Source organism: Coregonus lavaretus (assembly GCF_964263955.1).
Source record: "Coregonus lavaretus genome assembly, chromosome: 22".
In the NCBI taxonomy this organism is placed as follows: Eukaryota; Metazoa; Chordata; class Actinopteri; order Salmoniformes; family Salmonidae; genus Coregonus; species Coregonus lavaretus.
The window spans coordinates 25,226,598-25,348,493 of NC_140009.1; the positions used below are offsets into that span (position 1 = coordinate 25,226,598).

Below are 121,896 nucleotides of genomic sequence, written 5' to 3' on the forward strand. Positions count from 1 at the left end.
ATTTCAGACAGGATTATGCTGCATATAGTGTGGATTTCTTATTTTATTTTCTATTGTTGCCGAGGAATGACGTGATGTGAGCACCGTCATCTAAAAACAAAAGCTACGGGAGGAGAAACAGTCTGCAATGTTGCTCTCTCATAGGAAAGAATGCTCCCCGTTAGTGTCAGACTTATATTTATATAATACCATTAGAATTCTCTGTCTGAAGGTTGCGAGAGGGAAATAATTAAGTTTTAACAGCTTTCTCTTTGGCGATAACACAGAGCAATAAATGAGCAGTGAATGAATGACTAATGCCCACTAATGCAATATCCATTTTGTGTTTTATGTATTTCATATTCCATACCGTTTATCATGAGCCATTAAGTAATACATTTTGTACAAAATGTTGGTAATTTGTAACTCACTAATAAGAAGAATTGCCTCCAGTTAACAGTATGAATGTTGAACTGTTGAATTGTGTTTTCTTCCCCTTGTATCAAATTGAACCTGCTTCCTCTGGAGATTTGAAATTAAGTATTTTGCTTGGGCCCTGGCCACAGTGCAGCGAGGCAGGCTGGATAACAATAACCAATTTCTTTTGAACTGAAAAGTGAAACCTTGGGTGACCCAGAGAGCTCAGAGTGGCGTGGTTGTTTTTATCTCTTTCAGAGGAAATCATTTATTTTCTCCAGAGTCAAAAACAAAAAGGTGTTAGGACTGGTCCTGACCTGTGGCACTTAGTCTGAATGTTTTGTATGGAAACTATTACTCAACAAAGCATCAATTGTGCATTCATCTTTTATCTAGTCTGATGCCTGTCAAGGTAAAGTTATAGGAATATTTTCACATAACATTTCTTAAAAGGATCAAAAATGTGTCTAGTCTACAAGTTTTCTGTTATTCTATCATCAGCATCCTTTTCTACTTTGTGAAGATACAAACCTCCAGGTTTATGACGCTCCTCTAAGCCTTGTCAGATGCTGACTGGGATAAAGGCATAAACCTTGTTGGTGTATGGCTACACATTGAGGTCATGGTCGTCTGTGTCGGTTGCTGTCTTGGGCGGTCGGTCGTCCTTTGACTGTATCTGTGTGGGAGGTTGCCAGATCTCATCCTCTGACCGTACCTGTGTGGGAGGTTGCCAGATCTCATCCTCTGACTGTACTTGTGTGGGAGGTTGCCAGATCTCATCCTCTGACTGTACCTGTGTGGGTGGTTGCCAGATCTCATCCTCTGACTGTACTTGTGTGGGTGGTTGCCAGGTCTGTCTCAGGCTGGATCTTAGATGATCATAGGGGGATTAGTGCAGATGCTCTGTACAGTAAAGCCACTGCTGAGTGTGCAGCTACCCAGCCCATTTAGCTCATTCAAACAGGTCACAAACAAAACATGTGGGAGGCATCGCCATTATCCTCCCTGCCTAGTCATCTACAGACTTGTGATTGTATGTGTGCAGACAGATAATAGTTAAGTACAACTGTAAAAGTTGATGACATAATAGCATGATATGACGATAATGCCTTTAGTAATGTGAGCACTCATACATTTAAGAAGGACTTAGCAGGATTAGGCATATCCTTTGGTTTTCCTGTCTGCAGTTACCTGTCCCTTATCGCGCACGCACACACCCACCCACACACACACACACACACACACACACACAGACACACACGTCAATCCTGATGCACATCTTATCTGCCCCTCCCCTCCACTCTCATCTACATGATAAGACTCTAGCTCACACACAATCTACTCTGCACTGGAAAACAAGCCCTCATCACCCATAGCCTTAGAGCACAGTAATGACGTTCACTCATGCTGAGGTTCCAACTCATCTAACCCTCACTCAATTTTAAGTTTACCTGTCCAAATACCCAGAGAGCTCACATTTACTGGGGGGATTTCCTTCACTTATTCTTTCTGAAAAGACACACCTCTGAGAAAACAACAAGAGTGCGTTTTATTTCACCTACAGTCTGATAATGTTCCTTAGATTAGAACCATTCACATTCTTGCATGCATAGTAATACTGTATCCTAGCCTACCTGCTGACCAACCAGAGAAGGGCGGTCTTTCTCTCTCTCGTGGTGCCAGCGCCTGGGGCTGTGGTCAGGTGAATTCCTGGGGCCAGCCCACAATGTTCTCCGGGTTGCCAGTGCTGAAATGTGGTGTGCACCCCCCCTCCCAATCTGATCCCCTGTGGAGTTGGCATGGTCAATGCCAGAGACCCTGCTGGGCCTGTGGTGGTGACTGAAACCCAGCCGGTGTTGCCTGGAGGGGAAAAGCTGGGCACCATCTCGGTCCTGTGTGGCTCAGGCACTTGCAACATCAGGGTTGTGGGTTCGTTTCCCTCTGGGGCCACCCATACGAAATGTATGTTGCTTTGGATACATGTACAATGGTGTGGTAGAGTCCCATTGCCGAAGTATATGATGCCATTTGGTTGCATAGTGGGGCTGTGTGCTTATCTAATAGGAGAAGCCTGTATTGCAGCCTGCAGCTGTATTTTCTCACTCTCTTTCTTTACCCTTTCCTTTTCCTCCGGATTCACAGTTTAACTGAAGTCCTTTCATGACGACTAGGGTCATAAATTAAACATTACCTGGGCTTCCCCTATGTGTCTGTTCAAGTAAAAATAGCCCAGTTTGTGTGTAGAGTGATGCCCATGCACACCCCTCGGCCCTTAATTAAGTAAGTATTACTGCCGTACCCATATGAAAAACTATGCTGATGCTTGTGCATCACTTACAGCTCCCAGGCTCCCCTGCCACGGTGGCCTGACTTCCTCTGGCTCCCCAGTGACTCTCAGTTCATCTGGTTGTATAAGGGCTCACAATTACCTGGAGATTTGGGTTTAGGATATTTCCATATTTCATGTGGAGGATGTTATTATAATTACACAGGCCAGGCTGACAGACTTCACAGTTTGGATATGAATGGTCATTACTATGAATCCTTTCAAATGATGTATGTTACAAGCCAGGAGGGATTTCTTTTAAAGGGCATTTTTATACTTTGTCTGATTATTCCTGGTTATAAATACAACTCTAGGGAAACCATTAAGATTCACGAAATGAAGGTTCATGACAGAAGAGTTCCGCCCATGCCATGGTGATTCTTTATTCTAAATTCCAACACATCCTCAGATTTAAGAAAAAGTGTATGATCAGGCTTAATTTTACCACCCAAATGTTAATAAGGAGCATTAGACATTCCCAGAAAGTGGCTTCCCCCCTGCAAGGTAAAAACACTTCAAAGATTAAACCTGGGTAAACCTCTGTTTCTCTGTACCTTTGAACTCTTGAACGTTTCAAATCTATCAGCCACAGAGATATCCATCTTTATGGACAAGCTTTTATCAGATTGCCTTCTATCAAATGTTCATCATTACCTGACTTAGCCTGTAGTAGATTGATTTGGAGATAACAATTATATCTTAATGCGAGACCATAATTGCACTTTTGATTGAAGAGAAATAACACAGAGGAGCTATGGAACATAATTATAGAGCATTATCTGTCTCAAAACATACATGTAAACATAAATGCATCAGCACAGCAGATTCATTCCTAGAGGAAAGAGAATATAATAAGCATATCTTCTGTCTGATACTGATGCCGTGCTGAATCTAATTACCATGTTCCAAAAGGCAAGGTGTGAAAAAGCAGCTCCGTTTTTAGGCTTTTGTTCCAGGTAACGTGGGAAGGAAGGAACAGATAGCTAGTGCTTTGATTCAAGCACATTTCAAGTCTCATTCCCAGTAGGCTCTCACTGCTAATGGTGAATAAAGCACATGATCAGTGATACAGTGTTCTGGAGGAGAGTGGAAAAGCAAACTGTCTTCTTTACCCTCTTTCAAGTTGAAAAGCAGCCATGGTATAATGAAAGAACAGAAACATGCTGATTCTTGTTTGTTTCCTTTTGTTCGGCTTTTATTGATTCTTGAAAATAGAAAAGGAAGAGATAGAGGCGGTAACACAAAGACATTTAAATATGGGACAATATCCTCTGGAGGAGGAAAACAGAGTCCTGCTGTGAATTGAAAGGAAATGTATTATTTGAGGGATGTTACAGGCAGATGATGTGAAGTTTAGACTGCTTGGAGATATCTCTTGCTGTCTCTCAGAAGATATGAAAACCTTTTTGTGAGCTGTGGCCAGGTCAATCTAATAATTGTTCTGTGTCTATCTATGCCTTGTGTACTTCGGCTGTCCCCATAGGAGAACGCTTTTTGGTTCCAGGTAGAACCCTTTTTGATCCAGGTAGAACTCTTTTGGGTTCCATGTAGAACCCTCTGGGGAAAGGTTCTACATGGAACCCAATAGGGTTCTACCTGGAACCAAAAATAGTTCTTCAAAGGGTTCTCCTATGAGGACAGACAAAGAACCATTTTAGGTTTTAGATTTTTTCTAAGAGTGTACACATGGGTATAGCAATAGGCACATCCAGGTAGTGGTGCATACAAATTGGACAGGGTACAAACTAATTTCAAAAAGGAGTATGTATAGGCTTGAATAATCATGTCTAGATCAGGAAGATCATGATAATAGTGATAATCTTACACCAGACTTGTGGGGGCACAAAGATATAGGGAAGATGTGATAATTAAACAGAATTTTCTGAAGGCTATTGCTCAAAAGCATGGTGTTTGTCTCTGGATCTCTTAGAAATATGATTGGCTCATGGCTTTTTCTTTGGAGCTTGTGTTGGATTGACAGCCTACTACAACTACATTAGGCTATTAGATATCATCAAATCAAATTCTGATGACTGCTGGATATATAGTTAGTTCCAAGTTGAGTTGACAAAAAGGATGATACTTTAGTAGGCTTATGAGAGCCAATCATGGGAGATGGTGCAAGCGCAGGGGCTACAAGTCGCTATAACGAACCTACAGTGGCTACAACCTGTGCACTCCTTTATTTGTAAATCACCATATGTGTCTCTTGCACGTTTCGAGTATTTTTCCCTCGCACAATGCTCATTTCCCTTGTCAATTAATGAGAAAAGTGGCCTACTTGATGGTGGTGGTGTGGCGCGCAGTCCATTGTTTGCACATGGTCCCAGAGTCTGACCTCTCAACCGCGGAAGCTGTCTCCATGGCAACCTCCGACTACGGTCCAACCAGCAGCTGATTGTAAATTCCTGCAGAAAAAGAAATCCTTGCAAGTAGTTGGAAAAAGAGAGAGAGCGTGAGGGAGAGCGAGAGCAGGAGCAATGCGCGGATCCTAATCTCTCCTCCCCCTTCTCCTCTCCGCTCCACTCCATCTCTCTCAACCCTCTCTCTCCCTCTGTCTTATATTGAAATTGGTCTGGGTAGAACATGATCACAGAACACCGCTTCAGTATTGCTGCACATTGTCGGGCATTTCGCAAAACCCGATCACTTGAAACAGAATAAGCAGACATAAAGGAAAGGATTTCAGAGTCCCACATTATATTTTTAAAGGTGGACCAACACTTTTTTTAAAAAGACCGTCCGTTTGCGCGTGATAAGCGTTGCAAAGTAGCTAGGTGTTTAACTATAACAGTCTAACTACAGTATCAAGTAGCCATGCATATGCACGTTATAATGCGCGCAAGCATTGGATTAGTCGGTTTCTGTCTTGTCGCCTTTGTCCAACAGCCAGCTCGCGCTTCAGGAAGCAAATCCACTCAAGGTACGTTTTCCCATCAAAATACCTTTATTCCTTCACGCTTTATTTTTCTGGAGTAGCCTAGCCCTAGACTATGCATGGTGATTTAGTGCAGATATTACTACTTCAATTTGCAGTGCATGGTGAATATGTAGGCTAATACCTGACCAATGTTTTATTAAGTTACAAATTAGTTAATTGTTAAAGATTACACACGCACTTGCACACACACACACACCAATAACTTCAATATAAAAATATAAGTATGGCTCATTAATCCTACTCAAAATGATATAAAGGTTACATTTTAAAAGAATAGGCACACTTGGTGAAGAACATTTAAAACTATTTTTTTGTATGCTAAATTCTACCAAGGAAATTCCACTCTGTTTAAATATTGTTTTTGCACTGGCATTTGTCAGAGTGCTGTTACAGAGATATAAAGGATTCTGGGAATTTCACCAACTACAGTACTCAATTATTCTCACATTGCATGCCCAGACTATATTTGTCTCTCCACAATGGTTAAACTACTGCTGCACTTTTCTGAGACTTAGGCACAACATTTTCAAATTAACCTGTTTTATAGGTCTGATTTAAAACTGTTAATACATGTTTAAATCCCCCTGACACTCCCATTCTCTAACCATGAAGAATAACTGGTGACACTTCAAACCGCAACAACAACAACAGTGTGAACAGAACAGGTTTGTTGCAAACTTCATGAGCAGAGGAGTAGTTAATGAAAGAGAGACCATGAGGAGGTATTTGTCACTACCAAGGCAAGTATTTGACACTACTCTGTAACACTCACATGGAGTGGCATGGCTCTCTCTCTGTCAAAGCCTCCACTGAGCTAGCCTACAGTACTGCACCCAGTTTTCTTCCATGACTTGCCTTCTCTTTCTGATTCATCATACACTGTGCCTGAAGAGTTTAAGGTGAAACAACTCTAAATCCTCATTGAGTGTTCAGACTCAAAATATGACGATGGTTATCAGGATTAGGGCAATGAAAGCCAATGAAAATGCATGCATGATGCATGTCATTGGACAACATTTTACTTGCAGTAATAAAAGTAATCCATTCACACAATAAAAGGACTGAAATATGTTGCTGCCTGGGTGCTGTTTTCTTATCCATTTACTATTTCCCCTATTCTGCTTGTTTTTCTCTTGAAATAATAATAGGAAGAAGAAGAAGGAGAAGAAGTTTATGTATGTCAATCTGTAGCCACTGTGCAAGCCTTAGCAGCTTTGATTGTGTTTGGTGCTGTTTCACACGCAGAGAGACACAAAAAGACATCCCTCTGCCCATAGGCAAGGAGTGAAGGAGGAGGGGGGAGGGGGAGTGACTATTTTGCATCCTGGGTGGTCTGCCCCTACTTGTGGGAAAACCCAATATTTACATTTTGCAATTAGAACTACTTTTTTCTCACTTAATTTTCCACAACATCGATTATACACTCCCTTATCTTGCGGAATGTTACCAGAACAGTGTTTTCACTCATTAATGGCATGCACCTGTTTGTAGCCTAGGTGACAAGCAGCGCCACCATCATAGCCTGGCATTGGCTCTAGAAATGTCTGTCAGTCTACTATTGATAAGATATGGCATAGCACAGTCTAGGCTTTTTGACATGAGAAGTCTGAAGCGCAGGGAGGAATGTGTTAGTATAGTATGTGCCAAACTAAGCATGGCCTGATAGTGATCATGTATTGTTCATGTTCATGGACATATTTTTTTGATGGACCCTGGTTGTTGAGTGTAATCTTTAATGCAGAAGAGTGAAAAATGAACATTCAGTAGTGAGAATAGACTCAACAGAAATCTTAAGACTGGGAAGATAGTCTATGAATAATGTGCAGTTAGTAATATTTGTATGGCTTTTTATCTTTGGACATTTAGAAGAGAGAGAGAGAGATGCTGATCAAAAAGAAGCACAATTTGTCAGCTTAATATTTGTTTAACACAGATGTTGGCGACAAGCCTCTTTGTCCTTTATCCTTGTCATCTTAATTACAGGTCTGACTTCAGGCCAGGGCATCAATCGTTAGCTCATCTAAAAAGAGAAATGGAACAAAGGAGTGATGCGGAGGATGTGGTGAAGAAGAGGTAGAAAAAGAGGGAGATGAAGAAGGGAAATTGGACAGATTAGAGGGGCAGGCTGAGAGAGAGAGAGAGAGAGAGAGAGAGAGAGAGAGAGAAAGAAAAAAAAGGGAAAGAGTGAAGGGCCTTGGACGACAAGGCTAATCACTGAGCCTTTGAGCTAAGCTCAAGTCGAAAGCTCCTGGCTAGGTAATACAGCGCCAAGGCAACCGTTGGTGAGGTTCTGATATGCTGTGGTGCGGTGTAGAGCGGTGGCTTCGTTGGTGTAACCTCTGCTGTTGTAACCTGGGGGTCTCTCTGGCAGGCAGATTGCCTACTACAGCCATGGAGGGAGCCAGAGGCAGCAGACCTGAGCCCTGGGTCTGGCCACAGTGTGGGAACCAACCAGCCCTGGCCTGGAGGGAACGACTCAGCAAAATGAGGCCCGAGGGAGGGAGGCCTACCTAGAAGTGGTGTGTCTCCCCCCCCACCCCCCTTCTTTTTCTCCCTCCTCTTCTTTGTTTGCTTTGTCTTCTTTTTCTTTAATTTATACTTAATGAAGTAGCCATGTCTTTTTCCTCTGTCTGTCATAGGCTATGTCTGTGTGTGTTACAGGCATCCACAAGCTCTTGTAAATGGGGCTCCTATTCCTCATTTTGTTATCCTCTGGTTTAAAATATTTAAACCTGTCCAGTCCTCATACATTCCCTGTTGTGGAAGATCAAAATGTTGATAGATTTGTTTTGCTTTTTGTCAGCAAAGGTTGCAGGCATTTACCTGTGAAAATCAAAGCTGTACAATTCATGAAGATGTCAAATACAGACATCTCTTGTGATCTCTTAGTAATAGTTCCTGGTAACCACATATGAAGTCACATGAAAAGATCTGCAAATATGTTTTCTTCCTGCTCATCTTTCTGGGCTTAGACCACCCTAAGAACACCACAGAAGAAGAATGCAACTCTTGTGGAGACAGCATTCTGTTCTCTGTGAATGTGATCATCGTGGCCAGTCCTTTCCCACCACTTCCCAATCATATTGTGACAACACTTCGACACACTTTTCTCATCACATTCACTCTGTTAGGTGCTGTTTGTGTGCTTCATGCATTGCTCTAGAGAACAGTGGTATTTGTTGTGCCATTACATGACTGTTATCTACTCACAGAGTGGATATGTGCCTTAAAGCGTACTGATGCAAAAGTCCCTTTCTGTTTGCCAACTCAGGGGTTTTGACACACAGAACACTTTGTCTTTATTATTTACTCAATATAGCTCCAGGTCACATGGTTGAATAGATGTTCTCTTGAGATACTGTCCTTTTTTTCTTGTTAATCTATACATCACCGTCCCCGTGGAAGTCTGTCAGGGTCATTGATCTTCATCAGTGTAGAGCAGACGATCAATTAAGTCATGCTTACCCACCCAGAGAATGGATATTCCGATACAATCTTCCTGAGAAGTGGTGCTCCAATACCACTGTACATGTTGTTACAGAGCAGTTGTGTGAAAGGAGGGAGATAATAATCTTTGCAGTGCAGTTGAGTAGTTGAAACCATTGATGACAGTTCTATCCAAGACAAATATACTGTATGAATAGTGAAAATAGCTTTGATCTTTAAGGACATGTGGTGGTGAGGTTAAGACAAGCATATAACTGATACTAGTTTAGTTTGCATATTGATATACTGTATTTACCCACTAAGTGTATTTACAGGAAAGGTGCTTTCACCACTAGACTGCCTTTTACAGTATAGTGTCTGGTGTATAGTAATGAGCAAGTTTTCAGTATTCGGAGGGATAGATTGGCCTATTTATTCTTAGTGAATAGGTGAAGAGGTATGCATGCAACTAATTGAACACAATCTTATATTGAGGACAAAAAAAAGACCATGATTTGGGGGATTTTCACAAAATTGAATTCATAGAATGATCCTTTGGAGGAAGGATTGTTGACATATATTTGACATTTGTATCTAAAAGCATAATTGAGAAATAATTAATCAAAGTTGGCATATTTATGACAATTTGGCCTGACCCAGGCCTCCTTTAAGTGTCCTAAATGTTTAATATGTAGGTGCAAAGCAAAAATTGGTGCCATATGAAGCTTTACTGCTGTAATATGAGTAGAATTTTGATTTTAAAAAATAATAAACAAATAAATGTATGAATATTGAAAATAATAAAAAATAATAATGAAAAAATAAATTTTTTGATTTAGCAAATTGTTCAATATATTGTTGAACATAATATACTCTACGGGCATATCAAAGATCCAGAGTGAGATTGTTGCTTTGTAGCACCTACAGAAAAGTTATGGAGTCTTAAAGGAGGCCTGGGTAATGCCAAAATGTTTTAGATTCAAATATATGTCAACAATCCTTCCTCCAAATGAATGTCATGAAAATCCCCCAAATCATGGTATTTTTTGTCCTGTTTTCATATGGAATCACTTTTCTATGTTTATTGTCTATGCTGTTATTGTTTCTAAGTTGCTGTTTGACAGAGGTTCTAGAGGGGCATACTGTAGTCAGAGCATGGTAGAGATCCACACAGTCGGACAGAGGGGCATACTGTAGTCAGAGCATGGTAGAGATCCACACAGTCGGACAGAGGGGCATACTGTAGTCAGAGCATGGTAGAGATCCACACAGTCGGACAGAGGGGCATACTGTAGTCAGAGCATGGTAGAGATCCACACAGTCGGACAGAGGGGCATACTGTAGTCAGAGCATGGTAGAGATCCACACAGTCGGACAGAGGGGCATACTGTAGTCAGAGCATGGTAGAGATCCACACAGTCGGACAGAGGGGCATACTGTAGTCAGAGCATGGTAGAGAGCCACACAGTCGGACAGAGGGGCATACTGTAGTCAGAGCATGGTAGAGATCCACACAGTCGGACAGTTATCATGCATGTTTACAGCCATGTGTAAAAGCTGGGATGTCTGGTGCAGGCCATGACCCAGAGCAGTTCAGTAGCCCCAGTACTGGTCAGTCACTCACTTTCATCCTGGCTGCTGGAATTTAAAACCAATACATTTTCTTTTGCCAACAGTGTGTCAAAGATTCAGAGTCAGGCCAATGGAAATACTGTAAGGCATCCCTATTCTTTCTCTGTAACTGATCCACTCTTGGTTACTAAAGAGTTAATGTCCAAAGCATTTGTGGCAAATTGATAGATCTGGCCTGGGTGATGGGGAGTTTTATTAGTCTGACCCTCTGGGTAAAATGTTTTGTTGTTGTGTTGAGTTCAAGAAAAACACAGGCTCTGTTTTCGCTTGAAGGTGTTTGTTACACTCTAGGTTGTACACTGCTTGTGGTAGCCAGAGAAAACGGTTTGCCATTCCACAGTGCTGTCAGACACAGGTTGAATTATACTGCAGGATATGGTGCTCTGAAAATGAAATATGTATCTATAAAGTTATTTAGCTTTAATTTGTGAAAAGCCTCCTGGAGTCGATATGGGGGTTTGACTGAAGTAGTGGAATTTCTGGCTCCTGCCTTAGTAACTGAGCATTGTTCTGGACATGTCGGATTGAGTCTGAGGGTTTGTGTCGTCACGGGGCATTCAGAACCTGCCTATGGCTGCCGACAGCATACGTACCTGCCCAGTGCCCAGGGGAAGCAATCTTTTTTTTTTTACACGCCTCGTAACTCTGTCATGGCACCTTTTCTTCTCCCCTGAAGCAGAGAAACCACTATATCAGCACCCAGCAGATCAACCCCCCAGTGACCAGCGTTCCAGCATTCCTAGTCTCAATTAGATGGTCTTAATGCTGACAGAGGAGGTAGCTTCCACATGGACAGGACAGGAGGAGTGAAACTCCTCTTGAAACAGACTGAAATCTTGGACCAATAACATCTCACACTCTCAGAAAACCTACATGATATTTTACCTTTCCCTTCCTACACACATGGACAAACACGTGAAAACACCAACATTAACTGACAAGATTACACACAACACACACATGAAGACACACGAGTCCAAACAATGTGGGCAGACTCAGGCTGTTCCTCCACACGCTCCCTGACTGAGACCCCTAGCTCTTAGAAGCCCATTTATTTATTGGGCCGTAATGTAAACAGCGTGCTCCAAATGAGGCTTGTAATACTTTTCCTTTGCGCTGTGGTGGGACGTCTGATAGCTCTCTCTCTCTCTCTCTCTCTCTCTCTCTCTCTCTCTCTCTCTCTCTCTCTCTCTCTCTCTCTCTCTCGCTCTCTCTCTCTCTCTCTCTCTCTCTCTCTCTCTCTCTCTCTCTCTCTCTCTCACCCTCTCTCACTCTCTCTCTCTTTATTTCTCTATCTCTCTGTGCTCTTTGTTCTCTGTGCGGATGTGGAGGCACTGCGTCCCCATTGGTTAGTGGGAGGATAAAGAGCAGAGTTGATGGTACACTGAACCCCAGCCCCGAGCCACTCTACAACTCCCTCTCAAAGTGCTGATGGCTCCAGCGAGGACAGGGGAGAGCTTCCAAGGCCGGCCTGTCCATCCCCCGTTAGGAGCCGACAGCTGGGGCTGCTCTCAGATCATTAAACCCCTCATTTGTTTTTCTGTTCCATGATTCACTGATTGGCAATGGTGTGATCCAGGACCAGAAGTGAGTGTCTGCTCTGTGGGATTGTCTGCTTTAGTTCTCTGTTCTCTCCACTGCTGAGGCTCAACATGGTTTGAGTGGAGAGGAGTGGAGTGGAGAAGAGCCTAGCTGCCATTGTCCCAGACCGTTCCTCCTCCTCCTCCTCCTCCTCCTCACACCACTCCCTCCTGAGACCCCTTTGGCCTGGCCTAATAATGCGAGGGATGTCATTAGACTGGTCTGTGATGGTCAGTCAGTCAGTGTTGTTGGAGGGGGGTTGGGGGGCCAGAGAGAGCTCTGTTTACACACTGCTGTGTTTACATTCCTTGAGGCTAGAGCCAGCTTTGGGGACTGCTGTAAATGAAAGGAAATGCTCTTATTCTGCTTAGTAATAGAAAAACCCAACACATCAAGGATTGTTTCTGACAAATAAAATGAACTCATTTATTTGGTGCAGTACATGGGGTTTGGCTGAAGCTTTTTGGGGCTGAAATGATGGGGGTGACGTCACTGATGAAACAGATACTTACTTGGTGAGTAGTACTGAGCGATTAACCAACATTTATTTTTTGGGGGGTTATTAAACAACTAATTGACCGATGTCGGTTCAATTACTTGAATGTTTTTTTTGTGAGCCCAACGCTGTTTCTCTAGAGAGAAATCAAATAATTCACGAGAGAAATCAACTCAAGAACTATGTGGGACGCTGTGCTGAAGGGAGTTGTAGTTTTCACTATGCAAATATTCGACCTAGTTCAGCGCAGAAACGTTATAATTCCTCTCTCAAGCAGAGAGGGATACACTTTTACGCCTGCTACATTAGGTTAGATACACACAGACCGCATAGACCACATGAGAGAGGAATGTACACAACACAATGTCAAGAGAGAGGGATAGAGACAGTTTGTGAAAGTATGCCTTATCTTCTTTGAAGAACTAGTAAAATGATTTAGTCAGACAGCTCTGCAGCTAGGCTAGCTAAATAGGATGACTAAAGAGAGAACAGTATGGGAAGGACAGAGATAACGTTGTCTGGCTGTTTGGCTGCTACTACCTGAGCAGAGATGAGATGATGACTTTAAGGAATGAAAAATAATAAAGTCATCATATAAAAACTAAGTAATATACAACTGAAATATTTTATTATTTCATAGTAATGTCTACCCAATGTGGACCTGACAGAGACAATGGAATATTTTAAATGAGTTTGCAATTTAATGTATACTATTTTTGGCTTTGGGACTTGCATTAAAAAGCAACCAAAAAATGTGTGCCATTATTTCATAATGCATTTAATGTTATTTATTTTTATTGAAATTCTTTTTTAAATAATCGAACTGAAACCAAACCGACCTAGAAAAGCACTAATCGCTCAGGACTATTGGTGAGAGGAGTCATAGGGAAAGCTGGGATCTTCTCAAATTGAGGATAATGTAGGAAGATATCCCAGGATGTTAACACTTGATATGTACAAAACATTAGGAACACCTACTCTTTCCTTGACATAGACTGACCAGGTGAAAGCTATGATCCCTTATTGATGTCACCTGTTAAATCCACTTCAATCAGTGTAGATGAAGGGGAGGAGACAGGTTAAATAATAATTTTTAAGCCTTGAGACAATTGAGACATGGATTGTGTGCGTGCCATTCAGAGAGTGAGTGGGAAAGACAAAGATTTAAGTGCCTTTGAACGGGGTATGGGGGTAGGTGCCAGGCGCACCGGTTCGAGTGTGTCAAGAACTGCAACGCTGCTGGATTTTTCACGCTCAACAGTTTCCCATGTGTATCAAGAATGGTCCACCACCCAAAGGACATCCAGCCAACTTGACACAACTGTGGGAAGCATTGGAGTCAACATGGGCCAGCATCCCTGTGGAACGCTTTCGGCACCTTGTAGAGTCCATGCCCCAACAAATTGAGGCTGTTCTGAGGCCAAAAGGGGGTGCAACTCAATATTAGGAAGGTGTTCCTAATGTTTTGTACACTCAGATGTGATAACATGCTTTTTGTTTGACCCTTAACCGGTAAGAGCATAATCTTGTTAGGAGGTGCCAGACGTTGCACTACCCCCATTTGGCAACCAATATCTTCCATGTACTCTAAGATTGACATTTTTCTGCTCTATTTACCTTTTATTTTATCCTTAGTAGTTTGAAGTGTGTTGGAGTTCTAATAGGAGAAGCCAGATGGACTGTCTCTCATTGGAATTCTGTTCTTGTGAAACAGAGATGTCTAATGAATGTCAGTAACACGTCAAAATTAACTATTGTTCCATATGGTGTTTGTCTCTAATGACACTTTTAGGATGTCATTAGAACAAGTATTTCACTCCTCTGGCATTACCTCCTTGAGCTGTATATTTCAGATAAGAACTGCCATGCTCTACTCCGCATCTCACTCACACACAGAGAGCCATTCACTTTATACCTCATAGTTTCACAGGAAGCAGCTAAAAATATCAGACTAACACTTCTGCTGTAATTGCTATGTTTCCCTCTTTATAGTAGGTTCTGTATCTTGCTAAAGCAGCCGCCAATGAATGTAATTGCTGTGTGCACAGGGGAGAGTGTCATGTCATTTAGCTCTGGCTGTATAAATAATAAGGTATATAACAGCACTAAGTACCACCCTCCTCGTATATAAAATGAAATGTTATGTTATAGAGCTAGAGGCCAAGAAAACATTAGGAGTTTGTAAATTGAGGACATATGCCAAGATCGAAGAAACAGTGCATAAACCTTGTGAATGAACTACTTGTACTCTTCAAAACTTTGGATGCATTGTCATCATGTATGCAAAATTATAGGAAAGATGTATGCGATATTCTAGGAATATACGCAGTGGCAAAGAATGGACAAAAAATATTCCACACTGGCCTTTCTGAATGAAAGTGTCATGGTCCACTTACTTACTGTAAAAGGTGTTTTCCGCAGTATAGGAGGGTCTATGAGTCATAGATCAGTATGGCCACCCATGGCACAGCCATTCATTCTAATTCTATGGGCACAGCACAGCATGGTACCGCACACGCCGGATGCAGCCCATCAAAGTCACAGAGCATTGACCAGAAAGGTTGAGCTGAAGCTATAAGGTAGCTGCTCATTCAAAGATGTAAAAATAGAATGTTCACTCGAAGCATCTCCGTGCACTGTGGTCTCCAAGCAACACATGCTGAGCGAGGACATTATATCTATTCAGACTTTTAATGATCTTAGTTCTTCAGTAGAGAGAGGCACACGTTAATGCACTCCCAGGTCTTATGAGAGCTACACTGTTCTAGTATAACATTTAAGTCATTTAGCACACACTCTTATCCAGAGCGACAGCCAGGAGTAATTAGGGTTAAATGCCTTGCTCAAGGACATACAGTGAGGGAAAAAAGTATTTGATCCCCTGCTGATTTTGTACGTTTGCCCACTGACAAAGACATGATCAGTCTATACTTTTAATGGTAGGTTTATTTGAACAGTGAGAGACAGAATAACAACAACAAAATCCAGAAAAACGCATGTCACAAATGTTATAAATTTATTTGCATTTTAATGAGGGAAATAAGTATTTGACCCCTCTGCAAAACATGACTTAGTACTTGGTGGCAAAACCCTTGTTGGCAATCACAGAGGTCAGACGTTTCTTGTAGTTGGCCACCAGGTTTGCACACATCTCAGGAGGGATTTTGTTCCACTCCTCTTTGCAGATCTTCTCCAAGTCATTAAGGTTTCGAGGCTGACGTTTGGCAACTCGAACCTTCAGCTCCTTCCACAGATTTTCAATGGGATTAAGGTCTGGAGACTGGCTAGGCCACTCCAGGACCTTAATGTGCTTCTTCTTGAGCCACTCCTTTGTTGCCTTGGCCGTGTGTTTTGGGTCATTGTCATGCTGGAATACCCATCCACGACCCATTTTCAATGCCCTGGCTAAGGGAAGGAGTTCTCACCCAAGATTTGACGGTACATGGCCCCGTCCATCGTCCCTTTGATGCGGTGAAGTTGTCCTGTCCCCTTAGCAGAAAAACACCCCCAAAGCATAATGTTTCCACCTCCATGTTTGACGGTGGGGATGGTGTTCTTGGGGTCTTAGGCAGCATTCCTCCTCCTCCAAACACGTGAGTTGAGTTGATGCCAAAGAGCTCGATTTTGGTCTCATCTGACCACAACACTTTCACCTAGTTCTCCTCTGAATCATTCAGATGTTCATTGGCAAACTTCAGACGGTCCTGTATATGTGCTTTCTTGAGCAGGGTGACCTTGCGGGCGCTGCAGGATTTCAGTCCTTCACGGCGTAGTGTGTTACCAATTGTTTTCTTGGTGACTATGGTCCCAGCTGCCTTGTGATCATTGACAAGATCCGCCCGTGTAGTTCTGGGCTGATTCCTCACCGTTCTCATGATCATTGCAACTCCACGAGGTGAAATCTTGCATGGAGCCCCAGGCCGAGGGAGATTGACAGTTCTTTTGTGTTTCTTCCATTTGCGAATAATCGCACCAACTGTTGTCACCTTCTCACCAAGCTGCTTGGCGATGGTCTTCTAGCCCATTCCAGCCTTGTGTAGGTCTACAATCTTGTCCCTGACATCCTTGGAGAGCTCTTTGGTCTTGGCCATGGTGGAGAGTTTGGAATCTGATAGATTGATTGCCTCTGTGGACAGGTGTCTTTTATACAGGTAACAAGCTGAGATTAGAAGCACTCCCTTTAAGAGTGTGCTCCTAATCTCAGCTCGTTATCTGTATAAAAGACACCTGGGAGCCAGAAATCTTTGTGATTGAGAGGGGATCAAATACTTATTTCCCTCATTAAAATGCAAATCAATTTATAACATTTTTGACATGTGTTTTTCTGGATTGTTTTGTTGTTATTTTGTCTCTCACTGTTCAAATAAACCTACCATTAAAATTATAGACTGATACTTTTTTTGTCAGTGGGCAAACGTACAAAATCAACAGGGGATCAAATACTTTTTTCCCTCACTGTATCAACAGATTTTTCACCTAGTCGGACTTCAGGATTCAAACCAGCAACCTTTTGTTTACAGGACCAATGCTCTTAACCACTACCTGCCGCCCATAAAATGAGCTTGAGTTGCCCAACATGTCACAATGTAAGATCCCAGTGACGAGTCAACATGCTGCCTTGTGAGGTTCCTACCCAGCAGGGTATTTATTTATTTTGTATTTTTGTCATGAGATGTTAGGTTGTTCCGTTCCTTTCAGGAGTGTTTGATCTAATGCATTCTGGGATATGTATTTTTTGTTTAATATTTAATATTTAAGTGGATTATGAATTATTATAAACAACCTACAAAAAAATCTAACAATATTTCCAGACCACTATACTTTAAAAAATCTACCTACAGAGGTGGTGACTTAGAATGTATCAGCAACTACCACCTACACACAGTACTAGGTGTTATTGACTGTGGTATACAAGATTTACCATAACTGTCACTGAATAATCATTTTATAGTTGCTGCTACAGCTCTTATTTACAGTACAGTTTTAACTGTTTGTTTTGTTCTTGCCGTTTTGTTCTTGCCGTTTTGTTCTTGCCATTTTGTTCCATTTTGTTTATTACCGTACAGTAAGATCCATCTACAGTAGACTCTTTCGCTGCATGGTTGGTGGACCCAGCTAGGGAGGGGTCCAGCCAGGTTTGAAGTTGGTGTCATTGTTTTTAGAAGACCAGGATCAAGTCAGTGGTCATGATTCCTAAACATTTAGAGTGTGTGAAGGATGAGTGTAAATAGCCCAAATGGAAGCAGTTTATATTTTTATTCACAACTTTTAAAAGCTTTGCCGGACGTCAAACAGTGTATCCCTTCATTAGCTGGGGGGGATTTGGGTGGGGGCGGGGGAGGATGCTAAAATTTGCACTACTGTTGACGTCTGCATTTCATCAAACCCTTTTTTGGACCACCAGTCTCCTTCCCTAGTCGGCCTAATAACCCATGAGACGTGCACTGTGTGCTGTGAGGGGCTGTGACATTCTGCCATGGCTCACACTCACACCCTCCCCTCCTCTTCACCCTCCACTTCCGCTGCCTAGCTCCATGAAGGAAGGCAAGGCTAGCAGCACTTTATGGACCTGACCCCTGCTTCTTCTCCTCCTCTCTCATCATGGGTCAAGGGTCAACTGCTAGTCCAGCTCAGAGGGCGTGTTGATGTACTGATGGTGCTGGCCCCCTAAGCCCCATCAATACGGCCACTGATATTCTTTTTGTTGTTGTTGTTAAGAGCGATGATGGACTGGCCATCCTGTTTATTGTAAGTTTATCTCAAACTATTATGACTGTTAGTCTATTACTGTATGACTCAAAAATGATCTGCATTCATGTCTGGATTTGGGATTACTCATTTTAGTCTCAGACTCTTGACATTCCTGTTGGACTGATAAACATCTATTTCGTTTTGCATTGGTGAGCCACAACAACCCTGGCCTGGACTCATCACTGTTCTGTTTGCCTTAGTCCAGTGGTATTCAAACTTTTTCCACTGGGAGCCCATTTTTTCCACTAGAATTTCTGGGGACCCCAACCCTATCCCAAATCTAATGACACAACCTTAAAATTGGTCAATAAAATGTTTTACATCTACAAATAACCTTAAATTCATTACATTTAAATCTCTTATCAAAATTAAAAGACACCAATAAATACATTTACTCAATAAAATTGTATTTTTCAAATTATCGTTATCAAAAACATTGTCCCATACAATAATCTGTACTCTTTTTGTTCGGAAATGTTGTATTATTATTTTTAAAAAGACCCCACTGCAGTTCCAGGTCATGACCCCGACTTCGAATACCACTGCCTTAGTCCTAACATGCCGTTCTGTTCTGCCAAGGGTCTACCCTATAGGGTGTCCCAGCGTTATTCACTCTATTTCTGTGGCAGGAGGAGGAAGGGGGATGGGCCGGGACAGGGCAGGGGGTGGTCTGGGGGGCTTGAGCAAACAGTGAGGGTCTCAACACACAAAGTAAACATTGCCCTGTGTTTGAACTGTACACCTTGGGTCCGGCAAGTCTCCCACACACTCACTCTCCCCTCAGCCCTATTCCCACTCACATCCCCCTTCCCTTCAGCCGACCGGCCCAGCTAAATACACTGCTTATCCCCCCCCGCTGAAGAAATCTGCATAGACCAGCATAGGCTAGTCATGCTGGTCACCAGTGCTCGTTTTGCTGGTGACTAGCCTTTCGCTGTGTTTTTGCTGGTGACCAGCCTTCGCTACGTTTTTGCTGGTGATCAACATTCGCTGTGTTTTTGCTGGTGACCAGCCTTTGCTGTGTTTTTGCTGGTGGCCAGCCATCGCTGTGTTTTTGCTGGTGACCAACCTTTTCTGTGTTTTTGCTGGTGACCAGCCTTCTGTGTATTTTGGACAATGGTGACCAGCAAAGGGTCACCAGCAAAACCAGCATCAAGTCACATTATGTTAGTTTGCAAAGTTATGGTCAATTCCTATTGGAATCCAGCCAGAGTGGGGATATCCAACAATTTGACATTTTATTCACCCACAATCTGTATTCAGAATGACTGCCAGGGTTAGAAAGATTAATACATTTGACTACCTAAACCATCTAAACTGGAAAAACTATTTCAGTAATGGGTGAAGTCTAACTAACAGATTGGATTAGTTTAGAAAAGGTGTATTTGTGTAGCAAAATATTAATTCATCAATCAATGTACTGTACATGCAAAAACACAACAAACAATAAATAATTCAAAAAAACTATTCTAAAAATCAAATTGCAATAGAGCATGCTGGGAAATATGATAATGATGGGCGTGGTTTTGCAGACCAGCTTGACCAGCTAGACCATGCTGGACCAGCATAGACCAGCATGGGCCAGCTTGGTCACCAGCATACCAGCATCACCAGCATACCAGCATAAGCTGCTCACTAGCAAAAACACAGCGAAGACTTTTCACCAGCAAAAACATAGCGAAGGCACCAGCAAAAACACAGCGAAGGCTGGTCACCAGCATCACCAGCTTGACCAGCTAGTCGGCAAGCCTAACCATGCTGGTCAGACAAGCTTGACCAGCTAGACCATGCTGGTCAACCAGCATAACCATCTAGACCAGTGGTTCCCAAACTGTGGGGCGCGCCGGGTCTTGAAAGTTGTAATATGGGTAGTGCATAATCAGTTCCTCTTGTCATGTTTGTCATTGCATACCTTAGAGAGCTATTTATAACTTGTCAGAAATGTCCAGATCAACTCGTTTTCTTGTTTAGGTTTTTTAGCCCATAGATATTGTTGTAATTTTTTTGTCACTCAAATATCACATGAATACACATTAGACATAGCAAAATGTATAGAATTGCAAGAATAATGAGCTTTAAACTGCAAAATGTTCTTTGCACCCCAAAACTAAATGTTTAGAATTGCAGGAAATAAGCTTTAAACCTGCAAAATTCTCTCCACCAACAAGAGGGGTGTGAACAGTTTGTGTCATGAACAGTGCTTGTGCCCATAGAAATAGACGTGGCGCGTGCGCACAGGGGGGGCACGGGATGTTCCCCAATGCTGGAAGGGGGACCCAGAGTGAAAACGTTTGGGAACCCCTGAGCTAGACCATGCTGGTCAGACCAGCTTGACCAACATCCGACCAGCACTGACCAGCATAGACCAGTATGGACCAACTTGAAATTTATGCTGGTCTATGCTGTTTTTCTGCAGGGTCTGTCAATGTCTCACCTCCATGGCCAACAGCTCTCTCTGGCTCGCATGTGGGGGGTGCATTGGAACATGGCTGCACAGCAGTGGACTCAGAGAGTTGTACGGTTGTTCTTCTTTCAATATCAGAAAAAAATCCTTGACTTATATCTGAGTACTATAATGCTGAGGATGGAACCACATTTGTCTGCAGGTCTTTGTTAAACCAAAGCACTAATCAACATGATTATATAAATTAGCTATCTCCCCTCCGGAACATTAGACAAGACTAGAGCTTGCGCAGTCACAGTGTCTTACAGGCTGACGATAGCAAAACCCTGGAGACACAGCGGCACTTTTCGATTTGGGTTTGATAAACCAGGGCTTAGTGCATGAAATGCTCTCTTTTTCACTTAATGTGGTATTAAGAGCAGCCAACTATCCTGGCCCAGTTATGAAGGGAAGAGACTGAATGATGTACCTCATTATAGGGCTACCACTCAGACAAAGTGTACTGGCCTACTTCTTCCTAGGACATCCAACCGTGGGTTCAACCAAAGCGTTGAGCAGAAAGGTTAACTAACGTACATACAGTATGTAATTCTGGGCTCCTAAACTCGAAACTTCATGTCTACATGCACAGACCTACAGCAACAATAAAATATTGACACACATTCATTCCCCAAAGGAAATTGGGTAAACGTCTGAGCATTTCCCCCAAACATTTTTTTCCGTTCTTTAGTTTTGTTGTTTTGACTTTGTTTATTCATCCCTGTCTCAAATCACTGAATTCAATCTCTGCTGCTTAAACTTGTTCCCAACAACTTTGATACATCAGTGCCAAAGAAAAAAAGCCACATACACGGACAGCCTGAAAAAGCAAAGCTTTTCATATGTTGCATGAGTCAATTAGGAGGGCAGCGTTACTGAACACATTCGGCAACTTTGTTTCTGAAGTGTTCCGAGGAATGTCCTCGGGACTGTACCGTAGGACCTATTGATTCTGACATGTTTATTTTCACGGCAAAGGCCTTTTTTCGATTTGTAACAGATCCAGCATATTTTCAGCATTTGTTGTGCATGTGTCGGAGGGAATGCACCCAATTCCCCAGTTAGGTGCCTTTTTATTTAAACCACCAACCCAGCATCTGACATGTTCTTTTTACATGGCCAAGGTTCTATTTTGTTCAAAGTGCCACTTTATTGAACTACTCCTGAAGTTTGAGTGAGTGACTAACTGGACGTCTTTGTGAGCCGTTTAAAAAATGTCTGTTTCTGTAAACGAGAGATGTACTCAAGAGATTAAAAAAAGAAATAACTTACTCAATTTTATATTTTTGTTCACTGACCTAAGCTGACAGCTCATGAAAAGTTATTGATTAAGCTCTTCTCAAAGTTCAGAATTATTTCTTAAAGATAAAGTGTTGGCATAATTACCCACTTTCCCCTCTATTGTTTGGCTAATGAGGGGACACAAATTGCTGTTGTCTTCAAGAACACTCAGCACTAGCAGAGTTGTGCTCGGCCCATGCTAGTTAGAAATGAATTAGTTATAGGGGTTTATCAAACTGCAAGCACTCTCCTATATAATGCTATATAATTGTAACATATCATGTGCATTGCAGAGATGTTGAAGTTGGAGAGCCTTGGCCTTACACAGCGAACACTGAACTTTGCTAAGGAGAGAGAGGTTCAGTGTTAGTGAATGTTGTTGTCCAGATCTGGGGAAATATACAAGGCTGTATAAAGTATGGCAGTGCTTGTTGAAATGTTGAGCTTGGCTTCAGCCGATGTTGTCAAAAGATTAGTTTGTGTAGGCTTGGCTTAAAAGTTAGTTCCTTACATACTCTTGTGCGTTGTGAGTGAACTGCTTGCTCGTGATGGTTGGGTCTGCTGTTACAGGTACGGTTGAGGAGGTTGATCTATGATGGCACTGGCAGTTAGATTGGAGATACAAGAGCAAATAGAAAGTTGAGAACAGTGCCACTGCTCAGTGAAGTTGTGTTCTAGAATGTGATTTTGATAATATAATACAACCATTATTATGGTTTATAAAGTCAAAGAAACATGAGAAGGTGAGAAAATAACTTTTCTTTTTCTAGGAACCCAATTCAATAATTTGCAGGTCATAGAGATCATAATTAAACTGCACTGTCGTTTTTAAAGTCTATTTGAAGGTTTTTTTGACAAATTGTTTTATTGATTTAGTACGTCTGTTACCAACAGTGAGATTTGTTGAGGAAATATGTTATACTGTCAACAGCTCAGAGATGCAAATCAAGCATGATACATTCAATACAGTGAGACATCTTGATGCTACACTCTGTGTCCTCTCTAATAGTATTATGTCTGAATCACTTCAGATATACTCAAAAACATATTCATAAATGGTTGAACATAAAATAAATGGTTGATTATTCAAAGCATATTACCACAGGTTATCTTGTTGTGTAAAGTATTGTATTGCATTTTTTAGAACAATGTTTCAGTGAAAGGCAATATTTAGCAGTAAAACCAAGTGCACCTTCTCCAGACAGTTAATTGTAAATGATCTGGAGTTCATGTCCCGGATAGGAGCATTAATGTAGGCTAAAGTGGAAATGTGAGATTCTTTAGTTTTAGTTTTTAATGAATATTAATCACCATAGAGCCTTAGAATCCTTAATTTTTCTTTTTTCTTTTATTTCACCTTTATTTAACCAGGTAAGCCAGTTGAGAACAAGTTCTCATTTACAACTGCGACCTGGCCAAGATAAAGCAAAGCAGTGCGAAAAACACAACAACAACACAGAGTTAAATATGGAATAAACAAAACGTACAGTCAATAACACAATAGAAAATCTATATATAGTGTGTGCAAATGTAGTAAGTTATGGCGGTAAGGCAATAAATAGGCCATAGTGCAAAATAATTACAATTTAGTATTAACACTGGAGTGATAGATGTGCAGAAGATGATGCGCAAATAGAGATACTGGGGTGCAAATGAGCAAAATAAATAACAATGTAAATAACAATATGGGGATGAGGTAGTTGGGTGGGCTAATTACAGATGGGCTGTGTACAGGTGCAGTGATCGGTAAGCTGCTCTGACAACTGATGCTTAAAGTTAGTGAGGGAGATAAGAGTCTCCAGCTTCAGAGATTTTTGCAGTTTGTTCCAGTCATTTGCAGCAGACAACTGGAAGAAATGGCGGCCAAAGGAGGTGTTGGCTTTGGGGATGACCAGTGAGATATACCTGCTGGAACGCATACTACGGGTGGGTGTTGCTATGGTGACCAATGATCTAAGATAAGGCGGGGATTTGCCTAGAAGTGATTTATAGATGACCTGGAGCCATTGGATTTGGCGACGAACATGTAGTGAGAGCCAGCCAACGAGAGCGTACAGGTCACAATGGTGGGTAGTATATGGGGTTTTGGTGACCAAACGGATGGCACTGTGATAGACTACATCCAATTTGCTGAGTAGAGTGTTGGAAGCTATTTTGTAAATGACATCGCCGAAGTCAAGGATCGGTAGGATAGTCCGTTTTACGAGGGCATGTTTAGCAGCATGAGTGAAGGAGGCTTTGTTGCGAAATAGGAAGCCGATTCTAGATTTAACTTTGGATTGGAAATGCTTAATGTGAGTCTGGAAGGAGAGTTTACAGTCTAACCAGACACCTAGGTATTTGTAGTTGTCCACATATTCTAAGTCAGACCCGCCGAGAGTAGTGATTCTAGTCGGGCGGGTGCAAACAGCGTTCGATTGAAGAGCATGCATTTAGTTTTACTAGCGTTTAAGAGCAGTTGGAGGCCACGGAAGGAGTGTTGTATGGCACTGAAGCTTGTTTGGAGGTTTGTTAACACAGTGTCCAATGAAGGGACAGATGTATACAAAATGGTGTCGTCTGCGTAAAGGTGGATCTGAGAGTCACCAGCAGCAAGAGCGACATCATTGATATACACAGAGAATAGAGTTGGCCCGAGAATTGAACCCTGTGGCACCTCCATAGAGACTGCCAGAGGTCCAGACAACAGGTCCTCCGATTTGACACATTGAACTCTATCTGAGAAGTAGTTGGTGAACCAGGCGAGGCAGTCATTTGAGAAACCAAGGTTATTTAGTCTGCCAATAAGAATGCGGTGATTGACAGAGTCAAAAGCCTTGGCCAGGTCGATGAAGACGGCTGCACAGTACTGTCTTTTATCAATCGCGGTTATTATATCATTTAGGACCTTGAGCGTGGCTGAGGTGTACCCATGACCAGCTCGGAAACCAGATTGCATAGCGGAGAAGGTACGGTGGGATTCGAAATGGTCGGTGATCTGCTTGTTAACTTGGCTTTCAAATACTTTCGAAAGGCAGGGAGGATGGATATAGGTCTGTAACAGTTTGGATCTAGAGTGTCACCCCCTTTGAAGAGGGGGATGACCGGGGCAGCTTTCCAATCTCTGGGGATCTCAGACGATACGAAAGAGAGGTTGAACAGGCTAGTAATAGGGGTTGCGACAATTTCGGCGGCTAATTTTTTAGAAAGAAAGGGTCCAGATTGTCTAGCCCATCTGATTTGTAGGGGTCCAGATTTAGCAGCTCTTTCAGGACATCAGCTATCTGAATTTGGGTGGGGGGGCATGGGCAAGTTGCAGCGGAGGGTGCAGAGCTGGTGGCTGGGGTAGCCAGGTGGAAAGCATGGCCAAGGGAATTCTCGATTATCGTAGATTTATCGGTGGTGACAGTGTTTCCTAGCCTCAGTGCAGTGGGTAGCTGGGAGGAGGTGCTCTTATTCTCCATGGACTTTACAGAGTCCCAAAACTTTTTGGAGTTAGTGCTACAGGATATACATTTCTGTTTGAAAAAGCTAGCCTTTGCTTTCCTAACTGATTGTGTATATTGGTTCCTGACTTCCCTGAAAAGTTGCATATCGCGGGGGCTGTTCGATGCTAATGCAGTACGCCACAGGATGTTTTTGTGCTGGTCAAGGGCAGTCATGTCTGGGGTGAACCAGGGGCTATATCTGTTCTTAGTTCTGAATTTTTTGAATGGGGCATGCTTATTTAAGATGGAGAGGAAAGCACTTTTGAAGAACATCCAGGCATCCTCTACTGACGGAATGAGGTCAATATCCATCCAGGATACCCGGGCCAGGTCAATTAGAAAGGCCTGCTCACTGAAGTGTTTTAGGGAGCATTTGACAGTGATGAGGGGTGGTCGTTTGACCGCGGACCCATTACGGACGCAGGCAATGAGGCAGTGATCGCTGAAATCCTGGTTGAAGACAGCGGAGGTGTATTTAAAGGGTAAATTAGTCAGTATAATATCTATGAGGGTGCCCATGTTTACGGATTTAGGGTTGTACCTGGTAGGTTCCTTGATAATTTGTGTGAGATTAAGGGCATCTAGTTTAGATTGTAGGACGGCCGGGGTGTTAAGCATATCCCAGTTTAGGTCACCAAGCAGTACGATCTCTGAGGAGAGATGGGGGGCAAGCAATTCACATATGGTGTCCAGGGCACAACTGGGGGCTGAGGGGGTTCTGTAGCAAGTGGCAACAGTGAGAGACTTATTTCTGGAAAGGTGGATTTTTAGAAGTAGAAGCTCAAACTGTAGATTGCAACTCCGCCCCCTTTGGCAGTTCTATCTAGATGGAAAATGTTGTAGTTCGGAATGGAAATGTTGGAATTTTTGGTGACCTTCCTAAGCCAAGGTTCAGACACTGCTAGAACATCAGGGTTGGCAGAGTGTGCTAACGCAGTGAATAACTCAATCTTGGGGAGGAGGCTTCTAATGTTAACATTTTACATTTTAGTCATTTAGCAGACGCTCTTATCCAGAGCGACTTACAGTTAGTGAGTGCATACATCATTTTTTATACTGGCCCCCCATGGGAATCGAACCCACAAACCTGGCGTTGCAAACGCCATGCTCTACCAACTGAGCTACATCCCTGCCGGCCATTCCCTACCCTACCCTGGACAACGCTGGGCCAATTGTGCGCCGCCCCAGTGCCTTAGATCACTGCACCACTCGGGAGGTATGCAAGAAACCAAGGCTTTTACGGTTACAGAAGTCAACAAATGATAGCGCCTGGGGGGTAGGAGTGATACTGGGGGCTACAGGGCCTGGGTTAACCTCGCCAGAGGAACAGAGGAGGAATAGAATAAGGATACGGCTAAAGGCTTTAAGAACTGGTCTTCTAGTGCGTTGGGTACAGAGAATAAAAGGGGCAGATTTCCGGGCGTTGTAGAAAAGATTCAGGGCATTATGTACAGACAAGGATATGGAAGGATATGAGTACAGTGGAGGTACACCTAAGCATTGGGTAACTATGAAAGAGATAGCATCACTGGAGGTACCGATTGAGCCGGACTCTGCGTGTATGGGGGGTGGGACAAAGGAGCTCTCTGAGGCTGGTTGAGCAGAACTTGTGGCTCTACAGTGAAATTGTATAATAAGAACTAACCCAAACAGCAATAGGCTAGGCATATTGACATGGGAGAGAGGCATAACGCAATCACAGGTATTATTTGAGAGGGCTGAGACAACAACTGGTAATGGCGACGAAAGTTTGGGCTGAGGCTAAATGGATAAACAGGATGGGGTACCGTGTAAAGGAACAGTCCAGCAGGCATTAGCTGTGTAGCTGAGTGATCATAAGGTCCAGTGAACAGCACTAAGTAAGTCCGGGAGCAGTTCGTAGGCTGCTACAGCACAGGCGAGCAGAAGGCACGGCAGTTGATTGCGTGTGCTAGCGGGCCGGGGCTAGCAGATGGATCTTCGTGGTCGTCGCAACGGGAAGCCTGTTGAAACCACATCAGACGATTACGTTGGCAGACCAGTCGTGATGGATTGGCGGGGCTCTGTGTCGACACTAGGAGGTCCCGTCCGGTTGACAGAGAGGTAGATAGCCGGGAGATGGGCCTGTCTCGAGGCTGGCTCAAGGCTAACTGATACGTCGGGACAGTGGTGATTAGCCAACAACAGCCATTCGGTTGCAGCTAGCTAGTTGCGATGGTCCGGTGTTAAGGTCCAGTGATTCAGTGATTCCGGCAGAAAATCCGATATGCTCTGGGTCGATAGCACGCTGTGCAGACTGGCCGACAATTGTCCAGGCTAGAGCTGGCTGGTAGGTAGTGCAGGCCACGGACAGTGGTGAAGACCGCTAACGGTGGCAAATAGCAAGTAGCTAGTTAGCTGGCTAGTTTCAGCCGTAGGTTCTTGATAAAAATAAAGAAATAATAGAATCCGTTCCACATTGGGTGAGGCGGGTTGCAGGAAAGTATATTTAGTTAAAGGATGGAAAGTTAGAGAGAGAAATATATACGAAAAAAAAAAAAAACAGGCTATTTACATGAGGACACAACAGAATACACGACCGTACTACTACGTCATCTTGGAGACCTGACTAAAAGATGAATATGTTTTTACTCGACTATCAAAGGAACGTTGTCCTATTCATCCTTCAGGATAATCAGTGAGGAGAAAATATCTAGCTTGTGTTTCTATCCCTGAGGATTCCCATTGTTACCACTTCATATAAATCAATATGGATAAATAAATTACTTTGAGCCTTTGGGACTTGTGGTATTGCAAATGCTTGTGTGACTGAGAAAAGTATTCTACTAAACTCCTGTAGTCAACATGGCTTGGGATGGGGACAGATTTACAGATTGCGCAATAAAAATGTAAAGGTAATTTCCGATTGAGCCGACATATGCAGCGTCTACCATGAATGCATTCTCCACTGACGCGGGAGCTTTTAAATTTCAATCTCACTGTAACGCTGAACTTCTGCGATACAGATTGAATAGAGCCAGATTAAAACATTATTTTCTAATTTAACCTCAAAAGGTCAAACGTGTGTGTAGTTGGCCTTACAGACTTCCCTTGGACAGGAAAAAATAAAAGCTTCTCCAAGGATTATTGAGACCTGACCTCTCCAAAGAACAGCATGGGTTTTTAATGTCATTGTCTTCTGTGGTCAGGCCCATGGAAGTGATGGCCTATGGCTCCCAGGGTAGATGCTAAACTAACAGGTCTCAGATTGCAGGCAGTGTACTCCTGGGATCAGTCCTCCGTGACCCTGCAGAGAGAGGACTTGTGATAAGGGTCGATATTGGAAGCTGTGTAAACCTTGTTAAGCTTTTCCCCCCTGCGAGCAGGGGTAATCCCAAACACCTGGGCTGGTTAACCGGGATCAGGTGGGATTAGAGAGGAGGGGGCCATAGAACCCACTCTGCCCCCACTTCACTCCGCAGTTCCCTGTTTTAATCAAGCCCATAATTTCACTTTTATGATAATATTTTATAAAAGATTGGGATTTTTACATTATCCTTTATTCATAAAGTATTGAAATTGATCTCAAACTAATATCCTATTTTTCCTGAGTTTATACGATTTCCTGATCACATCCCTGATTATACTTTTCTGGACTTCATCCTTCACTCTAACCTAACTCTGGTCCATGACCATGGCAGAGGGCTATCTATCCTACCATCCCAATGAAAACATTGACTTTTTACTCAATTTCTTGACCCGTGTATCAGAGGTACAGGTTATCCAAGCCAGCAGCCAGTCAAACAGAGGTTCATCACAGGTCAATCAATGATAGACTGTTTATTTACACGTTATAGTAATTAGTCAACTGCTTGTTTATTGTTATGAAGCAATCGGTTCTTCAAAAACGCATGAATTAACTGTTTATTTGTACAAGGGTTTCCGAGAACTATTAAGCTGTCAAACATACCACAGTGTAGCGGGGTTTATTGAGCTGAGTTGTTTTGTCTTTATCAAGTGTGACTGCTTCTATTCTCATGGTGGTCTGTCTGTCTGACAAGGTACTTTACAGGGGTTGTATATCCACAGTAAACATCCTATATGGTGAATACCTTGTCAGATTGATGATTGACCCTCCTCCCCTAATGTACACTACATTAGCCACTTGGGGAAATTAAACATTGTTAGTTGTTATTGTCCTTAGACGTCACTGTTCCCTCCATCTCTCCCTCTCTGTCAGATGTGGACGAGTGTGCAGAGCAAATTGACAACTGCAGCATCGATGCCATCTGCCAGAATACGCTCAAGTCATACAAATGTATCTGCAAGTCAGGCTACAAGGGGGATGGCAAGCACTGCGAAGGTAAGGTGTCAGAGACGCACACACACACACACACACACACACACACACACACACACACACACACACACACACACACACACACACACACAATTTTATACTTTACATGTCTTATTGGCTTTAAAACTTTAAAGCTGGAATCCTTCATGGGGAAACTGCCACATCCATTTGGGATATTACAACAACAAAGAAGTTACTGCAAACAACGAACACTGTTTTTTTCCCTCTGACATCATTGCATGCCCGATAGAACAGCAGAATATGTACTGCAATTTGATTTACCACACTGCTCGACGCACCTCACCTCTGTTTCGTCCACAAAACAAAAACAATAATAAAGGTGCTGGGGCGGACAGTGGCGCTGTTTTCCCTAATCCATCTTTAAATCCCAAACTCACCTGAAGAGTGAGGATAGAGATGCTGTGTAAAAGGAGAGAGAGGACAGAGATGCTGTGTAAAAGGAGAGAGAGGATAGAGATGCTGTGTAAAAGGAGAGAGAGTATAGAGATGCTGTGTAAAAGGAGAGAGATGATAGATGCTGTGTAAAAGAGAGAGAGGATAGAGATGCTGTGTAAAAGGAGAGAGAGGATAGAGATGCTGTGTAAAAGGAGAGAGAGGATAGAGATGCTGTGTAAAAGGAGAGAGAGGATAGAGATGCTGTGTAAAAGAGAGAGAGAGGATAGAGGTGCTGTGTAAAAGGAGAGAGAGGTTAGAGATGCTGTGTAAAAGGAGAGAGAGGATAGAGATGCTGTGTAAAAGGAGAGAGAGGATAGAGATGCTGTGTAAAAGAGAGAGAGGATAGAGATGCTGTGTAAAAGGAGAGAGAGGATAGAGATGCTGTGTAAAAGAGAGAGAGAAGATAGAGATGCTGTGTAAAAGGAAAGAGAGGATAGAGATGCTGTGTAAAAGAGAGAGAGAGGATAGAGGTGCTGTGTAAAAGGAGAGAGAGAGAAAAAAAGACAGGTGCAGCCGACTGCTCTTTTGTGTCAAAGATTAAATGAAGCAGTACATTTCGTACACGTTAGAGAAGAGAATTAAGATAGCGGTTGAAAAAGCAATCAGAGGCCTCTGTCTGCCAAGAAGTCAGGAAAGTTTCCATAACCCTGTTTTTGTAGTAGGGAGTGTTCAAAGCCTCTGGATCGTTATTTCCCCCTGTTTTTATTAGTATTACTGCAGAACCATATTCACAATGTCACCCCCCTAAGATTATTCTTAAATGTATTTGATTGTGTTTTTCATGGCTGTTTGCCTTCAGGTTATAAGTGCCCACTTGAAAGTCTAAACTGAGGAGAGAGTAGAGCGCTGATGCCTGAAAGAGTCTGTGCCTCTCTCTCTTCATTAGCAGCATGTCTGTAAAGACTCCTCAAGGCAGATAAACACCATAAGTGTAGTTGATGGCCATGAGCTGCCTGCCTCTCCTATACTGACTGTGGTAAATAATCATAGCAGGTATAAGGCAGTGCAGTACAGCACATGGCTGTTGGTCCTGCCCAGGTTTCTACACAGCGAGTTGTTATTGACTTTACCTGGTTTAAACTAAGGACAGGAGGAGTATGGCCTGAAATAAAATGTATGATCGCGATTTGGTTGAATCTCTTTGCCAATCATCAGAGTTTACATTACTGTGATTATTGTCAACTGTTAACCGATCCGTAATGAAACCATTGACTAGTAAGATTTTTAAAAAATTGTTATTACATAAATCATTTTCAAAGACAAACCTGCTGTTTTCTGCTACGGGCAACAAATCTGGTATTACTGAAACAAACCTTAAACCCTGGCAAAACATGGGCCAATGGGTTAAGCCGCTTGTACAGTTGAAGTCGAAAGTTTACATACACTTAGGTTGGAGTCATTAAAACTCGTTTTTCAACCACTCCACAAATGTCTTGTTAACAAACTATAGGTTTGGCAAGTCGGTTAGGACATCTACTTTGTTCACAAGTAATTTTTCCAACAATTGTTTACAGACAGATTTGAAAAAATTATTGTAGACCTCCACAAGTTTGGTTCATCCTTGGGAGCAATTTCCAAATACCTGAAGGTACCACGTTCATCTGTACAAACAATAGTACGCAAGTATAAACACCATGGGACCACACAGCCATCATACCGCTCAGGAAGGAGACGCGTTCTGTCTCCTAGAGATGAACGTACTTTGGTGTGATAAGTGCAAATCAATCCCATAACAACAGCAAAGGACCTTGTGAAGATGCTGGAGGAAACAGGTACAAAAGTAACTATATCCACAGTAAAACGGGTCCTATATCGACATAACCTGAAAGGCCGCTCAGCAAGGAAGAAGCCACTATTCCAAAACCGCCATAAAAAAAACTGACTACGGTTTTCAACTGCACATGGGGACAAAGATCGTACTTTTTGGAGAAATGTCCTCTGGTCTGATTAAACAAAAATAGAACTGTTTGGCCATAATGACCATCGTTATGTTTGGAGGAAAAAGGGGGAGCTTGCAAGCCGAAGAACACCATCCCAACCGTGAAGCATGGGGGTGGCAGCATCATGCTGTGGGGGTGCTTTGCTGCAGGAGGGACTGGTGCACTTCACAAAATAGATGGCATCATGAGGAAGGAAAATTATGTGGATATATTGAAGCAACATCTCAAGACATCAGTCAGGAAGTTAAAGCTTGGTCGCAAATGGGTCTTCCAAATGGACAATGACTCCAAGCATACTTCCAAAGTTGTGGCAAAATGGCATAAGGACAACAAAGTCAAGGTATTGGAGTGGCCATCACAAAGCCCTGACCTCAATCCTATAGAAAATGTGTGTGCAGAACTGAGTGGCGCAGTGGTCTAAGGCACTGCATCGCAGTGCTAACTGTGCCACTAGAGATCCTGGTTCGAATCCAGGCTCTGTCGCAGCCGGCCGCGACCGGGAGACTCATGGGCGGCGCACAATTGGCCCAGCGTCGTCCAGGGTAGGGGAGGGAATGGCCGGCAGGGATGTAGCGCAGTTGATAGAGCATGGTGTTTGCAACGCCAGGGTTGTGGGTTTGATTCCCACGGGGGGCCAGTATAAAAAAATATATATAAAAATATGTATTCACTAACTGTAAGTCGCTCTGGATAAGAGCATCTGCTAAATGACTAAAATGTAAATGTAAACTGAAAAAGCGTGTGCGAGCAAGGAGGCCTACAAACCTGACTCAGTTACACCAGCTCTGTCAGGAGGAATGGGCCAAAATTCACCCAACTTATTGTGGGAAGCTTGTGGAAGGCTACCCGAAACGTTTGACCCAAGTTAAACAATTTAAAGGCAATGCTACCAAATACTAATTGAGTGTATGTAAACTTCTGACCCACTGGGAATGTGATGAAAGAAATAAAAGCTGAAATAAATAATTCTCTCTACTATTATTCTGACATTTCACATGCTTAAAATAAAGTGGTGATCCTAACTAACCTAAGACAGGGAATTTTTACTAGGATTAGATGTCAAGAATTGTGGAAAACTGAGTTTAAATATATTTGGCTAAGGTGCATGTAAACTTCCGACTTCAACTGTATATGCTGAGGTGGAATTACAGCCTTTGCTATCATAACATTTGCCTTGTGATTGTGGAAGAAGAAGTGTGGAAATTGAGATATTAGGATAGCTGTACAAATATACTCTTCCTGTGTTGCTTCTCAGTTCTTTCTGCAACAGTACACACATTAGAAGATTACTCAAATCAAATCAAATTTATTTGTCACATGCACCGAATACAACAGGTGTAGACTTTGCCATGAAATGCTTACTTATGAGCCTTTTCCCAACAATGCAGAGTTAAAAAGTAAGAAACATTAGCAAAAAACAAGTAACACAATAAAATAACAATAACGAGGCTATATACAAGGAGTAGCAGTACCACGTCAATGTGCAGGGGTACGAGGTAGTTGAGGTAATTGAGGTAGTATGTACATGTAGGTAGCGGTAAAAGTGACTAGGCAATCAAGACGGGGAGAGTGTGAAAGTGTGTCAATGTGTGAGTGTGTGTGGCGTCAATATGCATGTGTGTGTGTATTTTGTGTTTGTGAGCGTATGTGGTGTATGAGTGTGTGTATGTGTGTGTTGGAGTGTCAGTGTAGTATGTGTGAGTGTGTGGGTAGAGTCCAGTGAGTGTGCATAGAGCCAGTGCAAGAGAGTCAGGGCAACAAAAAAAACAAAAACATACAAAGCCATTTGATTAACTGTTCAGCAGTCTGATGGCTTACTGGTAGTATATGTAGTGTATGTTTGTAAGCTATCGCATGTCTTTGTTATCCCCAAGTCATGAGTGAAAATATACTATAATTGTTTTATGCATAAGCAATTTGAAAGAGTAGTTGAAATACAAGAGGGCAAGTCTAAACTCAGGCAAACTCAAAATGGAGCATCCAGTCCAACTAGCTGATGTGTCTGTCTATCATCTACTCTCTATCCCACGTCAGGTACAGGATGAGGATTATTTCTATTGGAGGCTAAAGGAGCTATTGTCCCTCATACGGTAAAGGGATTATCATCTGCAGAGGCCTCATTATGACCGTAATGATGCGGAAACAATCTGATTTGAATGACTGACACACACACCAGACGCTCCTTTTCTCCCTCACACACTCTCATATACTCACACTACACCAGCCCAGAGCGCCCTGTAGGTGATGCTTGGATATACTGCATTGCATTTTATAAACTGGGTGGTTCGAGCCCTGAATGCTGATTGGCTGACAGCCGTGGTATATCAGGCCTCCTGTAGCTCAGTTGGTAGAGCATGGCGCTTGCAACGCCAGGGTTGTGGGTTCGATTCCCACGGGGGGCCAGTATGAAAAATGCATGCACTCACTAACTGTAAGTCGCTCTGGATAAGAGCATCTGCTAAATGACTAAAATGTAAATGTATACCACCGGTATGATTTTTATTTTATTTTTACTGCTCTAATTACGTTGGTAACAGTTTATAATTTATGGCCTGTGTCCAGGGACTCCGCGTTGCGTCGTGAATAAGAACAGCCCTTAACCGTGGTATATTGGCCATATACCACACCCCCTCAGGCTGTATTGCTTAATTATACTGTATGTTTTTGCCTATGTCTCTGCAGGTGTACCCATACAATAACACTAAGGTTGAGCATTCTGTATTCAACATTAGAATTCCATTGAAATACATAAGCATGTATACATAAAGACTGTTAGTGTTTCTACCCTGCTAATAGAGGTCCTTAGAGTCCTGCTGAGAGAGGGGGAGATAAATAAAGCATAACAGGGAGACAGGATAATAATACATATTGATGTACTAGTTCTATATGTGGTACTTGTTCTTCTGTTGCTGTTGAGTCCTGACTCATGGTGTGTGGAGGGAACTTTGGTCCTTAGTGTGGTCTCAGGTGACGTGCTGCTCTGAGACACCCGTTGACATGCTGGCAGACACGAGACTGGCACACACACCTTGGCAGTGGCACAGCCTCTGTCTGAGGATGCCAAGGAGGTTGTCTGGGAGAGCAGGGAACAGGGAACATGACAGGCTGGTTCAGAACCATTCTATCCACTCAATCTTCTAGTCCATCAGCATGAGAACCACTGCACTGCAGCATCATGCCTCAGTGCCTGTTAGCAGTCCCCTGACCAAGTCATCACAGAAACCGCTCTCTCTCATTTTCTCTCTCTCTCTCTTTCTCTTTCTCCCCTCTCTCTCTCCCCCCTCCCTTGCTCTCTCTCTTTTCTCTCTCTCTCTCTCTCTCGCTCTCTCTCTCTCTCTCTCTCTCTCTCTCTCTCTCTCTCTCTCTCTCTCTCTCTCTCTCTCTCTCTCTCTCTCTCTCTTGCTCTCTCGCTCTCTCTCTCTTGCTCTCTCGCTCTTATTGTCTCTTCCTCTCTCTCTTGATCTCTCTTTCTTTTAACCCCTAGAACATTACTTAGTTTTTATCTCACTGGTATTGCCCATGGAATAAATCCACCAGTTTGATAGGAATTTGATGGTGCTGCATTTAATGTGAATTAGTCAAATTGGTCTGTAACAGACTGAATAGTGAACAGACTGAACAATGGTGTTGGGTGGATATAATCATGTTGATCTTGAGAAATGTCAGTGTTGTGAACAAGAGGGAGGAAGCCTCCTCTCGTTGAGGGAATAAGATGCTCTTAGCCTGGGGTAGATGAGAGTAAGACTGGCATTAGTGTGTCTCCTGTGTGACATCATGGGATGGAGCAGCAGAACGTTGTGGTGGCAGGCAGCTCTGGGAGTTAGAGGGAGAGTGCACTGGTCCAGGCTCAGCCCATTGCTGTCGAGTCAAATCAAGCACTGAGGCATCTGTACCAGGCAACTACAAAGAGGAGCCGAACCACCCAGATCATTGGCCCTAAATGGGTCAGAAAATAAGAGATGGGGTGCATCTCCAATTCCGTCTGTCTCCCTGCCTGTCTGTCTCCCTGCCTGTCTGCCTCAGCTCCCTACCTGTCTTCCTCAGCTCCATGCCTGTCTTCCTTAGCTCCATGCCTGTCTCCCTGCCTGTCTACCTCCATGCCTGTCTCCCTGCCTGCCTGTCTCCCTGCCTATCTGCCTACCTCCATGCCTGTCTTCCTGCCTGTTTGCCCCTCTGCCTGTCTGCCTACCTCCCTGCCTGTCTCCCTGCCTGTCTCCCTGCCTGTTTGCCTCCCTGCCTGTCTGCCTACCTCCCTGCCTGTCTCCCTGCCTATCTGCCTGCCTCCATGCCTGTCTCCCTGCCTGTCTGCCTTCCTGCCTCCCTGCCTGTCTGCCTACCTCCCTGTCTGTCTCCCTGCCTGTCTGCCTCCCTGCCTCCCTGCCTGTCTGCCTGCCTCTCTGCCTGTCTCCCTGCCTGTCTGTCTCCTTGCCTGTCTGCCTCCCTGCCTGCCTCCCTGCCTGCCAGCGCATCACCAGAGCCTCTTCAGCCACCTCCACAACAGGCCACTCTACTCCTCTGTCATCTTTATGTTGCTCGCTGACTGGAGTATTGGTTCAGCTGCACGTCTGCTTCTCCTCAGTATTACTCATGTCCTTTGCTTCTTTCTTTCTTTCATTTTTCTTTCTTTCTTTCTTTCTCTCGCTCTCTCCCACTCCCTCTCCCTCTCCCCCCTCTCTCTCTCCCGCTCTAACTCTCTTTCTCTCTCTCTATCCTACCATCCATCATCTCATCTATAATATCACCTTGTGTTCATGGCCACATTCACATTCCCCATCCACACACTGTACCCCCAATACACTTAATGTACTGTACCCTCTCTGCCTGCTTCTAAAGTTTGAGAAAACTTCACTTACTCTGTCTGTCTACCATTATTTATAGAACATTGCAACACTGTATATTTCCCTTTTTATCTTATGCTCTTGGATTTGTAGTACTTATGCGGATTTCATGAGGGATACATGCACCAATGTTTCGGACTAAAATGCAAACTATTTTTGAAATAACATACTCCTTAAACGTCTTACAGGTAGCTACGTTTGTCATATCGATCTCTGAGTCCAAACATTGGGTGGTGGGGTGCAGGTCAAACATTAAAAGCCCATAGTCCTAACTCATCCCTCTGTCTCTTCCTCCCTGCAGATTTAGACGAGTGTGCGAGTGAGTACAATGGTGGCTGTGTCCATGACTGCATCAACATCCCGGGGAACTACAGGTGCACATGCTATGACGGTTTCCGCCTTGCACACGACGGACACAACTGCCTCGGTGAGTGTGTGTTAGCTGATGATCAGCTTTATGACATTTTAGTCATTTAGCAGACACTGTCATACAGAGCAATTGCATACATTTACATACTGGTCCCAGTGGGAATCGAACCAATGACCCTGGTGTTGTAAGCACCATGCTCTACCAACTGAGCTACACGGGATCTTGTGTCCTTTCAGTCACTTTGCTTAGCATAGCCCAAGGAGAGAACTAAAGTACTGCCTACAGAAGGTCCCTGAGTAGGAAATGCCTGGTTTCCATTCAACTGCACATGTGCAAGTCCTAAACATTGAACTTGACATAATTCATGTTGTTGCATGAATTAATCTTCCAGACTGGATGTCTATCATACCTCAGAAAAGGACTTTGGGGGAGGGATCATTTATTTGTCAGGGCTAATGTGTGATGTTTAGACTACTACTGTAGTTCACTTCTGGCAGACGTTTCCTGGTCCCACATAGCAGGATGAAACTCTCACGCCTTCTGTTTTCCACATACAAAAAAAGCCCCCTGTTTTTTCAACAAGTCTGGGTAAAAATAGTGAATTTATGAAGAGCTTGACCCTGGGCTCAGGGCTCTGAGTGAGCTGTCAGTGGACCGTACTTTCTCATGGTTTAATATTACACCAGTGTGCCATTCATATTAGCCCCTTAGAGCACACATTCAACTTAAAAGGCTACAAAATTAAGGGAAAGTAATTCTGCTCAGCTGCTTAGCATAGCCACCCTCTCACCTCTCTCCTCTCCCTTCTCCCCCTCTCTCCCACAGTCTCTCTCTCCCTGCTCCAAAACCTCAAGTCAAACCTGGCTTCTCCTCAGACAGAAACATTTTATTTGAACCTCATCATAAAACATTTTAACCTTTGATGTTGTTTGTTGCTGTGTGTTGACCGTGAATGAGAATAGCAAGTGTGATATGATATAACTACTCATATTTCATAGACAGGTTATGTGTTGACAGATGTCTCTCTCTCTAATCTGTCTGTGAATCCTGTACTGTCTCTTTAGGTATTATTGTTGGTTTACAAAATGCTTCATTGGTGATAGGATAGAGTGATGTGTTGGTGGTGAATTAGATCAGTGTGTTCTTTCTTACACGCTAACATGAACAGTAGATAAACTATTTCTCAGCACAACCTACAACTTTACTTATCAACACGGTAAACATGCCATGGACAGTCAACAAGGACTCATATCTATTTCTCATGCCCTTACAGAACTGAAAGTAGCAAAGTGTCTCCGTAGACTGATAAACATGTACAGGCTTGAGAGGGCCGCTGTCTGCCTCGCTTTGTTACGCCAGTTCTCTCTCTCTCTCTCTCTCTCTCTCTCTCTCTCTCTCTCTCTCTCTCTCTCTCTCTCTCTCTCTCTCTCTCTCTCTTTCTCTCTCTCTCTCTCTTTCTCTCTCTATCTCTTTCTCTCTCTCTCTCTCTCTCTCTCTCTCTCTCGTCCTTCACACACACACAAGCGCACACAACATGCATAGTCTGAAGCAGGGTTATTTTCCAAGTCATTTAGCAGAGCCCATTTATTTGTGTGTGGATCATTTGCTTTGCCTTGCATGCAGGTGTGTATCTGTGGTTATGGGCCTGCTGCCTCTTCAGGCCATGCTTCCATCAATCCCTTTGATATACAGTCTCTTCAGAAAGTATTCATACCCCTTCACTTATTCCACATTTTATTTTGTTACAGCATGAATACAAAATGTATTACATTAATTTTTTTTCTCACCGATCTACACAAAATAGCCCATAATGACAAAGTGAAAAAATGTTTTTAGAATTCTTTGTGAATTTATTGAAAATTAAATACAGAAATATCTAATTTACATAAGTATTCACACCGGTGAATCGATACGTGTTAGAATCACCTTTGGCCACGATTAAAGCTGTGAGTCTTTCTGGGTAAGTCTCTAAGAGCTTTGCACACCTGGATTGTACAATATTTGCACATTGTTCTTTAAAAAATGATTCAAGCTCTGTCAAGTTGGTTGTTGATCATTGCTAGACAGCCATTTTCAAGTCTTGCATTAGATTTTCAAGCCAATTTAAGTCAAAACTGTATCTAGGCCACTTTTTTTCAAAAGAAAAAACTCCCTAGTCTTTGCCGATGACAAGCATACCCATAACATGATGCAGCCACCTCCATGCTTGAAAATATGAAGAGTGGTACTCAGTGATGTGTTGTGTTGTGTTGGATTTTCCCCAAACATAACACTTTGTATTCAGGACATAAAGTTCATTTCTTTGCCAATTTTTTGGCAGTTTGACTTTAGTGCCTTATTGCAAACAGGATTCATGTTTTGAAATAGTTTTATTCTGCACAGACTTCCTTCTTTTCACTCTGTCATTTAGGTTTCTATTGTGGAGTAACTGGAATGTTGTTGATCCCTCCTAATTTTTCTCCTATCACAGCCATTAAACTCTGTAACTGTTTTAAAGTCACCATTGGCCTCATGGTGAAATCCCTGAGTGGTTTCCTTCCTCTCCGGCAACTGAGTTATGAAGGACGACTATATCTTTGTAGTGACTGGGTGTATTGATACACCATCCAAAGTGTAATTAATAACTGCACCATGCTAAAAGGGATATTCAATGTCTGCTTCCCCCCCCCCATCTATCAATAGGTGACCTTCTTTGCGAGGCATTGGAAAACCTCCCTGGTCTTTGTAGTTGAATCTGTGTTTGAAATTTACTTAAAGACAATTGTATGTGTGGGGTACAGAGACGAGGTAGTCATTCAAAAATCATGTTAAACACTATTTTTGTCCCCCAATGGTTGTGAGTAACGTGGATGAATCATTATTGTATCATTGAATCATTTTACCTCCATTAGAAACAATACAATAACACACGCAATGAAACATATTTTTATTTTTGTTGCACACATTCAACGATTAACAAAAGTAAAACATATGTATTTAGCGATGAACTCTTTTGATCAAATCTTTTGAGTGGGTCAAGTATTAACTAAATGGTGCTGAAAAGGTTTCTAGCTTTCTAGTGTCGCCTATTCTTTCCTAGCAATTACCCTAGCCTAGTCTTCTGGGCTTGATGAGAGTTTGGAGGATTTGGGAAGAAAACTGTCTTATACATCCCCGCTCTGGAATTCTAAGTGATTCATTCTTACCACAGAAGCATGAGAGGAAGAGGCATTGTGGCGGTTTCATGTTCCCCCTTAACTTCCTAGAGGTTTAAGCGCCTTTGGCCCCCTTCGATAAGATTAGTTCTATTGGCCTGTAACTGGAGTGGCTGTGCAGATGGTGCTCAGAGAAGCTCAGACCTAATAGAGGCTCTGGCTAGTGGGCTGGAGAGCAGACTGATACCTGGACAGTATCACTGTAATCAGTGAGTCACTCACTCCTAGACCCACCTGATCCGATCCTCCGAAGTTCACTTGTATAAGACATGAGGTTGATGATCCACATGCTTAGGTTGGCTTTGACTCCCTCACTCCTCTCTCACACATCCCTGGCCCCTACTCTCCTCTCCTGTTGCCCTTTCTTACACGGCCCTGGCCCCAGCCAGCAGGGGGTGCTGTGTCTGCTAATCAGTCCAGGGGCCGGGTTGGGATAGACAGGCAAAGGGGAAAGGGGGATACCTAGTCAGTTGTGAGTCACTAACAAGGCGTTCTCCTGGCCCCTGCCGACCGACCCGCACCACATGTCCTTGTAATTGGCCGCTCTAGCAGTGTTAATGATGTTGGGCGGCAGGTGGCAGAGCGTGCAGTCGACCGTAGCCTCACTGGGCTGCTCAGGTTTCTGTGGCCTCCCTTGTCTCCCCTGAATGCCCTAGACACCTCACAAAGACATCAGGAAGTCAGGAATTCAGGTGGAACCAATGTGATGTCACAGCACAGTGAATCTGTGCATGTGGAGTAAGACGTCGCTGTTGGTCGCTGTATAATTTACCTCATGGTGCGCTCTTGTATTCACTGATGTCTCGAGATCTCTACAAAGAGGCACACTGCAGTGAAGTAGTGAAGCAGAAACAATGTTATTATATTCTTTATGAGTGAAATGGCTTTTGTTTTGAAGACCTTTACTGAATTACCACACCTAGTTCATAATGGTGTTTGGGACAGAAGGGCTTTTTTAGGCACTTAAAAAGGAGCCTATAGCGATTCATAGATGCATGATGTCCATTATTCCCCGCTAAAGTGCAAATGTCCCTACATTTATGAGCTATGTGTTTTCTTTTAGGACCTCTAGAAACCTAAATTCCTTCTTATCATTGGTATGGTCCATTGGAATCACTCAAGTAGGGCTATGTGGTGCCAAATATCATTAACATCTGTGCAAATACACCCTGATGGATTTACAGCTAGCAAACCACAAATCACATCTTTACTAACCTTTGGCCCCGGCAGAAAAACATTATAGGGGATCACATTACTGATATTATGTCACGCATGGCCAGGTCAAAGAGAGACACAGCACAGCAGAATGGACATAGACAAATAAAACACAGATGCCCTGTCTGTCTGTGTTCTCTGAATGGAAAAAGCACTGCCAAAACATGGCCGCCCCTGCTCCTACCCTACCACCACCACCACAGAGCCTGAAAGCCCACAGATAAACAATGGCAGACCCAGAATAGAACCACACGCCACAGATGGATGTGTGGAAGGCAGCAATGTCTCCAAAGCAGTGTGCAGTAATGATTCAGGTCCTGTCCTCTCCAGCTGGCCAGCTGTCCGAGCTGTTATCATCATCGCATTATGTTTACTTATTCATCGACATCACCTCTCTCTCTCTCTCTTTCTCTCTCTCTCTCTCTTTATCTCTCTCTTTATCTCTCTCTCTCTTTCTCTCTCTCTCTCTTTTCTCTCTCTCTCTCTCTCTCTCTCTCTCTCTCTCTCTTCTCTCTCTCTCTCTCTCTCTCTCTCTCTCTCTCTCTCTCTCTCTCTCTCTCTCTCTCTTTCTCTCTTTCTCTCTCTCTCTCTCTCTCTCTCTCTCTCTCTCTCTCTCTCTCTCTCTCTCTCTTTCTCTCTCTCTCTGTCTCTGTCTCTGTCTCTGTCGCTGTCTCTGTCTCTGTCTTTGTCTCTCTCTCTCTGGTATCGTCCTGTCAGTTGTAGGAGCAGATCCTCAGGACTCACACAATTTATGCTCACTCAAAAGATCATCTCAGCAACAATATCAATACTATTACTGTGGTACACTTTATTTGTTAAACACTGTTTATAAAGGCTTTGCATAATGCTTATAATAATAATAATATAATATGCCATTTAGCAGACGCTTTTATCCAAAGCGACTTACAGTCATGCGTGCATACATTTATTTTTTTGTGTATGGGTGGTCCCGGGGATCGAACCCACTACCTTGGCGTTACAAGCGCCGTGCTCTACCAGCTGAGCTGGTAGATGCTTCACATCATACTAATACAAGTTTATGTCAGTGAAGAGCATGAATTTGTGTCATAGTATTCACTGTTCAAACCAAAGTTGTATGTGATTTCCGTATTATCTTATGTGATAATCCCATTCCCATGGCAACGGCCCCTCTGACTAAGTGGAAAAACGTTGTTTTCTCCCCAATCTAGTGTGACAGCTTTGAGTGATCGCTTGGTTGAGCCTGTATACCTCTAATCCCCAGGGATTTTGTTCTAAGGCTGGCTAATCAAACTGCCAGGATTCAGCCTGATGTATTATTGACCAGGGGGCTGTTGTTAAAGTGCAGTCATCAGAGAGCCTCACGTTGATTCGCTACATCCTCATTCTTTGAAGCAAGCACCCTTTAATGCAACACTTTTAAGTGCACTTGTTACAATTTAATGGTAGTGTAATAACCCCCCCCCCCCCCCCCCCCCCCCCCATCCCCCATCACCCATCACCACCCCTCACTCTCAACAGATCGTATTTGATTCTTTCCTGGACATGAGGAGATGACCTTAACCTCATTGTTCCCCTATGTGTGTCAATATGGTGGCTGTCTGAGAGGGGGCCCAGATAATGATGCTCTGGTAAAGTAAAGGCCATCACTCCTCTGGTTTGATCCAGGGGAAATCACAAATCCCAGGTTCTCTGGGAGCTTAGTAATAACCCTCCCCTCCACCATCTCTCCATTGCAGATGTAGATACCCAGAGCACTCTGGTCAGATACCATTCTCTCCCCAGAGTGCAATCACTTTTCTGTTGTTGTAACACGCACAGATCAGGTTTTGGCAGAGAGGCTTTCCACAGTCCAGGTAGGGGAGATGGAAGGTGGAGGGTGGAGTGATGAGTTGTAAGGGAGGAGGAGGATTTGGGTTTGGTGCATTAGCTAGCTCCTGAAGAGTATATCAACACTCTCTCTCCCTCAGGATTGTTCGGCCCCATCCACCATGAAATTAAGAATTCCATCTGAACCGACTGGCAGGGCTTGGGGGGAAACTCAAGCCTGGGATTGGGCTTTATGGATGTAAGCATCCAGCAGACAGCGAGCCGTCAGGCTGCAGACGTCAGAGCCTCTTGTCTTCTTGGCACGAGCCTGTCCACCCAAACACACATTCTGGGGTTTGTTTTTAAAATACTTCAACTTGTTTTGAAGGAACAGAGGAATACCATTTGGTATGACCAAAGCAACTTTTTTATTATGGAATAACCGAGTGAGACAGTGGAAGTTCAGGTTTTCTCTGTGTATATTTACCAAAAACTGTTACCTGAGCGACGAGTGCATCGTTGGAGACTGGGCTTCGATCAAAGCAGCATTAGCTTTGTTTATATCGTGTTAGTATGACAATAAACGGTTCCACTGAATTATCCCCCTAGAGTCAATCTAAGTAGCATAATAAAAAAATCCCAATCAAAATCCATCAGTTTTGCATTGGATGCATCTCAATCCACCGCATCCGCCTATGCTGAGCACTTGTTGGCTGCTTTTCCTTCACTCTGCGGTCCAACTCATCCCAAACCATCTCAATTGGGTTGAGGTTGGGTGATTGTGGAGGCTAGGTCATCTGATGCAGCACTCCATCACTCTCCTTCTTGGTCAAATAGCCCTTACACAGCCTGGAGGTGTGTTGGGTCATTGTCCTGTTGAAAACAAATGATAGTCCCACTAAGCGCAAACCAGATGGGATGGCGTATTGCTGCAGCAAATGCTGTGGTTGCCATGCTGGTTAAGTGTGCCTTGAATTCTAAATAAATCACAGACAGTGTCACCACACCATCACACCTCCTCCTCCATGCTTCACAATGGGAACCACACATAAAGGAAAAGCAGCTAACAAGTGCTCAGCATATGTGGCAACTCTTTCAAGACTGTTGGAAAAGCATTACAGGTGAAGCTGGTTGAGAGAATACCAAGAGTGTGCAGAGCTGTCATCAAGGCAAAGGGTGGCTACTTTGAAGAATCTCAAATATATTTGTTTAACACTTTTTTGGTTATTACATGATTCCATATGTGTTATTTCATAGTTTTGATGTCTTCACTATTATTCTACAGTGTAGAAAATAATAAAAATAAAGAATAAACCCTTGAATGTGTAGGTGTGTCAAACTTTTGACTGGTACTGTAAATATATATATTTCCTGAGCTTTCTTATATCTCCTAGATAAAGGACAAACACTTCAAAATCTTGTTTCTTATGATTTTGTTTTTCACTGTCTTTTATGCCATTTATGAATGTTTTATTCAATGCGTTTTCTCTGGGTAAAGGCCAAATTCAATATTTTATCAAATAATTTGTTATATATTTTTTATACCTAAATTCAAAATCAAATAGCTAAATGATCCATAGTATGACCATCTTAAAACAATTCCATATGTCAGCTTAGAACCCCCCCCCCTCCACCCAACGGCTTAGACTTTTAAGAATTCAAATAAAAATGCAGCCTAAGCAAAGGCTTTGTTTGTGTCTGTGTGTTGTGGTCGGGCTAGTCAGGTTTAAATCAGCTTGAATAACACCTACACATTGGCTTAACCTAAGGAAGTGCATTGTCTAACCGATAAAAAGTATCTCTAGTCTAGTAGCTCTCCCACTGCTCAGAGTTTAGTTTCTCAACCACCCACCTAATAGACAGAGAGTGTTTGTGCTCAGGCAACACATTCACTTGTGCAACCTCCTGCTGACATGTGCCTGATAAGCGCTACGTGTTTGTTTACGCGTGGCCAGTGTCTGTGTGCACTCAGGGCTCCTCTCAGAGCGCCTCGGCTCAGTTCAAACCTGGCGCCGTGGTCACTGTTCAGTCAAGAGGGTGGAAAGAACGAGCCATGTCATTGAACTCCAGGGGCAACGGAGAGGAAAGAGGAAATCCCCTAATCCTGTTTAAAAAATAAAGGATCTTGTTTTAATTTGGGACTAGCTCTCTATGCTCCCGTCCCTCCCTCCCTCCTCCCACCTACCGATGCTCGGCAAAGCCAATGGGATGTTTATCCTCATAATGTCTCCCTCACCTACCAGGGCAGCTCAGGCAGCACAGCATGCTGTTTGTGTGCTGCCTTCAGCCTGGCCCGTATTGCTGCCTTATTAGGGAGTGTGTGTTTCTTATACCCCTGTAAAGGAAAAGCACAAACAGTGAGATTTCACCTCATGTCTCTGGGCTGTCTGCTCTGGTCTGGACCCCAAAGATATGTCTGTCTGTCTGCCTGTCTGTCTGCCTGCCTGTCTGTTGGGTCTGTGGAAGCACAACTCTTGGTCAGCACTGTGGAGGAGATCCACATCGTTTTTTATTTTCCCCTCAATACACTGGTGCTGGGTCAGCAATAAATGTCCCGAGAGTAACTGAACCCTTTTAGAAAAAGACATGAGCGCGTCTCCAAAATAAGGGTTGAGGAGTTTCTGTAACTCAACCGCCATGTTTACACGGCTCCGAAGCTCAGCACAAGGCCAAATGTTATATATACAGTCAAGGCTATCTGAGAAACCAGCGGACATGGCCTCTGCAAACACAACCAATCTCTTAATCTCCCTCTGTTTGAATCTTCCCTTTTTCCCCTCTCCTCCTCGCAGCAAAGCGAGGGATAGAGGGAGAGATCTCATTTTTCATAACTGAGGCAGCCCTTTTAACTTGATTAAGACATTTTTTCCATCCTCTCAAGATAATAAAAAAAAAAAAAACATTTTAAGTTCAAATAACATGATCACTTCTCCTGGCCGTGCCAGAATCCCTTTCCGCTTGGAAATATTTGCTTTGGACGCCAGCCTTGCCTAGCACACAACACAGGCAATTATTGCAGCTATTTGAACAGGAGAGATCTACTGACAGGCAACGCCTCATTTGGAGGGATGAAGGAATCAGGAAATGAAACCTTCATTGATGCGCTGGAGGTTTGGAAAGAGAATTCCTGATTGGCTTTTTGTGGCTGACTGCTTGTTTGGTGTGTATTCATGCATGTGCTCATGCGTTTATTTCTCTCTATCTATGTGTCTGTGTGTGTGCCCACTTATTTTGGTGTGTGTTTATTTGGGTGTGTGTGTCATACAGGTTGGTGTTTGACTTTACGGTTTATCTGCAAAGGTGCAGCTGCAGGTTCCTTGCAGCTAAGCTGAAAGGTGTTACCCCTGCCACTCTCCCTTTCTTTCACTGTGGAGAAAGACTGTTAAGTTAAAGCCAAAGCATCTGCACTGAGGCTGTGGTGGATTGCAGCTCTGCTGCTCAAATGGAGTACACTTCACTCTGAAACAGCTCCAACTTCAACCTTCATAGGCCTTCCGGTCGGTACTTATAACACTAACTTTATTTAGCATCTCTTTTCAAGAATGCAGGGACAGACACGTCACCTGGCCAGCGATAGTGCTCAGGTTTTCTCAGTGGGCCTGAGTGACATGATGACATTGTTTTGAGAGGAGGCAGGCAGCGGTGCTGATGGACTAGACCTGGAGGTCAGGAGGGTCACACGCCACTAACCCACTTAGCTACCCCAGAGGTTTCTGTCTAGTCAGGTTCCACTATGACATCACTCAAGGGATCACTCTGGAGTTGGAGGTGTGTGTTTGCATGCATGTGTGTGTGCATCGGTGTGTGTCTATGTCTGTGTGAAAGAGAGGAGGACAGAGTGAAGTTTAATTTCTAACTATGCTGAGCTGAGTATCCCCCAGAAAGGAAACTTAATCCAGAGGCGTTCTCAGACTGGACAAATAGACAGAAAATCTGTTTCGCATGACGGTTTATTAAAAAAAGCCTTGTGTATACAGCAGATTATTGATGCGCTGAGCATGGTGATAGATAGGGTTCCAGCGCTGTCCGTTGTCAGGGACAGAGCACAGGTCTCCAGGGGAGGAGGAGGCCAAGCCAAGGCACTGTCACGCATAGGGAATGCTGGGATGGCTGGTAACATTACTAACATCTAATCCTGTAGACAGGTCTCTCTTGGGAAAGAGGTCTTCTGACCTCAATGGGACTTCCTGGTTAAATAAAGGTTAAATAAAAAATATACTGTATATAATATTGTATGACACTGTGCAAGACCTTCCATTTAAAAGGTCTTCAAAGATTAATGGATGGCCCCAAACGTCTTTAATTTGATACTGTTAAATCATTTTAGGGCTATGTTTGGATTTTTCCCACCGTAAGGATGGTGGCTTGATGCTATACATTCAAAAGAGTTTACATCTGGTTTCTCTATGGTCCGATACCCCATGTAGTTACTGGTGTGCTCTGACGTTTTTAACAAGTTGTTAATGAATAGATGTTGTGCTGTTAACACTGATTGGGTGTAGTCTCAGTTGGCTTCAGACAGAGAGTACCGAACACCTTTAGTAGTATCTTACGTAGAGTAAGGGGCCCAATGAAGTCTCAATGGGATTAAATGCTATGTCAGCACCTACCGGTTAGTACCTACTCATTAGTCTACGGCTCTACGCCCAGTGGCAAAGCATAGCCTCAGGAGATACCTCTGTACAGATTGCTGCTGTGTGCTGCACTTCACTAGGCTTCAAGTGCCTCAACTCCCTCTGCACTCCTCTCCTCTCCTCCCTCCCTTTCATTACCCCCTCCTTCCCCTTCCTCCCTCTCCCCTCTCTCACCTTCTCCTTCCACTCCCTCTCCTCCCCTCCGTTTCTTCTCACTCTTTTCCCTCCTCTCCTGGCATTCTTTCAGTGGAGGGGCTGACAGACGCTCGTCATCGACAGGTACTCTGTTCCAGGTGGATCAGGTTACCACAGTTGCCAGAGGATTGTGCTGCTCAGGCTTAGTGCTACACAGTTGGAGGCTTTCAAACCGTTAGCCCTCCGCTCCGTCTGCTGCCACGCCAGATAACTATTAATTGAGACACCAACTCTTCAGACACCTTTAGACATCCCCCTCTGGCTTCTCTTGACTATGTCTCATATCTCCCCCTCATTTTATGACCTCTGCAGTTTGCACTGCTGAAAACCACTCCCTTGGTTCTATTGCATTGATATGAATGTTATTAGACTCATACTTTTTCAGAAATGATCATGAACTCTTGTATTCTCCTGTGACAACCCTTCCATGCCAACAAACTTGCGTTTTGTTATGTTGCTGTCATATCATCATATATAGTTTCCTTCAGTAAAATCTAACTGACTGGGTGCAAAAAAGTAACTGCAGAAGAAGATCCCTTATTCCAATTGACACTAATGGTCTATCTCCTCATTCCTGGACCCATTTCGGTGCAATGATAGTAATGATTGTTCTCTCTTCCTGTTTCATTGCAGATGTGGATGAGTGTTCGGAGGGTAATGGTGGTTGTCAGCAGATCTGTGTCAACATGATGGGCAGCTACGAGTGCCGCTGCAGAGAAGGATTCTTCCTGAGCGACAACCAGCACACCTGCATCCAAAGGCCCAAAGGTTAGCCTTGCATCCTCAACACACACACATTCCATTTATGGTGCAAGAGAGGATACCAGTATGAGCTCATTAGTCCTGCTCTCTGACCTGAGGGGGGACTTTAAACTGTTGGGGTCATGATCTCATTTTGGTTCCATTCAGGGAAAGTATCATTTACACTGCAGATGGTGAATTTTCAGTAAGCCTTGTTTAGGGTTTTACTACAAGTCATAGGCTATAGGCTGAGTCCCAAATGCCACAATATTCCCTATTGTCACGATCGTCGTTAAGAGAGGAGGACCAAGGCGCAGCGTGATGAACGAACATGTTTATTTATCATTAGCGATAAACACGGACAGTAAACAAAAACAACAAACGACTCGTAACGTCCTAGGTAACATAGACCAACACGGAACAAGAACCCACAACCACAAAGGGAAAACATACAGTTTAAATATGTCTCCCAATCAGAGACAACCAGCCCCAGCTGACACTCGTTGCCTCTGATTGGGAGTCACTCTAGCCAACATAGAAATAAACACAACTAGAACTCCCAACATAGAAATATAACACATAGAAAGAACACACCCTGGCTCAACATATAGAGTCCCAGAGCCAGGGTGCGACCGCGCCTCCACTAGAGCAAAACAGGGGAGGGCTGGGTGGGCATTCCTCCTCGGCGGCGGTTCTGGCTCCGGTCTTGCCCACCACCCTCCAATAAACCCCCCATAGCGCCCCTGGTCCGGTCTGGCCCCGCTGGCTGGAGCTGAACTGGACTTAGCAGGAGCGGTTAGCTTCAGCTCCGTAATGGAGCAGTTGACCGGTACCTTACCAGGCACCGGTGACCCAGGCACGGGTTGTGCGGGACTGACGACGCGCACCCCTGGCTTGGTGCGTGGAGTAGGAACGGGCCGGACCGGGCTGACGATGCGCATCCCTGGCTTGGTGCGTGGAGTAGGAACGGGCCGGACCGGGCTGACGATGCGCACCCCTGGCTTGGTGCGTGGAGTAGGAACGGGCCGGACCGGGCTGACGCTGCGCACCCCTGGCTTGGTGCGTGGAGTAGGAACGGGCCGGACCGGGCTGACGATGCGCACCCCTGGCTTGGTGCGTGGAGCAGCAACGGGCCGGACCGGGCTGACGATGCGCACCCCTGTCTTGGTGCGTGGAGCAGGAACGGGCCGGACCGGGCTGACGATGCGCACCCCTGGCTTGGTGCGTGGAGTAGGAACGGGCCGGACCGGGCTGACGATGCGCACCCCTGGCTTGGTGCGTGGAGCAGCAACGGGCCGGACCGGGCTGACGATGCGCACCCCTGGCCTGGTGCGTGGAGCAGGGACAGGCCGGACCGGACTGGCGACGCACACCGTAGGCTTGGTGCGAGGAGCAGGGACAGGCCGGACCGGGCTGGCGACGCACACCGTAGGCTTGGTGCGAGGAGCAGGGACAGGCCGGACCGGACTGGCGACGCACACCGTAGGCTTGGTGCGAGGAGCAGGGACAGGCCGGACCGGGCTGTGGAGACGGATAGGAGACCTGGAGTGAAGAGCTGCCACAACCCGTCCTGGCTGAATGCCTACCTTCACACACTCTGTGTGAGGCATCAGCACAGGACGTACAGGGCTGTGTACCCGTACTGGCATAACAGCACGTGACACCGGCGCAGGATATCCGGGACCGAGGAGAGGCACTGGAGGCCACGAGCGCTGAGCCGGCACACTCCGTCCTGGCTGCATGCCCACCTTCGCACAACACGTGCGGGGTGCTCGCACAGGACGTACCGGACTATGCCGGACCACTCGTGGCACATTGCGCAGCTCCGCATACCGCGGAACCTGCCCAGTCTCATGCTGCCATGCCTGAGTACGGGGAGTTGGCTCTGCTCTCCATCCAGGCTCCGCCAACCTGCCTTCTGGCCCCCAAAACCCGGTGGCCTCCTCTCCAAATCGCCCTGTGGCAGCCTTCTGCTGCCCAGCCGCCCATGCCGTGTGCCCCCCCCTAAAAATTTTTTGGGGTTGCCTCTCGTCCGTCCGACGATGACACTGCTGACGCCGCTGCTCCTCTCTCGCCAGGGCCTTAATCCTAGCCCATGGCCCTTTGCCCCCGAGCATGTCCTCCCAGGACCACGATTTGCCCACCTGGGCCATCGCCAGCCTCTCCATCTCCTTTCCCGGCGCTTCCTCCCATGTCCAGTCTGCCTGCTCCTGGACACGCTGCTTGGTCCTTGTATGGTGGGTTCTTCTGTCACGATCGTCGTTAAGAGAGGAGGACCAAGGCGCAGCGTGATGAACGAACATGTTTATTTATCATTAGCGATAAACACGGACAGTAAACAAAAACAACAAACGACTCGTAACGTCCTAGGTAACATAGACCAACACGGAACAAGAACCCACAACCACAAAGGGAAAACAGACAGTTTAAATATGGCTCCCAATCAGAGACAACCAGCCCCAGCTGACACTCGTTGCCTCTGATTGGGAGTCACTCTAGCCAACATAGAAATAAACACAACTAGAACTCCCAACATAGAAATATAACACATAGAAAGAACACACCCTGGCTCAACATATAGAGTCCCAGAGCCAGGGTGTTACACCTATATAGTGCACCCATAGGGATCTGGTCAAAAGTAGTGCACTATATAAGGAAAAGGGTGCTATTTGGGATGTACACATACTGTAGCAATACTGCAGGCCTACAGGTATGTATTCTGTGACTGGTCTGATATGATAGGGAATCAAACCGGGTCTTTGACAGCAGGATCCGCCCTAGCAGGCCTGCCCTGCAACAAAGGTGAACAAAGGTAAAAGTATGAGTGGTTAGAAAACACCTGAGCTGTAAGGAAAGCTGTGTGTTGTTCTTTTCAGTCCTTTTCAAATTGGACCGATCTGATCTGGCAGAGTCTGGCAGCTTTTTTAAAGCATCAGTTGTATGAATGGCCTCGGGACAGCTGAGATAAAGAAAGAAAGATTAATTGTGTAGCCAGAAGCGGGAACAATACTTGTTTATGGAGCTTTCCTTTGGAATTGGGATGGATGTGTCAGAGAAGGGAAGGCGTGGAGCCAATCTGTTCAGAGCCATACATATACAGTGCCTTCAGAAATTATTCACACCCCTGGACTTTTTTTCACATTTTGTTGTGTTACAGCCTGAATTTAAAATGGATTAAATTGAGATTGTGTGTCACTGGCCTACACACAATACCCCATAATGTCAAAGTGGAATTATGTTTTTAGACATTTTTACAAATTAATAAAAAATTAGAGCTGAAATGTCTTGAGTCAATAAGTATTCAACTCCTTTGTTATGGCAAGCCTCAGTTACAGTGTTTAATGGCTGTGATAGGAGAAAACTGAGGATGGATCAACAACATTGTAGTTACTCCACAATACTAAACTAAATGATAGAGTGAAAAGAAGGAAGCCTGTACAAAACATGTATCCTGTTTGCAACAAGGCACTAAATTAATACTGCAAAATACGTCCTGAATCAAAGCGTTATGTTTGGGGAAAAAACATTACAACAAATTACTGAGTTCCACTCTTCATATTTTCAAGCAATGGTGTTGGCTGCATCATGTTATGGGTATGCTTGTCATAAGTAAGGACTAGGGAGTTGTTTAGAATAAAAAGAAATGGAATAGAGCTGAGCACAGGCAAAATCCTAGAGGAAAACCTGATTCAGTCTTTTTTCCAACAGACACTGGGAGATAAATTCACCTTTCAGCAGGACAATAACCTAAAACACAAGGCCAAATATACACCGGAATTGCTTACAGTTTTGACTTAAATCAGCGTGAAAATCTATGGCAAGACTTGAAAATGGCTGTCTAGCAATGATCAACAATCAACTTGACAGAGCTTGAAGAATTTTTAAATGAATAATGTGCAAATATTGTACAATCCAGGTGTGCAAAACTCTTAGAGACTTACCCAGAAAGACTCACAGCTGTAATCCCTGCCAAAGGTGATTCTAACATATATTGACTCAGGGGTGTGAATACTTATGTAAATGTGATATTTCTGTATTTAATTTTCAATACATTTGCAAACATTTCTAAAAACATGTTTTCACTTTGCCATTGTGGGGTATTGTGTGTAGATGGGTGAGATTATTATTTTTAGTTTGACCCATTTTGCATTCAGGCTGTAACAAAAGAAAATGTGGAATAAGTCAAGGCGTATGAATACTTTCTGAAGACACTGTAGATACCTGTAGAGGAACAGCAGCAATGAAATCCCCTCATCAACTTGACTGATAAGTACTATTATCATGCTTTTAGTTTGGGTAGCATGTCAATTCATGAATTACAAGATTATTATCACTGAATACGTCTTACCCTGACATTGAGATGAACTGTGCTATCAGAAAGCCACAAGGCCTCTTTCACAAGATGCCATTTTACCCTATTGTTCAGCGAAAATGTAGTCATCAGTATAGAAGGCCAGGGATCTTGGAAGCATGGTTTATGAGATCAATCTGGCCTAGTGAACTGTGAATGTTTACATTTCATAAGCACAGTGTTATTTGAGTGTAGTAAATGGCTGGATCGTGTGTTTCATTGGGAAGGGACTGCCCCCTCAGCTCCAGTGCTGTCTGTCTGTCTGTCTGCGATACCATCCTCAGGACCAGGCACCTAGCTCTCTCTCTCTCTCTCTCTCTCTCTCTCTCTCTCTCTCTCTCTCTCTCTCTCTCTCTCTCTCTCTCTCTCTCTCTCTCTCTCTCTCTGTCTGTCTCTCTCTCTCCCTCTCTTTCGCTCTCTCTCGATAAAGTACCCTGTTAATGTTCCATTTGTCATGTTAATATTGGTTTCATTGCTTCCAGATGAGCTCCATTTGGACGGAGAGATTAAAGCTGCCATACATCTACAAACTCACTCACTCAACAGATCACCGCCCTGTCATTTTTTCATTATTCTAGAAAAAACATTCGGAACATCTGCTTATTATTATTACAACAGTGTGTGCTAAGAGGAAAAGGGAAGTGAAGGAGGAAGCCAGTCCGCCGAGTTATTGAACAATAACCCTGACTCATCCTCAGCATTAACATTCTTGCTTATTGAAAAATGATGTTTAAGTGTCAAAGGCTACACTAAAAGTCATAGAGAGAAAATATGGAATTAAACATGAAATATTATTGAGTGTCTTTGCCAAGTCTGCTTAGAGGAGACCCTCAGTACTTCCTAAATACGGCCCTGGCCAGCCCTCCTCTTACACGCGCTAGGCCTGGGGTGCAGTTAGCTCATGAGTTCTATCACCCTCATTAAAAAGACATCAGCTTCCCATTCCTTTCATCATTGGATCAGGTGTTCCCCGGGTGAGTTAGGGAATGGAGAGGCTGATAAGGGACGTTGCAGCTGGGCTGGGGCAGGGGCTGGGCACTATCAGGCTATTCCCCTGCTGGCTGAGAGCCCTTGTTAGTAGAGAGCTTTGCCAATTAGGCAGCAGGGAGCTGCCAGCCTCCACAGCTAATGACAAGGTGTCTGCTGCTTGCCTGGCTGTCTCTTATTAGACCCCCCCCCCCCCCCCCCCCCCATGAAAGGAATGAACAACTCTCCGTCCAAATAAAGGCTCCCATCGTTTCGCTGGACAGAATGTAACAGTTCATTTATTCTCCCCAAACATTTCTTCCCAGTCAAGACATAAAGTCTTTGAAAGACCAGCCAAGGTGCTTAGCGGTTGATAGGAATGCCATTCAGGTCAGTGAGGGTTCCACTTATTTGTGGTTTTCTTTTTTTTTTGGGGGGGGGGGATAACAGGGTCCCTGCTACCCACATATGTGTGTGAGATTGAGTCTGGCAGATGGGAATGCCTCCTTCAGGAATTCCGTGCTGCTCAGTCAACTCAGACATCTATAATTTTAGTTTCAGTATGTTTTAAAATATCCAGTATGACAGTACCTATGGTGTACACTGATGGGCTATATTCCATTTCAGACTGTCTACTTGTTTAACTGGCAAACTGCTGATTTTTCAACATTCATTACACCAAAACGTAACATAATATTGTAGAGAAAATAGGTATTTATTGTAGCATGCAGCGTGTATATGGTTGTTCTATACCTACACTGATGATTATAATCTCCTAGAGCAGATGTTCTGTGGGAACCCATTAGAGCCTTTCATCAGAGAGACGAGAACAGATATTATTTTAATGACCTCACACTCCCAATCACACAATCAAACTGATCAAATGACAGATGCTTCATGACACAAGGCCTTGGCAGCGCATGACACAGTACCCACAATTACTTGGTTACTGCACTCTCATCGATGTAGTCTCAGGATATCAGGTTTACAGAGATCTTGGAGAGGGCCATGAGAATTGTGTGGTATACACTAATCATACCAATCAATGTGCTATAGTCTTGAAGTGGGTTGTTGGCTGACAAGTGTCTAGCACATAATTTTCCTCAGCTCTTTCAAACATGGTTACCATAGCTACATATACATTCTGTTGATTAATCAGAGAATATAACTAAATGTCCTTTGTTTGCAATATTACACTGGACGTTTACCACTAAATTCACATCCAGTCATTTCTAGTCAGCTACCTGACCATTGGGATGACCAATGAATTCCTAATAATCTCTTCCCTTTACTGTAGAACATGACTATCTTTGCCATTCCTGGAAATGTTTACTTCGTCATTGAAAACCACTTCCTGTGTTTGGAGCTTTCATTAGCTTCCCAGGGGGGTTGTTTGCCCTTGTGCAATGAGACTTGCTGGCAGGGTCTCTCATCTCATCTAACACACACACACACACACACGCACACAGACACACACCCAGACGCATGTGCACACACACATACAGACGCATGCACACACTCAAGCATGAATATAGGCACACACGCACACGCACGCAAACACACACACACATGCACGTACACAAGAGTTTTTAATTTACTTTAGCTTTAGGCACAGTTTTTGAGACACATTCTATTATAGCATTTGGAGGCAGAACACGCCATGTGTACGTCAGGACATTTGATTTCATGTCCAGGCCATAACTGCAGCAGGAATTTTGCCATAAATATGATCAAATCCATTACACATGGTGGCATCATAGTTTTGCTGCTTCACTGCGGCTACATTATTTTTGTATGAGAGAAGCTGAGATAGGTGCCAGTGATCCCTGACTTGAAACATTCTTCATCACCAGGGGACATGTAACCCACTTGCTTTAACAGAGTAGCAGCTAATTGTCCCTAATTTATCAAACTCCTTTATCTGTGTTGCCATGGAGAGTATCAGGTGCTTGTTTTATACACGGCACACAGGACTATGACTGTTATTTCTATTTCTGGTTATTTTCTATAAGCGTTGATAGATTATTTGTATTCTTAAATGTTTCCCATTATATGATATGGTGTGCCATGGCTGGCTATAGGCAGTCGTGTGAAAAGAGAAGCCTCTCTTTCTCCTGCCTGGAGCCCCTACTGTGAAGGGCTTGTAGTGTCCCTTCCCTTCCCATTCCTGGAGCTGGATCTCAGCATGCCTGCCTGTCTGGCTCTATGCTGGCCGCAGAGCTGTTTTTACAAGTGCAGGAGTGGCTGCTCCATTGCTATGCAGCCCGACCGTATAACTAGGCTCTTTTCCTATTCTGGGGAAGTGGAGCGAGTGGAACGTCCCGCACTCCCATGGCTACCTATTAATTCTCACCATTAGTCCAGCATCAAAGACTGTTTCTCTATGAGACCTACAGGACGCTGCCCCTCTCCTCCATTCTGGCTTTTTCTCTCTCTCCCTCTTACTTTCTCTTTCTCTGCAATTCTCTCCCTCTCACCCTCTTTTTCATTCCTTCTCTCTCACTCTCCTTCATCCTCTCACTCTCTCTCTCTCTCCCTCCCTCGCTCTCTCTTTCGCTCCTCACTCTCTTCCTCTCTCTCCCCCTCTCCCCCCTCTCTCTCCCTCCCTCTCTCTGTCTCTTTTACTCCTCACTCTCTTCCTCTCTCTCCCCCTCTCCCCCCTCTCCCCCCTCTCTCTCCCTCTCTCTGTCTCTTTCGCTCCTCACTCTCTTCCTCTCTCTCCCCCTCTCCCCCCCTCTCTCTCCCTCTCTCTGTCTCTTTCGCTCCTCACTCTCTTCCTCTCTCTCACCCTCTCCTCTCCCCCCTCCCCCCCTCTCTCTAATTCTCTCTCATCTCCATTTCTAATTTACCTTCAGTTGCTATCCCCTCTTTGTCTAGACTGGGCTTTCATTGGCCCCATGGCTCCCCACGCTTCAACAAATATATACATCAGTGGCTTGGGCTCTACCAAGTTTTGGCTGCCCTACTGCTGAATCCTCCATACTTCTTTTGTGGCGGGCATCCCTTTTCATAGTCGGGTTTGTTGAAGGCCATTTCTAAGCTAGCTGGGCCAGCATGCCGCAGTGGACTGCCTTAGTGTCAGTGGGGGTTTTCCACTAACACTTTGTCGTCATTGCTTTACCCAGAGGGCCAGCCTGAATCCTGTCTCCTTCTCCTGTCAGACAGACGGCTGCTTTCAGCTGGTCTACCTTTGATTTCAGAAAGAATGTGGCATTGAAATGACATTTTTCTTTTTATTTAAGAGAGAGGATGGCCTCCTTTATTTGTGCAGGTATTCTGGTAAGCCTCTGGTGTGTTGTGTTGCTCTATTTTGTTCTGTGTGCTGTGTGCCCTTCTCTGTCGGGGGGGGGAGGGGGGACGATGGATTGGTGGTCCGCTGGGAGAGGGAGAGCAGAGGTGACCTTGAAATTATGAGAGGAGGAGTGAGAGGGAGAGGGGCATGTCCCACAGTAGCAGGGTTTTGGATGTTTTAACTGTCTTAGAATAATGCTTTTTATTCATTGATGAAAATACCAGTTGATGGAAATACATTTCACCATCATGCTTATCGGTCAATAGGTTAATTTTCTTAATTTAGTGGAATTAAATGTGCCTGTGTCCAACACAACTATCACACTCGCACAGCATAAAGAGCCTATTTTGAGCGAGACTTCTCCTGCTGCTCCTCAGCTGGTTGCTGCTGGAGTAAAACATGTGCTTTTATAACTCCATTCATTGCGCAACAATTCTAAATGAATGGTACATTTACTATTGGTGACATATGGAATGGGGAATTGATTAAATAAATCAAAACTCAAAGGGCAAACATTTCACACAATGAAACAATGAATGCACAAGAATTAGCGTGAGACAGCTGAGCCATTCTGGAGAGAGACTCGTCTATATCTTCGCCATACACCCCTCCCTTTCTTCTTGTCTCAACATTTTAAATTGTACTCAAGACATTATCATCACACATATTTTAGATGCTTTTCACTAACAGCCGCTGTTCAATAATCAGCTAGCCTATTGCCAGGCGCTCTGCCCAAATAGGCATAGACCTACAAACTATTATTTCCATTTACCTCCCTATTGAACCCACCGCTATGCCATTTCTCTCCTGTTCTATTGGTTTTCATATCAACTTTCTTTCGTTGTCCAGAAGTCAAAGGCACAATCCTAGTCATATTAGCAACCCATCCCCCTCTTTTCTAACAGAGATTTTCATCTCTGTCACATATGGAACCGCTATCAGGTGTGCTGTTTAGAATGGTGTTTTCCCGTTAATTGCATTTTGGCAAATGTTTGAAAATGACGTTTTATTGTCTGCTTCATTACATGAGTTGCATGTTTTGTTAAGATGCATTACCATCATCTAAATGTGATTTCTGTCATTCTGAGCACCGTGGGTGGACGCCCTAATGGGTTATGCACCCAATACATATGGGTCTGGTAAATTTCTCAAATGGCCGGTAAATTAAAATCTTCCCGGTCACGTTGTCTGGCACCACATTTTCCTAACGGAAAACCCTGCACTACAGGGGCTGCAGAATAGACACACATACAGATGGATGCAGTCACAAACACACACAAACACACACATGCATGTAAACTTGCGTGCGCACACACACACAGTATTCACACTGAAAGGCACATATACACAAAATAATACAAAGACATACACACCATCAACAGCAACAACAATAACAACAACATCAAGAACAGCAACAAGAAATAAACCATACACCCACAGGTAGAGAAGCAGAGACAAGTGAGAAAAGCCTTCAAAATCATGTCTTATCTAGTCTCTTAAACCAAAAGTATTTAAACCACTTAGCTATACAATAGTTAGGATCATTAGGAAACTATGCAAGTATTGTTTTGGAAACATAGTATAGAAATAATGTCATTAGGTTGTTGGTAGTTTAGGTGCCTTTCATCCTAACCACAGACATGCAGATGTATCCTATGGGAAAATATAATTCCACAATCAACTGCCACTTTCCCTGGCTGGGACTGTTTATGCCCTCTCTCTCTTCCCAATAAGTGAATAAGCTGCTGCTGTAACTGGGCCTTTGGGAGTTGAAGGGAACCAACGGTTGGAAGAAGGGCCCAAACAGTAGCACTTGGCTCAGTGGGCTGGCTCTGCTGTCTCTTTGAGGGCAGCCGCTTGCCGTCGGGACGGCGCTAGGTCGCGACGCGGACCCCCTGGATGCCCTGTTGCTCCCCGGGCCCATCTGCACCCTGGCCCGGTCCCGGCTCCCTCTTCGGCTCCTCTCCGCCTTTTCCATGCGCTGACATTTTTATCCTCCTGTTAAAAAGTTTTAACGGCCCATTATCTAAGAGGAAGGAATGCTGCTTTAATTGCCTGGTCGCTCTATGTTTAGGCCCTGTTCCCCTAGCAACCAACAGTGCCCGTACGCCGCATCGCTACGGCAGCCAGCATCAAGTCCATGGGGCTTTCCTCTCCCCTCCAGGGGCTTCTGTCCTGTATGACGGAGTCTGGGCCCCTACCGTACAACGAGTCCTCCTTTTACCAGCCCAAACATTTATACTGACTACGCCAATAAAACCCCAGCATGAGCTACCACTTTACAATCTATTGCGTGGGACTCTCCACTACATGGCCCCTAAAGTGGAACTGACCAGGCCCTCATGTTGTTGGGGAGCTCTGGTGAAGAGGCTCCCTGGATTAGGGCTTTGTTCCAGGAGCCCAACTGTCTCCACCGCAGTGAGAATTGGGGACTATATAACATGTTTCTTCTTTATTAGCTGAGGGCCACTTCCCACATGTCATTTTCAACATGCTGCAGTGCTTTGCATTGCAAGTTTTAAGTTGACCCATTTGGGATAGTAGCCAATATTGTAGCCAAAGTTGGAATGTTTTGTCCTGCAAAACATTTACAAATAATTTACAGAAACAAAAGGCTGCCTTAATCCTACTGTACCAGTCTATGGCTATGATTGTATCAAATTAATTTTACAACCTGTTGTATATGACAGGTTGTAATAACAATTTCCTAAATTTCTCCATTTAGTTGATAGTTTTAATGAAGTGCTACAGTGAGCTACAGAGGTATTGCGACAGTGACACATTTTGTTGTTGTTTTGGCTCTGTACTCCAGCACTTTGGATGAAATGATAACTATGAGGTTAAAGTGCAGCCTTTCAGCTTTAATTTGAGGGTATTTTTATCCATATCGGGTGAACATTTCTTGATAAATGTTTTGCTTCTTTTACTTTGTTAAACTGCACTTTAAAAGCCTTAGCCTTGAGCCTGAACACGGTTGTGTCGAGAGCTGGAGCAGGGAGGGAGAGGTTGGTTCTAGATTGTTTAGCTTTGGGCTGCTGCGGTGGCACTGCAGTACAGTAGTCCCTGAGTTACAAGCCTCTCCTGAGTGTCTGGTGTGCAGGTCACGACCTGGTTGGGTGGAGACTGCTGCTGTGGCTACGTCGCTTCTGGGGAAAAGCTCTCTCCTTCTCTTGCTGTTCTTTGCGCTAATTGCCGGGTGTTCTTTTTTCTACCACTGCAGTCAGTGGTTTTCGATGATCGTTCTCCGTGTTCAATAGTGTGAGAACCAATGTCTAGTCTGACCCCTGGTAACCATTTGGAAGGTTCCCCTCTGGCTCCATGACTTTAACCCATATTGCTTATCCAGCGGTCTGTCTATAAAGTGCCCTGTGATATTTGTATTGGTTTCTACATATAGAGTTATGTTTTATGGGTCTTGTTTCAGTGGACCGGCGGTGTTCCTTATTTTCCTCCATCACTTCTCCCAGCTACTTTGCGATGGGCCATTTTTCTTTCTGCATCCCTATTATTTATTTATATTTCATTTCTCGACAAGAGACCCTGCATAAATTATAATAGCTGTAGTAGTAATGATAAAAACTGTAGGTATTTGGCAGCCAGTTGAAGGGAACTGCAGAGGGTGGTTCCATAGCTTGGCCAGGGAGAAAAGGACCATTGTGTCAGCACTTTGGCTTTTATAGGTCCTCAGAGAGAACAGGGCCCAGGTTCTGGCTCTGGCCCGGTCCGCTATTGATGGATTGGTCTGCGGTATTAGGGGAGAGGGGTGTCATATAGGTCTCATATAGGTGGGGAGAGAGTGGGGGGACTTTGGGGATGCATGTTGTGACCCTGGTAAGTGATCTTGAGTCTCTTAGGGGCTGCCAAGTGGGAAACTCTACCCCTCTCCGTCTTCACAGACCTCTCTGTCTGTGTGTTGGGTTCACCTCCCTTCTGTCTGTGTGTTGGGTTCACCTCCCTTCTGTCTGTGTGTTGGGTTCACCTCTCTTCTGTGTGTTGGGTTCACTGTCTGTCTGTGTGTTGGGTTCACTGTCTGTCTGTGTGTTGGGTTCACTGTCTGTCTGTGTGTTGGGTTCACCTCCCGTCTGTCTGTGTGTTGGGTTTGGCAATGAATTCCAACTTCTGCTTGAGTTTCCCACCGCCCTGACCTCCTGAGGTTTGCTGCACCTTAAAGAGGGTGTGTTGTTATATGGTCAGTGGACTCCAGTCATCGTCCCTGTACTTAATGTGTCTCAACGGCTGTGGTGGTGGAATGGGTTTTTTGTTCCGAGTTGACCCTCTGTCCTCGGTCTGTTTTTGCAGTCAGTGTCTGATTGCTCAGCCTCTACCATCTTTCTGACTGGGCCATCACCCCTTTTTACGGATCAGGAAAGCAAAAGCTGGGAAGCCTGACAGAAAGGCTGAAGCCTGACATCGTAACACCTCTTAACAGACTTTAGGTGATGGACAACACTAATGCAACACATCAACATCAGCTAGACAAAAAGTAGAGAGGGACTGTCTCTCTGACATCAGCCTAACTAAGTGAAACTAAATAAAAGGGCCAGTTCAGTTTGTTGGCACAACACATGGAAAACAAGAGGGTGTAATTATGGAAGGCTATGAAGGCAGGCGTTAAAGTATATAAATAAGGCATTAAGGATAAAACTAGGCTCAGCTCTTGTCTCTTTGCCATGGTTCGTCAGCACATTTACAATGATAGAATTTTCTCATCATCACATCATACAGTATGTCCACAGGGCACGCACATGAAAACTGTAGAATGATTGTCCATGTACAGTACATTGCAGTACATATGGAATGTAATATATAATAATAACATATACAAATTAGCAGACATCTTTATCCAAAGCAACTTACAGTAGTGCGTGCATACATTTTTGTATGGGTGGCCTGTAAGACTTTTGGCCCTTGGGCATTCTGAGATGTACTTACAGTCATGTGCGCATGCACTGACAAAAAAAGGTGATTTACAATATGAATGTGTGTGACTGGAACAGTATACAGCGCTGAAGTGTAGACCCAAACATCCTTCTGAGTGTCAGCAGGTCCAATGAGACCTGGGTTTTGTCCCAAATGGGCCCTTGTCAAAAGTAGTGCACTAAATATGGAATAGGGAGGGACAGGGGTGGGGGATTAGAGATGTGTTTGGTTTTTAATGAGACAGTGGGTTTGGGGCTTGTCACTACAGCTGTAATAGTGACACTGTCTCACATTGCATGGAGTCAAATCTCTGCCTGTGATCTCTAAAGGTGTCATCCATAATACATAGTAGCATAACAGATGTGCCACTGACTCCTGTTATAATTTATAACACAAGTGAGATCTGGGATGGAACCCTCTTGAGTCATGGACGGTGTTGTACAAGTGACCTTCATACATACATGAGATCAAAATGCTGTATCTGCATGGCACTTTGAGTTTAGCTTTGAATGGCTAAAACACTCAGCTATTGTAAGATGGCTGTATATAATGGAGTCCAACAAAAGCATCCCTTTGTTGTGTTTGGAGAAACAATGGATCCATGCATCCACAGTAAACGGACCCATTTGAACTGAACCAAAGCATTGAGGTTAGAGTGTAGTAAACCTCTGGAAATAGGCTGTGTTTTTAGGCCTCTCCCCTCACGCCTCGGAGTTTGAAGAATTTGGCTGAAAGTTGAAATGTCTCCTTTGTGTCCTCTTTTCAGTTAGGGATTACCTCAATTAAGCTTACAGGACTGCAGGATCAACTCCTGGTGGGAGTTACATCCTTTCTCTAGGCGGGCTAGTTTTTATAGCCTGGCACAATGCAGTGTGTTCTAACAGGCTATCATCAACACTGGAAATTTGGAACAGGGGCAATTGTGGATGTCAGTCACCAGGAGTAGACAGGGTTAGGGAGTCTGTGTGTGTGTGTATGCGTGTGCAGGAGGAGGCTGGTGGGAGGAGCTATAGGAGGATGGGCTCATTGTAATGACTGGAATGGAATCAATGGAACGGTATCGAACACATCAAACATATGGAAACCACATGTTTGATTCCGTTCCATTTCTTCCATTCCAACTATTACAATGAGCCGGTCCTCCTATAGCTCCTCCCACCAGCCTCCTCTGATGGAGGCGTGGGATCTGGACAAGGAGTAGTTAGTAGCACATAGTGTAAATCTATCAGGTCACCTCTAACTCACTTCTCCCTCTCTGTTTTCTCTCTGCAGTGCGATCAGAGGGCACCAAAGAGGGCCCCACCTGCATGGATAAGAACCATGGCTGTGCTCACATCTGCCGGGAGACACCAAAGGGAGGCATTGCCTGCGAGTGCAGACCTGGCTTCCAGCTCACCAGGAACATGAGGGACTGCAAATGTAAGTGGGCCCCCTGCTCCTCTCTACACATGATGTAGAGTCATTATAGTATTGCTCCATATAAACCACTTATTATCATGGAAGGTGGAGCAGATCATTCAGCTCATTCTACAAATACCTTCCAATAGATGCATCCAACAGATTTTTAAAACAGTGCCAGAAACAAACATTTTACATCAGTTATTTCCAAATGAAACTGCCAGTTTATCACACCAAATGATTTATAGCGTCTGATAATCGACACAAATAGAGTAACTAAGGGAGCGGTCAGCAGGTTTCTGTGAGACAGAGCCATTGTGATGGACAGCACATGCTTCCTGTTGCCTTCCAACAGGGCTCATCCTGTCAGGGCTGGGGCCGGGGCTGATGGGGGATTTGCCTGTGTTTGGATAAGGATTGGAGAAGTGTTATAAAAATAAAAAAAATGTGACAGCCCAGGAAAAGGGCAAAAGGTGCGGGGGTAGTGGAATGCAGACATCAGGATGGAGGATGAAGCCTTGGCTCTCACCCTTTGGCAGTCTGACATCGCAGGTGTATTTAGAATGCTAATGTCGACACAATCAACACACCACAAACAGACTCACGCATGTGCACACACACACACACACACACACATAAACACACAAACACACACACTAAAGAAGCGGTACTCTCATTCCAATGTGGAACTACAGTAGTGTTTTCAAGTGAGAATAAAACCCTGAACTCGGCAGTTCTGCTCCATTCCACTAAGTAGGTGATGGTTTAGGGGTGTGAGATCCTTCACACCAAGGTGTAAATGGGAGGACTGCCTAAACGTCTCCATCATACTGAGGTTGAGAGGGTGATGGTGTCACAGCACACGGACGACTGTGCAGCATGTTCCTACTGCTCTAACTGTGTGCTCCTTGGCAGTGACCTGTAACTACGGCAACGGGGGTTGCCAGCACATCTGTGAGGAGACGGACCACGGCCCCAGATGTGCGTGTCACATGAAGTTTGCCCTGCACACTGATGGAAAGACATGTGTAGGTGAGTCAGCACACATTTGACGGGTTGTGGGGGATAACTAAATGAAGGATGTGCTCTGAGATAGAATATTACATGTACTGTATCAATCATATCCACAACCTTACTCACATATTACCAGGTAGTTCCAGAGGCATCTGCATCTCCAAGTCGCCTTCTGCTGCTTCAGCTATTACACACAAAGACAAAAGCTGTGCCTCTCTCTGCTGCTACTGCTGCAGTCTACAGCTGTGACCTTCTCTCTCTCTCTCTCTCTCTCTCTCTCTCTCTCTCTCTCTCTCTCTCTCTCTCTCTCTCTCTCTCTCTCTCTCTCTCTCTCTCTCTCTCTCTCTCTCTCTCTCTCTCTCTCTCTCTCTCTCTCTCTCTCTCTCTCTCTCTCTCTCTCTCTCTCTCTCTCTCTCTCTCTCTCTCTCTCTCTCTCTCTCTCTCTCTCTCTCTCTCTCTCTCTCTCTCTCTCTCTCTCTCTCTCTCTCTCTCTCTCTCTCTCTCTCTCTTCTCTCTCTCTCTCTCTCTCTCTCTCTCTCTCTCTCTCTCTCTCTCTCTCTCTCTCTCTGGCTACATTTGCTTTGGTCTTTCCTCTCTCCCTGCTTTGCTGGACACTGTGCTTCCTCTGCTTCTGCTTCACCACCCCATGTAGCCAGATGCAGCTCCTCTACTCTCTTAGGCCTTTGGTCAACTCCTCAATTATGTTACACTAAAAGTATACCTAATCAAACCCAATCTAAACCTTCATTGACATTTGTAAATGTTGTTTGCTTCGGTTGACATTAAGTAATTAAATAGAGGCTGTGTAGAATGACCCATGGAAAGAGACACGTTGAACCAGACTGACTGGTGTTTTCTGTCAGGTGGATATATAGTATATTTGTAGTTCACCTCTTGGCGTTTTGTAAGTGAATTGAGGCTGTGTGTAGGCTGGTTGGCTGGTTTCGGTGGCTGGTTGACTGGTTTGCGCGGCTGGTTGGCTGGTGTCGGTGGCTGGTCAGCTGTTTTGGTTGACTGGTTGGCTGGTTTCAGTGGCTGGTTGTCTGGTTGGCTCAGTGTGTCTAGTCCCCCCCTCTCCACCATGGTGCTGATGAGATCCAGGCCCATGTCAAGGCCTGGTCAACCACCCTATCATTACCACCGTACTCTAGCGAGGCTGCCAGGACGCCACAAAGTCTGCTGTGGCCAAATTCAATGTCTGAGCCACCATTACCAAGACGAAGAGAACTGCGCCTGACGTGACAGATTAGGGAGCGCTCAGGCAGTTAGAGTCTTGGGTTTCCCTCCACAGGCTCTGGGGGTACGGTGGATTGCAGTGGGGGGAGACAAGGGGGACGGGGAGTTGTGGTAGCAGCCCACTCTGCGGTTTGGTGCTGGTGCGCTCCATCTCTCCGAGAGGCGCTATTAGTTAATAAAACCACAATAAAATAAACAAACCACCAAACGAGCCCCTGACAACGGGCTGACTGACAGGATGATTGGGACTGCTTCAGCCAGGCACTAACATTACTAAAGACAGCCAGACAGGACAGATTGGGAGATGGAGACTCCCAGTGAAAATGAATTTCCTCAGTGAAAATGTGACCAAATAAGGATGGGAGAGAATTTTTTTTATAGCAGTAATGTAGGATGATTCAAAGCTGAAAAACAACCAAAGCAACCTTTATGTAAGCTAGAGTATTCTGTTCATATAGCCCCAATATACTAAACTACAGTAGTTTAATTGAACCGGGACTACCACTTCAATGCTCTCAGTCCCATGAATGACACTGGAACAGGACCAACTAAACCATTGTTGACCATAGTAGTCCTACGGTGTGTATTTCTTTAGTGGGCTATTGATTTCGTAGTTGTTTTTTAGGTTTTTTTTGCTCATCGTGCCACGTCTTCATTCATTCTGTTGTCTCAAGTCTCTCCACCCAAACTCAGTCAATATTCAATGGGCAATGCATAGCCTTCTTTTATTTGAAACAGTTTGCCTTTCATCTTTCCTATCAGTCACTTTTGTTTGGGGTTTAGAGTTTATGGTGCAAGTCTCAACACATTTACTTCTACATGCTGTAAATGTACACTACCGCTCAAAAGTTGGGGTCACTTAGAAATGTCCTTGTTTTCGAAAGAAAAAAGCAATTTCTTTGTCCATTAAAATAACATCAAATTGATCAGAAATACAGTGTAGACATTGTTAATGTTGTAAATGGCTATTGTAGCTGGAAACGGCTGATTTTTTATGGAATATCTACATAGGTGTACAGAGGCCCATTATCAGCAACCATCAGTCCTGTGTTCCAATGGCACGTTGTGTTTGCTAATCCAAGTTTATTATTTTAAAAGGCTAATTGATCATTAGAAAACCATTTTGCAATTATGTTAGCACAGCTGAAAACTGTTGTGCTGATTAAAGAAGCAATAAAACTGGCCTTCTTGAGACTAGTTGAGTATCTGGAGCATCAGCAATTGTGGGTTCAATTACAGGATCAAAATGGCCAGAAACAAATAACTTTCTTCTGAAACTCGTCAGTCTATTCTTGTTCTGAGAAATGAAGGCTATTCCATGCGAGAAATTGCCAAGAAACTGAAGATCTCGTACAACGCTGTGTATTACTCCCTTCACAGAACAGCGCAAACTGTCTCTAACCAGAATAGAAAGAGGAGTGGGAGGCCCCGGTGCACAACTGAGCAAGAGGACAAATACATTAGAGTGTCTAGTTTGAGAAACAGATGCCTCACAGGTCCTCAACTGGCAGCTTCATTAAATAGTACCTGCAAAACACCAGCCTCAACGTCAACAGTGAAGAGGCGACTCCGGGATGCTGACCTTCTAGGCAGAGTTGCAAAGAAAAAGCCATATCTCAGACTGGCCAATAAAAATAAAAGATTAAGATGGGCAAAAGAACACAGACATTGGACAGAGGAAGATTGGAAGAAAGTGTTATGGACAGACGAATCGAAGTTTGAGGTGTTCAAATCACAAAGAAGAACATTTGTGAGACGCAGACCAAATGAAAAGATGCTGGAGGAGTGCTTGATGCCATCTGTCAAGCATGGTGGAGGCAATGTGATGGTCTGGGGGTGCTTTGGTCTGGGGGTGCTTTGGTGATGGTAAAGTGGGAGATTTGTACAGGGTAAAAGGGATCTTGAAGAAGGAAGGCTATCACTCCATTTTGCAACGCCATGCCATACCCTGTGGACGGCACTTGATTGGAGCCAATTTCCTCCTACAACAGGACAATGACCCAAAGCACAGCTCCAAACTATGCAATAACTATTTAGGGAAGAAGCAGTCAGCTGGTATTCTGTCTATAATGGAGTGCCCAGCACAGTCATCTCAACCCTATTGAGCTGTTGTGGGGGCAGCTTATAATAATAATAATAACATGCCATTTAGCAGACACTTTTATCCAAAGCGACTTACAGTCATGTGTGCATACATTTTTACGTATGGGTGGTCCCGGGGATCGAACCCACTACCCTGGCATTACAAGCGCCATGCTCTACCAATTGAGCTACAGAGGACCACGCTTGACTGTATGGTACGAAAGAAGTGCCCATCAAGCCAATCCAACTTGTGGGAGGTGCTTCAGGAAGCATGGGGTGAAATCTCTTCAGATTACCTCAACAAATTGACAGCTAGAATGCCAAAGGTCTGCAAGGCTGTAATTGCTACAAATTGAGGATTCTTTGACGAAAGCAAAGTTTGAAGGACACAATTATTATTTCAATTAAAAAATCATTATTTCTAACCTTGTCAATGACTACATTTCCTATGCATTTTTCTATATTTCCTGTTCAAATTCATTTAATGTATGTTTTCATGGAAAACAAGGACATTTCTAAGTGGCCCCAAACTTTTGAACGGTAGTGTATGTATCAGGAGAGCTCCCCTATATGGGGAAAAACAGACATATCAAATTAGCATGGTGCAATATATCTAAACATATGGCTTACTTATTCCCGTCACAGACACGCAAATAAGCACACACACACACACTCAGTAAGTGATGTATGATCTGATTTACTATAAGGGAAACTCATCAGTTTACCAAATCTTCCATTAAAGTTGAATTAACACACTGTAAACTTCCCTCTTGGACTGGTCTCCAGTGTGTTTGCACATACAGTACGTTTCTGTAAAGCAAGAAACTTAACAAAACAGAAAGGAGCAGCCATCATGTGGAAGTATTCAAGCTGTTAGTACAGCAAATCATAAACATCTCCAAATAGCAGGCAGATGCAGACATGCTCAGGAACTAGTCACACTATGCCGTCCATACACACACACACACACACACACACACATATACACACAGTGGTGGAAAAAGTACCCAATTACAATACTTGAGTAAAAGTAAAGATACCTTAATAGAAAATGACTCAAGTAAAAGTGAAAGTCACCCAGTAAAATACTATTTGAGTAAAAGTTTAAAAGTATTTGGTTTTAAATATACTTATGTATCAAAAGTAAATGTAATTGCTAAAATATACTTAAGTATCAAAAGTAAAAGTATAAATCCTTTCAAATTCCTTATATTAAGCAAACCAGACGGCACAATTTTCTTGTTTTCTTTATTTACTGATAGCCAGGGGCACACTCCAACACATAATTTACAAACAAAGTATTTGTGTTTAGTGAGTCCGCCAGATCAGAGGCAGTAGGGATGACCAGGGAGGTTCTCTTGATATGTGTGTGAATTGGACCATTTTCCTGTCCTGCTAAGAATTCAAAATGTAATGAGTACTTCTGGGTGTCAGGGAAAATGTATGGAGTAAAAAGTACATTATTTTCTTTAGGAATGTAGCGGAGTAAAAGTAAAAGTTGTAAAAAATATAAATAGTAAAGTACAGATACCCCCAAAAACTACTTAAGTAGTACTTTAAAGTATTTTTACTTAATTACTTTACACCTCTGCATACACACACAGAAACACATACACACACATGCACACACACGTATATGGACATACATTCACGATCGCATGCATGCACAAAAGCGCACACACATACACTACCGGTCAAAGGTTTTAGAACACCTACTCATTCAAGGGTTTTTCTTTATTTTGACTGTTTTCTACATTGTAGAATAATAGTGAAGACATCAAAACTATGAAATAACACATATGGAATCATGTAGTAACCAAAAAAAGTGTTAAACAAATCTAAATATATTTTATATTTGAGATTCTTCAAATAGCCACCCTTTGCCTTGATGACAGCTTTGCACACTCTTGGCATTATCTCAACCAGCTTCATGAGGTAGTCACCTGGAATGCATTTCAATTAACAGGTGTGCCTTCTTAAAAGTACATTTGTGTAATTTCTTTCCTTCTTAATGCGTTTGAGCCAATCAGTTGTGTTGTGACAAGGTAGGGGGCGTATACAGAAGATAGCCCTATTTGGTAAAAGACTAAGTCCATATTATGACAAGAACAGCTCAAATAAGCAAAGAGAAACGACAGTCCATCATTACTTTAAGACATGAAGGTTAGTCAATCCGGAAAATGTCAAGAACTTTGAAAGTTTCTTCAAGTGCAGTCGCAAAAACCATCAAGCGCTATGATCAAACTGGCTCTCATGAGGACCGCCACAAGAATGGAAGACCCAGAGTTACCTCTGCTGCAGAGGATAAGTTCATTAGAGTTACCAGCCTCAGAAATTGCAGCCCAAATAAATGCTTCACAGTGTTCAAGTAACAGGCACATCTCAACATCAACTGTTCAGAGGAAACTATGTGAATCAGGCTTTCATGGTCGAATTGCTGCAAAGAAACCACTACTAAAGGACACCAATAAGAAGAAGAGACTTGCTTGGGCCAAGAAACACGAGCAATGGACATTAGACCGGTGGAAATTAGTCCTCTGGTCTGGAGTCCAAATTTGAGATTTTTTGTTCCAACCGATGATCTCCGCATGTGTATTTCCCACCGTAAAGCATGGAGGAGGAGGTGTTATGGTGTGGGGGTGCTTTGCTGGTGACACTGTCTGTGATTTATTTAGAATTCAAGGCACACTTAACCAGCATGGCTACCACAGCATTCTGCAGCGATACGCCATCCCATCTGGTTTGGGCTTAGTGGGACTATCATTTGTTTTTCAACAGGACAATGACCCAACACACTTCCAGGCTGTGTAAGGGCTATTTTACCAAGAAGGAGAGTGATGGAGTGCTGCATCAGATTACTTGGCCTCCACAATCCCCCGACCTCAACCAAATTTACATTGACATTTACATTTTAGTCATTTAGCTGACACTCTTATCCAGAGCGACTTACAGTTAGTGAGTGCATAATTTTTTTTTTTCATACTGGCCCCCCGTGAGATGGTTTGGGATGAGTCGGACCGCAGAGTGAAGAAAAAGCAGCCAACAAGTGCTCAGCATACTCTTTCAAGACTGTTGGAAAAGCATTCCAGGTGAAGCAGGTTGAGAGAATGCCAAGAGTGTGCAAAGCTGTCATCAAGGCAAAGGGTGGCTATTTGAAGAATCTCAAATATAAAATATATTTTCATTTGTTTAACACTTTTTTGGTTACTACATGATTCCATATGTGTTATTTCATAGTTTTGATGTCTTCACTATTATTCTACAATGTAGAAAATAGTAAAATTAAAGAAAAACCCTTGAATGAGTAGGTGTTCTAAAACTTTTGACTGGTAGTGTATATGCTAACGGGTGGTCCATACTGTATATTCATTCTTATGGTAGTTGTGTGTTGGAATACTTTTGACATCGCTCTGTCTTTCTGCCTAGAAGCATGGTTGTTGGATGGGGCATGTTAGGATGGAGTTGGACGATTCTACACCAGCGTATGCCGAAAATATTTTTGGTATCTCAGATTGTTCTGGCAATTCTCACATAGTAACTTCATTGAGATACAATGATTACAAATGATTCAAATGTAAAAAGCATGTCAAACATCCTTCCTCCCAATTAAGTTTATATGTGAGAATTGCCAGAACAATCTGAGATACCCAAAATATTTTCGGGCTATGCTGGCATGGAATCACCCAGTCATGTTGGTATATCTATGGCAACAGTGGATGTAAACAGTGCATGCTGTGTGTGCGGTCTCCTCGCTGAGGTATAAAATCCTCAATGGTTCTCATGCGTTTCTATGAAAACAGAGAGTGACATGGAAATGTATAATCCCTCATTCACCTGAATGACATCAGAGGAATACATGTTCTAAGCATGTTGAGGAGAGTAGAGTGTCACACAACATTACACAACAGTAGCACCATGCTGTGAGACGTCACAACTTCTTATTTTTAACCCTGAATGCCTGGCAGCAAAGCATGAGGGTGAATCTGTTTGTCTCTGACCTGTCTTCTCTTACAAACCACTAACTATCTGACTCTTGCTATAATGGCTTGCAGAGTTTGCACTAACTTGGCTTTACCTCAAGTCTGCCTCCTCTTGAACGTGTGGCTCTTGTATGTGCATGATTGCATGGTGTGGGTTTCTGCCTTTGTTTGCCTTTGTCATTAGAGGTGACCCTCTTGTTCTAGCGAGTTATCTATCATAGCCATTTTCTGTTTAGATTTAGAATGTACACAACATTGTCTGGCCAGCCGTCCATTCATTATCAATAGTACAATTATTATCAATAGTTTTGCCCTTGTGACAAATCAATGGTTTTCTGCAACTCCTCTGGGCATTGATTTTGAGTGTTACATCTAGTAGAGATGGATGACTTATGTGTTTCATGAATATGCTTAGTGAACCAGCCCAGAAATGGGGGCAATTGCATTGAACAGTACACCACTAATGTACAGTATTATATACATACAGGATTATTCTCATGATGACATCACAGATGTTCGGCCCATGTTTCTAAATGAAGCACTAAAGCAGTATTTTTGCAATGTATGTGTATGTGTGTGCAGGGGAGAGGAGTGTCCAGAACCAGGCAGCCCCACAGCTGTTCCCCAATGGTAAATATCTCTGTTCCTCTGGCTCCTCTCTGGGGGGCTCCACTGACCCCCTGACTCCTCCTGACTGCGCCCCTCTGTCCTTCCATGTGGGTGTGGGGTGTAGGCCGAAAGGACCCGGGGGAAACTAACTAACCTAACACACATTGCACCCCTCCCAAAGGGGCATCATCCCTCTCTGACCCCTGACCTTTGACACCTCTCCACCTTCCTCTTCCTTCTGTGAATGCCCTTTCAATAACAATGGTTGCTGCCCATGTCAAACCTCGCCTTTTCAAAACACAGCTGCTGTTAGGAAAAGAAGCCTTCAACTTACAAGCACAAAACAATATGATAAAAATTAAAGACAGATAAGAGATATATGGCATGTACTGAATGCTACAATATTGGGGCTTTAGAATAGACTTCCTTCCCTACCTAGAGTTAATCCCTGGCCAATCTGTTCTGTCTGACACATAAACGTTCTATGCCTCCTTTGATAGCTGTATGTAGATGTACTGGTGAAAGCTAGGCTAAGTGAATGGCCTGACTCAAAGTCCTCAACCTCTCTCTTCCAATTACTGTGATGGCTCTTTAGAAACAGGCCAAGCCAAGGGCCCTGAGGTTTATTTGTGTTTTGATACAGCTGCTATGAAGAGAATTAAGCCCTGTGCTGTGCCGAGCACCTATCCGTGGCCGGTTTTGGAACGCTATCACAGAGTATTAGTGCTTGGAAGGGGGCCAGAGCCACGTCCATGACTTGACACTCAGCCACACAATAGACTGAACATAGAATACCTCTCTGTTCTAAAGTTTCACGTAGAGTGGAATGTATACTTCCACTTGGAGAAATGTACAGTACGGGTTTGATGTTTCTCAAGATTACTCTTAACATTTAAGAGGAGGTGCAGAGTATACAAAAGTCACTCTCTCTATCGAGCTCAATATTATGTGTTGCTGTATAAATTATGAGAGAGAGAGAGAGAGAGAGAGCGAGAGAGAGAGAGAGAGAGAGAGCGAGAGAGAGAGAGAGAGAGAGAGAGAGAGAGAGAGAGAGAGAGAGAGAGAGAGAGCGAGAGAGAGAGAGAGAGAGAGAGAGAGAGAGAGAGAGAGAGAGAGAGAGAGAGAGAGAGAGAGAGAGAGAGAGAGAGAGAGAGAGAGAGAGGGAAAATAGATAATTGTGAGTGAGTTGTTACCATGGTGGCTCATGCTTTCTGCTGAGGTTTCAGTCAGCTCAAACTGAGCTCAAAGAGCATTGCTTAATGAGCCCAGAAATCCATACAGCCAAGCCTGACAAAAGCTCGCTCTTGGGGTTGCTTTCAAAGCTACAGCGGTAAAGGAAATTTGCAGACCATTTTCAGGGGTTGTTATTATCCTATTTCTTTTATTTTATGTTTATTGAAAAAGCATTCACTACATAATTTTTCTTCTGTCTGAAATAACCTTTTTGTGTACTATTTTCTGAATAACCCAATTCTAACTGCATGTCTGCTGCTAGGTGAACTCAGAGGCTTGGATTTTGAGGAGTATGTGTGTGTGTGTCTGTGTTTCTTTGTCGTTGTTCAAATAAACCATATATAACTCAATGATGATTTCTATAAAATCTTTGGTTCAACTATCCAATTGGTGGTAACAGCCACTTTGGACTTGTTGCCTATGTCATCCCAAACTCAAATGTATGTTATTGTCAGCCAGCAAGAGGTATGTCGCCCCTTGGAAAGCAACCAAAGCTTTTCACCACGTAGGTGTAATATAGCAGTCGAATGACAAAACGTTGTTATTGCTTCAGGGAGAGAGGTGCACTGTACATTACATCAACATATGGAACTGATAAAAATAAACACTGTACATATCAGAGCCTTCATATTGTGAATACTTACAAAAGTCTGTCCATATAACCCAATACACTGACTGTGGACGTGGCTGGTCTGCATCCTGCATCCAGAAAACACAACCCACACACATACCAGAGTGTGTCTCCCTCTTCATAAATATTTCTCTACCCTTATGATCATTACTGTTTGGTGTGATACTGCCTCTCTAAGCGTTTTGGAGGCATGTCGTGACAGTGCTGCATCACCCTGTCTGCCAACTCTCAGTCAGTGTGCAATTTGGACAAACACACTGGCTGTGCCACTCTCCCCCGCACAGCACCACCGTGGTTCACTAGGAATGCTCTCTCTCTCTACCCCAGCACAGCGCCCATGGACTTCCACAGGATGGCTGAGTCATGGCCTTTAAGTTACAGCCAGAGCCAGCCCCACGCCCATATCAGCACCAAACTGCCTGGGGTATCTGTCACAGTGTCGCCATGATGCCACTGTCACCAGATGTGAAACAAGCAATAAACGCTTAAACACTTTCTCCCACCTAAATAGCATTCCATGATCTATGACTTGCAGTAGAGTTGATGTGTATTAAGAGGGTTTGGCCTGCCCCATCATGGCAGTTTCATGTTAGCTTAGGTATTCCTCACAGAGATCCAGTTATTCTCTGTGGAGACTGGGGCAGCTGTGCTTCCTCTGTGGTGCCACGTGTGAGAAGCCCTCTCCATACCAGTCTCAACCCTCTCAGCAGTCTGTGGTGAAGCCCACAGCCAGGCCAGCTGTTCTGGTGCACTTTATGAGATAGGCTCTTGGGTATTTAATAGACCTAGTTTGTGAAATAACTGCCGACTGGTATCCCTCAGCTTATTAGAGGAAAAGTGATGCTATGTGCTTCTCTGAGAGTGACCAGATGCCCTTGTAGCAAGGTATCGTGATTTCCCAGAGTAGATCAGGTTTTGTTTTTTAATGGTGTTATTTTTCCAGAGTGTTTGAAGCTATTGGCGATGCTACAGGCCACAGACGGACACCAAGCTCTTTAAAGTGGGAACACATTTCTTCTCTTCTGCCTTTTGTTAAAAGTCAGTCTTCTCTGTGAAATGTGTGGCAGTGCCTAATCTCTAATGTGTCTAGAGATGAGGCACTGCCAGGCAGCCGGGTGCCCTCCCTTCCCTGACTAAATAACCTCCATTCTTCAAATCAATCACGCTGACTGGCCTGGTGAAATTGCTTTTTTATCCCCAAAATGCCTGGAAGCTCTTGTCAAAGCCAGGGTAAAGAAAATGATTTTGACCGCAGCTGTCTGGAGGAAGAGCTGCTGTCCTCATGATAGGAGTTGGTTGATGTCCTATGAGGATGTTGGGGGAGTAATGGGGGTGGGGGTGTTTTAACTCACCTTGTCCGAAGAGCAGCCAAACATCCACGTGTGCACACACTCATTCATTTATGTCATGGCACTATGCTCTTAGTACTCTGATCCTCTATCATCCATAGTATCAGGTGTTGAATTACCTAACTGTGCTCTCTTGTTCACTTCCATTGTTCCACACAGGAGCAAACTACTGAAGCACTTTCCTGTCTCTTCTCTGTCTTTTTCTTATCCTCTTTGGAACTGCACTGTATAATAGACATCTTTTTTAAATGATAATGGAAAAGCAACCGATTTTGGGACCAGTTCCACCACCTATAGATCCCAGTGTGTGTGTCTAACTGTGATGTACTGCATGTGTGTTTCTCTCTGCAGAGACGTGTGCAGTGAACAACGGTGGCTGTGACAGCACGTGTCATGACGCGGTGACAGGAGTCCGCTGCAGCTGTCCTGTAGGCTTCACTCTCCAGCCAGACCGCAAGACCTGCAAAGGTAACCTAACACACACAGCCAGTCTCCCTCCCTCACCTCTCATCCTCTCAAACAGCAACTATCCACCTGTCAATTACATGATCTCCACCCCTTTCACATTGTCAATCATACAGTCTCCCAACCTCTCACACTGTCAGTCACATACAATGTGTTATCACTACTCACTAGACTTAACCCACACTTTGTCCTTCATGTTCTAAACCGTATTATTCTGTCAGTCACCCAAGCTCCACAATGTTACAGTACCAGTTAAACCTGTCAATCATTATTTTCCTTCCTAAACTATCCACTGATTCTTTCTATATTTTCCCTTTGATCTATCTTGCTGGTTCCTAAGCTTTTACTGGCCTCCCTCCAGCCCCCACAGCCCTCCATACACATTGTGTCCACCCACACACACACACACGGTGGCCATGGAGAGCAGGGACCTGACACTCTAATCAGAGATGCATTGTGGGCTCGTTGAGGCGTGTAGGACTGCTGCTGTCTGGTTCCCCAGTGGCGACTGACCTCGCCTTGCCACCCTGCTCTGCCTCATCCCCTCTGTCTCATCGGCTGCCTCTGCCTCTGTCACAACTCTCACATTGGGATGGAGTGGAGAGTTGAGGTCTAATGATGCCAACACTTCAACACTGTATATAGTCGAATGACCCTGCTGTTCTGGGTACTGCTTTGGCAGCAAATCCGTTTGTCAAGGTACCCATATGCTGTTGCTGCTGTCAAACACAAATAGCTTGATATCCTCACAATTTATCAAAAGCTGTTCTTAATTTATACAAACAAGAGCATGGGAGTAAGAACGGTTTAGATTAGGAGTACATTTCAGGGAGATAATAGCAAAGAGACAGAGCGAGAGAGAGAGAGAGCGAGAGAGCGAGAGAGAGAGAGAGAGAGAGAGAGAGAGAGAGAGAGAGAGAGAGAGAGAGAGAGAGAGAGAGAGAGAGAAGAGCTCGGTGGAGAAACTCAAGACTGTTGATGCTGCCAAAAAGCCTAGAATAGGAGTCTGCTTCCCCTTCAGTGCTCATAACTTTACGCTAACAACTCTGATAAAAGTACATTGGGTTTATTAGTTTGGTTTGAGAGGAAAGAAAAGGAAAACAACCTCAGACAGCACTGGCAAGAGAAAACAGAGGCCCGCTGCGGGCAAGGGACCTCTCAGGGGAGAGAGACAAAGAGAGAGACAGGAGAGTATTATTATTTTATTCAATTTCTGATGCATTTATTTTAACCAGATGATGTACTGAACTCTCCCTCAAGAGACGGATGCCTCATTTACAATGATGATTCAGAGTAAATCTGATCGAAGCTGCTTGGCCAAGTCCCGATCAAAGCCCGGGTGAGCCATATGATGTATTGATTTGTTATTGACGATGAAAAGAATGGTCGAGCTGTGGTCGGTCTGTGCTGAGACATAGTTCTCCCCTGGCTGTCTCTGTAAGGGCTGTGATCTATTCTAACCACATACAGACCCAGATCATACCCATCCCAGATCTAAGGAGAAATCCTTAGTGCACTTTCCCTGTGCATCTCTCTCTTCTCTCTCTGGGATGGATCTCCAGTCAGCCGTGTGGATCATCATCCTCTACTTAACACCCTGACTGCTCTCGACTGCTAGGCCCCAGAGTCATCCATCACACATACATATTTCAGCCCTCAAACGTACACCACATCCTTGCCATCTCTCTCTCTCTCTCTCTCTCTCTCTCTCTCTCTCTCTCTCTCTCTCTCTCTCTCTCTCTCTCTCTCTCTCTCTCTCTCTCTCTCTCTCTCTCTCTCTCTCTCTCTCTCTCTCTCTCTCTCTCTCTCTCTCTCTCTCTCTCTCTCTCTCTCCTGCACTTTCTCTTGTTCTTTCTCTCTCTTCCTGTCTGTGCGTTGAAGTGAGTTTTCTACTGTATGTGTTTTCTGTCCTCAGACATTGACGAGTGCCGCCTGAACAACGGGGGATGTGACCACGTGTGTCGGAACACAGTGGGCAGCTTCGAGTGCAGCTGCAAGAAGGGCTACAAGCTGCTGACCAATGAGAGGACTTGCCAAGGTAGGCATAGAAAACAGCCATAACAATACTCTATCATACTGCTCATGATCCAATGTCCCAGTGGCTACTGCCTGTTCTGTGTGCCCTTCACCTAATGACATAGATTTAGATGGTTATGAGTTAGGCAGGTTTATTCACCCTGTTACTGAGGTGAATGGGAAGGTAATAGCATTGTCGTGATAATAATAAGTCGTCTTCCTCCTCCCAAATTGTTTTGGCTTCAGCTCGCTGAGAGGAACTGCCAAACCAGGCCTCTCTCTAGCTTGTTTGTTTCTAAGATTTGGTGGTAGCCATAGCTCAGCGGGAGCCGGGGGAGCCAGCCGCAGAGCAAATAAAGAGTTTGCCATGCAGGCCTACTACTACAGGTGTGGAATAAGAGCTCCAAGTCTAAAAAACCTCTGGGTCTTGACTTGGGCAAACCATCCCCCTCCCAAACATCTGGCACTGCTGGGAAGAGAAGCCAAGGCAATAACTATGGAACCATGGAACTATGGAAATTAGTGGAAAAACAGATGATGTGCCTTTTATTCTCTCTCTGTATTGATGTGGTCAATCAGTATCAAGGCTGGTACATATCAGCGACATGCCTTGGGCTCAACATTGAAACACAGCATCCTAAACATGTACATCTATCCAAAGTATGGGCATTTAAAGTGTATGTTGTCCAACTCACTGTAAAGAGACCAACTGTTTCTGTAATTGAACTTGAGAACTTGTAAAGGTACATCAATCTGACTATTTGGGGGTCAGCTCTTTCTCTCCTCATTTGGAATCTATCTAAATAATGCTGTCATTTGGCACATGCTTTTAGCCAAAGCCTCTCATATTTAACACAAACAATATGACCCAAGGGAGAATTGAAAACACATCTTTAATGTTCCTATAGCACTTCCCAAAAACCAATTCAGCCACATGGTCTTGGGAATATTCCAAGCTGAGAGGAGGAGGGTGGTGTTGTGTTGTATGTGAGTGGGGCTACTTGGGAACAGTGTTGAGATTGTTAGGAACAGTTTGTTTTGTCTGCAGAGTAGGGGTGTTGATAAAACTGGCCTCCAGTTGAGTGAGGCGTTGTCAAGCCAACATGCTCGGCGGCACCCCTGTGCTACACTACACCTCACTACACCACACCACACTACACCACACTACACCACACTACACCACACCACACTACACCGCACAACAACACACCACACTACACTACACCACACCACACTACACTACACACACTACACACCACACTACACTACACTACAACACACCACACTACAACACACCACACCACACTACACTACACCACACCACACTACACCGCACTACAACACACCACACTACACTACACCACACCACACCACACTACAACACACTACACCACACCACACTATACTATACCACACTACACTACAACACACCACACTACACCACACTATACTATACCACACTACACTACAACACACCACACTACAACACAGCACACCACACTACACCACACTACACTACACTACACTACACTACACCACACTACACACCACACTACACTACACTGTACACTGATCCGTCTAGTCTACTCTTCCTCATGCTCCTATCCCACCATCCCTTGCTCCGTGCCAACTGAAAAGAAGTAGAGAGAGCACGCCCAACAATAAAAGCTTAATTTCTCTAAATTGCTCTCCGGTTGGTGCAGCTGGTAGGGTAATTCTGGGTGTTTTCTACATGTAGGTGGCAGACTGACTGACTCACTAACTGACTGGGCCATGGAAGGGAGCCATAGGTTTCAGCAGGTCTATAGTGTGACTCTAGTTGACTGTTGGCTTTACAGTGCTTCTGATTCCCCCCTCTTATTTTATTTAATGAGATGTTTTGCCCGTCAGGATATCATGTTTAGGTAGTCCCACATGATCATACAGTATTTCCATGACAGGTAACTGCCTGGGAACCTCAGTGTTTTCAGCCCAGCACCAGCCACTTGGCTTTTGCTCAATGACTTCTTATATGCAGCAGACAGACAGCAGACAAAACATCACACCACCACAAGCACCACAGAGTATCACAGCAGAACGGGCTTATGGGTGAATATACTGCTTGGCCATTTTTTCTTAGCTGTGTTTTTCATGCAGATATTTTTTTGAGTGGACAATGTCCTAAGATCAACAGCAATTTACTCATTCTTAGGTAAGTGGTGTGTGGTCAGCACTTTCTCAGGCCCAGCTGGGTGACTGTTGCATGCTAGCTGAGATCTGGCCAACTGGCCATTGTTATTGGGAAGTTTGGGGTGCAAAAAGGAAGAAGGAAATGTGGTGAGCATAAAGCTAAATAACACTTTTATCTACACTACTTAAAGCCAGTGCCATGAGTGAATAAAAGAGCTATAAACTCAATCATAATATGTCCTGCCTTATCAGAGATGTGGTTGTGCTGTAACATTCTGTAAAAAAATGACCTACTACAGTACACAAAGTGCATAGTACAGTGTTGGGATATATAAACTGAACAGTCAGTATTTCCCAGCTGTCAGCGGCCCACGCGTGGCCCATCAATCAAGACGTGACATGTCTGTCCCAGCCAGGTCCAGGGCCTGGAGGCATTCCTTACCCCTTCCTCCCCCCTATCCTCCCCCATCCCCTGCTGATCCCAATGAGGGCATGGTGGGAGTGTCCTTATCCCTTGTGCTTTGCTGGAAAAAAATGACATCCATTATGTTACGGGTCAAATTGACCCGCACAGTTTAAACACACTCAAGACAGTCAAAGAATTAAGTAAAAACAGAAACAACTTTATTTTGTCTTATCAGACATTTCAGAAAGAAGAAATACAATACTTTTTATTTTTTTTAAACTATATTTAAGAACTATTTGTTAAACATATTTCCTTTCTCACAAACAAGATTTTTCAGTTTCCCCAAGTAGGTTTTTTCCCCCCTTATTGGTCCATATTATCCCTTCAGTCTTTCTCTCTACATGTTGAACACAATGTGTGTGTGTGCTTTCTGCAGATGTATTTATTGCATTCTACACAAGTGGTGCTTGTTTTACTGTCTTGTCGAGGGGGGCAGAGCTGGCATCTTTTCCGTTTCTTGCCACTGCCTGTATCCACTGGATCCATTTCTGGTTGATTGGAGGCATGTGTTGATGGTCCAGCTTGAATTTTCTGGACGGCAGATGCAGCTGCTGTCGACCGAGGAGGCCGGACTCTCCTCTGGATCTTGGGAGTGATGAGAGCTTTGCCGAGCTCCTCTAGGAAAAGCCGGCGTCGGTACAATTTGCCACCATTCCATTGCTGGTTGATTTCAGTCCACAGGACATAGGCATTGTAAGCAGACACATCCACAATGTTGTAGAAAATCACCAAAGGCCAGCGGGCAGTCATGCGCTGACAACTATATGTTGCTGTGACTTTATCCAAATTGTCAACTCCTCCTTTGGTGGAATTGTAGTCCAGTATTATTTGTGGCTTGATGTCCTCTCTTGCACTCAGCGATGCATCTTTGTGCATTGTGCTCATTACAAGAACATTCTTGTTCTTCTTTGGGCAGTATGAAACAACAGTTGCATTTTCAGAGAAAGCAAATTTAGAGGAATGCACAGTTCTGCCCTGCATTTTCAGAAGCTCACTGGGAAGTTCAGGTTTGTTTTTTCTGATTGTTCCAACCATGGTCAGCTTTCTCTTCTGTAGTTCAACACCAAGGCGGTAGGATGTGAAGAAGTTGTCACACGTGATGTTATGACCTTGCAGCCCTTCACTCATGTCCAGCACCACCCGCATCCCCTGGTTTTTCTCAGGCACTCCGCCGGGTGGCTTCCCAGTGTAAACTTGCATATTCCATGCATAGCTTGATGTGGCATCACATGCTGCCCATATTTTGATGCCACATTTTGCAGGCTTGTTTGGCATATACTGTCTGAAGGGACAACGTCCTCTGAATGGAACAAGGCGTTCATCAACTGTAACATGAGGACTGGGATTGTACAGTAACGGTAGAATTTCCACCCATTTATCCCATACATCTCTGATTGCAGCTAGTTTGTCTCTTTCACGTCGACCCGGTCTGGTATCACGGTTATCAAAGCGAATCACCCGAGAAATTATGTGGAATTCTTGTAGAGACATTGTTGCCCGAAATATTGGCCTTCCATTCTCATCATTCCACAGGCTGGCCGTTGCTTCTCCGTTTGACCGGTAGACTCCAGCTAATATGAGCAATCCAATGTATGCATGCAAGTCAATCCGATCCAGTGGCTTCCAGTTCTCTTGAAACACACGGCTCCCCTCCAAGTTGGTCATGTCCAGAACAATCTTCTCTATTGCTTGGGGTAAAAAGAGCTCAAAAGCTGATTGTATGTCATGGACTCGAGTGACAGCAAATCGTGTAGGTCCTGGAACCATTTTTATTACATTGGAAGCTGAGAGTCTACCTTGACCTCGTTGTGGTGACGGTGACCATTCAATATGACCATCTTTAGACTTCCATGTCTTCTCTTCTCTTGATGATGCTTGTTGCATGCTCTGTCTCTCATCTGATGTAGGGGATGGTACGGCAGACTCCTCCTCTGAATCCTCTTCAATGAAGACAAAATCTGGATCATCAACAGCATTGTCCTCTATCTCTGAAATATCCTCTGTCTCTGAAACCTCTTCTTCTTTTTCACTGTCACAGTCCAGAATTTGTGATAAGACTTCATTGATTGAAAATCTTTTGGAGCTCATTTTTGAGTGTCTGTGTCAGGGACCTGCTGCTCTCACACTGAGGAGAAGCTTGGGAAAGCCCTTTTTAACCCAAACACAATTCTAAAAGTGCAACCAGGACCAGTCAAAACAAAATAAATCAAAGACACTTTTTTGTTTTGCACCTGTGCAAATATATATACACATGAAAGCCTCCGGGTCAAAATGACCCACAACATCATGTTTGTATACAAAATGTACACAGACATTCCACAACACATCAGTGTGTCCACATTTTGCAGTTAGGTTCATGACCCTAAATGAGGAAAAGTCATGTAATTTCATGGCGAAAAAGAGTGGTTAACTAGTATTTTAGACAACGCAAAAGTGGAAACGGGTCAAATTGACCCACAACATAATAGGAGGGTTATCAGATCCTACTAGGTCTCCCCCAGAAGGAGCATCACTGATAAAGGCCTTATCTACTCTGTGTAAACAGCCTTGGCCAGGCATTGTTTCACCATTCTATTGTTGTAACATTTATTTGTTCTGAAGGATTGTTATTTTGTGTAACTGAGGGGGGAAGAGGAGGTGATGGGGTGAGTCGTAGGCCAGTCTGGGACACTGTGAGTCTGCTACGGAGGAGGATTGTCGAAAGAAACCTGTGGCCTTAGGTTTTTTAATTTTCATCTTTCTCTTTCAATCTTACACTGTAAGGGCGATATGTCTGCCATAAATAACACACTTACAGAAATGTGAGATTGTTCAGATTGAAGGGCAAGACGAGGGTGTTTCTGTCTGTATTCTATTTAAAAACAGCAGCCACTGTTCTTTCAGTGTGTCCCTCATCTCTGGTCCCGTGGCCCCTTGCACGTACATGGGCCTCTAGCGCTGCCAACCCCCGCATACCTCACCGTACCTGCTGGTAAACAACAACCATAGTCCCAGGTATCCTGACACATCCAAGCCCATCCCTTGCTTTGTACAGTGCAGTACAATACAACGCTGCAGGTTTCTTCTTCCCATTGAATCCTATTGATCAGAGATGAATAGACTATGTCCCAGCAGCAAAGCATGTCCCAGTCAACACCAGTCCTGAGATGGTGGCTAGCATCCCAATATCCCAGAGGAGTGCCTTCAAACAAAACAAATGATGCTAGTTCATTTCTATTTTTGACTGGAGTTGAGAGCTCAGTAAAAGTTAGCTTTATTTAGCACCAAAATAATAAACCAATGTGGTAATACATCAAACTCATCATCTCTCATTTCTCAGTGGCCCAGTGTTAAACAGTAACACTATAAGATTCCATTCAAGTTATTGTGAAAGTGAGTTCACAAAGTGAACATAAAGTGGAGATCACTTCCACTTCTTTAGTTGGATGAATATCTACTCTTTATGCCAAGTTGCCTTTTAGGGTTTTTTGAAATGTTCGACATCACCCTGTATTCCTCCTGAAACACTGAAGATAGGTGTTTAATCTCAACCCAATCCCACTTCTTTCGTTGGAGGTGTTGTCACAAGAGGCTTGCCAAAACTCCTTGGTTGTGTCTCAAATGGCACCCTATTCCCCATATAATGGCACCCTATGGGCTCTGGTCAAAAGTAGTGCAATAATAGGAAATGGTGTGCCATTTGTGACGCATCCCTAGACTAGTAGCTTCTCTCTCAAGGCTGGACAGAGTTCAATGGTATAAGGGATTACACCTCACATACGAACATATGGGGATGTCCACTGTGCTAAAAGGTAAAAAGAGAAAGAAAAATCCCTATATTGCAGCTGACAAAGTTAAGATATTCCTTCTGGTTTTTGGTAACCCAGTATTTTTTTGCTTTAGCAGTATTCCTATAATTGCCATGTAATGTATACTATCAAACCATTATCATCCTTTTGATGTTGGGCTGACAGTGCCTTAATGTCAGGTAAGACAAGGTTCAGGATGGGGAGAATATAGACTATGAAATGCCTGGGAACCTCCCTACCTTTTCTATCCTTTTCAATTTAGCCAATTAAATGTCCAGTAAAGATGTAACTAGGCCCCGTTCTCTCCAGTTCCCAGCTCTCTTCTCTGTAGAAGCTGTCTGGACTTGACATATGTAATTGCTGACATTTAAACATCGGATAGTAGGCTACCGAACCCAAATGTCCTCCACATTACTTCCTGTATTATTTTAATGGTCTCAGCCAGGGTTCCATTGTATTCACAGGCATGGAGAGTGATATTAGAGGTACATGTATGAGAGTCCAGTGGTGTTCCAATTATCTGATAAAGACAGGCAGGGAATAAGGATAGAGGAGGTAACAATAGACAGGAAGTTATTATTGTGCACCCAGTGCAAGGTGGTGGGGCTGGGAGGCAGGGGTCAGGGTCAGGGAAGATGGCTGGAGAGCTTCTTTAGACAGACAGATTCATGACCCTTTCTGGTCTCACGTTACAGCATATTCCTAGATAAGCAGGACTGCTTCTCAGACAAATGATTTCCACAGAACACAATAATGAGACATTTGAGATAGTGAGACAGAGAGAAGTTTCATTAAATGGTTATTTTTTAGTGGACGAAACAGTGGTATAGTGAAATGATTGACAGGTAATTTGGGAATTGAAAAATGGCCCAAAGCTCCTGTTATCAGTAGGTGAAACAGTCTTGCTACTGCTCAGACTAGCAACCAATGTCTCATACCAAACAAAATGATATTCAATTTAAAAAACATTATTTATTTATTTTTTTGGGTCCCATTTCAAATTATTTATAATCCAAGTTGTCATAAATAGATTTGTTTATATTATAAAATCTCAAATGAGTTTTGAGAAGTTGTGTAAGTGAATAATGTGAACTCATACCTGTCTCTCTGTATATTCCCCCTCTTCCCAGACATTGATGAGTGTTCTTTTGACCGGACGTGTGACCATTCCTGCGTCAACTCCCCCGGCAGCTTCCAGTGCTTCTGTCATAAAGGCTATGTTCTCTACGGTCTGGCACATTGTGGAGGTGAGGTGACACTTATTCCCCCTCTCCACGTCTCTGTGCACCATTACTCACCCAGTCCACCTCACTTTCTCTAGAAACCACACCTTCCTGCTAAGTTATCCCTAATAATGTGAATCTTCATGATCATTACTTCAGCTAGCTTTGTAACCTGTTTGTATGGCTCCCTAGTTCATATTGCTTACCAGACCAGTCAGTCTAATGCTAGCAATCCCGAGGTGGAGGAAGACTGACACGTTAGCCTTGAGTAGTACACAGTAGCACACATGACTCCACCTGTTGCACTTAAACAAACAATTATTATAAGAGGTATGTGCTTGATGCTGTGGTAAAGTTGTTGATCTATTCCAGTGTGGTAGAGATAAAGGAGGCAGTCTCATGTTCCAGGCGGCTGGTGTGTGCCAGATCTGCAGGGTAGAGAGAGAGGGGGGCCCGTTTGAGCGCATCAGGCTGTTTCAGCGGCCCTTTCATGGTCTGTGTATCACGACTCTGAATCTGCTGCTGGCTTCAGAGCCTGAGGGCCTCTCAGAGGAGGTGTAGGTTAGAAAGAGAGAGAGAGAGAGAGAGGGGGTGCAGAGTATACAAAAGTCACTCTCTCTATGATCTGACAGAAGTGACAAGAAAAATAAGCAGAGAGAGAGAGAGAGAGAGAGAGAGAGAGAGCGAGAGAGCGAGAGAGAGAGAGAGAGCCTACTGTATGTACACACCCAACACATAGCTTTGCAATTATTTATTCTCCATTCTTGTTCGTTTTGACAGGTCTACCAATGCAGGAATGTTATGATAGCATATTTCCAGGACATGGAATGTGGTAATATGTGTGAATTAGAGGGATCGAGAGGGCAGGAAAATTGCCTGGCATAAGAGTTGTGTGTGTATCTGTGTGCCATTGTAGAGTCCTCCTAATGATGAATGACTCTCCCCTCCCTCTTACCTCCTAGTCTATGCTGTCGGAACTGTTAGATAACCCTGAAATGTATGTTGCTTCCCCTGCACCTCCTCTTCTACAGCAGTGACCAAGGTTGTCTTATTCCCCGCCATAGCTTATCAGTTGAAATATAGCTGCCAAACACTCCAGAGACTGCTGCTCAGTGCTTAACAATGGACTCACCCCAAACAACCCCTATAAGGTCAGTGACCTGCTGTCAAGGAAAGTGTGGAGGCCTGTCATCACTGGCTTCAGCTGACATCTGAGAGAGACTTTCCTGACTGAGACATTCTCTTCCAAGCCATTAGGAAAACGACATGTTAGAGTTACACTGTGGCGTTAAAGTGAGAGGCATGATATGAGGTGGCACGCTAGTAGATAGATCTGAATGAATCATCTGAATAAATCAATATGTTGTTTACATAAAACCAAGTTGATATTTGATCATTAAGAAACAATTTTATGTTCTATTTGACTCGGTTACAATCACGTGATAAGCATTGAGCAGACTTATGAAGACAAGAAAGGTCCCAAAGAACCTATCTTTGAGACAAGGTACCCCATTATAGCTAACAGCCCTAGATCTGTGCTCTACAGACGTGGTGCTCTCTGTCTACTGTTGACCTTCACAGTCAAACTGTGATTAGCCTATTCTACAGCCTCTCAGTCTCACCGGAGTCTGGGGCAGAAGAATGTGTGTCTGCGTGTCAGGGAGATGACAGGTATTGATGTCTATTGAAGAAAGCAAGAGCCGCCGGCTGAGCTAGCTTATTTTCATATTTATTTTTGTTCCCCCCTGGAATTGGAGTAATGCCTTCGACACTAGCGGATGATAGCAGCCACATACAATTTTCAGCATGCATGCCAATCTGAAAGTATTTTTCTTCTCTCTCTTTGACTCTCCCTCCTTATGTTCCTGTCCCACATTGGCCTCTGGGATACATGAGTTGATTTCCTCTGAGCATGCAGAAACAGAAACAGACAGAGCTAGCTCTAGAGATGGGTTGATAAAAGTATACTCAAAGTCTATTCACATTTCAAGCTTGTGAAGAATAAGAGAAAAAAGAAACTTTGGTTGGCATAGAGAAGTGAATCTCTCTCCATCTCCCTCTCTCTATTATTTAAATGGAGTTCTTCAATATGTTCAGACTTAAGACAAGTTGTTTGACAGACTGATGCATCTCCTTTGCATTGAGCGGAGCTGGCAACTCAACACCAGCCAAACACTTTTGATGAAGTCATCATCTCTATCGTGGGAGAGAGCAGCGGAGGCTCGCAGACTGTTTTTATTCACGCCGTACGGAACAGGGATGAACATTTTCTATCAGCAGGCCACATCATCAATCACTGTCATTATCTGTGTTCCTCTGCTGGTGTCCTTGTCACTTAGCCTGGCTGAGCGCTCAGCCCCGAGCCACACCGCCTTGCCTTGTCCCCCTCATCACACTAATAATGTAATTTTCTAGGCAACCTCCATCTGGTTCCTGTATGGTTTGAGTGGTTTTGGTTTCTGTGTGTTAAAAAGTGATTATAATTTACTCCTATCTGGCTCTGCAAAGTCCCTCCAAATGTTATTATTCCCAAAGAGAGTGAGCTTTGGTGGAAGAGAAGTTGAAGTTCCAACCAAGGGGAAATGCAGAGCAGTGATATCACATGCCCTGGATTAGACTTCAAATGAGCAGTCAGCCCGGTTTACCATAACACACATTCATCTTCTGTAGAAGTGATCACTAACAGTAGAATTGACCTCACATAAATTCTGTTCATGTGCAGCTGTCAGAAACTGTTCATTTGCAGCTGTCAGAAACTGTTGATTTGCAGCTGTCAGAAACTGTTGATTTGCAGCTGTCAGAAACTGTTGATTTGCAGCTGTCAGAACACGTTCTCTTTTGTTTCTTTCGATTATTCTCTCTCATCTATCATGATAGCTCCGTTATATTGATGCAACCAGGTTTACGGAGTGAGTGAGTGTTTGTGCATATGTCTATGCGTTTGGTGTGTTTTGGATTTCCACTCATATGAGTGTGGGGCAGCAAGTAGCCTAGCGGTTAAGAGTATTGGGACAGTAACCAAAAGGTTGCTGGTTCGAATCCCTGAGCTGACTAGGTGAAAAATCGGTCTATGTGCCATTGAGCAAGGCACTTAACCCTAATTTTTCCTGTAAGTCGCTCTGGATAAGTGTCTGCTAAAATGTAAAAGAGTGTATTGGACTCTGTGTCTAGACATACATGGTCATAACGCTCTGTTTCCCTTTGCAGATATTGATGAGTGCAGTATAAACCGCGGTGGCTGTAAATATGGCTGTGTCAACACTCTGGGCAGCTACGAGTGTACCTGTCCACCTGGATACAAGCTTCACTGGAACAAGAAGGACTGCATTGGTATGTAACAACACCGCCACCCAGTGGTCAGAAGATAGAAACATTGGTTTGGTTCCAAGTCATGGAAAGGATGGTGTAATTAAAGCGGAAATGTGTAACTTTTTGGGCGACCTGACCAAATTCACATAGAAATAAGAGTTATAGATCTGTCATTCTCATTGAAAGCAAGTCTAAGAAGCGGTTATTGAAAATATATTTCACAGCGGTTTAGATGGTACAATGATTCTCTACACTATTAATTGCTTTTTTTGTCATGTAAACTGAAATTAGGCAAACTATTCATATGCAATATGCGATTTCTGCATATTGCACCTTTAAAGAGTAGTGTATGATTGTGTGATGTTGTTTTTATGTTCATCCAGAGCTGGTGAAATGTCTGACTGGCCTAGCTCCCAAGACCACTCTGACCTGCAGTAAAACGGGCAAGAAAGAGAGCTGCTCCCTCACCTGTGCCTCCAAGGCTCACTATCTGGCAGGTAGTGACATCCACATACAATAAGTCCATTCACATTGCTGCAGCTCTTATTCTCTTAAAGTGATATGCTATTATTGATTTGAATTACTTCTGACTGAAGCTGTAACGATATGTTTCATCCTTTGCAGAATCTGACAGCAGCTATACAGTGAGCTGTGGCATCCCCATCCTTCGAGGCAAAACCCCAGCCAGACTGAACACAAGCAGCAGTCAGAGCTGCATAGGTACGGTGTCCCACAGAAACAGACTCATTCTTAGGACTTTGGTAGAAGGTTGTGTCTGGAGTTAGGGTTAGGGATAGGGCTATATCTGGAGCTAGGGTTAGGGATCGGGTTACATCTGGAGCTAGGGTTAGGGATCGGGTTACATGTGGAGCTAGGGTTAGGGATAGGGTTACATCTGGAGCTAGGGTTAGGGATAGGGCTATATCTGGAGCTAGGGTTAGGGATAGGGTTACATCTGGAGCTAGGGTTAGGGATAGGGCTACATCTGGAGCTAGGGTTATGGATAGGGCTACATCTGGAGCTAGGGTTTGGGATAGGGCTACATCTGGAGCTAGGGTTAGGGATATGGTTACATCTGGAGCTAGGGTTAGGGATAGGGCTATATCTGGAGCTAGGGTTAGGGATAGGGCTATATCTGGAGCTAGGGTTAGGGATAGGGTTACATCTGGAGCTAGGGTTAGGGACAGGGCTATATCTGGAGCTAGGGTTAGGGATAGGGTTACATCTGGAGCTAGGGTTAGGGATAGGGTTACATCTGGAGTTAGGGTTAGGGATAGGGTTACATCTGGAGCTAGGGTTAGGGATAGGGTTACATCTGGAGCTATGGTTAGGGATAGGGTTACATCTGGAGCTAGGGTTAGGGATAGGGCTATATCTGGAGCTAGGGTTAGGGATAGGGCTATATCTGGAGCTAGGGTTAGGGATAGGGTTACATCTGGAGCTAGGGTTAGGGACAGGGCTATATCTGGAGCTAGGGTTAGGGATAGGGATATATCTGGAGCTAGGGTTAGGGATAGGGTTACATCTGGAGCTAGGGTTAGGGATAGGGTTACATCTGGAGCTAGGGTTAGGGATAGGGTTACAGCTGGAGCTAGGGTTAGGGATATGGTTACATCAGGAGCTATGGTTAGAGATAGGGTTACATCTGGAGCTAGGGTTAGGGTTAGGGATAGGGTTACATATGGAGCTAGGGTTAGGGATCGGGTTACATCTGGAGCTAGGGTTCGGGATAGGGTTACATCTGTAGCTAGGGTTAGGGATAAGGTTACATCTGGAGCTAGGGCTAGGGATAGAGTTACATCTGGAGCTAGGGTTAGGGATAGAGTTACATCTGGAGCTAGGGTTAGGGATAGGGTTACATCTGGAGCTAGGGTTAGGGATAGGGTTACATCTGGAGCTAGGGTTAGGGATAGGGTTACATCTGGAGCTAGGGTTAGGGATAGGGTTACAGCTGGAGCTAGGGATAGGGATAGGGTTACATCTGGAGCTAGGGTTAGGGATAGGGTTACATCTGGAGCTGGGATTAGGGATAGGGTTACATCTGGAGCTAGGGTTAGGGATAGGATTACATCTGGAGCTGGGGTTAGGGATATGGTTACATCTGGAGCTAGGGTTAGGGATAGGGTTACATCTGGAGCTAGGGTTAGGGATAGGGTTACATCTGGAGCTAGGGTTAGGGATAGGGCTACATCTGGAGCTAGGGTTAGGGATAGGGTTACATCTGGAGCTAGGGTTAGGGCTATATCTGGAGCTAGGGTTAGGGATAGGGTTACATCTGGAGCTAGGGTTAGGGATAGGGTTACATCTGGAGCTAGGGTTAGGGATAGGGTTACATCTGGAGCTAGGGTTAGGGATAGGGTTACATCTGGAGCTAGGGTTAGGGATAGGGCTACATCTGGAGCTAGGGTTAGGGATAGGGTTACATCTGGAGCTAGGGTTATGGACAGGGCTATATCTGGAGCTAGGGTTAGGGATAGGGCTATATCTGGAGCTAGGGTTAGGGATAATAATAATAATAATAATATGCCATTTAGCAGACGCTTTTATCCAAAGCGACTTACAGTCACGTGTGCATACATTTTTACGTATGGGTGGTCCCGGGGATCGAACCCACAACCCTGGCGTTACAAGCTCCATGCTCTACCAATTGAGCTACAGAGGACCACGGGATAGGGTTACATCTGGAGCTAGGCTTAGGGATAGGGTTACATCAGGAGCTATGGTTAGATATAGGGTTACATCTGGAGCTAGGGTTAGGGTTAGGGATAGGGTTACATATGGAGCTAGGGTTAGGGATAGGGTTACATCTGGAGCTAGGGTTAGGGATATGGTTACATCTGGAGCTAGGGTTAGGGATAGGGTTACATCTGGAGTTAGGGTTACATCTGGAGCTAGGGTTAGGGATATGGTTACATCTGGAGTTAGGGTTAGGGATAGGGTTACATCTGGAGCTAGGGTTAGGGATAGGGTTACATCTGTAGCTAGGGTTAGGGATAGGGTTACATCTGGAGCTAGGGTTAGGGATAGGGTTACATCTGGAGCTAGGGTTAGGGATAGGGCTACATCTGGAGCTAGGGTTAGGGATAGGGTTACATCTGGAGCTAGGGTTATGGATAGGGTTACATCTGGAGCTAGGGTTCGGGATAGGGTTACATCTGGAGCTAGGGTTAGGGATAAGGTTAGCTCCACACACACAGCGGAGTCGCTCACCACCTTCCGGAGACATTTGAAACCCCACCTCTTTAAGGAATACCTGGGATAGGATAAAGTAATCCTTCTACCCCCCCCCCACAGCGGAGTCACTCACCACCTTCCGGAGACATTTGAAACCCCACCTCTTTAAGGAATACCTGGGATAGGATAAAGTAATCCTTCTACCCCCCCCCCCCCCAAAAAAAAAAAAAATTGTAAAGTGGTTATCCCACTGGCTATAGGGTGAATGCATCAATTTGTGAGTCGCTCTGGACTAGAGCGTCTGCTAAATGACGTAAATGTGCCCTTGAGCAAGGCACTTAACCCTAATTGCTCCTGTAAGTCGCTCTGGATAAGAGCGTCTGCTAAATGACTTAAATGTAAATGTAAATGTAAATAAGGTTACATCTGGAGCTAGGGCTAGGGATAGAGTTACATCTGGAGCTAGGGTTAGGGATAGAGTTACATCTGGAGCTAGGGTTAGGGATAGGGTTACATCTGGAGCTAGGGTTAGGGATAGGGTTACATCTGGAGCTAGGGTTAGGGATAGGGTTACATCTGGAGCTAGGGTTAGGGATAGGGTTACATCTGGAGCTAGGGTTAGGGATAGGGCTACATCTGGAGCTAGGGTTATGGATAGGGTTACATCTGGAGCTAGGGTTAGGGATAGGGCTACATCTGGAGCTAGGGTTAGGGATAGGGCTACATCTGGAGCTAGGGTTAGGGATAGGGTTACATCTGGAGCTAGGGTTAGGGATAAGGTTACATCTGGAGCTAGGGCTAGGGATAGAGTTACATCTGGAGCTAGGGTTAGGGATAGAGTTACATCTGGAGCTAGGGTTAGGGATAGGGTTACATCTGGAGCTAGGGTTAGGGATAGGGTTACATCTGGAGCTAGGGTTAGGGATAGGGTTACATCTGGAGCTAGGGTTAGGGATAGGGCTACATCTGGAGCTAGGGTTATGGATAGGGTTACATCTGGAGCTAGGGTTAGGGATAGGGCTACATCTGGAGCTAGGGTTAGGGATAGGGCTACATCTGGAGCTAGGGTTAGGGATAGGGTTACATCTGGAGCTAGGGTTAGGGATAGGGCTATATCTGGAGCTAGGGTTAGGGATAGGGCTATATCTGGAGCTAGGGTTAGGGATAGGGCTATATCTGGAGCTAGGGTTAGGGTTGTGGTCAGTATCAATGTATTTGTATCGTGTTCCTATCTTTGCCACTGTTTCTTGGACTGAATGGTTCTATTCAAGTGTAATCCTTCTTTACACCCATCCACCTACACTGCTCTGTTTACCTGTAGAGACAGGGGCCCCTCCAGTGAAGCAGACTGCCTCTTTCAAGATCAAAGATGCCAAGTGCCACCTGCACCCCAAGCTGACGGGCCGGGCCGAGGACAGGGGCCGAGCGCTGGGGCCAGGTGAGGGGCCACATCCGGCCTACATGCCAGACCTTGGTAATGATGGCCTTACAGAAAGACCTGCATTATTTTTCTCTGTATGTCTTATATTCAGTATGTGCATATCAAGCAGCACATTTGGGGGTTTGTGGGCTGTTATGTACGCTACATAGCAACTATCAATGTGATTGTGCCTTGAAGCCAGTAATCTGTCTAATATGCTGTTGTTAACAGACCAGTGCTCCCCTAACTAACCCATGAAAGACCTCAAATGGATCCTAATTCCTGACACAAGGTAACATTTATGCCCCTAGGAGGTGGACAGCCCTGCAATAATTGCCTGGTGACGTTTGTCAACCTCAAATGTGACTCTACCAAGAAGACCAAAGGGCGTCGTGCCCGCAACCCCACCAACAAGGAAGTGACACGCATCACCCTTGAGTTGGAGGCGGAGGTCAAGCCAGGGGACACCACAGGTCAGTCTGTCTGTACACCATTACTGGGATTTACAAGATGTCCTCTTTGATATACCTCCTTGCCACTGTGCTGCTGCTTGCTCTTTGTGGGTCTGGGCCGGGTTAAGCACTTGATGCAAAAAAGGCTTTATAAATATATTTTGATTGATTGATTGATCTGCTGGCACAGTTACAGATAATATTGCCCTGTACTGCCCCTTCTCCCCCATAGGGAGCTGTAACCTGAGTTGCCTGCGCCAGCGCATGGAAAAGCAAGTGAAGACGTACATCAAGGCCCTGAAGAAGTCGATCAACCAGGACCGTTTCCTGATCCGCGTGGCTGGGCTGGAGTATGAGGTGGCCCAGAAGCTGCCCCAGGTCGCCTCAGGCCATGAGAACTGTGGGCCAGGCCGTGAGAAGGATAGCGGACACTGTGGTAAGAACAGTTAGTCAGACATCTTTCTCTGTCACTAGTTACCACCACCAGACTCTGCCTGAAACTGATATAATGCTAATATAACAGATGTTATAAACAGTCAAGACAATGTCATGACACAAACCATAAGCTGACATCCGTTGTCATGACTATTTATGACTCTTATGTATTTATGTACTGAATACACAAACATCTCCTGAGCTGTGTTAGTTAGTTTGGAGCCAGGAGTGTTTGGTGTCAGTGTATGTACTGGTCTGTATAGCTCTCTCACCAGAGACCCCCTGGCTATTCTCTCAGTCAGATGTTTGCCGGGATCATACTACCACGGGGAACAGGAGCGCTGCGTCCAGTGCCCACCTGGCACCTTCCAGGAGAGGGAGGGGCAGCTGGCCTGTGACCTGTGCCCTGGAAGTGACGGGCATGGACCTGCCGGGGCACGCAACATCTCCTCCTGCGCAGGTACATACACACCCCTTATGGCAGAGCGCACTAATGTCCATGTCTGCATGTGCCAACATTGTGCAATAGCCTATAGTGGAGTGTAGCACAGTGTACTGTACATCTCTATCTGACTGAAAATGTTTATTGTCACTGTTGTCTACATCAAGGTCAGTGCCCTACTGGGTACTACTCCAGTGATGGGTTTAAACCATGCCAGCCATGCCCGTATGGCTCCTACCAGCCAGACCTGGGACGGACCCTATGCTTCCCCTGCGGAGGGGGGCTGAGCACCAAGCGGGAGGGGGCCAGCTCCTTCCACGACTGTGAGGTCAAAGGTCAGTGGTTTATCCAACCATCATATTTATTTAACCTTTAACTAGGCAAGTCAATTAAGAACAAATTCTTATTTACTATGATGGCCTACCAAGAGGCAAAAGGCCTCCTGTGGGGACCGGTGATTAAAATGAAAAATGTAGGACAAAACACACATCACCACAAGAGAGATCCTCAGATTTGTGCAATTGGTTCAATATTTAATCTCAGATCTGGTTTGTAAATGTGTGTATGCGTCGTCCCTCTCCTCTCTGCAGTTCAGTGCTCCCCTGGCCACTACTACAACACTACGGTGCACCGGTGTATTCGTTGCCCTCTGGGCACCTACCAGACAGAGTTCAGACAGAACTATTGCATCACCTGTCCTGGCAACACCACTACAGACTTTGATGGGGCCACCAGTGTCTCTCAGTGCAAGAGTAAGGGCCTGATTGTATAAACCTGCTATCTGCATACAGGATGCATTTTCAAAAGGAAAATCTTTCACTTTTGGACTTTCAAAAGGTCCATGCCTTTTCTCAGAATATAAAATTCAAAATACAGGATGCATAAATTATCAAAATGTATCCGAAATCCCCACCTGACTAATTGAAAAATGTTTCATTTATCCAGCCAAATGAAAATCTATTTTATTTTTTAAATATTGTCTCTCTTTCCAAGGCTCCAGATGGATTCACTAATAATGTGCATTTTTGTGTGTATATGTTAGACCGAGAATGCGGAGGAGAGATGGGCGAGTTCACAGGTTACATTGAGTCCCCCAACTACCCCGGGAACTACCCAGCTAACGTGGAATGCATCTGGAACATCAACCCGCCCAGCAAGCGCAAGATCCTCATCGTGGTGCCTGAGATCTTCCTGCCCTCAGAGGATGAGTGTGGAGACGTACTGGTTATGAGGAAGAACTGTGAGAACCTCTCATATATCCCAGCACGTGTTTGATACCATTCCATTTGATCCAGACATTATTATGAGCCGTCCTCCCCTGACCAGCCTCCTCTATAAACCAGTGTGGTGTTCCACAACCATAATATAAATCCAATATGCCAAGTTAGAGTATTTAGTCAATCTTCTCTGTCTTTCATGTCCGTTCTTCCAGGGTCGGCCACGTCCATCACCACCTATGAGACGTGTCAGACGTATGAGCGACCCATCGCCTTCACCGCCCGCTCCCGCAGACTCTGGATCAACTTCAAGTCCAACGAGGCTAACAGTGCCCGAGGCTTCCAGATCCCCTATGTTACTTATGACGGTAAACTCTCACCCACCACATGAACTCTCAATGATGAAACAGAGTGGTTAAGTCCTCCGATTCTGAGATGTTTGGTGTTTAATGTATCATGTTTTTTTGTGTATTTACAGAGGATTATGAACAGCTTGTAGAGGACATTGTCAGGGATGGACGACTCTATGCCTCTGAAAACCATCAAGAAATCCTAAAGGTTAGTGCCTGTTGCTAAGATACGTACTACTGCATCCCTCCGTGGGTCATGTTCATGTTCAAGTCAGGTATTCTCTGAATAAATAATTGTATACTTGTCATATAATTGTTTAAGTGTGCTGTGTTGTTGTCTTCTTCCTATCAGGATAAAAAGCTGATTAAAACTCTCTTCGACGTGCTGGCCCACCCAAACAACTACTTCAAGTACACCACTCGGGAGTCCAACGAGATGCTGCCGCGCTCCTTCATACGCCTCATAAGCAGCAAAGTCTCCGGCTTCTTGCGACCATATAAGTAGTTGCCACACCAAACCCCGCCCCTAAAGCACCAGACCCCGCCCCCTCGTACAGGCCAAACACCGAACTCTCACAGGACTTTAAACAAGTTGACAAAATTACTATTTTTTCTTCTATTTTTTCAAACTGTAGGCTTTGACGACACACTTCACTATGCAGTCTCATATGTTGATCTTCTTCATCTGTTTGGTTTTAAGCCGTTTCATTTCCTCCAAAACCATACAGTCTCTGAAGTCAACCAACTTGAGTCAAAGTACAGTACAGGCTGTCTTGCTCATCTCTTCTTTCTGAATATTTATCACCACTACAATATGTTGGTGTCTTTCTTAGTTTTTTTGCTGTTGTCATTCATGTTTCTATTAGCATATATGACCTTGTATGTCATTTTCACAGCAATCCCCAATGAGAAGGATGTGTGCGTATTTCAGATGACGCATGTTAAGTCTGTGTTGACAAAATGGACAACGGTAGTGGCATTTATGTCAGACAAGAAGAAGGATGTTACAAGGGTAATATGTTTGTCACATTTGTTTAGAGCTGGAACGGAGTTATCGTAAATGTGCTTTAATAAATAGTATTTCACTTGAGTTCCAGCTTCAGCTCTATCCATGCCAGGACGAGTCTGTTTTGATAAATGTATAACCTTTTGTAGATCTATATCCTCCATGAACACTCCTCAAGGAGAAGGACCTGTCAGTTTCATGTCATAGTTACATTCCACAACATTCAAAGCCTTACTATATTTGAGCTCTTAGAGCAACTTCTTGTTAAGGTATTACTGTTAAAACAGTTATTCTATGTTTTTTTTCTTCTTTCCAGATTGTATAACTGTCTGTTCCCTACCTTCAGACATTTTCTGTTATTCTATATCCAAGTTAACTTAACAAAGCGCATACAATGTAGTTTATAATTTTTTCCAGAACGTGATGGACATTTTGGAAAATAAATAGAAAACTAGATTTGTGAAAGCCACAGGAGAGAGAGAGAGAAATATCTCTATGTCTCTGTGGACCATGACTGGTGAGGGAGAGACAGAGAGACGTTTTAATTAAGGGACACGCCTCTGTGATACAGACAATGTCTTTGTTGGACACGACTCTGTGAGAGAGAGACAGAGAAATGTCTTTGTTGGACACGACTCTGTGAGAGAGAGACAGAGAAATGTCTTTGAGGGACATACGTTTGCTGCTTCTTTTAAAAAGGTCACTTTAATTATTCAATCTCAAGTTCTCTTTCTGGTGTTTTCTGACCTCGCATCACACTAATAGTCCATTGCTTTAATACAGGGGTGTCAAACTCATTTTGCTCCGGGGGCCGCATTCGGTCTTCAACAAGGTCCGGAGGGCCGCACTGAATTGTTTAAATATTTTCTTGCTGTCAAACATTTCAAAATATTGTCCTCTATCGATCGTTTTGGGAATTTTCAATGCTCCCTGACTGTCTAGTGATTATTAGCGATCTGGACACAGTCAAGAAACTGTATGAATATAGGTCCATTATCATTTCTACACAGTTTCAATTTGGTTTTAGTCATTTTAACGTTTATGTTTTTATTGTTTTACTCAAACCACCCGCGGGCCGGATTGGACCTCCTCACAGGCTGTATGTTTGACACTCCTGCTTTAATATAAAATAAAGTTGAGAGAGATGCATCATAAATACAATTCTACCACCTGTCCTCATGTAAATTGATAGTCACATCACATTTGTCTCTTCATCCGTGGACTACCAACCAATTTTATTGAATTTGTCTTTCAATCTTGTAAATAATGAAAATAAATTAGATGAGGATTGAATCCTTTTAATCCTAATTAACTTGAGCAGGACCCCAAACTATTTTCCACCCATGTCCTCTTCACCCTCTCCCTAATCCAAGGACCCCAGCCAGCCCCCTTCCTTCCCAAACGCCCATGTCAGATTCTGTCCCAATAAGACCAGCTCTTCCAAAGACTGCCTGCACGGCAGGCCAAGTTATTATCTTGTGCACTAGATCTAGAGCCTGTCATCCTACCTTTGTTGTATAAGTGCAATGAATTAAGTCTCCATTGTGTTACTCCTCTCTCTGTGTCCAGAGAAATACTACAAAACAATGTTTAAATCTGCCAACACATATTGAGAACATATTATTGGATCTCCTAGGGTTGTGAATAAAGTTCAGCATCCCACTACAATAATGTTGAAATACCAATATAGTTGATCAATACAATAATATTGCAATTTAATTATTGCTAACAATTGCATTGTCAATGTAAAAGCTGATGACAATGATAACAAGTAATCCTAACACTCTCAAACCCTCGTTGAAGACAAATAAATATATTACTGCTCCTAAACATCATATGGATTTCCCTTGCAAACTCTGATGGTTAGTTGTTTTTCAGGGTTTTTTTTGTATATAAAAGAGAAATTAAACAGTGTAAACAGTAAAAGCTACTGTACATGACCTTTAGATAGTTGTAAGCACATGTGCTTATGGATAAGGGAAAGGGATTTTGACCACATTGCTAAATTGTAAGACAAGGGTGGCCTAGCTTTGCAAACCTCATACGAGGAACTGTTTAATACACGTCACACATAATGCCATTATCTGTATCCCTTTGAATGTTTCCAAAAAAAGCCTAGCTACATTTATGGTTTTCTTAAGTTGCCATTAGTATTTATATCATCCTGTTTGCTTTTTAATTTCAGCATTTCGATGTCAATAGCAACAGTCCATAGCGCTCACTGCTCCCACATACCCCAACACACCATTCCCTCTCTCCTTCATCATCCTCCCTCTGTCCCTGCAACCTGAACACATCATATGTTTCTGTTTTGTAGTTTTTTTAAAAACATGCGTTTGCTATGATGTATCATAGAGTTGATAATGGTATTTGCACTTGAAAATTGTTATTGCTCATGTAAAAATGTCTGGATTTTGTATTGTCTTTTTAAATGAATGGAATTGGTGTTCTTACATTTCTTGTAGCTCTCGTTTGTTCTTTAAAATGCTCGTCCACTATGTTCAACCCATAAAGATGAAGATGCACACATACATGTAACTTTATCAACAGTTAAAAAAAAAGTAAAAAAAATAAGTGTATGTACAGAGGTGAAATGAAAACACTTATCAAAATAAACATACTGTAATTGAGTTTAATTTCAAATATTATTTGATGTCTTAAGGTAGTCCTTTTCTTTAAAGATGTGTATGAGACTGAGGACATCTCAGTCAATAACCATTTCTTAAAATCAACCAATAAGGGGTGTGTCAGGTAGTATTTTGTGTACTGGGTTAGGGTACTGGTCTTTCTGACTGACCCTTGAAACTGGGACAAGAAAATCCTTCTAGCATCAATTTAATCCAAAATTGTACTGAGATTGTATCCAGTGCTGTAGAATTTAATTTATGGCTGGATCCACTACGTATCGCGGAAGATCTGATTTAAAATGTAAAGGTAATTTCCGATTGAGCCGACATATGCAATGTTTACTGTGAATGCAGTCTCTGCGAACATTGCCTTAAAATTTCTATCGAGCTATAACGTGGATCTTCCGTGATACAGTGGCGAAAAAAAGTATTTAGTCAGCCACCAATTGTGCAAGTTCTCCCACTTAAAAAGATGAGAGAGGCCTGTAATTTTCATCATAGGTACACATCAACTATGACAGACAAATTGAGAAGAAAAAAAAATCCAGAAAATCACATTGTAGGATTTTTAATGAATTTATTTGCAAATTATGGTGGAAAATAAGTATTTGGTCACCTACAAACAAGCAAGATTTCTGGCTCTCACAGACCTGTAACTTCTTCTTTAAGAGGCTCCTCTGTCCTCCACTCGTTACCTGTATTAATGGCACCTGTTTGAACTTGTTATCAGTATAAAAGACACCTGTCCACAACCTCAAACAGTCACACTCCAAACTCCACTATGGCCAAGACCAAAGAGCTGTCAAAGGACACCAGAAACAAAATTGTAGACCTGCACCAGGCTGGGAAGACTGAATCTGCAATAGGTAAGCAGCTTGGTTTGAAGAAATTAACTGTGGGAGCAATTATTAGGAAATGGAAGACATACAAGATCACTGATAATCTCCCTCGATCTGGGGCTCCATGCAAGATCTCAACCCGTGGGGTCAAAATGATCACAAGAACGGTGAGCAAAAATCCCAGAACCACACGGGGGGACCTAGTGAATGACCTGCAGAGAGCTGGGACCAAAGTAACAAAGCCTACCATCAGTAACACACTACGCCGCCAGGGACTCAAATCCTGCAGTGCCAGACGTGTCCCCCTGCTTAAGCCAGTACATGTCCAGGCCCATCTGAAGTTTGCTAGAGTGCATTTGGATGATCCAGAAGAGGATTGGGAGAATGTCATATGGTCAGATGAAACCAAAATAGAACTTTTTGGTAAAAACTCAACTCGTCGTGTTTGGAGGACAAAGAATGCTGAGTTGCATCCAAAGAACACCATACCTACTGTGAAGCATGGGGGTGGAAACATCATGCTTTGGGGCTGTTTTTCTGCAAAGGGACCAGGACGACTGATCCGTGTAAAGGAAAGAATGAATGGGGCCATGTATCGTGAGATTGAGTGAAAACCTCCTTCCATCAGCAAGGGCATTGAAGATGAAACGTGGCTGGGTCTTTCAGCATGACAATGATCCCAAACACACCGCCCGGGCAACGAAGGAGTGGCTTCGTAAGAAGCATTTCAAGGTCCTGGAGTGGCCTAGCCAGTCTCCTGATCTCAACCCCATAGAAAATCTTTGGAGGGAGTTGAAAGTCTGTGTTGCCCAGCGACAGCCCCAAAACATCACTGCTCTAGAGGAGATCTGCATGGAGGAATGGGCCAAAATACCAGCAACAGTGGGTGAAAACCTTGTGAAGACTTACAGAAAACGTTTGACCTGTGTCATTGCCAACAAAGGGTATATAACAAAGTATTGAGAAACTTTTGTTATTGACCAAATACTTATTTTCCACCATAATTTGCAAATATGTTCATTAAAAATCCTACAATGTGATTTTCTGGATTTTTTTTTCTCATTTTGTCTGTCATAGTTGACGTGTACCTATGATGAAAATTACAGGCCTCTCTCATCTTTTTAAGTGGGAGAACTTGCACAATTGGTGGCTGACTAAATACTTTTTTTCCCCACTGTACTTCTGTGATACAGATTGAATCCAGCCCTAATACACATTGTCAAAATGCTACGGTGAGCAGCTATATTTAGTACCCCTTAATAACAAGGGTGTGTAAACCATGTTTAAAATTTGAATCACAAATCTTTCTAAATGATAAACCATTGAATCAAGTCATACAGAGCTTGAACAATAATAGATGGAATAGAAAGGTTGTTGCAGCACAGAAAGGTTGATATGAGTTAATGAAAGGTTCCTCCAGTTTTGTGTCACATCCATTGGACCAACCATTTCATATTATATAGCACTATACCATACTCATCACGTTAAAAGTGTTGTATAAATTTAAGAGTTCATATGAAGATAGTTTCAAGGTTTATTCTCTATTTACAAACCAAACCATTGACATGGTTTAGAAAGTCCTGCCACGGGTAACACTTAATGAACCACTTCTGATTCAGAGGTGTTGGGTTAAATGCGGAAGACATTTGAATGCCTTTAGTTGTGCAACTGACTAGGCATTCCCTTTCCCTTGTCTTTCAATTCTAAATGCTATGCTAACAGTTTGAGTGTGATGGCCCTGTGTAGCTCAGTTGGTAGAGCATGGCGTTTGCAACGCCAGGGTTGTGGGTTCGATTCCCACGGGGGGCCAGTATGAAAAATGTATGTACTCACTAACTGTAAGTCGCTCTGGATAAGTGTGTCTGCTAAAATGACTAAAATGTAAAAAATGAATTTTGACAGACAATGAATAGTAACTACATGAACTGATACAATCTTAGAACCATCAGGAACTCGCTCTCTCAACTAGAAAAACAGTATTTCAATCATCTCTCATGCTTACCACTGACAGACCAATATTGGACATTGTGGCTGCTGCTCAGCAACCAGTTTGTATGGGTTGTGATGTGCGTCACACCTAAAACCATGTTTCAGATTCCTATCACTGACTGGCCACTGACTGACTGAAGCTTCTATCTACGTACTGTACTATAGGCTATGTAGTAGTGAATTTTTCTACCTTTTAATTTGGTTCCATGAAAACTGCCAATCACTACATCAAACAAATTATTTTGACACATTGAATTGAGTCAGAGAGTCAAATTGCATATCAGCAGCAACATTTCTTTACTGGTTGCCATGGTCCTCCAAAAAACAATAACTTTAAGGTGAGGTTAGAGGAATTTTAGGAAGTTAAAACAATGGTATTCTTGTCAAAGGTTACGTGAAAGGAGAAGTTATAAAGGCACATCCCTAACTGTAACAATACCATCAGGTGTATTCGCCATTTGAGAAAACAGATTGTGTATTGGTCTGCCATACAATTTTATAACACACAAACATCCCTACATGGAGTTTATATTATTTTATTTAGAAAATTACTGAATATGTCAAATGAGGTTCACAAACAGCCTTTCATTTACCTACTGTACTGCATACTGTAGTTAGTGTAGTATCTCATAGTAGTATGATACTGTAATCATGATATTCATTAAAAGGCAGTCTTGGGGGTACATACAGCATTTCTATGCAGTAAGAAGGCAAAAAGACACTCCCCTCTATAAATATACACTATAGCTGTCTGTAGAGCCAAGCAATCCTCCATCAATCAAATAGTGCTCCTTGCATATTGCTTCAAAGAAGGCATTTTTATGGGGAGAATAATCTTCCCATAAATGTAAGTGTCCCAGTGACCAAATACTAGAGGAGGGCTTAGTTGTACGGAATCCATATTAAGAACATTCCTCCTCCTCAGAACTCACCCCTCATATGGATTCCGTAATGGTGCAGTTCCATTGCCCCTCTTCGTGCCCTCAGTCCCTCAGCAGTCCTAGCTTCTTCAGGGCCTCCCGTCGGGCCTCTCCACTCTTGCTTTTGGGGCAGATGAGCACACTGATGCCATGGGAGCAGGGCAGCTTGTTCTGGGACCCCCCATGACCTGGCTGGGGGTGGGAGGCCTCACCCTGAACATTCACAAAGTCTTTCCCAGTTCCTAGGGAGGCGGGGCGGGGTCTAGAGTTGCGCAGGTCGCCAGGGAACAGTGGGACATTGGGACCTCGGTTAGCCCTGAGGGAGGCATTGCTGGCCATGTAGCTGCTCAGGCCCATGCCAGAGCGCTCCAGAGTGGCTGATATAACCCTTATGGGAGGGGGAATATGCTTGGGTGGTGAAGGAAGTGTAGCAGGTGAGGGCAGAGGTTTGGCATTGTCACTGAATTGGGCTGGGACTGGGGCTGGGGTAGTGGCTGGGACGGGGACTGGGGCTGGGATTGGGGTAGTGGGAGGGGCTGGGGTAGTCGCTGAAACTGGGGCTGGGACTAGGGCTGGGGTTAGTGCTGGGGCAGGGACTGGGGTAAAGGTGATGGCAGGGACTGGGGTAAGGGTGATGGCTGGGACTGGAGCTGGGGTAAGGATTTGGGCTGAGGCTTTGGTCTGGGTGGCAACCAGGCTGCGAGGAGAAGGAGGGGGTGCACATGACTTCTGGGATTTGGATGAAACTACAGGGCCTGAGTCTCCATCCTCAGTCTTCAGGAGCCCGAGCTTCCGTAGGGCCTCCAAGCGCACCTTATGGGGGTCAATCATCGACCTGTCAATGGGCGAGGGCAGAGAGGGGCCTGGGTGACTGTCTAACTTGTGGAACTTCAGTATGATGTTGTAGGGAAGCCTCTTGGGCTTAGGGGCCACAGCGGGCCGGCTCTTTGGTTCCAGGGCCTCAGTAATGGGGGTGGGTAGGACATCTGAGGGGGAGAGTGGTGCTTGGGTACTGACAGGCAGATCAACATGGGGTTTAGAAGGTGGTGCCTCTTGGGTTCCAGGTGAGGCTGGTGCAGCTCTCTTCATGGAGACCTGCCTGCGTAGCTGCTCCAGCTCACTGTAGGTCAGAGGACCTCTGAGTTCTGCAGGCACTGGAGGATCACTCTCTTCCTCTAGCTCAACATCCCTGAAGTCTGAGGGAGGGGGAATCAGCTTCAGATCCAGCTCAGAGGGAACCTTAATGTTGCACTTCGCAGGCTTGCTGTCTACAGAGACTCCTTTGGGCATGTTGTCCACAGAATCATCTTTGGGTAAATCTGAGGTGGCTGAGGAAGGAGTTGTTTCCGATCCAGAGACTTGAAAATTAACGGCATACTCAAAAGCTTTGGGGTCTGTAGCTAACTCTGGGGTTTTAGACTCAGTGGACAGCACCGGAACTTTTGTGATAGTGGCCAACCCAGGAGTTTTGATGTCAGAAGTCAACTCTGAGGTCTTGGGCACAGTTGCTTTCTTTGGAGCTTTAGGGTCTGTGACTACCTCTGGGACTGTGGGTTCAGTGATTACCTTTGGGGGTTTTAGATCAGTGACTGCCCCTGCGGTACTGGGCTGGGTTGCTACTACTGGGGCTTTGGGCTCAATTGCTGCAGTTGGGACACTGGGCTGTGTGGCTTCCCCTGGAGCCTTGGGATGGGTGGTTGCCCCTGTGGCTTTGATCTGGATACTGGCAAGGCCATATGCCAGTAGAAGTGGTGTAGGCACTCTGCAGTTCAGAAAGGACTTCTGATCTCTTCCTGAGTCATCATGCTGGAGTTTTGACACATCTAGAAGACACGCAGAAACAGCAGGAATTATTTTACTATAAAATTCTCACAGGTTGCTAAGCTTGGCTCGCACAATCCTGACCCAAAACCTGGACACATTAGTTAGTCTCCTGCATGGGAAAATCCTGATAAAACAACTGCATAGACGTGAACAAACTATTTTTAGTCGTACTCACCCTCCAGTCTAGTCTGTGCCATAGAGAGGTGGCCATGTTTGGCTGCCAGGCTGCTGGGGTCTGGCTCATCATTGGACAGGCCACTGTCCTCCTCCATCTCCAGAGACTCAATGGTGGACTCCAGAAACATGAGGCACGCCCGCTCCTCAATAGAGAGGTGCTCCAGACTGTCATCACTCTACCTCACACACACGCACACCCACACACAAACACAAACACAAAGACGACAAAAAGAAGAAACCCGTAAACATAGACAACCTGGAACTGTAGAGAACAAACAGATTCAGAATAAAATAACAATGCAATTAATTGCTACCCTTTAATCAAGATTACATAACTACTGTATGTAGAACTGTATGACAGCCCAGCTAGCACATAATGTTCTGAGAACCATATGTGGTTGTCCTATGGTTATTTTGTATACAACCTTCCCACAACTTCTGGGAATGGTGCAGGACAGTTGCTTGGCTTTGGAACATTCTCAGCACATTTAAGGAACTTGACAAAAAAAAAGATATATATTCTTGGTATTTCATTACTTTAACAGAACGTTTCCTAAAAGTTAGAACATGGTTACATTTAATTTGAATTTTGGTAATGTTCTAGGAACGTTCTCTAACTGGTTTGACGTTGAGAATGTTCTCAAATAGTTTAGAGAATGTTAAGAAACAATGTTCTTCTGTGGGAATTTCAGTTCTTCAGCATAATGTTTCCTACAGGTTTCCTCATGGTTCTATTTAAAGTAATGTTCTCAAATTGTTCCAAGAAGGTTAAGAAACAATGTTTTTCTGTGAGAATTTCAGTCCTTCAGAATAACATTTCCTACAGGTTTCCTCATGGTTCTATTTAAAGTAATGTTCTCAAATTGTTCCGAGAACGTTAAGAAAACATTCCATAAAAACCACAAGAAAACTTTGGTAATGTTCAGAGAACGTTCTAAGAATGTTATTTTAAAACATTTACATTCCGTTCTCAGCATCAACAAAACTCTCTCTATCCTCAATCATGTTAAGTGTGTTCAGGTGTGTTGGCCATGCCCCCTAATTGGCAACTCCTGATCTTAATGAGTGCTTATATGGGGTGTGTTTGAATAGACTAAAATTAACAGCTTTGTATGCGTAAAAAAACATGGCATGCTAGCGCCATCCTGGTGGCGCAGTGGATTAATTCCATGGATAGAGAACAGAAGATTATAGGTTTGAATCTCACTGATGCCGTGTCACAATAAAAAAGACATGATTAATGCCTAAGGAAATGAATTTCCATCTGTGCTTGAAGTTCAAAAAAGTTAACCCAAAATAAGTTAGCAGTGTTATTAAAACATTCAGTGAAAGTTTTAAGGAAGTTATTAAAAAACCTCCAAATAACCTATCATTTCTGTTCTCAGAGCATTAATAAAACCTCCCAGGAACACTTTCAAGGAACCAGAGGAAAATGTTCTCAGATCCTCCCTGCAACCTAAAAATAAACATTCCCAGAACAGGCGAAATGTTCACTTCTGTTCTCAGAATGTTTAAAAAACAATCAGTTTTACCAGTCAGGAAACGTATGGCTTTGTTCCCACAACCAATGTGAAACCAAAAATATACGTTCCCACAACTTCCAAGGAACCAAATGTGCTAGCTGGGAGGTATGTCTGTGTACAATATATCCTTGTATAAAGTTAGGTGAGGCCTTCAAACTCTTTTGGCTTGGTTTTCAGTTCTTAATAGTCAGTCTATGTGTTGCTTTCAGCTAGGCTGAACAGCACATTGAGGCCCAGTGAGACTGTAGACACAGAGCGGATCAAAGTTACGTTTACCTTTCACACAGCAGGGATGGAATTAGAAATTACCTCAGCACTCCTCCCGGCTAGCTTTTAGCTTTCATCCTATACTGCACTGCCAGAGGAATGTATTGCAGTGGATTTTAGTGAGGGGCCTCTGAACAGCTCTGAAATGAACAGACTGGGTCCTCAAAGCAGTCGCTCTCTCTAATGTCTCTCTCATTCTGTGGAACCCCTCAAAGGCCCCTCTCTGAACAAACATCTGAATCTCTCACCCACAACATGAACAAGCCCTGGAGCCCACTGACTTAGCATTGGGAGACAGTGGTACTACTGTATATAAACATATCAATTTATAGTCAATACATCCATTCCAAGACGGGAGCGAGAAAGGCGCTCTTTCAATTTTTGACACATTGCCTCTAGCTAGATCAATTCCAAAATGTTTACCACAAAGGCAGCAGTGCAGCACATAAACAAAATAAACAATAAACTGGTGAAATCAGGGTCTCAGCTATTCTCCTGGTTAGTGGTTAAGGGTAAAGGGGGAAATAGCTTCTGCACGCACAAAGCCAGAGTTCATGCTGACCACACTGTCATAGCTCCCAGCGCTGTCCATATTGATCAGTGATTCCATGGCAACGCCACCCGGCCACGTGTCACTCTTCGGCATGGCACAGGGACAGCGGGAGGGGCCAGGGCTTCAGGGGGCCTCTGCTAATTGGCTGGAAGTCACAGATGGGGAAGTAACTGGGGGAAAAAAGGAAGGAAATAAATGTTAACACTTGAGGCAAAAATCATCATGATGATCCATTCTGCAGAGCTTCCCTTGTGTAAATTGTGGCATTTCTCTATTACAGCCTATGTGGTTAAAGATTAGGAAATGTTACATACTCATGCTATTGCTTTTAAGCCTTTTTTAGCAGTGACAAAGTTTGATCAGTGATATCATGGTAGAGTTCCACAACACACAGCCATCCTCAACGGCAGCAAGACAAAGGAGCTGATCGTGGACTACAGGAAACAGAGGGCCGAGCACGCCCCCATCTACATCGACGGGGCTGTAGTGGAGCGGGTTGAGAGCTAAAGTTCCTCGGTGTACACATCACTAAGGAATTATCATGGTCCACACACACCAACACAGTTGTGAAGAAGGCACGACAACGCCTCTTCCCTCAGATCCTCAAAAAGTTCTACAGCTGCACCATTGAAAGCATCTTGACTGGCTGCATCACCACTTGGTATGGCAACTGGTTGTCATCCAACCGCAAGGTGCTACAGAGGGTAGTGCGTACGACCTGTGCTTCTTCATCTGCATTACTTGCTGTTTGGGGTGTTAGGCTGGGTTTCTGTATAGCACTTTGGGACATCTGCTGATGTAAAAAGGGTTTATAAATACATTTGATTGATTGATTGATTGATTGAGTACATCACTGGGGCCGAGCTCCCTGCAATCCAGGACCTCTATATCATGCGGTGTCATAGGAAGGCCCAAAAAATTGTCAAAAGTCATCTAAGTCATAGACTGTTCCCTCTGCTACAGCACGGCAAGCGGTACCGATGCACCAAGTCGGGAATCAACAGGACCCTGAACAGCTTCTATAAGACTGCTAAATAGCCATAAGACTGCTAAATAGTTAACCAAATAGCTACCCGGACTACCTGCATTGACCCCTCTTTGTACCAACTCTTTTGACTCATCACATATGCTGCTGCTACCGCTTATTATCTACCTCAATTACCTTGTACCCCTGCACATCAACTCGGTACTGGTACTCCGTATATATAGCCAAGTTATCGTTACTCATTGTGTATTTATTCCTTGTGATTGTGTTATCTTTCTACTATTTTTCTCTCTGCATTGTTGGGAAGAGCCCATAAGTAAGCATTTCACTGTTAATCTACATCTGTTGTTTACGAACCATGTGACAAATCAAATTTGATATCTCTAATACAGTACTGTATATCTGTGTACAGGAGTGACAATAGTATGCCAAACAACAGCTTACAGGCAGGATTATTACATCACCAACACTGTCTCTCTATTTAGCATCTATGTGCCCTTATCCAATAGAGGGATACACGGACAAAGCCCTGGCCAAAGCTCAAGCAGTGAGAAAAGGAAAGACTATTATTAGCCTTTGATTCACATTCGGAAAGTATTCAGACCCCTTGACTTTTTCCACATTTGTTTCATTACAGCCTTATTCTAAAATGGATTAAGTAATTTTTTCCCCTCATCAATCTACACACAATACCCCATAATGACAAAGCAAAAACAGGTTTTTAGAATTGTTTGCAAATTTATTAAAAATCAAAAACAGTAATACCTTATTTACATAAGTATTCAGACCCTTTGCTATGAGACTCAGAATTGAGCTTAGGTGCATCCTGTTTCCATTAATCATCCTTGAGATGTTTCTACAACTTGATTGGAGTCCACCTGTGGGAAATTCAATTGATTGGACATGATTTGGAAAGGCACACACCTGTCTATATAAGGTCCCACAGTTGACAGTGCATTCCAGAGCAAAAACCAAGCCATGAGGTCGAAGGAATTGTCCGCAGAGCTCCGGGACTGGATTGTGTCGAGGCACAGATCATGGAATGGGTACCAAAAAAATTATGCAACATTGAAGGTCCCCAAGAACACAGCGGCCTCCATCATTCTATAATGGAAGAAGTTTGGAACCACCAAGACTCTTCCTAGAGCTGGCCGCCCGGGCCAAACTAAGCAATCGGGGGAGAAGGGCCTTGGTCAAGGAGGTGACCAAGAACCCGATGGCCACTCTGACAAGAGGTCCAGAGTTCCTCTGTGAAGATGGGAGAACCTTCCAGAAGGACAACCATCTCTGCAGCATTCCACCAATCACCCCTTTATGGTAGAGTGGCCAGACAAAAGCCACTCCTCAGTAAAAGGCACAACAGCCCGCTTGGAGTTAGCCAAAAGGCACCTAAAGGACTCTCAGACCATGAGAAACAAGATTCTCTGGTCTGATGAAACCAAGATTGAACTCTTTGGCCTGAATGCCAAGCGTCACGTCTGGAGGAAACCTGGCACGATCCCTACGGTGAAGCATGGTGGTGGCACCATCATGCTGTGGGGATGTTTTCAGTGGCAGGGACTGGGAGACTAGTCAGGATCTAGGGAAAGATGAACGGAGCAAAGTACAGAGAGATCCTTGATGAAAACCTGCTCCAGAGCGCTCAGGACCTCAGACTGGGGCGAAGGTTCACCTTTCAACAGGACAACGACCCTAAGCACACAGCCAAGACAAGGCAGGAGTGGCTTCGGGACAAGTCTCTGAATGTCCTTGAGTGGCCCAGCCAGAGCCCGGACTTAAACCCGATCAAACATCTCTAGAGAGACCTGAAAATAGCTGTGAAGCGACGCTCCCCATCCATCCTGACAGAGCTTGAGAGGATCTGCAGAGAAGAAAGGGAGAAACTCCCCGAATACAGGTGTGCCAAGCTTGTAGCGTCATACCTAAGAAGACTTGAGGCTGTAATCGCTGCCAAAGGTGTTTCAACAAAGTACTAAGTAAAGGGTCTGAATACTTATGTAAATGTTTTCAGTTTTTAATTTTTTATACATTTGCAAAAAATTCTAAAAACCTGTTTTTGCTTTGTCATTACGGGGTATTGTGTGTAGACTGATGAGGGGAAAAAAATATTTAATCCATTTTAGAATAAGGCTGTAACATAACAACATTTGGAAAAAGTCAAGGGACCTGAATACTTTCCGAATGCACTGTATATCTTTAAACTGTAAAGGAGCGTCCGGCATATGGCGTGGTCTTGTTGTGGGCTTAAGCTCCACATGGAGCAAAGACGAGTAAGATCTTTAAACGCACAAGATTCTTAGTCGGGCTAAGCTCCTTCTAAACCTTATCAAGTAGCACTGTGTGAACCCCATCACTCCATGCCAAGCCAGGCCACCAACAACCTGTTGACATCCAGGATATACTGTAGCCAAAATACTGTAGATGTACTAGTGTTGACAAAATATGCATGCAGGTTTTTTTATAGCAATTTCATTAGAACATAAAATATCTAATTACATTTGACCATCAGTTACTATTCAGATTGTTTTCATTCATTTTGCCCAGACATAGAGCTAATGGCCTATACTGTTGCTCAACTCTTTCAGGTGTGTAAGTGGCAATATAACTGTGTTTTATTGACTTCTATCATGAGACCATTTGATTACACATACAGAAGCAGAGAGGAACAGTAATGATAGTGAATTTCCATTGAAGTCTACAGTGCGTTATTTCCACCCAAACCCTGAAGATCCGTCAACAGGCCACACAATGCTGCTGAATTACCTTGGGGTTTGGGTTGGGACAATTATTACATAATATATTAATTACACTAATATTAAGCTATTGCCAAATATATCCTGGCGCTCTGTACAGAATATCACCCCACCCAATGAAACAACGGCAGCTTAAGAAACATGTGGGTCAATATAGGCCACACAGTACGGTGTTGTCAACAACAGATAGTGGGCTTTCTAGTTGGTTCACACAGCATCTCAGGGCTCCCTTGCAGTTAGTCTAGTGGCTGATAATTAGGCCTTCTGCCTGCCCCTCCCGTGAGGACATAATAGTATGAGCAACAGAGTGAAAGAGAATGTCCCAGCACCTCCCTGACCCAGCCTACACACCTACAGGGCGGTAGTGGGAGAGACAGCAGCCTATACTCACTACACCCACCACAGACATTTAATACACCTAGGAATGTCACTTTGCCTACTTCCTTGAAAACATGGTTTGTCATTGAACTAAGCGCCCTGGCTGGCACCCTATGCTCTGATGTAAAGTACCAGTCATAAATTTGGACACACCTCCTCATTCAAGGGTTTGTCTTTATTTTTACATTGTAGAATAATAGTGAAGACATTAAAACTATGAAGTAACACATATGGAATCATGTAGTAACCAAAAAAGTGTTAAACAAATCAAAATATATTTTTTATTGGAGATTCTTCAAATAGCCACCCTTTGCCTTGATGAAAGCTTTGCACACTCTTGGCATTCTCTAAACCAGCTTCACCTGGAATGCTGAGCACTTGTTGGCTGTTTTCCCTTCACTCTGCCGTCCGACTCATCCCAAACCATCTCAATTGGGTTGAGGTCGGGGGATTGTGGAGGCCAGATCATTTGATTCAGCACTCCATCACTCTCCTTCTTGGTAAAATAGCCCTTACACAGCCTGGAGTCATTGTCCTGTTGAAAAACAAATGATAGTCCCACTAAGTCCAAACCAGAAGGGATGGCGTATTGCTGCAGAATGCTGTGGTAGCCATGCTGGTTAAGTGTGCCTTGAATTCTAAATAAATCACAGACAGTGTCACCAGCAAAGCACCCCCACACCATAACACCTCCTCCTCCATGCTTTACGGTGGGAACTACACATGCGGAGATCATCCGTTCACCCACACCGCGTCTTACAAAGACACGGCAGTTGCAACCAGAAATCTCCAATTTGGACTCCAGACCAAAGGACTAATTTCCACCAGTCTAATGTCCATTGCTCATGTTTCTTGGCCCAAGCAGGTCTCTTCTTCTTATTGGTGTCCTTTAGTAGTGGTTTCTTTAGAGCAATTCAACTATGAAGGCCTGATTCACACAGTCCCCTCTGAACAGTTGATGTTGAGATGTGTCTGTTACTTGAACTCTGTGAAGCATTTATTTGGGCTGCAATTTCTGAGGCTGGTAACTCTAATGAACTTATCCTCTGCAGCAAAGGTAACTATGGGTCTTCCATTCCTGTGGTGGTCCTCATGAGAGCCAGTTTCATCATAGCGCTTGATGGTTTTTGCGACTGCACTTGAATAAACGGCAACTCCTGGACAGTCTGTGGTGCAACGTGGCGTTGGTGGATGGAGCGAGACATGATGTCCCAGATGTGCTCAATTGGATTCAGGTCTGGGGAACGGGCGGGCCAGTCCATAGCATCAATGCCTTCCTCTTGCAGGAACTGCTGACACACTCCAGCCACATGCTTTAGTCCAGGTCTGGGAGGAGATCCCTCAGGAGACCATCCACCACCTCATCAGGAGCATGCCCAGGCGTTGTAGGGAGGTCATACAGGCACGTGGAGGCCACACACACTACTGAGCCTCATTTTGACTTGTTTTAAGGACATTACATCAAAGTTGGATCAGCCTGTAGTGTGGTTTTCCACTTTAATTTTGAGGGTGACTCCAAATCCAGACCTCCATGGGTTGATAAATTTGATTTCCATTGATAATTTTTGTGTGATTTTGTTGTCAGCACATTCAACTATGTAAAGAAAAAAGTATTTAATAAGATTATTTCATTCATTCAGATCTAGGATATGTTATTTTAGTGTTCCCTTTATTTTTTGAGCAGTGTAGTTAATGGTTTACAGTAAATAAACGTTCATAACAGACATTCACACCATGTTGTGCAACTCCCAACCTGCACAGAGAACATGCATGAATAAATAATCCATGAATATTCCTTGGTATTGTCACGATCGTTGAGGAACGGGTCAGACCAAGGTGCAGCGTGGTATGCGAACATGTTTATTAAACTGGATAAACACTCGACAAAACAACGTAACGTGACTTGACGTGAAGGTCCTATGGGCTATACAACAACCAGCCTACACGGAACAAGATCCCACAACTAAGGTAGGCAAACAGGCTACTTAAGTATGATCCCCAATCAGAGACAACGAGCGACAGCTGTCTCTGATTGGGAATCACACCCGGCCAAACATAGACACACAACCTAGAACTGAAACATAGAAATAGACTAACTTGAATGTAAACATAGAATATACAGTGGGGAAAAAAAGTATTTAGTCAGCCACCAATTGTGCAAGTTCTCCCACTTAAAAAGATGAGAGAGGCCTGTAATTTTCATCATAGGTACACGTCAACTATGACAGACAAAATGAGAAAAAAAATTCCAGAAAATCACATTGTAGGATTTTTAATGAACATATTTGCAAATTATGGTGGAAAATAAGTATTTGGTCAATAACAAAAGTTTCTCAATACTTTGTTATATACCCTTTGTTGGCAATGACACAGGTCAAACGTTTTCTGTAAGTCTTCACAAGGTTTTCACCCACTGTTGCTGGTATTTTGGCCCATTCCTCCATGCAGATCTCCTCTAGAGCAGTGATGTTTTGGGGCTGTCGCTGGGCAACACAGACTTTCAACTCCCTCCAAAGATTTTCTATGGGGTTGAGATCAGGAGACTGGCTAGGCCACTCCAGGACCTTGAAATGCTTCTTACGAAGCCACTCCTTCATTGCCCGGGCGGTGTGTTTGGGATCATTGTCATGCTGAAAGACCCAGCCACGTTTCATCTTCAATGCCCTTGCTGATGGAAGGAGGTTTTCACTCAAAATCTCACGATACATGGCCCCATTCATTCGTTCCTTTACACGGATCAGTCGTCCTGGTCCCTTTGCAGTAAAACAGCCCCAAAGCATGATGTTTCCACCCCCATACTTCACAGTAGGTATGGTGTTATTTGGATGCAACTCAGCATTCTTTGTCCTCCAAACACGACGAGTTGAGTTTTTACCAAAAAGTTATATTTTGGTTTCATCTGACCATATGACATTCTCCCAAACCTCTTCTGGATCATCCAAATGCACTCTAGCAAACTTCAGACAGGCCTGGACATGTACTGGCTTAAGCAGGCGGACACGTCTTGCACTGCAGGATTTGAGTCCCTGGCGGCGTAGTGTGTTACTGATGGTAGGCTTTGTTACTTTGGTCCCAGCTCTCTGCAGGTCATTCACTAGGTCCCCCCGTGTGGTTCTGGGATTTTTGCTCACCGTTCTTGTGATCATTTTGACCCTACGGGGTGAGATCTTGCGTGGAGCCCCAGATCGAGGGAGATTATCAGTGGTCTTGTATGTCTTCCATTTCCTAATAATTGCTCCCACAGTTGATTTCTTCAAACCAAGCTGCTTACCTATTGCAGATTCAGTCTTCCCAGCCTGGTGCAGGTCTACAATTTTGTTTCTGGTGTCCTTTGTCAGCTCTTTGGTCTTGGCCATAGTGGAGTTTGGAGTGTGACTGTTTGAGGTTGTGGACAGGTGTCTTTTATACTGATAACAAGTTCAAACAGATGCCATTAATACAGGTAACGAGTGGAGGACAGAGGAGCCTCTTAAAGAAGAAGTTACAGGTCTGTGAGAGCCAGAAATCTTGCTTGTTTGTAGGTGACCAAATACTTATTTTCCACCATAATTTGCAAATAAATTCATTAAAAATCCTACAATGTGATTTTCTGGATTTTTTTTTCTCAATTTGTCTTTCATAGTTGACATGTACCTATGATGAAAATTACAGGCCTCTCTCATCTTTTTAAGTGGGAGAACTTGCACAAATAGTGGCTGACTAAATACTTTTTTTCCCCACTGTATAACATAGAAACTCACGCCCTGACCAAACCAACTAAAGACAACAGGCCTCTCGCGGCCAGGGCGTGACAGGTATTGAGTCAGTTTGCACCTGCACAATTATAATGTCAATGTTGGGCCGGCTTCGGGAGTGGTTTTGTTGATTGGCAAACATTGAAATCTCAGGTATGCATTGGCACATATTACTAACCTATTGCTCACATTAGAGCACACCCTTTGGTTTGGCCACCATACCACATAACAGTGATTATGATGTTGAATTATGTGTCAATCATCTCTCATGGGAAAACCTTCCCACGGTACACCTGTCTGACTCTATTAACCAACATGTTGGAGCAAGTCGGACAATTTTTATCCCCAGAATGCAACACATTTGAAAGGCGGTGACCATCGAGATGAGCATGAGGCAAGAGTTTGTTATCAGACAGTCACACAGAGTATCTGCGCATGTGTCCGGGTGCACTTCACGCTGCTACAACGTGGTAGCTGGGTCCTTCCTACCATGCCTTTTCTGTCCCCAGGAAATATCACTTCTCATTTAGTGTAAAATGTGGATTCCAAAAGGCTTTAAATATAAGGTCAGGTGTCCTTTACCTTAAAAACACATAAATATGGATGTTGAAATGGAATGTTATACATTATGAACACTTTTCTTCAGTGGATGTAGGTGTTTTGCCATGTACCCGGATGTTAATCATCAACAACTTCACACTCCAATACCTTGACTTTGTTGTCCTTAAGCCATTTTGCCACAACTTTGGAAGTATGCTTGGGGTCATTGTCCATTTGGAAGACTGATTTGCGACCAAGCTTTAACTTCCTGACTGATGTCTTGAGATGTTGCTTCAATATATCCACATCATTTTCCTTCCTCATGATGCCATCTATTTTGTGAAGTGCACCAGTCTCTCCTGCAGTAAAGCACCCCCACAGCATGATGCTGCCACCCCAGTGCTTCACGGTTGGGATGGTGTTCTTCGGCTTGCAAGCCTTCCCCTTTTTCCTCCAAACATAACAATGGTCATTATGGCCAAACAGATCTATTTTTGTTTAATCAGACCAGAGGACATTTCTCCAAAAAGTACGATCTTTGTCCGCATGTGCAATTGCAAACCGTAGTCTGTCTTTTTTATGGCGGTTTTGGAGCAGTGGCTTCTTCCTTGCTGAGCGGCCTTTCAGGTTATGTCAATATAGGGCTCGTTTTACTGTGGATATAGATACTTTTGTACCTGTTTCCTCCAGCATCTTCACAAGGTCCTTTGCTGTTGTTCTGGGATTGATTTGCACTTTTTGCACCAAAGTACGTTCATCTCTAGGAGACAGAACGCGTCTCCTTCCTGAGCGGTATGGCGGCTGCGTGGTCCCATGGTGTTTATACTTGCATACTATTGTTTGTACAGATGAACGTGGTACCTTCAGGCATTTGGAAATTGCTCCCAAGGATGAACCAGACTTGTGGAGGTCTACAATTTTCTTTCCGAGGTCTTGGCTGATTTCTTTTGATTTTCCCATGATGTCAAGCAAATAGGCACTGAGTTTGAAGGTAGGCCTTGAAATACATCCACAGGTACACCTCCAATTGTCTCAAAGTATGTCAATTAGCCTATCAGAAGCTTCTAAAGCCATGACATCATTAACTGGAATTTTCCAAGCTGTTTAAAGGCACAGTCAACTTAGTGTATGTAAACTTCTGACCCACTGGAATTGTGATACAGTGAATTATAAGTGAAATAATCTGTCTGTAAACAATTGTTGGAAAAATTACTTGCCAAAACTATAGTTTGTTAACAAGAAATTTGTGGAGTGGTTCAAAAACAAGTTTTAATGACTCCAACCTAAGTGTATGTAAACTTCCGACTTCAACTGTATTTATAGTCCTAGTTAAATTCTCTCTCATTAATATGTTTTTTTTAAACTGATTATTGTATTTATGATGATTTTATATTAGATTTTCTGTGTGTCCCTGATATCACTTTCCATCGTTAGTTTGTTGTAATTCTCCATTTAAGAAAACAACCCAGTCCTACAATGACACCACATTCAGGAAGTGTCACCATTTCTTAGCTGGGAAAACAATGGTGCAAAGCTAAATATAAACACTCAGTTTTATCAATTTTTCCATGTTTCATGTTGTTAGTCTGCATGTCCCACTCATAATTGTCCACCCTGTTAGGCTAAACTATAGAGACATTTTACCAAATGTAAAAATGCTCAAATACACTACCAGTCAAAAGTTTGGACATACAGAAGGTATACAGAAGATAGCCCTATTTGGTAAAATACCAAGTCCCATATTGTGGCAAGAACAGCTCACAAAAGCAAAGAGAAACGACAGTCCATCATTACTTTAAGACATGAAGGTCAGTCAATACTGAACATTTCAAGAACTTTGAACGTTTCTTCAAGTGCAGTCGCAAAAACCATCAAACGCTATGATGAAACTGGCTCTCATGAGGACCGCCACAGGAATGGAAGACCCAGAGTTACCTCTGCTACAGAGGATAAGTTCATTAGAGTTACCAGCCTCAGATATTGCAGCCCAAATAAATGCTTCACAGAGTTCAAGTAACAGACACTTCTCAACATCAACTGTTCAGAGGGGACTGTGTGAATCAGGCCTTCATGGTCGAATTGCTGCAAAGAAACCACTACTAAAGGACACCAATAAGAAGAAGCGACCTGCTTGGGCCAAGAAACACAAGCAATGGACATTAGACCAGTGGAAATGGGTCCTTTGGTCTGGAGTCCAAATTTGAGATTTTTGGTTCAAACCACTGTGTCTTTGTGAGACGCGGTGTGGGTGAACAGATTATCTCCACATGTGTAGTTCCCACCGTAAAGCATGGAGGAGGAGGTGTTATGGTGTGGGGGTGCTTTGCTGGTGACACTGTCTGTGATTTATTTAGAATTCAAGGCACACTTAACCAGCATGGCTACCACAGCATTCTGCAGTGATACACCATCCCATCTGGTTTGGGCTTAGTGGGACTATCATTTGTTTTTCAACAGGACAATGACCCAACACACCTCCAGGCTGTGTAAGGGCTATTTTACCAAGAAGGAGAGTGATGGAGTGCTGCATCAGATGACCTGGCCTCCACAATCCCCCGACCTCAACCCAATTGAGATGGTTTGGGATGAGTCGGACGGCAGAGTGAAGGAAAAGCAGCCAACAAGTGCTCAGCATATGTGGGAACTCCTTCAAGACTGTTGGAAAAGCATTCCAGGTGAAGCTGGTTGAGAGGATGCCAAGAGTGTGCAAAGCTGTCATCAAGGCTAAGGGTGGCTATTTGAAGAATCTCAAAATATATATATATATTTTGATTTGTTTACCACTTTTTTGGTTACTACATGATTCTATATGTGTTATTTCATAGTTTTGATGTCTTCACTATTATTTTACAATGTAAAAAAATCATAAAAATAAACCATTGAATGAGTAGGTGTGTCCAAACTTTTGACTGGTACTGTACGTTTGATAGAGAAGTTAAAATCCTGTTCAAGTGTTCACCATTATGCTAGCTCAGTCTTGTTCACTCACAGAGCTATGGCTAATTTAGGCTCCAAATTTCCACCCTGTTAAGTTCCACCCTGTTAGGATTATGCAGGTTGGAAAATGCACCTAAAAAAATTTTAAGTGTCAGCTTGACCAATATATTTTAGTATATATATATATATATATGTTCTTTTTCTGAATGAATACAAAAAAAACATAACTTTTTTCCCCAAAAGCTATGAGGTCCAAAAGGAACCGCATGCATTATAGGAACCTACACTATGACCTGACCCATCACCTTATGCATTACTGACCCAAAGTGGCAAGGATGACATCCCTAAAAACACAAAACTGGCTCCTAGCCTCCCAGGCATAGGCTTTTCTGTCCCTAACACTAAAACTAAAACTATAAATATAAATGTTTTTATAAAATTTAACTAAATAAAAACTATTAAAGTGGGTCTGAAAACTAACTGAATTTCAAAATGAATAGAAATAAAAACGAACATAAAAACACAAAACTGTTATAACCTTGCCCCTGACAGCATGACAGCCATGTAAATTAAGCCTCTGTCCAAGGCTAACCTGTATCCAACACACATCCACAACGGACCAACAGTCAAACTTTGGTCATAATGATATAAAAACATCTGTTGAGTAAAATATTGTTTTCCTGTTCCATTACCAAGAATAGTGTAGCCTCATAGACTATGGATTATCTACACATCACATAGATTCAAACCTTGTGTCAATTCATGCGTAGAGCCTAAAGACTTAAAAGGAGAATGCAAGTATAAAAAATAAACGTACCTGAGAGCAGTAGAATATTACTATTCCCTTTTCACAAAGTTAATTTGCACTCAAAGAAACGTGGTATCTTCAAAATTATCCAAAGTCATTTAAATACAATTCCGGTTTTCTGTGCAACTATCCTATCTGCCTTGTTAAAGCAGTCTTGTTGAAGTTCAGGTGAGTGCGACAGGCTCACTTTGTCCGGCACCCTAATTCCTTTGTGTCCAATCAGCACATATCTCATCTACCGTGTCTTTGGTAGAGCCAATGGGATAGCCCATGTTTCAAGCAGGATAATGACACTGTATTACTGGGGTAATAATGGTAATACGGGTATTATAAATATTTTCTTATTAACTCTCAGTGAACCTGGATTCATACTTGCATATTATTACGCACAAATAATTTATTAGGCCTCATTGACATGTAGGCTAATGGTATGATATATTACATATGATACATTTATGATACATTTATTTGTATTGCACATATCTTAAGTGCAGTACAAAGTCGTTGGACTGTATGCAACACACATGAACTGCAATGGATTTGCAATTACATAACTCCAATTGTTGTCATTCCAAAAACAGCATGTACATTTTATCAACTCTTGCGATAACAGGTCTTTT

At 43.8% G+C, this 121,896-nt stretch overlaps 2 protein-coding genes across 4 annotated transcripts; one reads left to right on the forward strand and one right to left on the reverse strand.

Annotated features, from left to right (window-relative positions):
* The first annotated feature begins 5,525 nt into the window (after window positions 1-5,525).
* On the forward strand, window positions 5,526-102,855 carry LOC311149421 (signal peptide, CUB and EGF-like domain-containing protein 3). 2 transcript variants are annotated; one of them, XM_084186612.1, is made up of 23 exons: window positions 5,526-5,645; window positions 29,939-30,061; window positions 37,594-37,719; window positions 49,322-49,456; window positions 64,231-64,377; window positions 65,272-65,388; window positions 73,251-73,298; window positions 76,842-76,958; window positions 78,871-78,993; window positions 86,525-86,641; window positions 89,825-89,947; window positions 90,310-90,423; window positions 90,551-90,646; window positions 94,422-94,574; window positions 94,832-94,993; window positions 95,205-95,408; window positions 95,706-95,867; window positions 96,017-96,184; window positions 96,440-96,601; window positions 96,892-97,089; window positions 97,282-97,434; window positions 97,545-97,624; window positions 97,769-102,855. In XM_084186612.1, exons 1-23 carry the CDS (start codon window positions 5,540-5,542, stop codon window positions 97,919-97,921), a joined length of 3,087 nt encoding a protein of 1,028 aa, XP_084042738.1. In that variant the 5' UTR covers window positions 5,526-5,539; the 3' UTR covers window positions 97,922-102,855. The 2 variants fall into 2 exon arrangements, with proteins under 2 accessions (XP_084042738.1, XP_084042739.1); XM_084186613.1 differs by having other exon boundaries at window positions 94,422-94,538.
* Window positions 102,856-103,411: 556 nt separating this feature from the next.
* LOC311149422 (specifically androgen-regulated gene protein-like) lies at window positions 103,412-121,452 on the reverse strand. Of its 2 annotated transcripts, none has more exons than XM_084186614.1 (4): window positions 121,286-121,452; window positions 109,130-109,311; window positions 106,797-106,974; window positions 103,412-106,620 (listed from the first exon to the last, which is right to left on the reverse strand). In XM_084186614.1, the coding sequence occupies exons 2-4, from the start codon at window positions 109,232-109,234 to the stop codon at window positions 104,861-104,863; spliced, it is 2,043 nt and encodes a 680-aa protein (XP_084042740.1). In that variant the 5' UTR covers window positions 109,235-109,311; window positions 121,286-121,452; the 3' UTR covers window positions 103,412-104,860. The 2 variants fall into 2 exon arrangements, with proteins under 2 accessions (XP_084042740.1, XP_084042741.1); XM_084186615.1 differs by having other exon boundaries at window positions 109,151-109,311; window positions 121,286-121,450.
* Window positions 121,453-121,896: the final 444 nt, after the last annotated feature.

Bases quoted from the DNA above. Each gene is read 5' to 3' on its own strand.
- LOC311149422 (XM_084186614.1), bottom strand. From the start codon at position 109,234: ATGCCGAAGAGTGACACGTGGCCGGGTGGCGTTGCCATGGAATCACTG. The intron at 106,975-109,129 runs GTGCGTGCAGAA...TGTGTGAGGTAG, and splicing joins TCAGCATGAACTCTGGCTTT to AGTGATGACAGTCTGGAGCA. The intron at 106,621-106,796 runs GTGAGTACGACT...CGTGTCTTCTAG, and splicing joins GGCACAGACTAGACTGGAGG to ATGTGTCAAAACTCCAGCAT.
- LOC311149421 (XM_084186612.1), top strand. From the start codon at position 5,540: ATGCATATGCACGTTATAATGCGCGCAAGCATTGGATTAGTCGGTTTC. The intron at 30,062-37,593 runs GTAAGGTGTCAG...TCCTCCCTGCAG, and splicing joins GGATGGCAAGCACTGCGAAG to ATTTAGACGAGTGTGCGAGT. The intron at 78,994-86,524 runs GTAGGCATAGAA...CCCTCTTCCCAG, and splicing joins CAATGAGAGGACTTGCCAAG to ACATTGATGAGTGTTCTTTT.